Raw genomic sequence first — 144,179 nt, 5'->3', positions numbered from 1 at the left:
AGTTTCTTTCTGCACAGTTGAGACGATGGGACAGGATGGCCCAGGGATGGAGCTTTTGGTCCTGGACAGGTCGCTGGGACAGGATAGCCCCCACTCCAACGTCAGAAGCATCAACCTCAACCACAAACTGACAGGACGGGTCCGGATGGACGAGGATGGGGGCTGTAGTGAACTGATGCTTCAGGTCCACAAAGGCTCTGTCAACCACTGGGGACCATGTGAACGGTACCTTGGGAGAGGTGAGTACCGAGACGGGGCCCGCCAGGGTGCTGTAGCCACGAATGAAACGCCGGTAGAAATTGGCAAACCCCAGGAAACGTTGTAGCTGCACCCTGGACGTAGGTTGGGGCCAATCCACTACTGCTTTGACCTTTTCCGGGTCCATCTGCACATTTCCTTCAGCAATGACATATCCCAGAAAGGAGAGGGTAGAATGGTGGAACTCGCATTTCTCCACTTTCATAAATAACTGGTTTTCCAGGAGGGGCTGAAGGACTTGTCAAACATGGAGGACGTGTTCTTAGGCAGAATGAGAAAAAAAACAGGATGTCGTCGAGGTAGACGAACACGAAACTATTTAACATGTCCTGGAGCACATCGTTTATCATGGCCTGGAAGACCGCGGGGGCGTTGGTGAGTCCAAACGGCATGACCAGGTACTCATAATGTCCACTGGCAGTGTTGAAGGCTGTCTTCCACTCATCCCTTTCGCATATTCGAACCAGGTGGTAGGCATTCCAAAGGTCCAGCTTGGAGAAGATGGTAGCCCCCTGGAGAGGTTTGAAAGTCGAGGAGAGGACTGGTAGGGGGTAACAATTCTTGATCATTATGTCATTAAGGCCCCGGTAGTCAATGCACGGACGCAGGGTCTTGTCCTTCTTTTTCACAAAAAAAAAACCCTGCGCCGGCAGGGGATGCAGAAGGACGGATGCCTCCAGCAGCCAGAGAGTCCTCAATATACTCTTCCATGGTCTTGGTCTCCTGGGCGGATAGGGAATATAGCCAACCACGAGGCAGTGTGGTGCCTGGGAGAAGGTCAATGGCACAATCATAGGGGTAAGAGAAGTAGCCCATGCCTTGCTGAAAACCTCCAGGAGGTCATGGTACTCTACGGAGATGGCAGAGAAATCTGAGGCTTGACTTAAGTCCTGAGGAGGCCGTCTCGGGGAAGGCTGCTCTGCTTTGTGGCAATGGGAATGGCAGAACGGACTTCAACCCAGGTTGAACTCATGGTCCAGTCAATAACGGGGTTGTGTTTTTGTAGCCAAGAAAATCCCAAAACAGGAACATGTGGGGACTCAATGAGGAGAAGCTGTATAGCCTCACTGTGATTTCCTGAAGCCCACAGATTAACATGAACAGTACTGTGGGTAACTCTAACAATGGAGTGGACGTCCAGTGCTCTAGCGTCCATGGGAACAGAGAGGAGTTGAGTGGGGATACCTAATTCAGAAACTAGGGTAACGTCCATAAAACTCTTATCCGCCCCAGAGTCAATGAGCACCCGGAGAGACTTAGACTGGTCTCCCCACAGCAGTATCACAAAAAAGGGAGTGTGGTTGATGGGAATTAGAGGATTCTCAGTCTGGCTCACCAGAGTTCTTGTACCTACTAAAGAAATAGGTCTCTTAACCGGGCAGGTGGCTATATAATGTCCCGCAGTCCCACATTACAGACAACTGTTGAAACTTAGCCTATGTGAACATTCCCTAGGCGATAATCTAGCTCCACCCAGTTGCATAGGTTCCGGTGTATCTGACTCACCTGTCGCCGATGATCCTCGAGGGAACTCGGGTGGCTTTGGGTCTTCTCGGAAATACAGCCTTCGTGGACTTCCGGATTCCTTAAGAGATGAACGAGCAGCAGCGGATGAAGGAGTGTGCCCAAGACCAGACCTCCTCTCACTCCTGCGTTCCCGTAGACGCCCATCAATCCTAAGAGTAAGGGCGATAAGGGAATCGAGGCCCAACGGTAACTCCCGAGCTGCTAGCTTTTGTCTTTTATTTCCTCTAAAAGTCAGTGAAGGAAGGTATCAAATAGGGACTCCGGATTCCAGGCACTCTCGGCGGCCAACGTGTGAAAATCTACTGCGTAGTCTGCCACACTACGGGAGTCTTGACGTAATTCAAGTAGTTTTCGGGCCGCTTCTCTCCCGGATACCGGAGAATCGAACACCTTCCTCACCTCTGCCATGAAATCTTCCAGATGACGACAAATGGCGGATTGTTGCTCCCAAACTGCCGTAGCCCAGGAGAGCACCATTCCCGTCATTAGCGTAATAATATACTCTATCTTCGACCGATCCGAAGGGAACAAAGATGGCTGTAGCTCAAAAATAAGGGAGCACTGAGAAAGAAAACCCCGGCAGGTTCCAGGATCCCCAGAATATCGCTCTGGAGGAGGTAAGTGGGGTTCTCGGGGAGCCGGGGTAGGTTGTACAAACCCACCACTGATAGTAGACAGGTTACTGGGTGGTTGGGAGGTCTCAGAGGTGGCAGGCTGCCTATGAGTTAACTCACTGATTTGCTCCATAATAGCCTTGAACCCTTGGTAATGGTCGTTCCGTCAGGGAACGAAGCCCTTCCAAAAGGTCCAGCAGTATCTCCTCATGCCTTCCAATGGTGGCTCCCTGCAGGGAGACAGCGTGGCGGAGCTGGTCCAAGTCTGCTGTGTCTGTCATGGCCAGTTCGTACTATAAGGGCACAGGGCAAGACCCAGATGCAGACACGGGAGGCAAATGGTTCGAGTCTGATATTTATTAGTATCCAAGGGGCAGGCAAGTGAATGGTCGTGGACAGGCAAAAGATCATATCAAGGTCAGAGTCCAGGAGGTACAGGGCAGGCAGGCTCGAGGTCAGGGCAGGCAGTATGATCAGGCAGGCTTGTGCAGAGTCAAGGCAGGCAAGGGTCAAAACCTGGAGGACTAGCAAAAAAACAGAGAAAATGAAAAAGCAGGCGCACGGCGTAACACGCTGGTTGACTTGACGAAACAAAACGAACTGGCACAGACAGACAGAAAACACAGGTATAAATACCCAGGGGATAATGGGGAAGATGGGTGACACCTGGAGGGGGTGAAGACAAGCATAAGGACAGGTGAAACAGATCAGGGTGTGACACAGCTAAAAGGTGACACAACCAGTTATTGAGTGTAAGGGGGAATTGGGTTTTGCATAACTATGTTTATGAAATAAATTAAATAAGTATGTAATTGTTGTGTTATTTATTCACTCAGGTTCCCTTGATATACTATTAGGTTTTGGTTGAAGATCTGATAACATTCAGTGTCAAAAAAGATGCAAAACTAGAGAAAATTAGAGAGGGGGCAAAAACTTTATCACAGCACAGTACAGTATATATCAATATTCATGCAGCAAATTAACATATGGTTGTGTCACCTTTGTAAGTGATCTTCCCGTTATTTTTCCAATGTGTTACTCAATATGCTGGGGTGGTTGCTGGTTAAAACATATTGGTGGTGTGTTGTCAGTGAAGATGAGAACTAATGGTTTTCTGAGCCGCAGGGAATACAAACTCCAGAGGGTCTCGAAGCCAAGCAATTGCTGGTCAATCTGCGCTTCCGGGTGTGTGTGGGTGTCTGTTGCAGAGAGTGATTTGCAAGGGCCTTGCTAAATTTGAAGGCAACTGAATTACAGATATTTATTTCAATCATTTTGGCAACTTTTTCAGATTAAGTGGTATATTTGCAAAACCCTAAATATAAAACTTTAAACTCATAACACTTGTAGGAAGGCTCTATTTTAACAAACCTAACGCAATGGGAAATCTAAGCACATGGGTGTAGTGCTATAGATTCAGGGGTGGGTCAGGAATCTTTTTGCTATTTGACTATTACAATTATCGGTGAACTTGCTGGTGTTGGTATCATCAAGACTCTTGGAAAAATGTTCTACGGACAGATGAGTCAAAAGTATAACTTTCTGGATGACATGGGTCCCATTATGTCTGGCGAAAACTAAACACTGCATTCCACAGTAAGAACCTTATACCAACGGTCAAGCATGGTGGTAGTGTGATGGTTTGGGGTTGCTTTGCTGCCTCCAGACCTAATCCCAATTGAGATGTTGTGGTAGGACTTGAAACAAGCAGTTCATGCTTGAAAACCCACAAATGTTGCTGAGTTAAAGCAGTCCTGCATGCAAGGGTTGAGCCAAAATTCCTCCAGAGTGACATGAGACTGATCAACAACTACAGGAAGCGTTTGGTTGCGGTCATTGCAGCTGAAAGGTGGCACAACCCGTTATTGAGTGTAATGAGGCATTGGGTGTTTACGAAATAAATGAAATAAGTATGTCATTGTTGTGTTATTTGTTCACTCAGGTTCCCTTTATCTAAAATTAAGTTTTGGTTGAAGATCTGATAACATTCACTATCAAAAATATAAAAAGTAGAAAAAATGATAGGTTCATGGGTGTGTCAGATTTCTTTGGGCTATTTTCACTGTTACAATTATTGGCGCACTTGCTGGCGTTGGAGCGAAAGGGCTGGGCTTTGATGAATAAACAAGTTGTGGGTGCGTCTAGGCTTGGCCCCTCACTGGCCAATCAGAAAGCGCTCCATGGCGAAATATGTGGTTGCTTCAAGTTATGTATTTACGCTCTTTTATGTATTGCCTTGGAATCAAATTCCAATGTTAGTCCGTTCTAGTTTGTTAAAGGGCTTACAGAAACAAAATAATAAAATGTAGACCTACAGTGCATTCGGAAAGTATTCACACCCCTTCCCTTTTTCCACATTTTGTTATGGTTACAGCCTTATTCTAAAATAGAGAAGAAAATCCTCATCAATACCCCATAATGACAAAGCAAAAACAGGTAAGATCTATTTCTTTTTTTTTAAATACATTTTAGAATAAGGCTGTAACATAACAAAATGTGGAAAAATACTTTCCGAATGCAGATAAATTGCCGAACCTGAAGTTAGGGCTGGAAAATGCCACTGCGACAGTTTTTACATGATTCAATTGCAAACTAAAGTACTTTGACACTAATGCTGCCATGACGCCAGCCGGAAATAGGGCCCCACTACGTGCTACCATTAGGAATTATAGTGTAGTGTACAACGCCCTGCTGAAATACCCGGGTTGCATTTAAAAATATATTTGGACTCATTGTCTGAATTTCATTGATACACTGTAAGGTGAGGAATGTCAAGCAGAGAGACAGGCGATATTGTGTCAGTAGACAAGTCACGTAGAAAACAATGTTGCATGGGGTAGAAATGGCATACAACACCATGCTACATTTTTACAGTAGCCAGATGCTTTACAATACCCTTATTTCTGCAGATTTGTCATATGTACAGTATATACATATGCCATTTGCCACATAGAAGCTAAATATTTGTATAATGTAATTATAGGTCGCCCTTTTTCTTTTATTCTAGGCTTTATCTAAATATTCCGCAAACAGAAATACACAATGGACAGAAAACCATTGCAGTTTCTCCTCAACACTCATCCACATAATGCCAGGGTATGTCTGAAGGGCTTTCTGGAATAAGAGCATGCGTATATCGTGGTAAAAAGGCTTTCATTCTCTATTTCTTCGAGGTCAAAATAGTTACACAGTCTTTCCTCTTCCATTTTACCACAATACCAGCCTGTTTCAATATGCAGGGGCAATATCCCTGATCTTACATGTGCACACAGCGCTCTCTTGCTTTTAGGTAGGTTATACATATTATATCTCTCACACACCAATTCACCCTTAATCAAACAAAAAGGTTCTCAATTTGGGTTAATGATTAATCTCCTCCACCCATGTTTTTTCATTTTGCAGGATCGGTTGTTTTTTAATAATATCTATGTCTCCCTTAATTTGGTTTTGGTACAGGTGTTGACTGTTGGAAAAGGTCAGACATTTCAGTTTCCCAGGCCCCCCCTATGGATAGATCCCATTGAAAAACTTGACTGGCTACTCTGGCAATTGGCATAGCCAACAGTCTATTCCAAAGCCTCACCATACACGCCTTCCATCTCACCTCACAGGGTTCCCAGCCTATGTCCCCAGTTATTGCAAGTATACAGTGCATTCGGAAAGTATTCAGACCCCTTGCATTTTCCCACATTTTGTTACATTACAGCCTTGTTCAAAAATATAAAAACATCCCTCAATCTACACACAATATCCCATTTTTGCAAATGTATTAAAAATAAAAACAGAAATACCTTATTTACTTAAGTGTTCAGACCCTTTGCTATTATACTCGAAATTGAGCTCAGGTGCATCCTGTTTCCATTGATCATCCTTGAGATGTTTCTACAACTTGATTGGAGTCCACCTGTGGTAAATTCAATTGATGGACATGACTTGGAAATGGCACGCACCTGTCTATATAAGGTCACACAGTTGACAGTGCATGTCAGAGCAAAAACCAAGCAATGAGGTCGAAGGAATTGTTCGTAGAGCACCGAGACAGGATTGTGTCGAGGCACAGATCTGGGGAAGGGTACCAAAAAATGTCTGCAGCATTGAAGGTCCCAAGAACACAGTGGCCTCCATCATTCTTAAATGGAAGAAGTTTGAAAGCACCAGAACCTTCCTAGAGCTAGCCGCCCTGCCAAACTGATCAGAGAAGGGCCTTAGTCAGGGAGGTGACCAAGAACCCGATGGTCACTCTGACAGAGCTCTAGAGTTCCTCTGTGTAGATGGGAGAAACTTCCAAAAGGACAACCATCTCTACAGCCCTCCACCAATTAGGCCTTTATGGTAGAGTGGCCAGATGGAAGCCACTCCTCAGTAAAAAGCACATGACAACCCGTTTGGAGTTTTCCAAAAGGCACTTAATGGAATCTCAGACCATGATGAAGATGAAACCAAGGTTGAACTCTTTGGCCTGAATGCCAAGTGTCACATTTGGAGGAAACCTGGCACCATCCTTAGGTTCACCTTCCAACAGGACAACGACCCTAAGCACACAGCCAAGACAACGCAGGAGTGGCTACGGGACAAGTCTCTGAATGTCCTTGAGTGGCCCAGCCAGAGCCCAGACTCGAAACTGATGGAACAACTTTGGAGAGACCTGAAAATAACTGTGCAGCGACGCTCCCCATCCAACCTGACAGCTTGAGAGGATCTGCAGAGAACAATGGGAGAAACTCCCCAAATACAGGCGTCACACCCAAGAAGACTCAAGGCCGTAATTGCTGCCAAAGGTGCTTCAACAAAGTACTAAGTAAAGGGTCTGAATACTTATCCAAATGTGATAAGGCTGTAATGTAACAAAATGTGGAAAAAGTCAAGGGGTCTGAATACTTTCCAAATGCACTGTTGGTGCAAAGTTGTGGAGACCTAAAAAGTAACGTACTGCTCTGTTATAGACATATTCATTTTGGAGATACCTCTTAGCACTCCACACTCCTGCTGAATAGTCCAGAACAGGACCCATGCATGTCTGATACAGTTTGGAATATGTAGCATAAGCAATATCTTTTTTTTCTTTCACCTTTATTTAACCAGGTAGGCCAGTTGAGAACAAGTTCTCATTTACAGAGACCTGGCCAAGATAAAGCAAAGCACTGCGACAAAAACAACAACACAGAGTTACACATAAACAAACGTACAGTCAATAACACAATAGAAAATAAAAATAGAAAAATCTATGTACAGTGTGTGCAAATGTAGAAGAGTAGGGAGGTAGGCAATAAATAGGCCCTAGAGGTGAAAATAATTACAGTTTAGCATTAATACTGGAGTGATAGATGTGCAGATGATGATGTGCAAGTAGAGATACTGGGGTGCAAACGAGCAAGAGGGTAAGTAATAATATGGGGATGAGGTAGTTGGGTGTGCTATTTACAGATTGGCTGTGTACAGGTACAGTGATGGGTAAGCTGCTCTGACAGCTGATGCTTAAAGTTAGAGAGGGAGATTAAAGACTCCAGCTTCAGAGATCTTTGAGTGTTTTTTGTTTTTTCCTTTAACTCCCCCAAGAACTCTACTTGCTGAGTCGGCCAAGGCAGATGTTCTGTATAGAAAAGTCATATGTTCATCAATAAAAATACTCCAATATGTATAATTGCTAGCAAACTCAAGAATGTCTTCACCAAAACCAAATAGAAAAACACTTAGTACCTGGTATTCTAAAATGCATTATCTGTGTTTTTGTCTGGTTGGTCATGAGTCTCCATCTTTTGCACCAATTGATTGCACGTAATAACATTTTCTGCATAACTGTATAAGTATGATGAAACTGTAAGTGACATATTCCTCAACATGCTTACAACCTGTCATTGGATACAAATTATTTAAAACATTGTGCATGTTAAGTTAGGCAAATACTGTATGGAAAATGGGAAATACAAATAGATAGGACCCAGATTGCAGTTCCCATCGCTTCCACTAGATGTCAACAGTCTTTAGAAATGGTTTCAGGCTTGTTTTTTTAAATTAGCAAGTAGTTGTAGTTTTTCCAAGGTGTCTCTCATTAGAAAAGTAGTCTTGTTGGCGCGTAAATGAGGTGCGCGCTCTTCGTTATTTATCTTACCTGTTGAACATACTATTCTCCGTCTTAAATATTATAATTTATTTAGATATTAGAGTACCTGAGGATTAATTAGAAACATCGCTTGACCTGTTTGGATGAACTTTACCGGTAACTTTTTGGATTCATTTGTATGCATGTTGAACGAGTGGATTACTGAGATCCTTGGCGCCAGCTAAACAGACTTTTTTTGGATATAAAGAAGGACTTTATCGAACAAAATGACCATTCATTGTGTAGCTGGACCCTTGGGATTGCAAACAGAGGAAGATCTTCAAAGGTAAGTGATTTATTTCATCGCTATTTGTGATTTTGTGACGCCTGTGCTGGTTGAAAAAGTGTTTTGATGTGGGGCGCTGTCCTCAGAAAATCGCATGGTATGCTTTCACAGTAAAGCCTTTTTTAAATCTGACAACGCGGTTGGATTAACAAGAAGGTAAGCTTTTAAATGATGTATGACACTTGTATTTTCAGGAATGTTTAAAATGACAATTTTTGTATTTTGAATTTCGTGCTCTGCAATTTCACTGGATGTTGTCGCAGGTGTCTCGCTAGCGGTTCATGCGCCCAAACAGGTTTAAGAGATTCAAAAATATACCACTTACTTCTGAAAAATTGCCCAAAGTAGCTAGGGTTCCAACCAATGGGCGACACATGTTCATGTGAATATTCGAAAACCTGCATAAAGAAAATGTTCATTTTCCCTCCAGTGATGAGTTTTCACCAAACTGACTTGTTGCAGAGAAAACTGAGTGCGTGATGACATAGTGCACACAAAATGTAATTTTTCGCTTAAGTTTACATGTACCGAATAAAAATTGAAACTTCAATGTGTTTCCATCACATTTTCAACTCTACCGATTGCTGTGTATGTTTTGTCACAAAAACTGTTGCGTTAAATAGCAAATGCGCCAAAACCAGATTAGGCACATGCGTTCTAGTCAAAAGATGGCTGATATTTGAGCGGGTAGGCTAGTCTACATTCTGAGATTATTATAGATAAGAGCGAGAATATTTGTATTTGTCAAACGGCAGTGAAACATCGATCATCATGTCACCAGAATAAGACCGTCGATATTTATTGGAAATGAGCATTTAACTCGTGGACTTTCGCCACCCTGTGAAGTTCATCATCATTGATTTCATCTGTAGCCTAATAAACTGCATGGTTTCCCAAATTGTAATGGGAGGACCACATACCATATCATTGCTCCTAGTTTGCTTCAGTATGATGGTTACTATATTTTTATTTATTTATTTATTTTAAACTTTATTTAACTAGGCAAGTCAGTTAAGAACAAATTCTTATTTACAATGATGGCCTACCAAAAGGCAAAAGACCTGCGGGGAGGGGGGCTGGTATTAAACATTTAAAAATAAATAACATAAATATAGGACAAAACACACATCACGACAAGAGAGACAACACAACACTACATAAAGAGAGACCTTAGACAAAAACATAGCAAGGCAGCAACACATGACAACACAGCATGGTAGCAACACAACATGACAACAACATGGTAGCAACACAACATGGCAGCAAAACAACATGGTAACAGAACAAAACATGGTACAAACATTATTAGGCACAGACAACAGCACAAAGGGCAAGAAGATAGAGACAACAATACATCACACAAAGCAGCCACAACTGTCAGTAAGAGTGTCCGTGATTGAGTCTTTGAAGAGATTGAGATAAAACTGTCCAGTTTGAGTGTTTGTTGCAGCTCGTTCCAGTCGCTAGCTCCAGCGAACTGAAAAGACGAACGACCCAGGGATGTGTTTACTTTGGGGACCTTTAACAGAATGTGACTGGCAGAACAGGTGTTGTATGTGGAGGATCAGGGCTGCAGTAGATATCTCAGATAGGGGGGAGTGAGGCCTAAGAGGGTTTTATAAATAAGCATCAACCAGTGGGTCTTGTGATAGGTATACAGAGATTACCAGTTTACAGAGGTGTATAGAGTGCAGTGATGTGTCCTATAAGGAGCATTGGTGGCAAATCTAATGGCCGAATGGTAAAGAACATCTAGCCGCTCAAGGGAACCCTTACCTGCTGATCTATAAATTATATAGATATGATGGTTATTATATCAGTATTTGTGCATAAAAGCATATCCACCACCATTTTTCGCAGTATACATTTTAGACACAAAATGATCCCACCATGGAAAATTAACAAATTATCTGTAGGCATTTATAAAATTGTACCGAAACGTCCTGTTTCCATCACAGCTGTCCTGATTTTTTTAAATGGTACAACTTTACTCGCATGAAAACTGTGGATTGAAATGTGGTTACATCTAGCTTTCCATCCAATTCCATCCAATGCCAAGAGTATGCAAAGCTATTATCAAGGCAAAGGGTGGCTTCTTTGAAGAATCTAAAATATATTTTGATTTGTTAAACACTTTTTTTGTTAATACATGATTCCATATATGTTATTTCATTGTTTTGATGTCTTCACTATTATTCTACAATGTAAAAATAATAGTAAAAATATAGAAAAACATAAATGTCCTCTCACTGTCAACTGCGTTTATTTTCAGCAAACTTAACATGTGTAAATATTTGTATGAACATAACAAGATTCAACAATTGAGACATAAACGGAACAAGTTCCACAGACATGTGACTAACAGAAATTGAATAATGTGTCCCTGAACAAAGGAGGGGGGGGGTCAAAATCAAAAGTAACAGTCAGTATCTGGTGTGGCCACCAGCTGTATTAAGTATTGCAGTGCATCTCCTCCTTATGGACTGCACCAGATTTGCCAGTTCATGCTGTGAGATGTTACCCCACTCTTCCACCAAGGCACCTGCAAGTTCCTGGACATTTCTGGGGGGGAATGGCCCTAGCCCTCATCCTCCGATCCAACAGGTCACAGACGTAATGGGATTGAGATCCGGGCTCTTTGCTGGCCATGGCAGAACACTGACATTCCTGTCTTGCAGGAAATCACACGCAGAACGAGCAGTATGGCTGGTGGCATTGTCATGCTGGAGGGTCATGTCAGGATGAGCCTGCAGGAAGGGTACCACATGAGGGAGGAGGATGTCTTCCCTTTAACGCACAGCATTGAGATTGCCTGCAATGACAACAAGCTCAGTCCGATGATGCTGTGACACACCGCCCCAGGACCATCCACATCCAAATTGATCCCGCTCCAGAGTACAGGCCTCGGTGTAACACTCATTCCTTCGACGATAAACGCGAATCCGACCATCACACCTGTTGAGACAAAACCGCGACTCGTCAGTGAAGAGCACTTTTTGCCAGTCCTGTCTGGTCCAGCGACGGTGGGTTTGTGCCCATAGGCGACGTTGTTGCCGGTGATGTCTGGTGAGGACCTGCCTTACAACAGGCCTACAAGCCCTCAGTCCAGCCTCTCTCAGCCTATTGCGGACAGTCTGAGCACTGATGAAGGGATTGTGCGTTCGTGGTGTAACTCGGGCAGTTGTTGTGCCATTCTGTACCGGTACTGCAGGTGTGATGTTCGGATGTACCGATCCTGTGCAGGTGTTGTTACACGTGGTCTGCCACTGTGAGGATGATCAGTTGTCTGTCCTGTCTCCTTGTAGTGCTGTCTTAGGCGTCTCACAGTACGGACATTGCAATTTATTTCCCTGGCCACATCTGCAGTCCTCATGCCTCCTTGCAGCATGCCTAAGGCACGTTCACGCAGATGAGCAGGGACCCTGGGGATCTTTTTTTTGTGTTTTTCAGAGTGCGTAGAAAGGCCTCTTTAGTGTCCTAAGTTTTCATAACTGTGACCTTAATTGCCTACCGTCTGTAAGCTGTTAGTGTCTTAATGATCGTTCCACAGGTGCATGTCCATTAATTGTTTATGGTTCATTGAACAAGCATTTACAATGAATATCTGTGAAGTTATTTGGATTTTTACGAAACATCTTTGAAAAACAGGGTCCTGAAAATGGGACGTTTCTTTTTTTGCTGAGTTTATATGTTACGAACTTGCAAACATACAAGATGTTACAAATATGTTATGAATTCCAATTTCTTGTGGCTAAGTGTCTAGGTGACTAATGCCAGCTAGCTGGTGAATGTTAGCTAGGCTAAGGGTTAGGGTTAAGGATAGGAGTTAGGTTTAAGGTTAGGGTTAGGGGAAGGTTTAGCTAAAGTGCTAAGTAGTTGCAAAGTAGCAAGTAGTTGAAAAGTTGCTAATTAGCCAAAATGCTAAAGTTGTCCGTGATGAGATTTGAACGCGCAACCTTTAGGTTGCTAGACATTCATGTTATATGACTACCCATCCACCACGACCAACCACCACTAAGTAACCTTCTGTCTTATATAACCAAATCAAATCTGACATACTAATTTGAGTGTCCCGGATTTTGTTTACTATGTTTCTTCTGGACTACGAGACCAGGCTGGCCATTTTGATGATCGGTTTAGATTTTTGTGCCAAGAGTTCTGAAAATGTACCACATATTTGCAAAAATTGCACCAAAGCGATTTAAAAAACCGGTAATATGCTTCTGTATCTCCCTCTCTCTCTTTTTCTCGCTTGCTCTCTCAGAAATGAAAGTGTATTGGTGCCTCCTACGAGATTCATTATGGTTTACGCCTGCGTGGGTACATTGGGACAACACCGACTGTTGGAATATGTCAAAGGCTGTCTGAATTTGGCGCGATTGGAATGGCGTCTCCCACGTTGAGTGCTTAGGTGATTATGCCTTACTGAAATGCATCAAAAGGTAGAGTAATTGCACTAATTGCTTATATATTATCCTCCGAGTAATACAGATGAGCAGACATCAGCACAGGTCATCGCTTGTTGTTATGTGCTTACTTTGTGGTTTTTGCTGTCTCCACACGCACACATGGAGGGAATCAAAGCCAAGGCTGGTTTAGCAGAGAGGTTGCTCAGCCTGTCTGGGAATCCCAGTTCCCCACCTCATTCCAGAAAGGAAACAAGGATTTTTGCTCAAGTGCCACAACACCATTTCCATCGCTCTGTACAGGCCAATGTATAATACCATTTTCCAAGCCCCAAAACATTTAGATTCCACACCTTGTGTGTGGCTCTGTCTGACATAGGATTTCCTATGGAGAGACAGTTGTAGATCTGTGTGATGCCCAGGGATTGACTGTGAAGGACTAGGCAGGGAGCTGCGGGTTAAGCCCGCCTGGAGTGAGTGCCCTATCTATACTGAACAAAAAAATGTAACGCACATGCAACAATTTAAAAGGTTTTACTGAGTTACAGTTCATACTGTATAAGGAAATTAGTCAACTGAAATAAATGCAGTATGCCCTAATCTATGGATTTCACATGACTGGGAATACAGATATGCATCTGTTGGTCACAGATACCTTAAAAAAAAGGTAGGGGCGTGGATCAGAAAACCAGCCAGAATCTGTTGTGACCATCATTTGCCTCATGCAGTGTGACACATCTCCTTCGCATAGAGTTGATCAGGCTGTTGATTGTACACTGTGGAATGTTGTCCCACTCCTCTTCAATGGCTGTGCGAAGTTGCTGGTTACTGGCTGGAACTGGAACACAGTGTTGTACACGTTGATCCAGAGTATCCCAAACATTAAAATTGCCATTGATAAAATGGAATTGTGTTTATTGTCCATAGATTATGCCTGTCCATACCATAAACCCACTGCCACCATGGAGCATTCTGTTCACAACATTGGCATCAGCAAACGACGCCATCTTCCCCTTACAGTTGAAACCGGGATTAATCCATGAAGCGCACACTTCCCCAGTGTGTCAGTGGCCATAGAAGTTGAGCATTTGCCCACTACGACACCGAACTGCAGTCAGGTCAAGACCGTGGTGAGCACAAGAAGCACGCAGATGAGCTTCCCTGAGACGTGTCTGACAGGTTGTGCATAAATTCTTCGTTTAAGCAAACCCAAATTTTCATCAGCTGTCCGGGAAGCTGGTCTCAGATGATTCTGCAGGTGAAGGTCCTGGGCTGGCGTAGTTACATGTAGTCTGCGATTATGAGGTCGGTTGGACGTACTGCCAAATTCTCTAAAACAGCGTTAGATGTGGCTTATGGTAGATAAATTAACATTACATTCTCTGCCAACAGCTCTGGTGGACATTCCTGCAGTTAGCATACCAATTGCACACTCTGTCAAAACTTGAGACATTTTTGCCATTGTTGTTGTGACAGAACTGCACATCATGGCCTTTTATTGTCTCCAGCACAAGGTGCACTTGTGTAATGATCATGCTGTTTAATCTTGATATGCCACACCTGTCAGGTGGATGGATTATCTTGACAAAGGAGAAAAGCTCACTAACATGGATATAAACAAACTTGTGAACATCATTTGAGAGAAATAAGCTTTTGATGCGTGTGGAACATTTCTGTGATCTTTTATTTCTACTCATGAAACATGGGACCAACACTTTACATGTTGCGTTTATATTTTTGTTCAGTATATACTGTTGACTACAAATGCTTGAAATGTTAAAAGTATTTAATGAACATTTAAGAGTAAAGGAGTTAAGAGTTAAGGACGTCACGCTGCTTGCTTAGCGAGTATCACTTCCTCCCATTTCAGCTCAAATCCAGGACTTCCTCCCGTTTCAGAACCTGGACCTTTTGCCTTTCTAGCACACATGACCGCCCCCCTAAAGTGTCTTACCAGTCAGGGCCAAGCAAAAAGCTAGCTATTCGGTGGCGCAAGTGGGGATACGTAAGGTTGAGGAGTAAATTTCACACATCCCCATGTGCTACATAAGTATACCCTTCATTTGTAAGTGCTTTCCCCTTTCCCCCGACCCTTTCCCCTCTGCATGTGCTTTCCCTCTCCCAATTCTACAAGAATAATATCACTGTATGGGATGGATTATAGGCTTCCACAAACATCTACTTTCTTGGAGTTTGAATAGTGAAGCAAGGATGGATGGAGCTTTGGAGGTTTGTCTGTCAGTCAACGGACACAGATAAAGGCAACCAGGCAGGATGGTAAAACTGCGGTTGGGGGGGAATATAAAGGGCTGTATAAGACCATGTTAAAGCCTGAGCCGTTATGTTGCCTCCGCTGCCTGTCACGTCACCCTGAGAAAGCCAATCTCATCTCATTAGACCCATGCTCACGCTGCCATCTGCTGGGCCCCAACACACACACACACACACACACACACACACACACACACACACACACACACACACACACACACACACACACACACACACACACACACACACACTGCCTGACATGCTGACAGCTTGAAAAAACTGTTGGTCGCTAAATCCGGCGAGAACTAGGACCATGAAAAAACGGCTAGCTGGAGCTGGTCTGAGCGGTTGGCTGTATACAGTATGCCCTCACCCACTATCTACTTAATTCTGATTGGTTTTGGTTCTGCCCACTATAGGGCTGTCCGGTTAGAACCTGATGTTGAGGCCTATCACTGTAACTTGGTCACCCACACACACACACACACACACACACACACACACACACACACACACACACACACACACACACACACCATTTACATGGTTGTTGTGGTTGTAAGGAAAGGCAAAACAATACAGTCATTAGGATCCATTTACAAGAGACTCTTGAGATATGCAATAGTGAAAGTGAACTCTACATAATTAAGAATGCAATAACAAAAAGAGATGTACAAATAGAAAGCATGCTGTTCTAACAATGACTGCTATAATATAACATGCAAACACTGGATATTCACACAGCAGGAATATATCAAATCACCAGGGAGAGAAATAGAAGGCCAGGGTAGGCACTTAAGATGTATTTTCCCTCAGGCTTGGCTATAGATCTTATCTAAGGCAATTAGTTACTGCGCATGTGCAAGCGCACGAGAGCAGGCTGGAAAGTTAAAGAAATGACAGAAATTCTACAATGGCAGCCTGCTAATAACAGTAGCATATAATGCCTTACAAATCACTGCGGTAGCGTGTGATAAACACTTCCAATAAAGGTCATTAAACAACACTCAATGTGTGGAAATGAATTAGGCTACCAATAATATGTCAATACAAGACATGCATAATAGCGCTAGAATTAGCTACAAGCTAACCATAACAAACAAAACTCTTAAACCTAACAAATTGGCCTGGTCCTGCAAGTGGCAGACGTTGCAGCAGCGAAAGGACGATTGATACCGGAGCTCCGATGCAGTTTTCAAACTACTACCGACCCAATGTACCGATGCTCGTTTCAAAGTAACATTGTCACGTGATCAAGGGTGTCAGAAGCTTCTGATCACGTGGTTTTTCTGATCCGAGATCCCACAGATTTTGCTGTGGTTCCGGTGATTCCAAGTTGCTTTCAAACACGACCTCTGCTTGACACCTTACAATATAGTTAGGATTTTTTTTTGTTATGTAGAGCCACCTGAACGGTAGCTCAGAAGGTAGAGTTGGGGTCTCAGAGACCAGCACCACGGAATTGGGTCGAATCCTGGGGAAGGCACATTATTTTGAAAATTGTTTTACGTGAAACTACTTTTGGCACGTTGTTGTTCAAACAGTTTATTTTATTTAGTAAAGTATACACTTCTGTATTAAACATCCTAAATAATGCAATATATTCAGTTTATGTAAAAAAAAGAAAAAAAAAGTGATTCACACCTAAAAGGGGAAGCATGATTGAAGGTGCTAACCTGTTTGGTAACTGATAGTAGGCTACTAAGATCCGCGACTAGCCGCCGCGCTATGGGGATTTGACATTAATCAGTGGCGTGTATTCATGGATGCCAAGGGAAGTCAGGCTTCCCCCAAAAAATGTATATAAATATATAAAAAAAACATAAAATAATTGATCTGTTTCTCATAATTTTCCTTCAATTCGCAAGAAGCTGAATGTATCTCACAGGAGAACGCATCCGAGCGAGCGAAACAGCGCCCTTCTGTCTCCCTACGTGTAGGCCATCTATCCGATACTGTCTGGTCCAAACAGGTATGACATTTTTGCCCGTAGCATTGAATGCAAGGGAAGCCAGCAAGCATTTGGCCTCACTTGACAAAAAAAGTGTAAAAAATTTGCCAATCAGCGTTGGGCTAAACTAAACGAGCTCAGCTGTCGATGGTCCTGGCAACAACAACAAAAATTGTGTCAAGGGAAGCCAGCTGGGATTTGGCGTCTCTCCTATCAAATCGCTTTGAGAGCATACAACAATAACAATAACAACTTGAATTGTTGCATCTCATTGTGTTGTTGTCCTCCGGTGGCTAGCTAGCTAAAATTGTTCCTTTCCTAAATTAGCCATGGATGGAGATAGGAATTTAGACTTGTGGTTTTACTTCATTCTCAGTACTGGCCAATGATTATAACAGCGATTCTGATCCAACCATTATTTCATACATTGTTGTGCCCCTGGCCAGAGAGGCTGGAAGTTTAATATATGCAGTAGCTAGATGTAGAAGGCTAATGTTAACTAGCTAACGTTGCCCATGAATGGAAGTTAGACTAGCGAGCAAGCATTTTAGCTTGTAGTGTATGACAGAGTGATAGACCGTTTCGTCAACATGAAAGAGAGGATGACATTAGCTTTTCTCTACAAGTAGGGTGAGACAACATGTTTTTCTACTTGCACGAACACGTGCGCACACAAACACACGCACGGGGGAAAGCAGAAATCAGAACCATGGGCAGCCACATCATATTTAGCTTAAGTTGGTTGGACTAAATTGTTTTTGGTATCTTTTACTTGTCAGTGTATTAGACTAGACTAAGCAGAGGTGATTTGATGATGACATTTTGAATTTGAAATGATGCTGGATAGTGGAGGCTGCTCCTGTTTTCTTTGCGACTTGCTGTATCTCTCTGTGGTAATAAAATCAATAGTTGTTTCGTAGTCCGAAACGTTCAGAAACATTAAATTGCTTAACCATGTAGGTCATGTACCTGTCTGTTCCTTGCAATATGCGTTGTGGACTTCACCGGACAGGGGTTGCTATCCTGTTTTGTGATAAAAACAAAGGTGTGGTTGAATTTATTCTGCCACTGTCTTCTTATTGTCTCGGGCTTTAGGCCTATATGTAACAGTTGTTAAAGTACTATGTGAATTTCACCAGGTTCATATATTAATATGTCATGTTGATTTGTTATTATGCATGTCTGCATCCTGGGAGTAGGGGAGTGTGTACTTACGTTTTGCCCTGTGTGCTTGTGCGCAAATCATTTTGATGCACTATGAGAGGTAGGCACGCTTTTTATGTCGTCTTCAGAAAAGTTTGATTCTTTTAAGCACAAAGTCATACACACAGTGTTTTGTTCATGAATAATGTTGTATATTTAGAGGTTACTCATAAGTGGATGGTATTGTTAGGATGCACTTGTAATTGTACTTTTTAGGATGATGTCAACATTCTGAATTCAACATGTGGTTAATAGCTAGCTGAGGTATTAGCAGGCTATTGTATGTGTGAACGATGGCTAGCTCCTCGAATGATCCCAGTCCCTTGTATTGTGCATCTGTTGTAGAACGAGGAGACGATTCGCGGAACATATGTGCTCTACAAATGTTTTATTTTCTTTTGGATGCAGATGCAGGATGCAGAGAGTGAATTCTGCTTAATTAAAACTACCTGATCTCCAAAGTCCACGTCTATAGTCTCAATCAACCACGCACAACGCAGAGTTACAGCGGTGCAGTGCAGCACCGGTTACATATATATCACGGTCGCAAGGCCTTTGAATTAACAGCAAACAAAGCAATTATCATAACAAATACAGTGTAGATTGTACCCACGCATTGTTACTGCCATTAGTGGAATTTCACACAAAATATGAGAGTACACTGTCCAGTAAAGTAAACAATCATCATTGCCACACACATGCACATACACACACACACATAGGCAGACCCACACGCAAGAATGCACACACATGTAAATCATTATGACAGTATACTGGGTCCTGTGCATGCAGAGAGGAGGTGGAGGTTCAGAATTTCATCACATGATGATTGAACCCATTTGCAAAGGTCAGCCAGTTGGCTGTTAAAGCTATCATAGCTGCTCATACAACACACAGCTGAGTTCATCCTCTCTCATTTTCTCTCTCTCTTCCCTTTCCCCACACTCCCACATTCCTTCTCCTCATTTCGCCTTCCCTCCACACCCTCCCAGTCCTTACACGCCTCCCCCATCTCACTGTTCTCCCTCTCTCTCGCTCCCCGCCGCTCCGCTGACTCATACTCCAAAGCCTGCCAGCCATGCCACTCTGCCCACACAGGCTCCCTCTGCTCTGCTCTCCTCTTGCCACCTGCTGCACAACCAACCCGGGGAACACTGCAGCAGATAATTACGAAGACTCCCCAGGCAGAATCTGACTGTGAGCTCAGGTTTCCCCGATAGCAAGCATGTGCACAGATAGGACTGTGGCGAGCACATACCGAAGTAGCCTAGCACCCAATACCATGTGATGTATAGGCAACTACTTAGGCAGTCAGGATAAAGAGGTTCTGGAAAGCCCATCTCTGGTCCATTCGGATCCAGGTCTAATGAGTCAATTAGCTCCAGAATTAGCATGATTAAATACTAAAGTGGCTAATGAAGCTGGTAGCACCTAGCAGACCCAGAGTAGCCAAGGGAGGTGATAGGTGGAGTCCCGTGGTTGTAGAAAAAACGTATTTGAATTTATTGCAGTTGAAGAATTTCAGGATACATGGCTTGTCCTGAAAACAGTTGTCCATAGCAGCAATATCCAGGTTACAAAAACCCCACCAAAATGACGGATGACGGCAGGTCTAAAGCTCAGCCCTTCAATAGGGTTCCTACTGCAGCTAAGACCCCGTTTACACCTTGCATGATCCCACAGATGTGATAAGATAACGTTGCGAACATGGGCCTCGTAAATACTTGCAATTACACCTGGTATTAAAATACGTGGGCTCTGGATAGTGTCTGCATTGTATTCGAATCTCACTTTTCCCTCCCATTTAAGCAGATTTGTTTGTGGTCACAATTCAAGTAGTAAGTTAAATCTTGCCTATACATCACATGGGTGCTAGGCTAGTTCTATGTATTTTCCCATTTCCATCTTATAAGACAGTGGTAGTCAATATTTCTGAGGGAGACACTTTTGTAAAACAAAATCACTTAGCGAATTGCCTCATAGGCCTAATAACATGATATCAAATGTATTCATACATGATATTATTAACATTGACTATCAAGCTATTTGAATCTCTGGTTCTCTATTTAGGACACTTGGGGGTATCAGAAACAAATATGTTAAAATTACATTATGAATCTTTTGAATCTGACCTTATTGCCATTATCTCAGTAAAAGTTATGGCACAAAGATATGCCAAATCAGGTAATGGCATATTCCAGTCTGAAGGAAGTATGCTTTGGAGTAATTGACATGCATCAGAAAGGTATTGGAAAGTTCAGGAAAACATCAGGGATCAGGGCCATGCGCAGGCCTTTCAGGGGGAAGGTGCTCAACATTTTAAAAATTGGCACCCCACTTGAAAAAAAAAGTAACTTCATTATTCATATCTCGAAATTCATAACATACCATACCATTTGCATAGGCCTATTTATTTCTGCAACAACACAGTCCCTCATTAACATAAATTGTAAGCAAGTCAGGGGCTAGCTCTCTCCAGCATCCAGCAGTATTGTTGGATGCAGAGAAAGCTTCTCTGTTTTACACACTCTCTAAATTTGGTTTTGGGTCTGTTATTATGCAGTGGATTAGGACACTCTATCATCAACCTATTGCTTCAGTTAAGACTAATGGCATAATATCTGACCTTTCAGCTTTTCCGTTCTACAAGGCAGGGCTGACCGGCCTCCCCAAGTACATTAATTTTGGCACTAGAGCCCCTTGCCTGCACTATTAGAGCTAAGGAAGATATAAGGGGTATCACTTTGAGTGGTCATGACTTCAAAACCAACCTATATGCACCAACCATCTCCGTGGCCGACGTGAGTAAGACATTTAAAACGTGTTAACCCTTGAAAGGCTGCCGGCCAAGACGGCATCCCTAGCCGTGCCCTCAGAGCATGCGCAGACCAGCTGGCTGGTGTGTTTACGGACATATTCAATCTCTCCCTATCCCAGTCTGCTGTCCCCACATGCTCAAAGGTGGCCATCATTGTCCCTGTTCCCAAGAATGCAAAGGTTACTGAACTAAATTACTATTGCCCCGTAGCACTCACTTCTGTCATCATGAAGTGCTTTGAGAGACTAGTCAAGGATCAAATCACCTCCACCTTACCTGTCACCCACTCCAATTTGCTTGCCGCCCCAATAAGCCGCCATCACACTGCACACTGCCCTATCCCATCTGGGATCTCAGCATTCAACACCATAGTACCCTCCAAGCTCATCATTAAGCTCGAGGCCCTGGGTCTGAACCCTGCCCTGAGCAATTGGGTCCTGGACTTCCTGACGGACCGCCCCCAGGTGGTGAAGGTAGGAAACAACAGCTCCACTTTGCTGATCCTCAACACTGGGGCCCCACAAGGGTGCATATTCAGCCCCCTTCTGTACTCCCTGTTCACCCATGACTGCGTAGCCAACTCAATCATCAAGTTTGCAGACGACACAACAATAGTAGGTTTGATTACCAACAACGATGAGACAGCCTACAGAGAGGAGGTGAGTGCTCTGGGTGTGGTGTCAGGAAAATAACCTCTCGCTCGATGTCAACAAAACAAAGGAGATGATCGTGGACTTCAGGAAACAGCAGAGGGAGCACCCCCCCGGTCCACATTGATGGGACACCAGTGGAGAAGGTGGAAAGTTTAAAGTTCCTTGGCGTACACATCACAGACAGTGTGGTGAAGAAGGCGCAACAGCACCTCTTCAACCTCAGGAGGCTGAAGAAATTTGGCTTGTCACCTAAAACCCTCACAAACCTTTATAGATGCGCAATTGAGAGCATCCTGTCGGGCTGTATCACCGCCTGGTACGGAAACTGCACCGCACACAACCGCAGGGCTCTTCAGAGGGTGGTGAATTCTGCACAATGCATCACAGGGGGCAAACTACCTGCCCTCCAGGACACCTATAGCACCCGATGTCACAGGAAGGCCAAAAAGATCATCAAGGACAACAACCACCAAAGCCACTGCCTGTTCACCCCGCTATCATACAGAAGGCCAGGTCAGTACACGTGCATCAAAGCTGGGAACGAGCTCAAGGACATCAGATTGTTAAATATTCGTCACTAGCACAGAGAGGCTGCAGCCTACATACACAGACTTGAAATCATTGCCACTTTAATAAATGAATCACTAGTCACTTTACTAATGTCACTTTAATAATGTTTACATATACTCATCTCATATGTATATACTGTATTCTATACAATCTACTGTATCTCAGTCAATGCCGCTCTGACGTTGCTCATCTATATATTTATATATTATTCATTCCATTCCTTTACTTAGATTTATGTGTATTAGGTATTTGCTGTGAAATTGTTAGATATTACTTGTTAGATATTGCTACACTGTCGGAACTAGAAGCATAAGCGTTTCGCTACACATGTATGTGACAAATAACATTTGATTTGATTTGATATGCTGATGATATCTTACTAACACTGTCAAATTCCAGCTGTTCGATACCAAGTGTGCTACAGCTCATAAGAGCATTTGGCCAATTTTCTGGATATAAAGTGAATTGTAAGAGTGAGGCTATTCCTCTGAACCATCCCACCTTTCCAACCCACCTTGGTACTGCTCCCTTCATATGGAAACCACAAGATATGAAATACCTAGGGATAAATATCAGGTCACCGATCAATAAGATATTTGATCTAAATGGACCCGGTCTCCTAAAAACCATTAGGGATGACATTAACCTCTTAAGAGATGGATAGTTCTACCTTTATCACTATGGGGATGAGCAGAGGTGATAAAGATGAACATACTCCCTAGACTATCGTTCCTTATGTCAGCTATACCACTTCAGTTCCCTCAGTACTGGTTTAAAAAGATACTTAGTTTATTTCTGGCTTTTTTTGGAAAGATAAGAAACCAAGAATTAACTATAAAAACACAACATCAATATCCAACTGTGTAAGGTATGAAATGATTCCAATTAAGGTCTTGCATAGGGCTTACATTACATCTCACAGACAGAAAAAAAATGATCAAAACCTTTCAGATTTGTGTTAGCATGGTTTGGTACGCTAATGTGTCTGTTATAGAAATGTCCAGCCGTCAAACAACTTGGACTGAGGTAGATGATATGTTGTCTGGAATTTTGAATGTATGTATCCCACTTGGGAGGGATACATACAAATACAGACAGTTACTATATTAGGCTCTTTGATTTGTATATGTTCTTACAATGTCCCAGAGACCCTCTAGACCATTGTCATAGTCCTGGAGCGCTGATGTCATCTGTAAACATGTTTGTGGCAGTCTTTTCCCATTCAAATGTTTTTTTCAACAAAGAGTTCAGTAATAGACACATGTAATACCAGTTCATATTGCGAGGTTTGTTTTGTTTGCTCAATGTGCTGTCTGTACTTCAGCAGATTGTCTAAAAAAGTGGATCTTCGTGATTCAATTTCCTTCCTCTAAAGACCATATAATAAAATACTTCAAATGGTAGGATAACCGCTGAGTCAGTGTCTCTCTCTCTCGCTCTCTCTCTGTCTCTCACTCTCTCTGTGGTAACTTAAGGAGAGTAAAGTTAAGGCCTCAACATCTTGCTGAATTTCTCTGAACTAACATCTATCAGAATTTCTGTCATTGTCTATTTCAAAAGTGCTGAACGAATAGGCCTACCTCGTTGCAGCTCATTTCCTTGCACTTGCTTATACTTAGAGCTAAGTGTTAACGATATAAGAACAAAGCAGTGTTCATTTTGACATTCTTTTTAAGATTTAGTCTAGTCTTAGTCATTTTGACCAAAATACCATTACGTCTTAGTCACATTTTTGTCAGTTGAATATTGATTTAGTCTAGCTACTGTCAAAATAACGAATACAGTGGGCCATTTTAGTCAACTAAATATCCTTTCATTTTTAGTCACATCACATTTCTATTGCCTCATGAATCTATAGTAAACATAAATCACATAAATCATAAATCATTTATACCTGTGTTCTCTGTTTGTCTATGCCAGTTAGTTTTGTTCGTGAAACCTACCAGCGTTTGTTCCCCTGCTCCTGTCTGTTTCTTGCTCCTGTTTCCTAGTCCTTCCCGATTCTGACCCTTCTGCCTGCCCTGAGCCTGCCTGCCGTTCTATACCTTGCCACACCCCTGGATTATTGACCCCTGCCTGCTATGACCCTGAGACTGCCTGCCGTTCTGGACCCTTTGCACCTTCTCTGGATTACTGACCCCTGCCTACTTTGACCTGTCGTTTGCCTGCCCTTGTATTAGAAATAAACTTTTGTTTCTTCGACACTGTCTGCATCTGGGTCATACCTGAAACGTGATATAAATTCCTAATTCAGCCTGCATAAATATGGCACACTACTTACAAAACAAACAGACACACACAAGTGCAGAGAGAGAAAGAGAAAGAGTAGCACAGTCACCAGTGTTGACAAAGTACTATGGGTTGCACCTCCATCACTTGGTTGCGTCATTGCCATTGTTATCAATGTTCCACAGACGCCGCAGCCAAATTGATGTCTAAAAGTAGAATGGGGGCTAATGGTGGAACAGGAGCTAATATTATAGAACAAAGCCTTCTTAGAGTCCAACAAGCTTTCCCTGCCCTTAACCTTGTTCTGAACAGCTCCAAAACAAAGTGATTACTACCTCTGAGGGTCCCTATGGCTGAAGTCCGAGTCCCGGCGCTCAAGTCTGAGTCCATGGGTCCACATTAACTCAAAATAAAGTTATTTACCCAGTCAGATATAGCATAGTGGCAAGATTCATTTTGTCAATAAATTGCTTGCTATCCATTTTCCTTACTTTCTGTTTGCATATAGGCTACTTGTAATGTTAGCAGGGCCACGCTCAACAACCCTGCGTTTGGGCCCTTAAATATTTGTATGTGCAACCTTTAATGTGCAATAATCAGAACATAGGTTGCAATATAGCTTTTATCCTGGCTTGGCTCTCCCAGTGATTTTACTGCTTTCAAAACGCAGGGCTCACGGTTATTCAAATAACTCTACAAATTCACTGCAGTTTACAGCCTAGAGTGGTGTACTCACTTGAAAACAAAACAAAAATGTGTTATTGCATATTGTTGTAGGAAGATGGGTAGAATAACTGTCTTGTCCCTAAAAACATAGGCCTAATCAATAGGGGTGCTGTGTCGGGGTCATTTCATAATCTGATTTTTTTTTAATTACAAAACATTAGGAATACCTGCTCTTTCCATGACATAGACTGACCAGGTGAATCCAGGTGAAAGCTTGTGTCACTTGTTAAATCAACTTCAACCATTGTAGATGAAGGGGAGGAGACAGTTCAAAGAAGGATTTTTAAGCCTTGAGACAATTGAGACATGGATTGTGTATTTGTGCCGAGGGTGAATGGGCAAGACTAGATGAAGGGGAGGAGACAGGTTAAAGAAGGATTTTTAAGCCTTGAGACAATTCAGAGATGGATTGTGTATGTGTGCAGAGGGTGAATGGGCAAGACAAAAGATTTAAGTGCTTTCGAACGGGGTATGGTATTAGGACATCCAGCCAACTTGACAGAACTGTTGGAAGCATTGAAGTCAACATGTGCCAGCATCCCTGTGGAATGCTTTCGACACCTTATAGAGTCCATGTCCCGACGAATTAAAGAGACATGTTTTGTACATTCAGTGTATATACACTGCTCAAAAAAATAAAGGGAACACTAAAATAACACATCCTAGATCTGAATGAATGAAATAATCTTATTAAATACTTTTTTCTTTACATAGTTGAATGTGCTGACAACAAAATCACACAAAAATAATCAATGGAAATCCAATTTAGCAACCCATGGAGGTCTGGATTTGGAGTCACACTCAAAATTAAAGTGGAAAACCACATTACAGGCTGATCCAACTTTGATGTAATGTCCTTAAAACAAGTCAAAATGAGCCTCAGTAGTGTGTGTGGCCTCTACGTGCCTGTATGACCTCCCTACAACGCCTGGGCATGCTCCTGATGAGGTGGCGGATGGTCTCCTGAGGGATCTCCTCCCAGACCTGGACTAAAGCATCCGCCAACTCCTGGACAGTCTGTGGTGCAACGTGGCGTTGGTGGATGGAGCGAGACATGATGTCCCAGATGTGCTCAATTGGATTCAGGTCTGGGGAACGGGCGGGCCAGTCCATAGCATCAATGCCTTCCTCTTGCAGGAACTGCTGACACACTCCAGCCACATGAGGTCTAGCATTGTCTTGCATTAGGAGGAACCCAGGGCCAACCGCACCAGCATATGGTCTCACAAGGGGTCTGAGGATCTCATCTCGGTACCTAATGGCAGTCAGGCTACCTCTGGTGAGCACATGGAGGGCTGTGCGGCCCCCCAAAGAAATGCCACCCCACACCATGACTGACCCACCGCCAAACCGGTCATGCTGGAGGATGTTGCAGGCAGCAGAACGTTCTCCACGGCGTCTCCAGACTCTGTCACGTCTGTCACATGTGCTCAGTGTGAACCTGCTTTCATCTGTGAAGAGCACAGGGTGCCAGTGGCGAATTTGGGGGTGTCTTGCTAATTGCCTATAATTTCCACCTGTTGTCTATTCCATTTGCACAACAGCATGTGAAATGTATTGTCAATCAGTGTTGCTTCCTAAGTGGACAAGTGTGATTGACTTGGAGTTACATTGTGTTGTTTAAGTGTTCCCTTTATTTTTTTGAGCAGTGTATATACTGAACAAAAATATAAACTTAACATGTAAAGTTTTGGTCCCCTGAACAAAAATATAAACATTACATGTAAAGTGCTGGTCACATGTTTCATGAGCTGAAATAAAACATCTCAGAAATGTTCCATATGCACAAAAAGCTTATTTCTCTGAAATTCTGTGCACTCTAAAATGGTCAGTTTTGTCACAAAACACAATGCCACAGATGTCTCTTGTTTTGAGGGAGTGTGCAGTTGACATGCTGACTGCAGGAATATGGAATATGAAATATGAAATGTATGCATTCACTACTGTAAGTCGCTCTGGATAAGAGCGTCTGCTAAATGACTAAAATGTAAATGTAATATCCAAAAGAGCTGTTGCCAGAGAATTGAATGTTGATTTCTCTACCATAAGCCGCATCCAACATTGTTTTAGAGAATTTGGCAGTACGTCCAATCTGCCTCACAATCACAGACTACGCCATCCCAGGACCTCCACATCTGACTTCTTCACCTGTGGTATAATCTGATACCAGCCACCCGGACAGCTGACGAAACTGTGGCTTTGTGCAACCAAATAATTTCTGCGCAAACTGTCAGAAACAGTCTCAGTGAAGCTCATCTGCATGCTTGTCCTCACCAGGGTCTTGACCTGACTGCAGTTTGGCGTTGTAGCCGAATTCAGTGGGCAAATGCTTAGCTTCGGTGGCTACTGGCACGCTGGAGAAGTGTGCTCTTAACAGATGAATCCTGTTTCAACTGTACCGGGCAGATGGCAGACGTTGTGAACAGAGTACCACATGGAGGCGGTGGGGTTATGGTATGGGCAGGCATAAGCTATGGACAACGAACACAATTGCATTTTATCAATAGCAATTTGAATGCACAGAGATATTGTGACGAGATCCTGAGGCTCATTGTCGTGCCATTCATCCGCCGCCATCACCTCATGTTTCAGCATGATAATGCATGGCCCGATGTCGCAAGGATCTGTACACTATTCTTGGAAGCTGAAAATGTCCCAGTTCATCCATGACCTGCATACTCACCAGAAATGTTTGGGATGCTCTAGATCAACGTATATGACAGGGGGTTCCAGTTCCCGCCAATATACAGCAACTTCACACACCTATTGAAGAGCAGTGGGACAACACAACACAATCAACAGCCTGATCAACTATGCAAAGGAGATGTGTCGCACTGCATGAGGCAAATGGTGGTCACATCAGTTTTCTGATCTACACCCTAACTTTTTTGGGGGTATCTGTGACCAAAAGGTGCATATTCCCAGTCATGTGAAACCCATAGATTAGGGCCTAATTAACTTATTTTCAATTGACTGCTTTCCTTATATGAACTGTAACTCTGTAAAATCTTTGAAATTGCTACATGTTGCGTTTATATTTTTATTCAGTTTATATGTACAGTTGAAGTCGGAAGTTTACATACACCTCAGCCAAATAAATTTAAACTCAGTTTTTCACAATTTCTGATATTTAATCCTAGTAAAAATTCCCTGTCTTAGGTCAGTTAGGATCACCACTTTATTTTAAGAATGTGAAATGTCAGTAGAGAGAAGATGTACTTCAGCTGTTATTTCTTTCGTCACATTCCCAGTGGGTCAGAAGTTTACATACACTCAATTAGTACTTGTCAGCATTTCCTTTAAAACGTTTCAGGTAGCCTTCCACAAGCTTCCCACAATAAGTTGGGTGAATTTTGGCCCATTCCTCCTGACAGAGCTGGTGTAACTGAGTCAGGTTTGCAGGCCTCCTTGCTCGCACACGCTTTTTCAGTTCTGCCCACAAATTTTCCATAGGATTGAGGTCAGGGCTTTGTGATGGCCACTCCAGTATCTTGACTTTGTTGTCCTTAAGCCATTTTGCCACAACTTTGGAAGTATGCTTGGGGTCATTGTCCATTTGGAAGACCCATTTGCGACCAAACTTTAACTTCCTGACTGATGTCTTGAGATGTTGCTTTAATATATCCACATATTTTCCCGTCCTCATGATGCCATCTATTTTGTGAAGTGCACCAGTCCCTCCTGCAGCAAAGCACCACCACAACATGATGCTGCCGACCCCCAGGCTTCACTGTTGGGATGGTGTTCTTCAGCTTGCAAGCCTCCCCCTTTTTCCTCCAAACATAACAATGGTCATTATGGCCAAACAGTTATATTTTTGTTTCATCAGACCAGAGGACATTTCGCCAAAAAGTACAAATTTTGTCCCCATGTGCAGTTGCAAACCGTAGTCTGGCTTTTTTATGGCGGTTTTGGAGCAGTGGCTTCTTCCTTGCTGAGCGGCCTTTCAGGTTATGTCGATATAGGACTCGTTTTACTGTGGATATAGATACTTTTGTACCTGTTTCCTCCAGCATCTTCACAAAGTCCTTTGCTGTTGTTCTGGGATCGATTTGCACTTTTCGCACCAAAGTACGTTCATCTCTAGGAGACAGAACGTGTCTCCTTCCTGAGCAGTATGACAGCTGCGTGGTCCCATGGTGTTATTACTTGCGTACTATTGTTTGTACAGATGAATGTGATACCTTCAGGCGTTTGGCTGATTTCTTTTGATTTTCCGATTATGTCAAGCAAAGAGGCACTGAGTTTGAAGGTAGGCCTTGATATACATCCCCAGGTACACCTCCAATTGACTCAAATTATGTCAATTAGCCTATCAGAAGCTTCTGAAGCCATGATATAATTTTCGGGAATTTTCCAAGCTGTTTAAAGGCACAGTCAACTTAGTGTATGTAAACTTCTGACACACTGGAATTGTGATACAGTGAATTATAAGTGAAATAATCTGTCTGTAAACAAAGAAATTACAAGAAAAATCACTTGTGTCATGCACAAAGTAGATGTCCTAACCGACTTACCAAAACTATAGTTAGTTAACAAGAAATTTGTGGAGTGATTGAAAAAATGAGTTTTAATGATTCCAACCTACGTGTATGTAAACTTCCGACTTCAACTGTATATATACACTACCGGTCAAAAGTTTTAGAACACCTATTCATTCAAGGCTTTTTCTTTATTTTTACTATTTTCTACATTGTAGAATAATAGTGAAGACATCAAAACAATGAAAAAACACATATGGAATCAAGTAGTAACCAAAAAAGTGTTAAACAAATCAAAATATGTTTCATATTTGAGATTCTTCAAATAGCCACCCTTTGCCTTGATGACAGCTTTGCACACTCTTGGCATTCTCTCAACCAGCTTCACCTGAAATGCTTTTCCAACAGTCTTGGAGGAGTTCCCACATATGCTGAGCACTTGTTGGCTGCTTTTCCTTCACTCTGCGGTCCGACTCATCCCAAATCATCTCAATTGGGTTGAGGTAGGGTGATTGTGGAAGCCAGGTCATCTGATGCAGCACTTCATCACTCTCCTCCTTGGTAAAATAGCCCTTACACAGCCTGGAGGTGCGTTGGGTCATTGTCTTGTTGAAAAATAAATTATAGTCCCACTAAGCCCAAACCAGATGGGATGGTGTATCGCTGCAGAATGCTGTTGTATCCATGCTGGTTAAGTGTTCCTTGAATTTTAAATAAATCAAAGACAGTGTCACCAGCAAAGCACCCCCACACCATAACACCTCCTCCTCCATGCTTTACGGTGGGAAATACACATGCAGAGATCATTCATTCATCAACATCGCGTCTCACAAAACACGGCGGTTGGAACCAAAAATTTCAAATTTGGACTCCAGACCAATGGACACATTTCCACCGGTCTAATGTCCATTGCTCATGTTTCTTGTCCCAAGCAAGTCTCTTCTTATTATTGGTGTCCTTTAGTAGTGGTTTCTTTGCAGCAATTTGACCCAGAGGCCGGATTCACGCAGTTTCCTCTGAACAGTTGACGTTGACGTGTCTGTTACTTGAACTCTGTTACTGTCTGTCTGTTACTGCTGCTCTTTAATTACTCGAAAGAATTGTCCTTAGAGCGCTGAGACAAGATTGTGTCGAGGCACAGATCTGGGAAAGGGTACAAGAAAATGATGCAGCTTTGAATGTCCCCAAGAACACAGTGGCCTCCATCAATCTTAAATGGAACAAGTTTGAAACCACCAAGACTCTTCCTAGAGCTGACTGCCCGGCCAAACTGAGCAATCGGGGGAGAAGGGCCTTGGTCAGGGAGGTGACCAAGAACCCGATGGCCACTCTGAAAGAGCTCCAGAGTTCCTATGTGGAGATGGGAGAACCTTTCAGAAGGACAACCATCTCTGCAGCACTCCACCAATCAGCCTTTGTTGTAGAGTGGCCAGACGGAAGCCACTCCTCATCAAAAGGCACCTAAAGACTCTCAGACCATGAGAAACAAGATTCTCTGGTCTGATTAAACCAAGATTGAACTACTTGGCCTGAATGCCAAGCGTCACGTCTGGAGGAAACCTGGCACCATCCCTACGGTGAAGTATGGTGCTGGCAGCATCATGCTGTGGGGATGTTTTTCAGCTGCAGGGACTGAGAGACTATTTCAAATAAAATTTTATTTGTCATATGCCACGAATACAACAGGTGTAGACCTAAAAGTGAAATGCTTACTTACAAGCCTTTAACCAACAATGCAGTTTTAAGAAAATACCTAAAAAAAAGTAAGAGATAAAAATAACAAATAATTAAAAACAGTATTATAATATCAATAGCAGGGCTATATACAGGGGGTACCGGAACAGAGTCAATGTGCGGGGGCACCGGTGTCGAGGTAATTGAGGTAATATGTACATGTTGGCAAAGTTATTAAATTGAACATGTATAGATAATAACAGAGAGTAGCAACAGCATAGAGGGGGGGGGGGGGGCAATGCGAATAGTCTGGGTAGCCATTTGATTAGATGTTCAGGAGTCTTATGGCTTGGGGGGTAGAAGCTGTTTAGAAGCCTCTTGGACCTAGACTAGGGTGGCTGGAGTCTTTGACAATTTTTAGGGCCTTCCTCTGACACCGCCTGGTATAGAGATCCTGAATGGCAGGATGTACTGGGCCGTACGCATTACCCTCTGTAGTGCCTTTGTAGTCTGTAATAGTTTGCAAGCCCTGCCACATCCGACGAGTGTCGGAGCCGAAGTAGTACGATTCAAGCTTTGTCCTGTAATGACACTTTGCCTGTTTGATGGTTCATCGGAGGGCATAGTGGGATTTCTTACAAGCTTCTGGGTTAGAGTCCCGCTCCTTGAAAGCGGCAGCTCTACCCTTTAGGTCAGTGTGAATGTTGCCTGTAATCCATGGCTTCTGGTTGGGGTATGTACGTACAGTCACTGTGGGGACGACGTCATTGATGCACTTATTGATGAAGCCAGTGACTGATGTGGTGTACTCCTCAATGCCATCGGAAGAATCCCGGAACATATTCCAGTCTGTGCTAGCAAAACTGTCCTGTAGTTTAGCATCTGCTTCATCTGACCACTTTTTTATAGACCGAGGCACTGGTGCTACCTGCTTTAATTTTTTCTTGTAAGCATGAATCAGGAGGATAGAATTATGGTCAGATTTGCCAAATGGAGGGTAAGGGAGAGCTTTGTAAGCGTGTCTGTGTGTGGAGTAAAGGTAGTGTAGAGTTTTTTTCACTCTGGTTGCACATGTAACATGCTGATAGAAATTAGGTAAAACTGATTTAAGTTTCCCTGCAATATAGTCCCCAGCCACTAGGAGCGCCGCCTCTGGATGAGCGTTTTCCTGTTTGCCCATGACAGTATACAGCTCATTGAGTGCGGTTTAGTGCCAGCATCAGTCTGTGGTGGTATTTAGACAGCTACGAAAAATACAGATGAAAATTCTCTAGGTAGATAGTGTGGTCTACAGCTTATCATGAGATACTCTACCTCAGCCGAGCAAAACCTTTAGACTTCCTTAGATATCGTGCACCAGCTGTTGTTTACAAATATACATAGGCCCCCGCCCCGTGTCTTACCAGAGGATGCTGTTCTATCCTGCCGATAGTGTATAACCCGCCAGCTGTATGTTATTAATGTTGTCGTTCAGCCACGACTCGGTGAAACATAAGATATTACAGTTTTTAATGCCCCGTTGGTAGGATATACGTGCTTTCAGTTCGAACCATTTATTTTCCAGCAATTGAATGTTGGCTAACAGTACGGATGGCAAAGGCAGATTATCCACTCGTCACCTGATTGTCATGCCCTGACCAGAGAGTCCTTGGTTCTCTATGGTGTTTAGGTCAAAGTGTGACTAGGGGGGTGTTCTAGTCATTGTATTTCTATGTTGGTGAGTTGTGTGGTTCAAATTAGAGGCAATAATCGTTGCCTCTAATTGGGGATCATATTTAGGTAGCCTTTTTCCCACCTGTGTTTTGTGGGATATTGTTTTGAGTGAGTGCATGTAGCACTACAGTACTTCACGATCGTTGTTTATTTCTTGGTTTGTTTAAGTTTCACTAAAAGATGTGGAACTCCAATCACGCTGAGCCTTGGTCCGTCTCTCCTCACGATCGTGACAGAATATCCCACCAAGCAAGGACCAAGCAGTGTGTAACGGAGGTAAAGGAGTTTTGGACCTGGGAAGAAATCATGGGAGGACATGAGACCCTTCCTTGGCGGGAGTCGCCAAGGAGCATAGGGGGACAGCGACGACGCCGGGCCACAGAAACCACAAGATTTTTTTTTTGGGGGGGGGGCACGAGGGGTGGTCGGCCGAGCCAAGGAGAGAGCCAGAGCCTGCCTGGGAGTCGATGGAGCAGTGTGAGGAGGGTTACCAGAGAATGACTTTGGCGAGGAGTATGGCGTGCTGAAGAGCGTGACACCAGTCCGGTGCCATCTGTGCCAGCTCCCCGCACTCGCCCTAAAGAGCCAGAGACCGTCAGGGGGGCGATGGAGAAGTTGGGAGAGAGAGAGAGAGAGGAAAGAAATGTTATGTAGGTGTGTTCTGCATGGCATTCGACCTGAAGAACCTGTCAGCAGTCTGGTGAGTCCTGTGCCAGCTGCCCACACTCGCCCTGAAGTGCGTGTCACCAGTCCGGTGCCACCTGTGCCGGCTCCACGCACCAGACCTCCAGTACACCTCCCCAGTCCGGTACATCCTGTGCCAGCTCCCCGTACTCGCCCTGAAGTGCGTGTCACCAGTCCGGTGCCACCTGTGCCGGCTCCACGCATCAGGCCTCCAGTGCGCCTCCCCAGTCCGGTACGTCCTGTGCCAGCTCCCCGCACTCGCCCTGAAGAGCGTGTCACCAGTCCGGTGCAACCTGTGCCGGCTCCACGCATCAGGCCTCCAGTGCGCCTCCCCAGTCTGGTACGTCCTGTGCCTGCTCCCCGCATCTGCCCTGAAGTGCGTGTCACCAGTCCGGTGCCACCTGTGCCGGCTTCACGCACTAGGCCTGCAGTGCGCCTCTACAGCCCAGAACCTCCAGCGACGGTTCACAGTCCAGAGCTTCCAGCGACTGTTCACAGTCCGGAGCTTCCAGCGACGGTTCACAGTCCGGAGCTTCCAGCGACAGTTCACAGTCCAGAGCTTCCAGCGATGGTTCACAGTCCGGAGCTTCCAGCGACGGTTCACAGTCCGGAGCTTCCAGTGACAGTCAACGGTCCGGAGCCTCAAGTGACGGTCAACGGTCCGGAGCCTCCAGTGACGGTCAACGGCCCGGAGCTTCCAGTGACGGTCAACGGCCCGGAGCTTCAAGTGAATCCAGTACCGCTCCAAGGCCGGAGTCTTCCTCTGCGCCGATGCACAGTCCAGGCACGGCGTTCAGCCCGGCGCCATGGCCGGATCTGGGGTCTGGGCGGGGGCTACAACCTGCACCGGAGCCGCCACTGTCACTAGGCACCCCCCACCCTCCCCATTTGTTTTCAGGTTCTGCGGCCGGAGTCCGCACCTTTGGGGGGGTACTGTCACGCCCTGACCATAGAGAGCTAGGGGGGTGTTCTATTCATTGTATTTCTATGTTGGTGAGTTGTATGGTTCCCAATTAGAGGCAGCTGGTAATTGTTGCCTCTAGTTGGGGATCATATTTAGGTAGCCTTTTTCCCACCTGTGTCTTGTGGGATATTGTTTTGAGTGAGTGCATGTAGCACTACGGTACTTCACGGTCGTTGTTTGTTTCTTGGTTTAAGTTTCACTAAAATAAAGATGTGGAACTCCAATCACGCTGCACCTTGGTCCGTCTCTCCTCATGATCGCGACACTGATCCTCACAAGGCACCCCGATCTCTTTCCGCGAAGTCTCAGTTTCTTTCTCCAGTGAATAACGGGGATGAGGGCCTGTTCGGGTGTTTGGAGGATATCCTTCCCATCCGACTCATTAAAGAAAAATGATTCATCCAATTCGAGGTGAGTAATCGCTGTTCTGATGTCCAGAAGCTCTATTCGGTCATAAGAGACGGTAGCAGCAACATTATGTACAAAATAAGTTACAAACAATGCAAAAAATCTAACAAAATAGCACGGTTGGTTAAGAGCCAGTTAAACAGCAGCCATCTTCTCCGGCGCCAGTGAGATCGAGACAAACATGAACGGAGCAAAGTACAGAGAGATCCTTGATGAAAACCTGCTCCAGTGCGCTCAGGACCTCGGACTGGGGCGATGGTTCACCTTCCAACAGGACAACGACCCTAAGCACACAGCTAAGACACCTTGAGTGGCCCAGCCAGTGCCCGGACTTGAACCCGATCGAACATCTCTGGAGAGACCTGAAAATCAAATCAAATCAAATGTTATTGGTCACATACACATGGTTAGCAGATGTGTAGTGAAATGATTGTGCTTCTAGTTCCGACAATGCAGTAATATCTAACAAGTAATCTAACAAATTCACAACAACTACTTTATACACACAAATGTAAAGGGATGAATAAGAATATGTACCTAGAAATATATGGATGAGCGATGGCCGTGCAGCACAGACGAGATGCAGTAGATGGTATAGAATACAATATATACATATGAGATGAGTAACATAATATGTAAACATTATTAAAGTGGCGTTATTTAAAGTGACTAGTGATACCTTTATTAAGTCAATTTATTAAAGTGGCCAGAGATTTGAGTCTGTATGTTGGTAGCTGTCACGGTTGTCGTAGGGTAAAGACCAAGACGCAGCGGGAAAATATGTACTCATCTTCTTTTTATTTGGTGAAGAAGGAAAACACAATAAACGTATACAAAACACAAACAAACTGGACAGTCTTGTCAGGCACACAGCTAAACAAGCACAATCTCCCACAAAAACCCATGAAAAACAAACTCCTAATTATAGGACCCTCAATCAGAGGCAACAATAACCAGCTGCCTCCAATTGAAGGTCCAACCCCAATTAACTACACATAGAAATACAAAAGACTAGATAGAACATAGAAAATATACTAACATAGAACATAGACTAACAAACCCCGAACCACATAAAACAAACACCCCTCTACCTAAATACATAGCCCAAACCACATAAAACAAACACCCCCTGCCACGTCCTGACCAAACTATAATAACAAATAACCCCTATACTGGTCAGGACGTGACAGTAGCAGCCTCTCTATGTTAGTGATGGCTGATTAACAGTCTGATGGCCTTGAGATAGAAGCTGTTTTTCAGTCTCTCGGTCCCAGCTTTGATGCACCTGTACTGACCTTGCCTTCAGGATGATAGCGGGGTGAACAGGCAGTGGCTCTGGTGGTTGTTGTCCTTGATGATCTTTTTGGCCTTCCTGTGACATCAGGTGCTGTAGGTGTCCTGGAGGGCAGGTAGTTTGCCCCCGGTTATGCATTGTGCAGATCGCACTACCCTCTGGAGAGCCTTGCGGTTGAGGGCGGTGCAGTTACCGTACCAGGCGGTGATACAGCCCGACAGGATGCTCTCGATTGTGAATCTGTAAAAGTTTATGAGGGTTTTAGGTGACAAACCAAATTTCTTCAGAAAATAGCTGTGCAGCGACGCTTCCCATCCAACCTGACAGAGCTTGAGAGGATCTGCAGAGAAGAATGGGAGAAACTCCCCAAATACTGGTGTGCCAAGCTTGTAGCGTCAGAGTACTGAGTGAAGGGTCTGAATACTTATGTAAATGTAATATTTTTTATTTATCGATTTGCAAACAAATCTAAAACTTGTTTTTGCTCTGTCATTATGGGGTATTGTTTGTAGATTGGCGAGGAAAATAAACAATTTCATCCATTTGGGAATTAAGCTGTAACGTAACAAAAAGTGGACTAAGTCAAAGGGTCTGAATACTTTCCGAATGCACAGTATATGTAGAAATATTGTCTCAAAAAGACCTAGCAAAATAGCCTTTCAGAAATAACATTACCTGCAGCCTATCAGATAATGTAAAGACACGTGTATGAAATGAATTGATGGGGAAAGTCTGATGGGGAAAGAGACACGGTTAGGCCTTATAGTGTGATAGTGATGACGAAAATGATGACGAAATTGAAAACCATTAAACAGAAATTATATGCCACCTGTCCTGTAGCCTATAAATAATGAGCCGCCGTCGATACATTTTAGTAAAGCAGGTGGTTAAACGCTGACACCACCTTTTCATTTGCGACAGTCTGCTCTGCCCTTGCTCTTTTTCAATAGGTGGAACACTGAGGCGGAGTTTGAATAACGCTGGAATATTCTTAGGTGAGGCACTGATGACGCTAACCACTGAACGTGGTCAGGCTGGTCTGATTGCATTTACACTGAGCTGATATAGGAAAACAATGCGAGCTCGTCCACCTCTGGAGGTGGTCAGGCAAATCTGTTTACATTCCGAACCCTATATGCATATGCAATGCAATGCAATATAATGTAATGCAATATGCATTGTGTGCATTTAGACTTTGCATTAACATGAGTTTCCTGTCATGCGAATACAAATGTAGATACAGTTAATGGGGTCTAAGACCAGGCCTAAATGCTAAACAGCTTACCTAGGGATTACCCTTTTTCCAGCTCTAAACAGAGCCTAACTCTCCCGCTTGGCAGGACTAAGAAGAGTCACCCAGGAAAGCTAGCATAAACTGCCTGTACATACAGGACACAACAAACAAACTGCTAGGGAACGAGTTGTAAATAGTATTCAACACTACGCTTTACTTCGTGAATTAGACCAGGCAATACAATGGAAACCATGATATGAGTTAATTGCATTAATTTGTTTAAATGTGCATATTTTAGTCAAGTACGCTTTAGTTTAAAAGACAGAGCTGCATCAAATAGGCTGCGTTTACACAGGCAGACCAATTCTCATCTTTGTTTCCCTAATTGGTCTTTTGACCAATTAGATCAGCTCTGAAAAAGACGTGATGTGAAAAGATTTGGTCCCCCAAAAAATATCAGAATTGGGCTGCCAGTCTAAACGCAGCCATTGATAGATACTTTTAAGCATTGTAGATGATCATATTGTTAGAAAGTACATTTTAAACACATTTTAAAATGGTAATGAGGCCAGGCTATAGGCTGCATCATCACACTTAGACAGCCACTGAAATTGATTTCAGGAAATAGAGTTGGCAGGGCTGTGGCACGGCATGATGGGAACGGAGAGAGGGGGTGGGTAGAAATAAAATGGGTCTGGATGGAAGTGGAATCACAGTGGCACAATCCAATACCAGAGCTGTTGAATACTGAGTGGGACATCATCATCACAGAGCCTGTGCCTTTGAATGCTTGCTCGCTTGTCAAATATTCTGAGTGCACTGCCTTTTCAAATAGCCTGCCTGCCCCCAAATGTAATGAAAATAATGATCACACCCCTGTATTGATGGAGAGAGAGCGATGGAAATATTGCTCTCTCCTTTGAGGAGAGCGCATCTCCTTCCCCTGTGTGTTGTACCTTTCCTTTGACATACACAACATCCGTCACACATTAGTTGCAGATGGAGGTGAAAGGAATTATTGGTTTAACGTGTGACAGAACCTCTGACACTCACACACTTTTAAAACAACTCTTCAAACAACCAAATGCACATGCAAACACGCAAAGGACACACACGCACACGTAAACACACACACAAACACACAGACCTAACCCTCATCAACTCAAGACATGTTTAGTTCTGAATGATGATTCAGAAGCAGAACTGAAAATGAAATCCTGCAAAAACATCCTCGGAGGCAGGCATTTGGTTGTGAGACGATCACCAAGAGGTATAGTCTATAGTGGATCATTTACTCATTGGATAATACAGTGCTTTAATCTATCTATCCATTATCCTGACCGGATTGAATATGTATGGGAATCTAATCTATATGAGTATGATGAGACAGAGATCAAACAAGACCATTGTGAGCGAGGAGCCAACTCTTTCTTCTGCATCTAGGAATTGATGCCAACAGTGCTGGAGCTTTGGAGCTGTGGAGCACTACTGCCTGTGGGGATATAGTGCCCACTACTGGCCCCAAAGAGCAATTCCGGAACAACTGGTCCATACCCAGAGGTCTTCTGAATGGGAGGATCACAAGTCCAAGAGGATGGCAAGAGTGTGCACTTGCAAACCTCCCCATCATGGATTTAAAAGCATAGGATTGATGTAAGCATTGGCTTGAGGGAGTTTCCACCATTGTTACATCAATGTGATAAAGTGTGCAAGTGCACACTTCAGAAGGAAGGTGGACAATGGGGGCTCAGACCAAGAAAGAGGTCTGTTGTTGTTGGAAAGTAGTGAATGTACACAACAGGTTAGGAGAATGTATTCATGTATTCTTTGATCCACATCAATTCTTACTGAAGGTCTTCATTGAGGGAAACCAGTGCACACTCATTATGAGGTGAATAGCAGTTGAAATGTAATGGTTTGGACAGAGCATTTCTAAGGTCTTCACATCACTTCACAGATCTCTAAGGAGTTACTCGGTTACAGTGGTAGAAAAAGAACCCCATTGTCATACTTGAGTAAAAGTAAGACACCTTAATAGAAAGCAAATTGGTTTTACATGTACTTATGTATCAAAAGTAAACGTAATTGCTAAAATAAACTTAAGTATCAAAAGTAAAAGTATAAATCATTTCAAAATCCTTAAATTAAGCGAACCAGATGTCACCATTTCTTTTTTTCTTTATGGATAGTCACGGGCAACAGTCAGAAATAATTTACAAGGGAAGGAATTACGTCAAAGAAATTGCACCAACTTCCTGTCCTGCTAATCATTCAAAATGTAACTAGTACTTTCGGGTGTCAGGGAAAATGTATGGAGTAAAAAGTACATCATTTTTTTTAGGAATGTAGTGAAGTTAGAGCAAAAGTGTAAATAGTAAAGTACAGATACTCAAAAAACCTACATAAGTAGTACTATAAAGTATTGTTACTTACAGTTGAAGTCAGAAGTTTACATACTCTTAGGTTGGAGTCATTAAAACTCATTTTTATGAGTCAATTGGAGGTGTACCGGTGGATGTATTTCAAGGCCTACCTTCAAACTCAGTGCCTCTTTCCTTGACATCATGGGAAAATCAAAAGAAATCAGCCAAGACCTCATAAAAAAAATTGTAGACCTACACAAGTCTGGTTCATCCTTGGGAGCAATTTCCAAACGCCTGAAGGTAGCACGTTCATCTGTACAAACAATAGTACGCAAGTATTAACACCATGGGACCACGCAGCTGCCATACTGCTCAGGAAGGAGACACGTTCTGTCTCCTAGAGATGAACATACTTTGGTGTGAAAAGTGCAAATCAATCCCTGAACAACAGCAAAGGACCTTGTGAAGATGCTGGAGAAAACAGGTACAAAAGTATCTATATCCACAGAAAAACGAGTCCTATATCGACATAACCTGAAAGGCCGCTCAGCAAGGAAGAAGCCACTGCTCCAAAACCGCCATAAAAAAGCCAGACTGCAGTTTGCAACTACACATGGGGACAACGATCGTACTTTTTGGAGAAATGTCCTCTGGTCTGATGAAACAAAAATAGAACTGTTTGGCCATAATCACCGTCGTTATGTTTGGAGGAAAAAGGGGGATGTTTGCAAGCTGAAGAACACCATCCCAACTGTGAAGCCTGGGGGTGGCAGCATCATGTTGTGGGGGTGCTTTGCTGCAGGAAGAACTGGTGCACTTTCACAAAATAGATGGCATCACGAGGAAGCAAAATTATGTGGATATATTGAAGCAACATCTCAAGACATCAGTCAGGAAGATAAAGCTTGGGTGCAAATGGGTCTTCCAAATGGACCATGACCCCAAGCATACTTCCAAATTTGTGGCAAAATGGCTCAAGGACAACAAAGTCAAGGTATTGGAGTGGCCATCACAAAGCCCTGACCTCAATCCCATAGAAAATGTGTGGGCAGAACTGAAAAAGCGTGTGCGAGCAAGGAGGCCTGCATACCTGATTCAGTTACACCAGCTCTGTCAGTAGGAAGCTTCCCACTTATTGTGGGAAGCTTGTAGAAGGCTACCCAAAACGTTTGACCCAAGTTAAACAATTTAAAGGCAATGCTATCAAATACTAATTGAGTGTATGTAAACTTCTAACCCACTGGGATTGTGATGAAAGAAATAAAAGCTGAAATAAATAATTCTCTCTACTATTATTCTGACATTTCACATTCTTAAAATAAAGTGGTGATCCAAACAGGGCATTTTTACTAGGATTATATGTCAGGAAATGGGAAAAACTGAGTTTAAATGTATGTAAGGTGTAAACTTCTGACTTCAACTTTAAGTACTTTACACCACTGCTCAGCTAAATGATAGCAACCTATGGTGAAGTCAGTCAATCAAATGAACCTTGAAAAAGAACACTGTGGTAAATATATTGTCAGTATATTTGTTATGAGTCACCTGAAAATAACAGACATCCTGGCTTTCACTAGCTCTTATCCCCCTGCCTTTGGTGGGCCTGGCTTCTTCCGCCCTCTCCGTGATTTTACGCAGTTTCCCAGGGACACAGCACCATCCAATGGATAATTGATGAAATCATCCCAGAGATCCCCAAAATGGAGTCTGCCTGGCCTGGGTGTGCCCCATTACACACAACAAGTGCCATCATAGGAAAAAAGTATGAAAATGTATAGTCTCACTACTGCAAATCACTCTGGATTAGAGCGTCTGCTAAATGACTAAAATGTAAATGTAAATCATAGCTTGTGGTCCAGCGACACGCTTGGGCTAAAATTTGACTATGGCATCCACGGGGTGCCGGTTTTGCCTGACGGCCACACACTGGGCAGTCTAGGATGATGGAGAGGGTGATTACAACACAACGGAGCCCTGTTAATACTGTATGAGGATGAGTGTGAGAGGGAGAGAAAGCTGGAGCGTGGGACGGTATGCACTACATGACCAAAAGTATGTGGACATGTGTCCGTCAAACATCTCATTCCAAAATCATGGGCATTAATATGGAGTTGGTCCCTCTTTGCTGCTACAACAGCCTCCACTCTTCTGGGAAGGCTATGTTGGAACATTGCTGCAGGGACTTGCTTCAATTTAGCCACAAGAGCATTAGTGAGGTCGGGCACTGATGTTGGGCGATTAGGCCTGGCTCGCAGTCGGCATTCCAATTCATCCCAAAGGTGAATTCAAACCAGGCGGCGAATCGCATCTCTGCATGTCTGTCAGACATATCAGTGTGGATGACGGATCACCAGCTCAAGCTGAACCTCGGCAAGACGGAGCTGCTCTTCCTCCCGGGGAAGGACTGCCCGTTCCATGATCTCGCCATCACGGTTGACAACTCCCTTGTGTCCTCCTCCCAGAGTGCTAAGAACCTTGGCGTGACCCTGGACAACACCCTGTTGTTCTCCACTAACATCAAGGCGGTGACCCGATCCTGTAGGTTCATGCTCTACAACATTCGCAGAGTACGACCCTGCCTCACACAGGAAGCGGCGCAGGTCCTAATCCAGGCACTTGTCATCTCCCGTCTGGATTACTGCAACTCGCTGTTGGCTGGGCTCCCTGCCTGTGCCATTAAACCCCTACAACTCATCCAGAACGCCGCAGCCCGTCTGGTGTTCAACCTTCCCAAGTTCTCTCACGTCACCCCGCTCCTCCGCTCTCTCCACTGGCTTCCAGTTGAAGCTCGCATCCGCTACAAGACCATGGTGATTGCCTACGGAGCTGTGAAGGGAACGGCACCTCCGTACCTTCAGGCTCTGATCAGGCCCTACACCCAAACAAGGGCACTGCGTTCATCCACCTCTGGCCTGCTGGCCCCCCTACCTCTGAGGAAGCACAGTTCCCGCTCAGCCCAGTCAAAACTGTTCGCTGCTCTGGCACCCCAATGGTGGAACAAGCTCCCTCACGACGCCAGGACAGCGGAGTCAATCACCACCTTCTGGAGACACCTGAAACCCAACCTCTTTAAGGAATACCTAGGATAGGATAAAGTAATCCTTCTAACCCCCCCCCTTAAAAGATTTAGATGCACTATTGTAAAGTGGTTGTTCCACTGGATATCATAAGGTGAATGCACCAATTTGTAAGTCGCTCTGGATAAGAGCGTCTGCTAAATGACTTAAATGTAAATGTAATGTGTTCGATGGGGTTGAGGTCAGGGCTCTGTGCAGGCCAGTCAAGTTCTTCCACTCCAATTTCGACAAACCATTTCTGTATGGACCTTGCTGTTGGAAGCACAGAAGCGTCTAGAATGTCATTGTATGCTGTAGCGTTAAGATTTCCCTTCATTGGAACTAAGAAGCCTAGCCCAAAGCATGAAAAACAGCCCCATACCATTATTCCTCCTCCACCAAACTTTACAGTTGGCACTATGCATTAGGGCAGGTAGCGTTTTCCTGGCATCTGCCAAATCCGTTTCCACTGCTCCAGATCCCAACGGTGGCGAGCTTTGCACCACTCCCACTGATGCTTGGCATTGCACATGGTGATCTTATGCTTGTGTGCGGCTGCTCGGCCATGGAAACCCATTTCATGAAGCTCCCGACGAACAGTTCTTGTGCTGACGTTGCTTCCAGAGGCAGTTTAGAACTCAGCAGTGAGTGTTGCAGACGATTTTTCTGCGCTACGCGCTTCAGCGCTCAGCATACCCATTCTGTGAGCTTGTGTGTCCTACCACTTGGTGGCTGAGCCGTTGCTGCTTCTAGACGTTTCCACTTTACAATAACAGCACTTAAAGTTGACCGTGGCAGCTCTAGCAGGGCAGAAATTCTACGAACTGACTTGTTGGAAAGGTGGCATCCTATGACGGTGCCACGTTGGAAGTCACTGAGCTCTTCAGTAAGGCCATTCTACAGCCAATGTTTGTCTATGGAGATTGCATGGCTGTGTGCTCGATTTTATACACCTGTCAGCAACGGTGTGGCTGAAATAGCTGAATCCACTCATTTGAAGGGGTGTCCACCTACTTTTGTATATGTATTGTATCTCTGGTTCTCCCGTCACCCCGCTTGTGACAGATGCGGGAAGCACTGGAACTTCTTCAGCATCGGCAGTGCCCACTGAAGGAATATCCCATGTCCTATTATACAGTGTCTCCATGGATTATTTATTGAAATATAGTACAGGGATATGCTGGGAGAGAGATTAAAGAACTATTAAAAGTTCTATAGAGCATTCCTTTAAAATCAAACCAAAATGTCAGCTTTAGATTCTTTAGAGGTTGGTATAAAATACTACCGGGGTTAGTATAGAAATGCTACTATTTGATCTAGGCTGGACATTTTCTATATCAAAAGATTCACAGATACCTTGGAAATCTGACTGACTGAATGTCTGACTTTCCTGTAATATTGGTATTCTCCACTGTCTGAACATTTTTGGTCGACACCCTGAACAGCAAACCACGTTTTTATGAGAAAGAAAAAGATGAGATGAATTTCAAATGAACCCGTCTCCCATGTTCACTGGAGTGAATGAGTCGGGAGGAGGACAGACACACAGACAGGCAGACACAGACAAACATATCGGACGGATGGACAGACTGAAGGACAGACGGACGGACAGACGGACAAACGGAAGGCCGGACAGAGAGGTTCACAGAGAAGGGTGTGTTGCTGAGCATGTTTCCTACTCTTTGGAAGTCAGTGTACCTGTCTCCCTGCTCAACAGGAGTGGTCAAGTCCTCCTCTCACACCAGACAGGGTTGATAATAGGACTTGACGTATATGAGGCGCCAGCTCTGAACTCTCTCCCATCTGCCCTAGCTTTATTCATAATTAACAGATCCGAATAGGAGGTGCTACGTTCGTTTAGGAAACGCAGCAAGACACAGATGAAAGGGTCAGGTTATAAAACGAAAACAACCTTTCCAAAAAAACTGCTGTCAAACTATTTTTTATGCAACAGCTCACTGCATATAGGCAGAGGAATTAAGCAGCGGGTCTATGTGCTCTCTGTTTCTACCACCTACATCCCTTTAGTGGAGTTCTTCCACTCTATCCGTCCTACACTAAGAACCCGTGTTCCACCACGCAAACATAGCTCAGCATGGTGCATCCAAAAAAATAAAAAATATCTATTCAAAACAATTTACCAACCATAGTTCTACCCAAAGCACAATCCAGCCATTCATTCTGAGTAGCTCATCCATCTGCCCTAAACAACACAGTCACCTTATTGCAATTCATCCACGAACACAGTGAAGTATCCATATATCCATCCACAGCCCAGTCCATCCATCTATCCTTCCACACTTCGTGGTATTGTTCATCTGTCTAGTACCCTAAATATAGTCCATCTCTGCCACAGACATACAGTGATCGATGGTACGGGGAAAATAATGCACTCCTCAAAAAAATGTATCTGAGTGAATTATCCAGGAGGATGCAAATAGGGGTCCTTGGTGTTCCGGCCTCCTTTTGGAAATGATTTGTGGTGGGGGAAGCTGCAGAGGCTTGGTTTGCTCTGAAATGAATTGTACTCTTGTGGGAATATGCTAGAGGTGTGCTGCTGATGAAATGTGGGTGGAATGGTGTGTTGTGCCTCCTTATCAACCCGAGATGAGGATTTCACAGATTTCACAGCATTCATTTCCATTACATTGCTGTAGGAATCCTCTATATTGAGCCCTCTGCATATGAGGGGATAATGAAAGCAGAATTTGGTAACCAGGTAGGTGTTGATTCTACCCCAAGGCTGAAGACCGTATACGATTTAAACAGCTAGTAGTTTGAAATGAATTACAACAGTAAGGCCTTCCAACACTGAATAGCACATGAGAAACATGAAAATGCAGAATTCAATGAAAAGTCTGTTGGTGAATTGGAGAAGGGATTCGAAGGGGTTGCATTAACGCCTGAAGGTGTTGAACATGGATTCATTTGTTCTGCCCATGACCTGCTTTCATCTGCTTTCCTGCCTGTCCGAATGACTAACCTGCCTTGGTAATTGTAATGATACAGCTAATGAAAATAGTTCCCCTGCCTGTCTGAATGGCTAGCCTCCCCTGCTAATGTCAGTCGTTTTTCTGCCTGTCTGAATAGCTAGCTTCCCCTGCTAATGTCAGTAGTTTTCCTGCCTGTCTGAATAGCTAGCTTCCCCTGCTAATGTCAGTAGTTTTCCTGCCTGTCTGATTGGCTAGCCCCCTTGCTAATATCATTAGCTGTGCAGACGTGTCTGAGGTCTACTAATGGCCTACTAAACACATTGAACCCAGCTGTACCGGAGCTTCACTGTGAGCTGTCTGACACACACACATCGCTTCCCATCACTTCCTCCCTGTAGAATAGCACTGTGCTACACCACTGGAGGGGAGAGAGAGAGAGAGAGAGAGAGAGAGAGAGAGAGAGAGAGAGAGAGAGAGAGAGAGAGAGAGGGGGGGGGTAGAGAGAGAGAGAGAGAGAGAGAGACATACCAATTAGGAACTGGCTAAAAATACCTTTATGGTTGTGAGGTCTGGGATCCGTTCACCAACCAAGAATTCACAAAATGGGACAAACACCAAATTGAGAGAGAGAGAGAGAGAGAGAGAGAGAGAGAGAGAGAGAGAGAGAGAGAGAGAGAGAGAGAGAGAGAGAGAGAGAGAGAGAGAGAGAGAGAGAGAGAATATCCCAGGTCCATCACCTGTTTCAGGCTGTTTTTATTTTATTTATTTAACCAGGAAGGGCTCATTGAGATTTAAGATAGGCAGCACCAAGTCATTACACCATTACAGACAAACTACAGGTAATCTAGTCAAAAAAAAAAACATAGAATTCACAGGAGTATAACATAATCATAAAACATTGACAGGTCAAGAAATCAGTCTCAAAATTCTTCATCGATGATTTAAAAACACCAATCGGGACAAGTTCTTCCAGTTTAAAAGAACTTTGTAAGGCATTCCAAGCCGACGGCTCAGAGTACTTAAAATCCTTTTGTACCAAATTCAGTTTGGTATCTTTCCTCATTTAATGACACATAAACACCCATACACGTGCGTGCGTGTGCACACACACATTCAAACACATCTTCATCCCCACACACCAAACTCCAAAGAAGAGTAGGATTGTACTTTTACACATTTTGCATTTTTAAAGAACACATGCTCACATTAACACGAGCAATTCATGTAATCTGGAGGATTAGTCACCCTCTATGTGCGCTCTGAAAGGAAAAGGCTTGGCTAGCTATCCTGGTGTGTTAACATGGTAGGTCGGCACCACGGGACACAGACCCCCACCATGCACCACAGTCCGCGGGCACCAAAGAGCAGTGTCTACTGTGTAGCGCTCCCCCCCACTCACTCGGCTTCAGATTAGAGCGGAGTGAGATTTGTTTGTGAGCAGAACAGAAGACAGCCCTCCAGTTTAGTATCAGTTTCATACAGCACAGCCTCATGCATATTTAATGCGTCACTGAGTGGAGCTCAGCTTCGGCGCTGTGAAAATGGGATCGCAGCGAGTCCAATCTCTCTCTTCTACCTAGACAGATCCAGCCTCACAGGGATGCGTGGGCCGTTTTACTCATATGTACCTGCCTGTGGGTGCGCTCCAGATTTAGTGTGTGTGTGTGTGTGTGCGTGCGTGCGTGCGTGTGTGAGAGCACGTGAGTGCATATGGGTATGAATTTGCGTGTAAGTGAGTGTGTGCATGTGCGAGTGGATGAGCGAGAGGACAGTGTGTGTCTGTGTATGATTCCGTGATTAAAGATTGCCATTAAGGAAAGAGCAAGATGAAGCTGACTCTTCATTCATTTTTAAACAGCCTCCAGAGACCTCGTCGTGGAGCACTCGCATTTATCTCCACAAGACAAATTCCCAAACCTTACTGGGGAACAGAGGCCAGCACATTACAGATACACTGTGGACAAAACATTAAGACCACCTTCCTAAAATTGAGTTGCTCTCCCCCCAGAAAACCTTACTTCAGAACAGCCTCAATTCATTGGGGCATAGACTCTACAAGGTGTCAAAAACATTCCACAGGGATGCTGGCCCATGTTGACTCCAATACTTCCCACAGTTGTGTCAAGTTGGCTGGATGTCTGTTGGGTGGTGGACCATTCTTGATACACACAGGAAACAGTTGAGCGTGAAAAACTCAGCAGCGTTGCAGTTCTTGACACAAACCGGTGCACCTGGCACCAACTACCATATCCCGTGCAACGCAATCCATGTCTCAATTGTCTCAAGGCTTAAAAAGTATTATTTTAATTATCTCACCTTCATCTACGCTGATTGAAGTGGATTTAACAACTGGTATCAATAAGGGATCATAGTTTCCAACTGGATTCACCTGGTCAGTCTAATGTTTTGTACACTCAGTGCATACTTCCATTCATTTCTTTAACTGGTAACGGGCTACCTTCAGAAGAGTCTTGTCAGGCGTCTTAGAGAAAAATGTGTTTGTGAGAGTCTCATCTTTCCATAGACGGGTTATATTAGTGTGTAGCACAAACAGTTCTGACGCTACAGACAGAAGTTGGCAGATCGGCAGTGCCGACTTCAGACGAGTTCCGTGACGATTGTGGGGGTCGTAGAGCAAAACAGAGCACACCATAATGTTCTGCACACTCAGTGTACATTTCCAGGAATAACGTTTACCAATTCTACGAGATTCAGCTCAGTACCCAGCACACTATTGGAGAAAACAATGTGATTCTTATATTCCAGTGCCAGGCTTAAGCACAACACACCCAAAATGCTAAAGTGTGAAGATCCATTTTGTGCTCACTCACTGACTGAGCTACCTCACATGATTACTAAGATGACTGCACTCAGAAACCACAAGCAGTCAGCCATGACCACACTGTCTGCACCCACACAAACATACAGAAATAAGGCTACACACCCACACACAAATAAACACGCGTAAACTCACGTCTCCTCCACACTTTTTTGCCTTCAGGTATCAATTGCTTAATAATGCCATCGATCCACATTGTTACTAATACATGGTCACTGCCATAATAATAGTTGGAAAGCAAGCAGAAATGTGATCCCTGTGGATGATATACAGTCTTGAAAAGTGCTTTGCAAATTAGCGACTCCTTGATGCATCCTAAAGCAGATATGATACAGTAATCATGTATGTCTCTCAGGAGTAGATGCAGCGTGAGAGAGGCAAAGTAAAAAATGAAGAAAAAAAAAAAGAGAGAGAGAGAGAGAGAGAGAGAGAGAGAGAGAGACCAACCAGTGCATGCAGCAGAAAGAAAGAAGAAGCAGAGCTCTGGCGGAAAGAGGAAATATTGATCCCAAATTTAATTGGCTCCCCACCATCAGTGAGCAGCAGCCTTATGCCCACAGGCTGGTAAATAAACCCTCCAATCTGGCAACCGCTAGCTCTCAATATGCAGTGTTCTCCATTTATAATACATCATGTTATTTTCATTTTAAATACAAGTATGTTCTTTAAACTGCAACAGAAATGTGTTTTCAAAGTAGCCTTGACTTCTTTGTGCATAACAGTATGAAAGCCTGGTTTTCAAACGTGAAATGCCTCTTGGGCTTCTTTATTTGCGTTTTCAAAGAAAATCTACTTTAGGGACAATAAATTGTATTTGATAAATGCACGCAAGCGGAAACAAGAGATCCAGCCATCATGAAGTCTCATTTCTGTGTAAGTAAGACCTTCTGGTCATGTCATTTTTAGTTCTCTCTACCCTCTCTCTCTGTCTTTTTCTCCCTCTTTCCCCAAAGGTGCAATAACAGTTGAGGTTCATGATGTTCTGAGAGATAACAGAGATGTTCATCTACCTTCTGAGTATTCTCTGCCTCACCACTACTGTTAAAATAATCATGCCCTTCGAATCGTGCAGAAATCACATTTCTTCATGTACGTTTACCAGCTCTTGGATCTAGAACAACAATACTGAGAAAAATCTCCAGTGTTCTGATTCGAAACCCTGTATCCAAGCCATTGTCTGCATCCCAAATGGCAGTATATTCCCTATTTAGTGCACTACTTTTGACCAAGGCCCATTGGGAATAGGGTGCCATTTGCAACAAAGACATTTTTCATAATGTACTTGGAAGTAATCCCAATGCCTACTTCTTTGGCACACTGATAATTCAGTAGTTGCTAATTGTTAGAGGTGCGATTCACACATCATGCTCACACGTTATCAAACACCTGTTGCTCACAGATAGCAACAGGAGAGAACGCTGTGCCTGTGTGTCATCTGCTTAGTCTAGTGTACTACAGTCACTAAAACGTCTGAGCTGTATTGAACCCTGTAGTGCTAGAAAGAGACAGTGCCAAAATTCAGAAAGGGAAATGATAGATGTAATAAAAGGCTTCCATAAAATGTTATTGGATCGTCTCCCATCTCTACCAGTCGGATTTGGCTTTATTCACTGTGTTGATGGTGGATAAAAACACATCTAATATCCCAGTGCTGAGGATGTGGCCGGCCAGCTAAACTGTTTCTCATGTTCTGTACACAACATATAAATACTACAATAGCATACCATAGAATCCATACAGACATTACACAACCACTCGTTGAGAGGGTAAATATTACCACTATGTTATTACCTGGGGTTAGAACAAAACAGGCAAAGCTGAAATAACAGCTAAGAACAACCTGCCTGCCTTGCTGCATCAACCCTAATGGCTATGGCTATGTCACCATGAATGAAAAAGTAATTATCTTTCCCCAGAACAGGGCTGCTGTGGGCTGGGAAGGACAGCATGAGGACCAGGGGATAGGAGGGTTGGTCCTCCCCTGATCACCCAGGCACAGTCTCAAAGATCAATCAGGAATGCATCACTGCTAAGCAACACAATAGCACTGCATGGCAGGCGTCACGCTAAGAAAGCTGCTCATATAGGCTGTGCCTTCTACTGGTTTGGTATGCACTGGATGGCCGTCCACACGCATGTATAAACACACAGTCACACGTACAGACTAGACGCATGCTCATACTCTCTCTTTCTCTGTCTCTCTCTGTCACTCTCTCTGGCTGTCTCTCTCTCTCTGTCACTCTCTAGCTGTCTCTGTCACTCTCTCTGGCTGTCTCTCTCTGTCTCTCTCTCTCTGGCTGTCTCTCTCTCTGGCTGTCTCTCTCTCTGTCTTGCTCACACGTACGCACGAACAGACTCGCTCACTCACAGACACACACACATTCCTATGTGAGACCGGCTGGAGCCCTGACGAGGCGATAGGGGAGGCAGCTCTTTCATTAGCGGAGTGGCACGGCTGATTAAGTGTTCCCCAGCCCACATGCCTGGTTGGCCTAATCGATGATTGGTAATTGGACCTGTAGGGAGGCGACCACTGAGGCGACCAATGAGGGAGAAAGGAAGGCCCTCTGGTGTGAAATGAAACAAATGACCACCAGAGAGGAGGGTTGGTTGGTTGGTTGAGGATGACCACTCACGTCAATGGCTCCTAGAACTGAACTCCCCATCCTCTCTGTCTATAGGCCTACTAGGCTGCTACTGTTTCAACACATCAAAGTCTTTGGGCTGTTTTGGTTCACAATGACCACAGATGCTAAACGGGCCTTTAAGGTTTGGTTTTTGACAGGGTACCAAGGACGAGCAGTGGCGATTTACAGGTCCAATAGAAAGGAGATCCATATACAGTTACTATGTGCAGTTACATTGTATGTTCTCATGGAAAGGGTTCGTCAATTAGTTACAAGTGACAGAAGTGTGAGACATTGTGTAAAAAGCTATTCAAATAGCCTCCTCACCTCAGTGTAGAATGGATAAAGTGGTTATTTACTCACGTAAGTGGAGAATTTGGAAATGAGACAGAATATGCACAGTCCAAGATTATGATCAAATTGGAAGGGTTGGAATGGTAAACATTTTACGTGATAGCCAGACATGTTCTGTACCCACATAGTCTATGGGCCACCCCTCCTTCAGTGACCATAGCCTAATCTGATAATAATTTACAGTAGGCTACTGTAAGATCCATAATTACCTTCATGAAGCCTATAGATTGGGTGTCGCAAAATAACAGTAAGCCTTCAGGTCATGTCCATAGTTTAGTAGGCCTTACGTTTTCATATTCTATGGGAACTTGACTTTGAACGGTTTTCTAAAACTTTCCTCATCATGAAACATAACTCTGAAATATCAAGAAGACGTATCAGGGTGACTGATCTTTATCGATTATGTGGTCTACTTCTGTCTGTGCCTAGGATGATGGAAAGGGCTCGCTAGCACTGACAAAATGAGGCTATTAATGAAGTGGGCTCATAGAGAATGATAGAGGCTTCTAGTGGCCAAAGGGCAGTATTAACATAGGGAGTGCCATTGAGGGTTTCCACCATTTTAATGAAGTAAACTGGGTGGGCCTTCCAACTAAGGGGCCAGTGTTCCCGGCCTAAAAACACAGTTGACTGCTCCTACAGTTTTGCTTCGGTACTGCAGTTTAACTGACGCCCGGCCCAGAAAGGTAATTTCTATAGACGGCCACACAGAGAAGTCCAATTTTAAAAAACCTAATAAGACACTTTACTCATCACCTTTGTCCACAAAACATCCATTGAATTATTATAATAACTGTCGCTGAGGCCAATTTTTTCCCCAACACTCACAGCCGAAGATATTAACATTTTATATTCCTCCAATGTCTGCCATGTTTTTGGAAGACGTGATGACGTTGTCGCTGCTCGCGCTGCTCCCTGAATGCTAGTGCACATGTAATTTTGGTCCGTATAAACCGAATGCAACCCAGATATAGAAGGTCCATAAATTGGCGTATGAGAAGATTAGTAGATTACCTTGAAAACAACGGTCGACATCTTCGGCGCAGTCTCCAGTTCGTATTATACCTCACTGCTTCCAACTTCATTGGGTGATCCCTCCTGGTGACCCTGTTGAAATCATGTCCAACCGGGTCATCAGGGGGGATCAGTCAATCTTGAAGAAGAAAATTGACTACTTCAAAATAGAGATTGCCTTAATGGCGTGGCCGATGTGGTCACAGACGCTATAATGGCACAGATACAAAGATGGCTCCTCTATCTATCTCTATAAGTGGGCCCCGGATTATAGACAGAATCCAATTTACAACATTCTGACCCTATACAAATGATCAGGTAATAGCCTGGCTAGTTTATATTTTATAAAGGTGCCATGTAACCAACGTTCCTTCTAAACTGTGCACGTGTGCGGCTGTGCATTTCCTCCAGGACTGCGCCACAGAAGAAATGCCATGCCGCGCAGAGAGGCAAGATATTGAGTTCGCCCCATTAGTTTGCACTATCAACGTTTTTCAGTGATCGAATCAACACTATATCAGCCCCTTTTCAATGCAACAAGCCAAAACAAATCTAACTTTGCAAGACTGACTCTGTGATTTTGTTGTAGGTAGAGCCAGAGCTCAACAGAGTAGAATTCTATTGGCCGGGACAGAGCACCAGCGGTTTTTCAATCACCCATGAGTGAATGCACTTTTCAGATCAGATCAGAGCCTTGCATGTGCACATTTGCTGATATTCTTTGCAATTTAGCAATTTATTAGCCCAGTTATAGATAAGTATAGTTCAGCAATGGGGAGTTACTGCTTCCTGCAAGGGCACAAAAGGTGTAGGCTACATTTCAAGCTGTCTTTGAAAAGCCAGTCAGGTAAAAAGATTCTAGCTGTGTTCGAATACCCATACTAACATAATGTGTACTACATACTTAATGAGTATATACTACATACTATATACGATTAGTTCATTTTAGTATACTGTAAACGAAATGTATCGTTTCAGTTGAGCGTACTAGAAATGTGATTGTCTACAGGAAGTTGATGCTGTTGCTATGCAACCTCTTGCTAGCTTGTTAGCATAACAAATGTCTAGCTAAACATTTTACGATTTTGAGTGTGTTCGTCAACTAAATCTGGAGTGCCAGTGTGCGCTCTGGACGTTTGTAAATCCAGAACGTTGACAGATTGTCCATTCGTAAATTCAGAGTGCACACTGGACACTCTGGCCGAGGAGTAGGGTTGATCCTGTAGTCTATCACAGTGCCATCCGTTTGTCAACAAAGCCCCATATACCACCCACCACTGCGACATGTTTGCTCTCGTTGGCTGGCCCTCACTTCATATTAGTCGCCAAACCCAATGGCTCCAGGTCATCTATAAGTCTTTGCTAGGTAAAGCCCCGCCTTATCTCAGCTCACTGGTCACCATAGCAGCACCCACACTGGTCACCCCCAAAGCCAACTCCTCCTTTGGCCACCTTTCCTTACAGTTCTCTGCTGCCAATGACTGGAACGAATTGCAAAAATCACTGAAGCTGGAGACATATCTCCCTCACTAATTTTAAGCATCAGCTGTCAGAGCAGCTTACCGATCATTGCACCTGTACATAGCCCATCTGTAAACAGCCCACCCAACTACCTCATCCCCATGTTGTTATTATTATAATGTTTTTGCTCCTTTGCACCCCAGTATCTCTACTTGCACATTCACCTTCTGCACATGTATCACTCCAGTGTTTAATTGTTAAATTGTAATTATTTTGCCACTATGGCCTATTTATTGCCTTACGTCGCTAATCTTACTACATTTGCACACACTGTATGTAGACTTTTCTATTGTGTATTTACTGTATGCTTGTTTATCCCATATGTAACTGTGTTGTTTGTGTCGCACTGCTTTGCTCTATCTTGGCCAGGTCGCAGTTGTAAATGAGAACTTGTTCTCAACTGGCCTACCTGGTTAAATAAAGGTGAAATAAAAATAAAATAAATAAAAAATCTGAGCCTTCAACGATAGTCAAGCACCCAAGCTAACTGGCTAACGTTGGCTAGCAACTTCCAGACACAAACGAGAGAAATCCTCACTCTGACCATTTTACTCGCCCTAGCAGATCTGGTTAGGCTGTTTTCATGTTATCCAGAGGGTTGGTGACTGTAACTGTGCTGCTGGCAACACTTTAATTACGCCTTTTTTTGCCGACGTTTACACCGGCCATATTCAACGGGTGTTGAGCGTTTGTAAATGCATGTTATTCTGCGCGAAAATGCTCTGAAATCCGAGTAGATTAACAATGTCCATTGAAACACACAACGACTATATCACTTAGCTAAGAATGATGTGAATAATCAAGTCAATAAACGTTGGGTAGATAGATAGCAGATAGTTAACATACTGCCTGGCAAGTTCGATGTAGTTGTAGCCAACTAACGATAGGTAACTAGCTAACACACCGGTACATACACAAGTAGCACAAAACGTTCCTGGAACCTAAGCCAATGTTGGACTAGGTTGGGAAAGGTTGTATATTGGTGTTGCAAAAACAAACGTTGTAACAACGTTCTCTCAACATTCCTAGGGTTGCCAATTGGTTGAGATTTGGTACTGTTGGACACTTATGAAAGGGAACTCTTGGCCAACGTTTCTAAACATTGTCAGGCGGTTTCAAAATGAACGTTTAAAAATAAATGTATTTCAAACCTATTCCAAAGTAGCCAATAGGTTGGGATTTGGTACTGTTTGACACGTACAAGAAGGAACTCTTGGCCAACGTTTATAAACATTGTCACTAGGTTTCAAAATGAACTTTTGCTTGCACTCCCATTGCCATAAAAACGCACAGTTCCGCTTGAGTGCAGACAAGACGCTCTTTTCTTACTGCCCGTGAAGTGAATTCCCTGCATTAACGTCGTCGGGTCACTTGGTAATTTGTATATGTGATAACATGTGACGTTAGCTTTTCATTATGCAATCAGTGTTGATGTTAAATTATTAAACAACTGAATGCCTGGAGTTAGCTAGCTAACGTTTAGTTAAGTTAGTTAACATTTCAGTACAAGGTAACGTTAGCTAACCTAACTCGGTTGACTCACTTAACATAACGTTAACATTAGCTAAATTGACTAACGTTAGAGTAAACAAGGCTTATTAACACTATCTAGCTTTACCATTCTGCTAGTTAACCAGCCAGCTGACCAGACGAAACATTACGTTACCCCCTTGCCTTGTGTTCTTCGGATCATAATTCTCCTTTGGTTGTATTGGTTACTGCTGCTGCTTCGGATTTCTCAAGCCAAGCCCAGGGTGTGTTCGCTGACACAGATGTGTCAATGTAACTTAGATCAAGTCACCTTGCATTGAAATAAAAAGTACATGTTACTAGTCCAATGATGAGTTTTAACACTCAGTTACTTTGTTTCAGACCACACCACCTGAAATAATAGAGAGAGACAGAAGCCCAAGAAAGAGAAGGAGCACAAGCACGGAGTCCAGGGAAATAGTAATGTAATTAGTTGTTAATCCAGTTATAGTTCATCAATAGTTAGTAATTAACAGTTGTATTTCCTTGTTGGTTAAATAAATAAAAGGTTATGTATTATAGTCCCCTTTCAGTCATGTAAATAGTTACCAATCCAAACATAGTTAATCAAGAGTTAGTAATTAACAGTTTTATATTGTATTTTGTATTTCCTTGTTAGTTAAAAAAAATAAAACTATATAGCTGAAATTTCCTGTCTTTATTAGTTGAAGCCATCATCGCATATAACACCTATTACCAACGTTAACCAACGTTTGTTAAACATTGACGAACGTTGGACGTTTGAAACCCAACCAACGTTGTAAAATACACCTATTATAAATGTTCATTAACATTTAAAAAGGAACTAATAGCCAACGTTGTAAATTACACTAATACCAACGTTTACCAAACGTTGATGACACCTATGACAAACCTACACTTTAACCAAAACCGAACATTTATCTGAATGCATTCAGAATGTTTAGACAACCAATCCAACACCTAAAAAAAAACGTTTATAAAACCTGTTTTTGCTACCTGGGTACTGCTATAATGCTATGCGGTTCGTAACGTAAATTATTTCTTTATTACATTGCTCAACATTTTGTTAAAATGTATCATAATTAGTTAGAGCAACGAATTTGTATCCGCTCTCTTCAGACTTCAGTTGCATATTTTCCGACATTTTCTTCAAATCTGAAACCGTTGTGAAGCCACGCCCATTTATGAAGAATTGCAGTACGGGCTCTAAAAGTACGACATCCGCGAAATTTTGGCATACTATATCCATACTATACCCAAATCACGTCACAAATAGTACGGTTAGTGTGGTTAGTATGAATATTCGAACACAGTTTCTGTCTTAAAGGGCCACTGTTATATTTTGAGACTGGCGTGAATGTGAAAATAAGCCAATATGCAGAGGGGTAGCCTACATTGTCTAATTCTCTGTATGGTAAATAATAATTAATTGTATTTTGTAAAGTGGCATCTTGCATCATACAACACAATACCGTACAATTTGCAGTCATCTACTTGGCCCATGGTGTTACAGACCAAGTAAAAAAGTATGAATTAATATCAAGCCCATGCAATGTATTGTACACCACTTATAGACTACTGAAGGCTATATCATATAAATCAAAAGCTATGTCGATGTGACAATGTTATGGAATTTGCTCCATTAGTTTTGTTGGTAGGCCTCAAATAGCCACAATAGCCTATTGACTACTGTCTAAAACTGTATGGGTACAGCTTCAGTGTTCACTGACGAGCGGAGGAAGTTGCACAAAATTCTCACAATGCTCAAGTTTCCGCTCACTAGATCTAAAATTTGCTCAGTTGCCCCCATAATTTGAGGGAACATTGCATATAACCTCTCCTGTAGACAGCAACGACAATGGGTTCTGTTTCCTCTGCTATTATGAACTACATTTTTGTCCAATAAGCCTAGATGAATGTTCCCTTATTCTTCTCCCAGTAAAATACTAATTTGTCTGAAGATTAGGCTAATTTGTGAAAATGAAACATGAGTTTTAAAAATATAGTGACGTTTTAATTATTCTTTGCTAAAAGCAGTGGATTATTAGCCTGCTCTATCATGAATAATCAAATCATCATCACCAAATAATTTTTCAGACTCTTGATCCGTTTTAATCCAATAGGAAAGGAATACATTTCCTCAAATCAATTGTTTGTCTTGGCCTATTCAAATTCATATTTTGGGATTAAATCGAGTAGAGTTTGACAATTTACGGTTAAATCATTTGCTCATTAGAATGCGCTTGTTTTATTAGATCTACTTTACTCGACGCACCGACCAAGTTAAAGATTTCTAACAAGCGTGTGCCTCTCCTTTCAATTTTGCTCGTGCGTCCGGTTTGCGTCTTATGTCGTCGATGGCAAACACTGAAAAGAAAAAAAATGCCCGTTTTACCCTCCACCTTTAATCCCGTCAGTGAAATTTGGTCTCGTTTCTTCTTGTCTTGCTCTGACAGGCATGCATGCACCCCAATTTACCCTCGTGGCGGGGGGTTCTAATCTACCCATCCGGCAGGGTTTGATCGCAGGCCCGTGTCCTCGGTTCAATGAGACGCTTCATTAATTTTAATATGCGGAGTGTGCCAACAACTGTCAGGACCTCCTAGGCCTATACCCAACCTCACCACGTGTTACTGAAGCTCTCCAACTCGCAGACCAGTCTTCAATATATGTGTAGCCTATTATTGGTTTATTTACTGTTTTTTGGAGAAGCTGTGGTATGAAAAGCGTGGGTCACCGCAGTTACAATGTGCGCGGAGAAAACGGGTCACATTTCTTTAGTAGCACCGCTAAATGGATTAGTTTAAGCACTGCGTGTGTGGCAAGTCAATTAGCCTGCTGTTAATGTCGCTTTTTAGACACATTTATTTATAATTATTTCACCCAAGGTTTTCCTCTCTTCTGTGAGCGTGAGGCTAGACCCTTGATTTCAAATATCAGGCCTACAAATCACTTTGTGAAGATATGAAGTTATTGTATTTGTAGTCAGGATATCTCACAAAGGCCAATATTATTTGATACAATTTATATTTTTCCATGGTTGCAATTATCAAAAAAGGTATGTTTTGACAGTTATTTTTTGCAGAAATAACAAGACATTCATAGCCTATGCTATGCCATTAGCCTAAATCTTAATAAAATAATGAATAGACAACGAACTCTAAAAGTGGCCTGATCGCACTCCTCCCCAGAGCCAAGCCACATGCACCCAGTAATCACTCAAATGGACCTAATCCACTTTTGATGAACTTGGTTAATAGACTTCCTGCTGACATTATCAAAGGGATCCAACTCTATTCATTACGTGCACACGACCCTCGCCACGCCCATAGCATCCTCACAAGCTCTGGCGTTTGTCAATAAATGCACCCCTCACACTCAAAACTTTAAGGGACGGGTCTAGAAATTCAGTTACACGTCTGCACCGTTGAATCTATACCCTATTCAGGACAATGCCACGCCGCAAAAGTCTCTTTGTGCCATTTATCTCCAGAGACGCAGACACTGGTGCGGATTTGAAAGTGCAAGCGCATCGTATAGACGGTCCACATGGAGCTCTTGTGCAGACCAGTTGGATAGAAGAGAGGGCAGAGCGCAGGGGCAAGTGTGACCCGTGCGCTATTGTGGAGCTCAGATTGCCAGGGCTCAGATACATTGAGCAGGACCGGAGCACCATCGATAGAGCGCAAAGGCGTCGCCGTATGGCTGCAAACTCCCGCGAGAGGAGGAGGATGCTCGGGCTCAATGTCGCATTCGACCGCCTCAGGAGCGTCATCCCCAACCTGGAGAGCGACAAGAAGCTGTCCAAGTCAGAGACTCTTCAGATGGCGCAGATCTACATCACGACGCTCAGCGAGTTGTTGCAGGACAGGCCCTGCGGCACGGAATTCAGCACCACTGAACTTGAGAGCACCGAGCAAGTGCGCACGGCCCCAACTGGCATGCCAACAGTGAACGATACAGCAGAAGACTCAACTGTTGAGCTACCTGGGCCAGGAACATACGATACCGCATGTAGAGACAGTGGGAAAGTGATACGTGCGCCCTGCGAAGACCAGAAGACAGAGCTTAGAGGGTTTATGAACCTGTGGGAGAGAACTAGTGGCACAAAATAACTGGTTTTGTTTGTGCTTCGTAATTGTTTATTTTTTTTCCCATAAAAAAAACATGTTGATTCGTGTTTGATACCTTATGTAGATTATTTGGCTCAAGTAAAAACACATTAACAATTTGGCATCTGACTTTTTCTCCCCCTCACAGTTCAGTCTACTTTTGCATGTCTGAAAGTTATAGGGGCAGTTTATGCTGCATAAAAGAGCAATAGATTATTCCAAAACATGACACAAAAGTATCAGACACAGATGTACTGAAAGTAGCAATTTTTATTCAAGTTAAAATTATATACAAGTAACCAAAGACATTCTTGAAATTGGTACAAAGAGCATGTTCCTGCATTTGGCTTTTTACACCTTTTTAAATCTGTCTTTCAAATAACAACTGAAAATGCTGTATAAAATAAATTGGATTGGATTCAGAAAAGTAGTCTACCATTTCTAAATTTCCAATATTTACAAAAGTATTTACATTGTTCCATCCATTTCCAGATTTGTGAATAAAGCTCTTGTAAACTTCAGAAGTGTTAATTAAGCTTAAAAAAAAAAATAAAAAAAAAAACGACTGGTGTGGCTCCCGACTACAGCGTACATCAGATTGAAATACAAGAGGCTTAACAGCTTAGAAAGTATTGATGAGGGTGTGTGCATGGAGATGGTTGAAGCGTTAATGTCTGCATGGCTGTGGGTGTGCATGCGCGTAGTAGAAGAGAAACAAAAACATGTCGGAAATATACAAAGGGGAATGAACGCAACTAGGAAATAAATGGGGAAACGTAATCTCCCCAATTCTGTACATCTTAACGCCAAACAGCCCCACGACCGACTAACCTCCGCATTCAAGCTGGGATAAGAGGATTTTACAGTTTTATAGGAGAAAACTATGGGAAACAGCATATAACCAACGAATTAGCTGACGACGTCATGCAGCCGACAGCAGTCCCAATCAAGCCTGAATTGAACAAAACTGAGAACACTGGCCATGAAACAGATTGGTTATATAATGGGCATCACATTATGAAACTCAGAACGGAGTGAGTATGGATACAGAAACCGCTAAACTGAGAGGCTCAGTTCATGAACAACAGCGCTCTTATCAATTCAAGTGCTTAAATTAAAAAGTTTGAAAAGCAAAAAAAAAAAATTATACTTGTAGTCTTTTAGTCCAGTTGATTTTTTGAGAAAAGCTTAAAAAGAAATTGAAGCATTGAAGAGAGGAAGAACATAACTTAATGCCAGACTGGCATGTATTTATTCAGAAACAGAAAACCAACACTGTAATGTGGTCTACAGCCTTTAACAGCTAGCTGAAGCACTGTGGCCATTCAGACCCAATAGTCTCTCCAGTACAGACTAAATTATGTAGTTCTCTCACGTTAGTGAAAACTACAGATGAGGACCATTTCAGGTCTGTCCTTGAACTACTACAATCTCCGAAAGTATCGACTTGGGCAGAGGTGAGGTGCTCACAAAACTAGCAATTCTCTCATCCTCGCCACTCCATGTACTTCGAAACAGAAAGAAAATCTATTTGTTCATTTCTAAACCTTTTTACACCCTCCCCTCAACGACAACGACAGAGGTTTTTAGAACACACACACACACAAAAAAGGAGGACAGTCGTGAAGGCAATAAAAGCGCTTCAGTGCAGTGGGGCCGTTGGGCTCTGGGGGCTTTCAGCATTTCAAAGCGGGCTGAGAGCTTTTGCTTTGCGTTCCTATTCCAGTTGTGTGGGTCACTGCCGAATGCTTTCTATGGATTGAAGGGGGGGGGTCAGGCACACAGGCACTTTGATGACAAATCGGAAGTAAACAGAGGAGGGAGGCAGGGGGAGAGACATCTTTTACAGCAGGCAGAAAAAACTATGGAGGATGTGGCAGATGTAGCAAGAAGGCAACATATCGATTTGGGATACAAGGAGTTTTTATATAAATGCACAACCTGAATAGCACAATTGGGGGTATCGAATAAAGAAAAATGGTCACAAACCAAAAAAAAAAATAAAAAAAAATAAGCATTTAATGAATATCATTCTGAGAATCATAAATTACAACTTCGTGAGGGAACAGAAAGGGGAAAAAAACAGTGTTTGGAACACAGAACGTCTAGAATATAAACGGAAGGTTGTTCTTATTTTCTGTTATCTGCTCCGAGTTCTCCTGTTCCAAACAGACATCATAATAGGAGTGGTGGAATACTGAAACAGTGCTTCAGGCCTCGCGTGTTTGAAGGGAGGCCATCACAGTATGTATAGTGAACGTGGTGTTGACGATGATGAAGATAGGTGGTTGTTATTAGCAGGCTGTGTGTGTGGGTGTGGTGTGTGTGTGTGTGTGTGTCTGGACTTGGGTCTACCAAACTGTCCTGGTCTCTGTGTGAGGCGAGTGGTCAGCCCCCAGTGTGGTCCCTCCCCACAGAGTCAGGTCTCTAACAGTGCTCCAGATAGTCAATGACCCGAGAGATGGACTTCTGCCCTGCGGTGCCCACATCACACTGCGGAGAGAGCGATGAGAGGGAGGGAGGGAAAGAACGATAGAGCAAAGGTCAGTTACCACACACACACTCTCTCCACACAAAATCCCTATTCAGATATAAGGCTACAGGGGCCAGACTGGGATATTAGTCATTAGCCTGTACAAGCTCAATGACACAAAAAGGCCACAATAAAGACCTTTAAGCAGACACTTGTAGGCAGACATTTTATCTAAAATGTGAGAGAACTTACTGTAAGATTCATGAAATTTAGGAACTTCTTGAGCATTTCTGTCATTATTGAGAAATCTCCTTTGGGCAGGTTTTCCCTCACAGTAGTCACATTCATCTGAAAAAGAAGACAATGAATCAAAACAGAATCCTTTGTTAGTTCTACTCACATTTCCAATCTCTGAAGAAATAAAGCACAACAGGCAGATGCATAATGTTGTGTCAGATAACAGTAATTCTAGTGATAAGCGAATGTCCGTATCATCTCAGAGGGAAAACAAGCAGTCACTGTAACCATCAAATCCAAGGTTGGCCGTGTGCAGTAGATTACATGCTGGGTGGCGACGAACAGTGGTGATGCATGTAGAATTGTTGGAGAAATTAAAATAAAATTATTTCCAAATGTTCTGTGGTCAATTCTACATGCATCACCACCCAGCATGTAATCTGCTTTTAAGTACACTCGGCCATCCATTGCTCTGGTGTTCTCTCTTGAAAGCCGTATTCAGGCAAGGCTAAAACTTCTGAAATCATTTAATTGGAACATATCCCGTTTATGGTTTTATTTTAAAATGAGTGGGGCACCCTACTCCCCACATATTTTTGTGTGTTTTATTGGGGAGGACAGTGGTAGAGAGTTAACGTAGGAGAGAGCGCTACAAGAGCAATGAGCTGGATTCGGATCCATACTGGAAGCTGTATGTTTTTCATAGGCAGCTGCTTAGACCGCTAGACCAGGCAGGCCACAACCATTTTGTTTTACAAGACAAACAGAAGTCTGAGGTGTGACCTTCCCGAGTTAAAACACAGAGCCCCTGTCCAGATTAAAACTACAGCCTGGGATCGGTAGAGGTTTATCAGAGCGAGATAATGACCGTGGCACAATCAATCACAACCTAACGGCCCATTGGGAGAGACCGTGAGAGAGAGTCCATTACTAGAGATGCACTAAGCTCTCAAGGCATCATTGAATCGCTAATAACAATCTTCAAAAGAGAAAAAGGCCATTAAAGCAGCAATAAAAATCAACTCCGCTTTTATTTTCCTCTCGACAGTCGGCCGTGAAACTTTTAAGACCGCAATTCGGAAGGAAAACATTGATGGTCCCTGAAAGGTTTTAAAATGACGGATGTTCACTACCGATGTTCGAACGAGGCATCGCTGACGAGTGAGTCTGTGTCTTAATGATGATGTGGGTATTTGAAGTTCAGATTGGGCACATTGGAAAAGAACAGAATATTCAGAAAGGTATACGTAATGGGTCGACCTCAGCACTAGCCAAGTGCATCTGTATACAATGGATTCGTTAGCTTTCCCTACCTCTGGAAAAGAGCATCTGCTAAATGACCAAAATGGTACGGAAAATGTAGCCTAAATCTGTGTGTCTAGTGAACAATCCCAAACTAGGTCCATGTCGTTCATTATGTAATGATGGAACTGTTATTACAGATTCTTTGATTCATCCATTTTATTGCCTTTTGTGTATATATATATATATTTAATCTTCTTCATTTGAATGACTTCTTTGGAAATGCACTTTATATAAAAGTTTGATTTGATTATGTAGAGAAGCCGTGGTGCTCAGAACGTCAGGAGAGTTGCCTTACCGGACTCCCCTGGCAGAGACAGCCCAGTAGCAGAGCAGTGTAGGAGGCCACGATGCTGTCCTCCATGTGCTTCCCAGCATGCTGCAGAGCTGCAGGGGGAGAGAGGAGAAAGAGTCGCCAATTACTTCAACCTCCGATTCAGCAATGCCTCATTTATAATGCAAACATAGGTTCTACTCAATCTCTTTTCAGAGTTACCTAATGTCAGTATGGATCTATTACTTGGTTACTTAATTAGTTAAAACTTTGTCTTTATTTATTTAGCCTTTATTTAACCAGGTAGGTCATTACCTTTGGTAAGGTCTAGCTCCTCGTTTTCCTCCTCCTTCTTGGCCTTCTCCTTCTCGCTGACGGCGTTGGTGTTGTTGTTCTCCGAGGCCACCCACTGGATCTCGCCACCAGACTCCTGCCACTCGCCGCTCTGGTCCAGCTTGGGTTTGGGCACGTCGTTGATGAAGTCATCCGTCTCCGCCTCTGCCGCTATGGCCGCTTGCTCCCGCTGGAGGAAGAGCTGAGGGCGCAAAACGCATACGGTCAGAAAAGTTTGCGCTTGCATGTAATCAGTTCATCCACCCTTCCAGATCTATGCCTACGAGATCGTATAACGCTCACTGAAAATGTACGCGGTCTCTATACAACCTGACCTATGAACACGCGCACACACACCACATCGGCTCTCTAACCCACCTGCACCAGGGCAGCGATGGCGGTGAGCGATCCTTCCGTCTTGAGCTCCTCTTTGTCAGCCACCAGGACAGAGTTGAAGGGAGCTCCTCCGTCCATCTCCATCTCCATCAGACAGTGGCGGTTCCTAGCACTGTACTCCACCAGGTTGATCAGCAGACCCAGACCCTGCATGGAGAACCATCACACTTGAGACATACACATATACACACCTAGAGTACCATCACCAAGACCAGACCTTGCAGACACCAGTTGCATCCCAAATTACACCCTTTATGGGCCCAGGTCAAAAGTAGTGCACTTGAAAGGGAATAGGGTGCCATTTGGGAAGCAGTGACAATCCCACCTCAAAATGGACAGACACACAGTCCAATATCATCCCCTACACTTAAACCCTCCTCTATCAATTAGGTCGAGTTGAAACATATTCAAGTAAGTTCCTTACAGAGGAATGGTAATAGAACTGGGGACAAAAACAACAAGAAAAATCTAGGAAGTCAGGGCCCGTATTCATAAAGCGTCTCAGAGTTTGAGTGTTGATCTAGGATCAGTTACCTTTCAGATCACAATGAGTACAATTACATGGACAGGAGAGACCTGATCCTAGATCTCATACTCTGAGACACTTTATAAATATGGGCCCTGCAAACCCATCTAACCAAAGCCATGGCTGCAATGTGATACTTGGGTAATGACGACGCTCACCAGTACTCGGATGTCGAACCTCCTCTCCTGATGAAGGTACTGTGGGACGCGGAGCACACAGTTCAAAGCTGTCATGATCATGTCCTCCTGCTCGCCTGTCTTCGTGCTTCCCCACTCTACACACACAAGGGGTAGAACATACAGCTGTGACGATACCAGTACTGCGATATTTTCTCCATGGCATAAATGAAAACATGAAGTAGACCAAACTCTTTAGTCCTTTAAAAACCTGCTGTTAGTAAAATACTGTGTGCTATAGCTTGGAAAATAAATAAAAATGTGAATCACGATGACAACAATGTTTGTTTCCAACATTAGAGCCATTTTCCTAAAGAAGTTAAATCTGCTTTGTGTTATGACTCCTTGCCATGATGCTAACAAGTACGGCGATACTGGTATTGCCCCGACCCTAGTAAAACAAAGTTATGACGGGACCTCAACAGTTATGTGCATAACCCATTTTTGGGAAGCTGAATGTCTTTAGGTGTCATCTTAAAGCACTTCTATGAACGAGCGGCGAGTGCACAACGTAGTGTAGGTATTAGAGATTCTGGGTTTGAGTCCAGACTCTGTCGCGACCGGGAGACCCATGGGGCGGCACACAATTGGCCCAGCATTGTCTGGGTTAGGGGAGGGTTTGGCCGGCAGGGATGTCCTTGTCCCATCGCGCACTAGCGACTCCTGTGGCGGGCCTGGCGCAGTGCACGCTGACACGGTCGCCAGGTGTTTCCTCTGACACATTGGTGCGGCTGGCTTCAGGGTTAAGTGGGCATTGTGTCAAGAAGCAGTGCGGTTTGGTTGGGTTGTGTTACAGATGGTTGGGTTGTGTTACGGAGGACGAACGGCTCTCGACCTTTGCCTCTCCTGAGTCCGTGCGGAAGTTGCAGCGATGAGACAATTGGATACCACAAAATTGAGAAAAGGGATGAAAAAATAAAACACTTAAAAAAAAAAAAAAAAGATAGTGTAGGTATGCAAATTTACTCAATAACCATCATAATTGACGACCACCGAAGGGAGTGGCATTGGCCCTGTCTGGTCAATCTATATCCAGATGATACAGTGTGTGTGGAGCTCTCACCATTGTCGTGGGTGAGGTTGAGCAGCACGCCGATGATGGCCTTCATGCAGTCCTCCACGGCCTTACCCACATTGCTGTGGCTGGCGTATGGCAGGGCAGTGCCCGCCGAGCACAGGGCACTGTTCACCTCAGTCTCCTGGCTGTAGCGCTGGATCATCTCCTCGCAGTGCCACAGGGCCCTGTCGACAACACACAGGGGCAATGGGTTAGCACGCCCGCATGCTTCCCATCCGAAACAGTTTGTGCATATGTTATGACGACATTGTGACATTTTTGCTTGTTTTGGTCTTCGGCAAGGTGTTCTCTCTCTCTCTCTCTCTCTCTCTCTCTCTCTCTCTCTCTCTCTCTCTCTCTCTCTCTCTCTCTCTCTCTCTCTCTCTCTCTCTCTCTCTCTCTCTCTCTCTCTCTCTCTCTCTCTCTCTCTCTCTCTCTCTCTCTCTCTCTCTCTCTCTCTCTCTCTCTCTCTCTCTCTCTCTCTCTCTCTCTCTCTCTCTCTCTCTCTCTCTCTCTCTCTCTCTCTCTCTCTCTCTCTCTCTCTCTCTCTCTCTCTCTCTCTCTCTCTCTCTCTCTCTCTCTCTCTCTCTCTCTCTCTCTCTCTCTCTCTCTCTCTCTCTCTCTCTCTCTCTCTCTCTCTCTCTCTCTCTCTCTCTCTCTCTCTCTCTCTCTCTCTCTCTCTCTCTCTCTCTCTCTCTCTCATTGGTTAACAACAGTAAGGATTCTTCAAATAGGTGTTTGTTGTCATTAAGCAAGAGACTAATTGTTTTCATTAACATATTTCACTTAAGAAATACTGCACCAAACATCCTAAATGCAAAAGCGCGTGACAAAGAGCTCTCAAAATCAAATTACATTTTTCTTGAGTTATCTTAGATCAATTCTGACTATTTTAAAGCTATGGTGTCTCAAGATGGACAAAATACTATTGCCGCTTTTTAAATTTGTTTTTCAAGTTAAGATCTTTTAATAAGGGAGTATATGCGAGCACACTCGATTGGTTAAAATGGCGACACCAATAAGTAATTCGTTTATGTATCAAGTCAAGCACAACATCAGTATTGAACTAGAGGTACTCGGCTATATAGCCAATTTCCATTTATGGTCCCTTATGCCAATGTCTATTCAAGCTTGATAGTTTCTCATTTTGGCATTGAACTTATAGCCTGCCGATGTTGTGCTGGGAAAGAATAGTCTTCATATTTGATGGGAGGATCGTTTGATTGACAAAAGACTGGACTGAAAGTATATGGAAGCGGGCTCTGGAAGGACTTCACATGGAATTAAAACACTAACAAACAGAGTGCGTCTGGAAAATAAGCTTTAAAAAAGTCAAAAAGGGCAACAATTCTTCCTATGAGATTGTTGTATTATTCAGAAACCGTGATGGTACATGGGAAACAGGCCCGCAAAAGATACAAAAGCAATAACACGTCTCTAGTGTTTCTCTTCGCATATAGACAGAGCCCTACACCATTAGTCAGACAGCATCCCCGCCAATACCTTTGAAAAAGGCAGTGTGCAGCGGGAGAGAACGGAGCGTAAATTTAACCTATAACAAAAAGGTTAGCAACAGCCGCGCACGCCGGCTGCATGGCTAACCAGAAGCAAAACAGCTTCATGCAAAATAGCAAAATAATGAGATTAGAGATAATGGGGGTCATTTATTATTAAGGCAGAGAGGAGAGCGGAGGAAGAGTTCATTCATTAGAGTGGGGGGGGGTGGGCGGTTGTTAATGAGGGCATCTGAGCTGCTGTGTGGCTCGACCCCTCTGATTTCTCCCCCCCGTAATTGAATTAGCGGCTAGTGAATCCTCTGTGTAAAATCTGACAGCGGTTCTTTCTTTTACCCAGTCGGAGAGGCCTCCTGGCTGGGGGTGCAAGGGCAGTTCACAAAGGGTGAGGCAGGGGTTAGGAACCAGAGCAGGGCGGTCAGGGTCCCGGCTGCAGTCAACGCACCCTGCCTGGGACGAGGCTAATTCAGTTAAAGACGGAAGAGTTTAAACAGATAAGTGGCTGTGGTGGAACGAGGCGGGTGGGGGACTGGGACGCTTGGGGGGTGGCTGACCCTTACAAGGGGAGAGAAATGGGGGTATTGATGGAGGGCTGATGGGTCCAGCGGGGACACAGAAGTGGCAGAGTTTGCTTTACAGAGGGGAACACGGACAGGGCGAGGGCGGATACTGTGATTGACAGTGTTAAAAATGTGGAAACTACAAAACAGAGCTCCATACAGAAACTTTTGTGCATGAATTATCCTTGCGATATAATCTGTCAGTGAGGAGCCAAGTGCATTTCAATCAATATAAAAAAGGCAAATAAGATCTATGTGAATACTTGGATTGGGATGGAAAAAAGCTGTGTAAACTTAAAGACTAAGATAGAACAATTTTTTAAATAAAATCTTTGAGCACTAACAAATCACCAAAATAAAAGCTAAACAGTCAAAAATCAATGAATTTAGCAATATATATTTTGTTATTATGTTTGAGCAAAAGACCACGCATTAAACATGGAAAAATGCATCGGATTACAGGACATTAGCTTTAAAACTGCACAATTCTCTCTCAGCTCTATTAACGTGGGCCTCAAATTCTCTAAAAATGCAGGCACGACGACAGGCTGATCGCTCCCCCTGCCATAACGACCACCTACGCCCCTATTTGATCCAGAAAAAAAACCTGATGGCAGCAGTATTCTAAGTCTGCAGCTGTAAAGGCTGATAGGAGTCAGTGGCTCCTGAAGCAGTCAACTGATGAACCTGTAGGTTCATGCTCTACAACATTCGCAGAGTACGACCCTGCCTCACACAGGAAGCGGCGCAGGTCCTAATCCAGGCACTTGTCATCTCCCGTCTGGATTACTGCAACTCGCTGTTGGCTGGGCTCCCTGCCTGTGCCATTAAACCCCTACAACTCATCCAGAACGCCGCAGCCCGTCTGGTGTTCAACCTTCCCAAGTTCTCTCACGTCACCCCGCTCCTCCGCTCTCTCCACTGGCTTCCAGTTGAAGCTCGCATCCGCTACAAGACCATGGTGATTGCCTACGGAGCTGTGAAGGGAACGGCACCTCCGTACCTTCAGGCTCTGATCAGGCCCTACACCCAAACAAGGGCACTGCGTTCATCCACCTCTGGCCTGCTGGCCCCCCTACCTCTGAGGAAGCACAGTTCCCGCTCAGCCCAGTCAAAACTGTTCGCTGCTCTGGCACCCCAATGGTGGAACAAGCTCCCTCACGACGCCAGGACAGCGGAGTCAATCACCACCTTCCGGAGACACCTGAAACCCCACCTCTTTAAGGAATACCTAGGATAGGATAACGTAATCCTTCTAACCCCCCCCCCCTTAAAAGATTTAGATGCACTATTGTAAAGTGGTTGTTCCACTGGATATCATAAGGTGAATGCACCAATTTGTAAGTCGCTCTGGATAAGAGCGTCTGCTAATTGACTTAAATGTAAATGTAACTGTGGAGGGAGGAGAGATTCACCAACCTGATGCATTGAATCAGCACTGCTACCGATCAAACACAATGATGCCGTCTGGTGATACAGGACTGTGTGTGTGTGTGTGTGTGTGTGTGTGTGTGTGTGTGTGTGTGTGTGTGTGTTCGTTCACGCTCATACAGGACACTCACTTGGCTGAGGAGCAGATAAGCTGAGAGTCCTTATAAGCAATCAGGTAGCCCTGGTTCTCTGGGTTGTGAACAGTTACCTGCGCAAATCAACAAGACAGAGAAAGTTAATTACACAGGGAATTCAATGTATTAACAGTTCATCTCAAATCAAGAGCACACAGAGCCCCCTATAGGAGACTCACATTGGATTCACAGACTTGAGTTGATCAGTAATCTAACCTCAGCAACCTGCTATCTAAATATACACTGTAGTCTGGCTGAAAGTGAAACAGAGCACAACTGCAGGCTTAGAGGGGCATGGGCAGCTGTTACAAAGATCAACATTTCCCATCAATACTTTATAATTGATCTTAAAGACACGCTTCGGAAGTTTTGTGACTAGTGAGTATTTTTTTTAACCTCCCGGTTTGGCCTGGATGTGTCAATGTGTAGTTCATACATGCATAATCTATGAGCAGAATTACTGTTTTACCTCAATCAGCCACGAAGTCCCTAGTTTGAAAGCGACTGTTTACTGGAAGCTGTACGGCGCCATTTTCCCTACATTAACCCTCGTGGGCCAGCCCCCTAGGAATTCGAGTTCCAGCCAATGAGAATCAGCCCCTTGTCATTTGAGTGACAGCTAGCAAGATGCACACAGCAGAGCTGAAAGAGAGCAATGACGTGGTGCACATATCTGCACGTGTGACGTAGTACGCAATTTGATGATCACTTTTGACTCATGAGCGCCACTTTCAGAACTACTGGCTAAAAAGTACTGGAGAATATCTTTACATTAAGATATAGTAAGGGCTATGACTGGGGCTCCTGACCCTGATTATGAATTGATGTAATTTTCAGCCTTCTAGTAGTCAGAAGTGTTGTCCAACACAGTAGTGTGTGTGTGTGTGTACACACACGTTTTCCTACCTCATCAGAACTACGTCTTAACATGTGACCAGAATTTGGGCTGGGCGATATATCAAATTAATTTGAATTCATGTTTTAGCACAATGTTTCACATCTCCTTGACTCCTGTGCTGTATGCACCTTCCCACACAGACACCAAGCCCCTCCCCCTGCCACTCACAACAACGAGACGAAAGATCACTTCTTCCTCCCCGACAACAAGCCGTTTCAACTCGCTATTTGCATTTGAGGTTTAGTCCGACATAAAAATGGGTCATATGGACACCCAAGCACGTTGAGACATTTCACTGTAATAGAGAAGTTAACCTTTGACCTTTGTAACTTTTGTAACGATACCCTTAAGTCTCAACTCCCAAAATGTACAACAGAGCAGACCCTACTAAGACAAGAGTATCTTAAAAAAAAAAAAAAGATTTTCTTTCTTTTATAAACAATATAAAAACACACACATACAAAACGACAATGTCATACAAACCTTAACTACATCACACCTGCCCAGACCCCACGAGCACATACCGCCCGCATCACATTCCGCCACGTGGCCTGAAACGCCACCATTGTGTTTCTCTCCGTAGGCCACGCAATTTCTATATCTAAATAGCTCATTTGATTTTTCCATTGTGTTGATGGCAGATTGATTACTACTTATTTTTGTTTAAGAAGGGAGTATCAATTAACATGATTGTGGAAAATGCATGATCGGTTTGTCATACGCGGCATTGCAGTACCACTTACAGCTAGCAGCATTTCAGCCACAGACTTATGTGCAAAGCAATCTAGTCTGTTTTAGAAATGTGAAATGAGCATCAAAAGATGCTTTTGCCAAATCCTTATACAAATTCATCTTCGGATCCAGGTAGATGTTCAAATCAAGTGGCCCATCTAAACAAAGTGAACAGGCTGCTGTTGTTCAAACAGATGGAGACAGACAGGAGGGTGTATTCATAAAAGTTCAACTGTTCTACCTTGTTGGCAAGCAAATAGATCCAATTTGGCTAGACTTGAAATATAAAGATCAGCTGGCTACTGACTAGTAGTGGGCTTGTGCTTGAGAGATTGTTTATGAGACCTGTGTTAATGTTCTATAATGCCTGTTACCAGAAGTTGGCCATTATTAGTGGATGTGCAGAGTTCTGGATACATTTGTAATGAAAAGGGCATTTTCATATATAGACTTGAAAGCCAGATTAGTGATTATTGCCACAAAGCAGGTTCAAATGAGTAGAATTTTACAAGCCCTGAATTCATTATATTATTCCCAACTGTTTGAAATGCAGTGTATTGACCTTTAACTGTGCAACAAAAGCTTGTAAAAAATAAATCGATTTTAGGCCATGTCGCCCAACCCTAACCAGAATGTCCTGACAAGGTAGGAAAACAAGAAATAACATTTTCGAAAAGAAAGGACTTTTTTCATGTCCTGAATTTGTTAAAAGGCTTTCTTAGGCTTAAGGGTCAGGGAAAAACTGGTTTTTGAATGGGAATACATTTTCACTCGCCAAAAAGTCCAGAAAATTCACAAAAACAAAGCTTGTGTGTGTGTGTGTGTGTGTGTGTGTGTGTGTGTGTGTGTGTGTGTGTGTGTACTCACGCTCTCCAGCACACGTAGACACCTCTCGGCTCCCCACAGCGATGCCACCAGCTTCTCCTTGTCATCCTCGTGGCTCAGGTTCTCCACACATTCTTTCACTGCAGGAAACAAGATGGTTCAACCTCTCAACCCCATCGATCAGGTTAGAATGAAAAAAAATGGAAACGCCATTGAAGAGCCATGACCTCAACCCCATTGAACACCTTTTGAATGAATTGGAACGCCGACTTCGGGCAAAGCCTAATCGACCAACATCAGTGCCCGACCTCACTAATGCTTTTGCGGCTGAATGTAAGTCCCCGCAGCAATTTCCAACATCTAGTGGAAAGCCTTCCCAGAAGAGTGGAGGCTATTATAGCAGCAAAAAGGGGGGGGACCAACTCCATATTAATGTACATGATTTTGGAATGAGATGTTCGACGAGCAGGCGTCCACATACACTACATGACCAAAAGTATCATTTTTGGTTGTTGCATTGGCTGCGTCTCAATCCACCACATCTGCCGATGTCGGCCATCCACATTTGCGGTGAAAGGTGGCAGAGCTACGGCAGTATTAGTGAGACCATGAGACATCCAGAAAATCCTTCTGACGAAAACGTCCAGTGTTGAAAAGGTTTGGTCTACAAACTAATATGACCACACGGAAAGATGACCCTCACGAACATAATGGTGTTCTCCATTTTGCTCTACGACCCCCACATGCATCACGGGACTTGTCTAAAGTCGGCCCGCCGATCTGCCAACATCTGTCTGTAGCGTCAGAACTGTTTGGGATACACACTAATATGACCCGCCTGTGGAAAGGGGAGACTCTCACGAACACGTTGGTTGTTTTGGTCTTGCACGCCCACAAGCCTCGTCTGAAAATAGCCCTGTACCAGTTAAAATGTTTAACGGAAGTACGCAAAACATTAGGAACACCTGCTCTCTCCATGAGATTGACCAGGTGAAAGCTATGATCCCTAATTGATGTCACCTTTTAAATCCACTTCAAATCATTGCAGGGTTCCCGAGTGGCGCAGCGGTCTAAGGCATTGCATCTCAGTGCAAGAGGCATCACGATAGTCCCTGGTTCGAATCCAGGCTGTATCACATCCGGCCGTGATTGGGAGTCCCATAGGGCGGCGTCCGGGTTTGGCCGGAGTAGGCTGTCATTGTAAATAAGAACGTTCTTAACTGACTTGCCTAGTTAAATAAAGGTAAAATAACAAAAAAATGTAGATGAATGGGAGGAGACTTGAGACAATTGAGATTGTGTAGGTGTGCCATTCAGAGGGTGAATGGGCAAGAAAATATTTAAGTGCCTTTGAACGGGGTATGGTAGTAGGTGCACGGGTTTGCGTGTGTTAAGAACGGCAACGCTGCTGGGTTTTTCACACTCAACAGTTTCCTCTGTGTATCAAGAATGGTCCACCCCCCAAAGGACATCCAGCCAACTTGACACAACTGTGGGAAGCATTGGAGTCAACATGGGCCAGCATCCCTGTGGAAAGCTTTTGACACATTGTAGAGTCCATGCCCCAAGGAATTCAGGCTGTTCTGAGGGCAAAAAGGGTTGCAACTCAATATTAGGAAGGTGTTCCTAATGTTTTGTACACTCAGTGTATATGGAAGTAGTACAGTGCCAAAAAAAAAAGAGGGGTTAAATATGTTAAAATATAAAAAAACAATTTCCTGGTCTTATCGCTCTCAGATATAGGACATCGCCTTTTGACTGTTTTTCCATGTATGAATCGGTTATTCAATGCGTTTCTATGGGCAAGACAAATTCAATGTTTAATCAAATATTCAAATATTTTATTTCTTTGGAAAACTGCAAACTCATTCCTTGGAGGGCCTAGCGTCTACAGGTGTTAGTTTTTTCCTTTCAATGAATCCCTAAACAACCAGGAATGGGGAGTTCCTTAACCTGTTAGGGCTAGGGGGCAGTATTGACACGGCTGGATAAAAAAACGTACCCGATTTAATCTGGTTACTACTCCTGCCCAGTAACTAGAATATGCATATAATTATTGGCTTTGGATAGAAAACACCCTAAAGTTTCTAAAACTGTTTGAATGGTGTCTGTGAGTATAACAGAACTCCTATGGCAGGCCAAAACCTGAGAAGATTTCAAGCAGGAAGTGGCCTGTCTGAGAAGTAGTGTTTCATCTTGGCTCTTTTTATTGAAGACTCAGGATCTGTGCAATAACGTGACACTTCCTACGTCTTCCATAGGGTCTCAGAGCCCGGGAAAACGTTGAACGATATCGAGGCAGGCTCTGGCTGAAACACTACTATGGGCTTAGGCGCGTGCCCGCTTCGACCGAATGCTTTGTTTTCCTTTGTCTGTTTATCTAAACGCAGATTCCCGTCGGAATATTATCGCTTTTTTATGAGAAAAATGGCATAAAAATTGATTTTAAACAGCGGTTGACATGCTTCGAAGTACGGTAATGGAATATTTAGAATTCTTTTGTCACGAATTGCGCCATGCTCGTCACCCTTATTTAGCCTTTAGGATAGTGTCTAGAACGCACGAACAAAACGCCGCTGTTTGGATATAACGATGGATTATTTTGGACCAAACCAACATTTGTTATTGAAGTATAAGTCCTGGGAGTGCATTCTGACGAAGACAACAAAGGTAAGAACATTTTTTTTATAGTAAATCTGACTTTGATGAGTGCTAAACCTGCTGGGTGTCTAAATAGCTAGCCCTGTGATGCCGGGCTATCTACTGAGAATATTGCAAAATGTGCTTTCACCGAAAAGCTATTTTAAAATCGGACATATCGAGTGCATAGAGGAGTTCTGTATCTATAATTCTTAAAATAATTGTTATTCTTTTTGTGAACGTTTATCGTGAGTAATTTAGTAAATTCACCGGCAGTGTTCGGTGGGAATGCTAGTCACATGCTAATGTAAAAAGCTGGTTTTTGATATAAATATGAACTTGATTGAACAAAACATGCATGTATCGTATAACATAATGTCCTAGGGTTGTCATCTGATGAAGATCAAAGGTTAGTGCTACATTTAGCTGTGATTTGGGTTTATGTGACATTATATGCTAGCTTGAAAAATGGGTGTCTGATTATTTCTGGCTCGGTACTCTGCTGACATAATCTAATGTTTTGCTTTCGTTGTAAAGCCTTTTTGAAATCGGACAGTGTGGTTAGATTAACGAGAGTCTTATCTTTAAAATGGTGTAAAAGAGTCATATTTTTGAAAAATTGAAGTAATAGCATATCTAAGGATTTGAATAACGCGCCACAGGATTCAACTGGCTGTTGAGTAGGTGGGGCGTCCCACCTAGCCCATAGAGGTTAATAATTAATAACCTTAATTCAATCACATACAAGGTAGGAGTGAAAACCCACAGACACTCGACCCTCCGTGGAATGAGTTTGACATCTGAACTTCAAAATCAAATAGCTAAACGATCCTTGGCATCACCATCTTAAAATAATTATACATGTTAGTTTAGTAGAACCTCCCCGCCGGCTTAGACTCTTGGGGGTTAACCATGACTGCTTCTGTAAGTCGCTCTGGATAAGACCACCTGCTAAATGACTCAAATGTAAATATCTAGGTCTAGCTTACCTTTATCCACTATGTGGTCCAGGCCTCCCAGGAGCCTAAGCTCCTCTTTAAACCAGTCCCCAGCCCGCTTGGAGGTCAGCGATAACAAGGTCTCCATGGCTAAATGCCCCGTCTGCGAACACACAGGGAGTAATGAAAATATACTTACTTCACACACACGCACAGGGTATAAGTAGACATGACTGACTCGGTGTGTTGTGATTCAAAGACGCTAACTATGACAGACGATAACAGGGTGAGGAATTGGAAGAAAGAAATCTAGATTGTCAGGAGAATTCTAGATTGCATGTAGGTAGAGTTCGGGTCCAACCACAACACTGACATCTTGAATTTCACTGTCGATAGATAGAGATATTAATTATGAAAGCGTTAGCTTCTAACGTTACAAATTTTAAAACAAACTGTTGAGCTCAGATGATAAGCAAACATTCAGTTCTTCCACCAACATTCAATCAGATTCTCTAATGATTAATTCAACATGGAAGCTTACAAAAATATAAAAGAGAGTGAGTCCCTGTGATTATTCCGAAGAGAGACCGCTTGAATTCATCAAAATCAGTTGGGGTGGGCCTTGAGGCGAATGGTCAGTCTGCTCTCTATGAAGAATAGGGCTTCATCCCAAATATCACCCTATTCCCTACATAGTGCACTACTTTTGACCAGAGCCCTATGGATGACATTTGGGACACGGACTAGAAAATCAGTGGAGAGGATATTTATAGAAGGAAAGGAAACCAAAAGGCTAAAAAGCCAGATATCAAGGGCCATGTCATCATGTCTTCAGATTAAACCTGGTTTTAAATGCTGTGCAGTTCCGCCAGTCCCAATTCAAATACATTCTTTCCATTGGCTCTAACGTGCAAAGCCATTGTGTGTCAGGGGCGACTGTTCATCTCTCTCTACATCTCTCTCATTTCACAAACAAAAGTCATGTTTTTTTGGTGACCGTCACAGAGACCTCTCATTGCATCAATCAAGCAGTGTTTTCCCCCAACAATGTCTGAAATAATTATTCAAAACATGGCTTACAGCAGCCACGGCCATTAGAGGTGCCAAAGCAGGAAGATTATTAACGTAAATCCAAGATTACATCTACACAACACCTGCTAATCCATACTGGTTTAAGGCCTGCATTTAAACCTCTAGTAGTCCATCTGCCACAGGACAGAGGGGGAGGAGAAGAGTTAGAGATAGACGGGGAGAAAACAAGGAGGAGGAAAGAGTCTCGGGCTCTGAGCTACAGCTAGTCTCCATCCTGTAATCATAGACCAGAGTTATATTCATTAGGCACCCCCCAAAGAAATAATAACTGGCCTGAAACGGGGAAGGACTACCTGAACTTGTCCAACAGGAAACACAAATTTTTGTTTTCCGTTGCATGCCCTAATGAATATGACCTAAGGTAGACTCTCTCTAGGGAACCCGTACCGTGATGTTCTCCAGGTCCAGGTGCTTGTTGTGCACCGTGTCGCACAGCTTGCGGATCTTCTCCTTGACCTTTGACATCTCCTTGGCAGTGAGCTGGTTGTCCTTGGCCACAGAGTGGTCCCCCTCCAGCTCCAGCAGGCGGATCATCAGGTCTAGACTGGCCCGGTCCAGGTCCATGTTGAGTCGGTCTCGGCTCAGGATGTACATCAGACTGGCCGTACACAGGGAGAGGTTCTGGGAGGGGGGGGAGTAATGGAGAGAGAGGGAAAAGGGAGGAGGAGAAAGGATACGTGAACCTGATATCCAGATTTTAAGTTGTGTTACTAAGCGCCAATGCCTTTTGTCACTTGGCAGGCTCCAGTTAAAGGTTTGAGCTTCAATACTGATCTGACAGAAACCAAGTCGAGTCAGCCACAATCTCTGGAGGAGCAGCCTTAACTTACCGGGTGCTGTGGGGCATCGTTGAGAGTCTTGAAGACCTGGGCCACCTTCCCTCTGGCCCGCAGGTGCATTCTGAAGCTGGGCATGGCACACCTGGTGGCCAGGCTAATGATACTGCAGGAGAGGAGAGATTAATAAAGTTGAATTGAACAGAGAAGAGGGGAGAGGGGGGTCACTCTTCTGCTAGATCATCGTCCAGTTTGCCATCATCTGATGGGAAAGGCAGTGGTGCATATGCTGCGAGGAAAACCGTGCTGTTAACCGCAAACCTAGGATCAGATGAACATTACCTTAATCATTATTTTAAAGCTGGAATCCTTAATTAACCTGTCTGGGCTAGGGGGCAGTATTTTCACGGCCGGATGAAAAACGTACCCAATTTAAACAGGTTACTACTCTGGCCCAGAAATGAGAATATGCATATTATTAGTACATTTGGATAGAAAACACTCTGAAGTTTCTAAAACTGTTTGAATGGTGTCTGAGTATAACAGAACTTCTATGGCAGGCAAAAACCTCAGAAAAATCCAAGCAGGAAGTGGAAAGTCTGAGAATTGTAGTTCTTTTGATTCTCTATCGAAACGACAGTGTCTGTGGGGGACGTTGCACTTCCTAAGGCTTCCATTGGCTGTCAACAGCCTTTAGAAAGTGGTTTGAGCATTCTCCTGTCACTGGGCAAATAATAGGAGCTCAGTTACTGAGTGGTCTGCCTGGCAACAAAGTGATTGGATATGCGCGGTCACGCGAGCGCGCCGTTCCTTCTTTTTCTTCTTGAATGAATATGCTATTGTCCGGTTGGAATATTACCGCAATTTTAAGTTAATAATACCATAAAGATTGATTTTAAACAGCGTTTGACATGCTTCTAAGTACGGTAATGGAACATTTTGACTTTTCATCTCTAGTTCCGCGATCGCGCGTTATGCCTTTGGATAAGTGATCTGTACGCACGAACAAACGGTAGGTATTTGTACATAAATATGGATTATTTCAAACAAAAACAACATTTATTGTGGAAGTAGCAGTCCTGGGAGTGCATTCTGACAAAGATCAGCAAAGGTAAGAGAATATTTCTAATACTAATTCTGAGTTTAGGTTGCCCCGAACTTGGCGGGTGTCCTGAATAGCTCGCCGTGATGGCTGAGCTATGTACTCAGAATATTGAAAAATGTGCTTTCTCCGTAAAGCTATTTTATAATCTGACACAGCAGTTGCATCCAGGAGTAGTCCATCTATAATTCTTTAAATAATTGTTATATATTTTGTCAACGTTTATGATGAGCATTTTTGTAAATTGATGTGCACATTCACCAGACGTTTTGGTGGGAATACATTTTCTGAACATCACGCGCCAATGTAAAATGCTGTTTTTGGATATAAATATTTACTTTATTAAACAAAACATACATGTATTGTGTAACATAATGTCCTAGGAGTGTCATCTGATGAAGATCGTCAAAGGTTAAGGCTCCATTTAGCTGTGTTTTGGGTTTTATTGACACATGTCCTTGTTTGGAAAATGGCTGTGTGATTATTTTTGTCTATGTACTCTCCTAACATAATCTAATGTTTTGCTTTCGCTGTAAAGCCTTTTTGAAATCAGACTATGTGGTTACATCAAGGAGAAAGTTGAATTATGACATTTTGTTATTTTTGAATTTGCCGCCCTGATATTTCACTGGCTGTGTCCCGCAGGTGGACGCCAGTGTCCCACGTAGCCCATAGAAGTTAAAGTGGAACTCTAGCCTCCGTTTCACCTCATTTACCTGATTTACTTACAAAGGCACATCTCAATAGGTGGTCCAGGTATGTCATGACAGTAAAAGTTCAACAATTTCTGTCAAAGCATGTCTAACGGTGAAACTGCCACATCCGTTTGCAATATTACAACAAATTTACAGCAAACAAACACTTTTTCCCCTGACATCATTGACAAAACAGAAAAATATGCACTCCAATTTTCATTACCAAGTCGTACGACACTCCTCACCTCCACATTGTCTACAAAACAAAAACAATAAGAACGGCCATGGGGCGGACAGTGGTGTCATTTCCACTACTGCCGATTCCATCTTTAACCATCAATGAGATGCCAAAGAACCCCGTATCAGTAGTTAAAGCATTAACTAGCAGCTAGTCAGCTGGTCTTACCTAAGGCAGCGTGTGTTGAGGGGCTGGCCACTCTTCAAGCCAGTGGCCAGGTACTCAAAGTCATCGGTGAACTCCTGGTTCTCGCCAAACTCCACCACGTCGTTGAAGTGCTTGACATGCTGGACTACTGTGTATAGCTGGAACAAAGTGTTGATGTCATGTCAATGCATGCTGGGCTCATTAAATCACATGGTACAATGCATTCGTAAGGTATTCATACCCTTTCTCCACATTTTGTTGCATTACAGCCTTATTCTAAAATGGATTAAATAAAACATCCTCAATCTACAAACAATACTCCATAAAGACAGTGAAAACTGGATTGTAGAAAAGTATTAAAAATAAAAAAAATGAAAATAACTTATTTACGTAAGTATTCAGAACCTTCGCTATGAGAGTCGAAATTGAGCTCAGGTGCATCCTGTTTTCAAACAACCTCATTGGAGTCCACCTATGGTAAATTCAATTGACAGGACATTATTTCAAAAAGCACACACCTGTCAATATAAGGTCCCACAGTTGACAGTGCATGTCAGAGCAAGCAATGAGGTCGAAGTAATTGTTTATAGACCTCCGAGACAGGATTGTGTCGAGGCACAGATCTGGGGAAGGGTACCAAAACATTTCTGCAGCATTGAAGGTTCCCAAGAACACAGTGGCCTGCATCATTCTTAAATGGAAGAAGTTTGGAACCACCAAGACCCTTCCTAGAGCTGACCGCTTTGCCAAACTGAGCAATCGGGGGAGAACCTCAGGGAGGTGACCAAGAACCCGATGGTCACTGACAGAGCTCCAGAGTTCCTCTGTGGCAATGGGAGAACCTTCCAAAAGGACAACCATCCCTGCAGCACTCCACCAATCACGTCTTTATGGTAGAGTGGCCAGACGGAAGCCACTCCTCCGTAAAACCACATGCCAGCCCGCTTGGAGTTTGACAAAAGGCACCTAAAGGACTCTCAGACCATGAGAACAAGATTCTCTGGTCTGATGAAACCAATATTGAACTCTTTGGCCTGAATGCCAAGCGTCACGTCTGGAGGAAACCTGGCACCCTCCCTACAGCGAAGCATGGTGGTGGCAGCATCATGCTGTGTGGATGTTTTTCAGCAGCAGGGACTGGGAGACTAGTCAGGTTCGAGGGAAAGATGAACGGAGCAAAGTAGAGATCCTTGATGAAAACATGCTCCAGAGCGCTCAGGACCTCAGACTGGGGTGAAGGTTCACCTTCTAACAGGACAACAACACTAAGCACACAGCCAAGACATTGCAGGAGTGCCTTCGGGACAAGTCTCTGAATGTCTTTGAGTGGCCCAACCATAGCCTGGACTTGAACCTGATCGAAATCTCTAGAGAGAACTGAAAATAGCTGTGCAGCGACGCTCCCTATCCAACCTGACAGTTTGAGAGGATCTGCCGAGAAAAACAGGAGAAACTTCCCAAATACAGGCGTGCCAAGTCATACCCAAGAAGACTTGAGGCTGCCAAAGGAGTTAACAAAGTACTGAGTAAAGGGTCTGAATACTTCTGTAATGACAAAGCAAAAATCTGTTTTTGCTTTGTCATTATGGGGTAGTTTGTGTAGATTGATGAGGGGATGTGTAGATTTGTGTAGATTTATTTTAGAATAAAGCTGTAACGTAAAAATGTGGAAAAAGTCAAGGGGTCTGAATACTTTCCGAATGAACAGTATATGTCCCAAATGGCATATACTCTATATAGTGCAGCAAATAGTAGTGCCCTGGTTAAAGTATAAGTGAATCGGGTGCAATTTCAGACACAGCCCAAGTCCCCCTGATACAATGTAACAAACAATAAGGGACCATGCCATCATCACCATGTTTCTCACACATACTAATTGCGTAACACATTTCCCTTAATAGTTACGCAACACACTTCAATTGTTAGCATGCTAATGACAAATTCTGATGTGGGGGGGAGCAGGGTAAGAGTTTCTGGATTCGCAGTGAATGTGGAGCAGGGATGAGGTAGATACTAGATCGAGCTAGAGAGCTCAGTCCTGCTATTCTTAGCATGAGAGCTATGCGCCCGCAGCCTGCCTTTTCGGTCGCGAGCCAAGCGTACAGGCACAAAAACAGCAAATGTTAACTGCAGGTGGAGTTTAAGGACGTGGGATGCCCATTACGCTGTTCCTGCTCATGCGACTGCCCACACTGCAGTTTCTAGCGGGGCTAATACTGCTTAGCATACAAGACACCCCTCAGACTCCTAAAATAACCAACTACAGATGGTTACACAAACCATTGTTTAGGGATTGAGGGATCCTGCAGTATATGGTCTTATAGGAAGGTGGAGTAATTGATGCACGGCCTTAGAATTCACTGTGGTTTGTTTCAAGAGTCTATATTTAAATAAGATGATCTACACCTGACCAAACCAGGTAGGTATGATCAGGACTAAACTGATGGACCATCCATGAAATCGGTGCTATTGTTCAAATCCATTTTTAAACATCGTAGACCAGGGCCCATATTCATAAAGTGATCAAGGATCAGGTCCACCGGTCCATAAACATATTCATTATTATCTGAAAGGCAAAACTAATCCTAAAATCAGCACTCCTACTCTGAGGCTTGAGCAACAGTTCCAGGGCAATATCTTGTGATTTTATTTTATTCAACCTTCATTTAAGCATGGAGTCACTTACAGGCTGTGCTTTATAGATGCCAAGTTACAGACCACAGTGATAGGTTGATGGCTAGAACAGAGAGTGTTGTTGTGTTGGTGCTCACCTCCTTGTGCTCTTTCCTGCATTTCAGTGCAGTGACAATGTCCTGGTAGGGCTCGGTGGGGAACGACACAGACTTGATGACTTTGGGCGGCGGGCATGGCGGCGCTTTGAACAGGCCGTCGTCTTTGTGAGAGTTGGCATCCTTGCTGCTCCCGCTCGACTGGCTGGCCTGGTAGAGAGAGGGAGAGTAGGAGAGACAGGGAAAGGGCAGAAAGAGAGAGAGAGAGAGTGTCAGAGAAAAGCAAAACCAAACACCTGCTCAGCACACGGCCCTGCTGCTGCTGCTGGCAATTCATGTTGTTGAACGCCAGCCAACAGCCTCCTGCCCCTTACGTAAGACCAGATAAGGCACAGTAAAAACTCACACGTGCACACACACACACACACACGACCCGAGTCCCTTCTAGCAGTCTGAGGGAGGAGGGCGTTATAGGGCCCTGTAAAACATGACTAACATTATCTGTAAGACTGAGAACTCAACATTCAGAGCAGTGTATTTTTAACAGGCTAATGAATTCCAGGGATGGCAAGGTGCCACAATGGCTTCTAATGACATTTGGTGAATTAATCAGACCGTGTGCATGCCAAATGGTACCCTAGTGCACTACAAAAGGAAATAGGGTGCCACTTGGGACACCGATTGGAGTAGTGGCCTTAAGGGGGCAAACCATGGCTAAGAGACCAATACGAGCATGTGTTTACTCTGGAAAAATGTGTAGCAGTGTGTGTGGGGGGGGGGCTCAGTTCTGGTGACTTTACATAAAGGACATTCTACTCCAAAATGAATGAAAATAAAATGATGCTGACACCATCTACAATATCATTTCCACCTCCAGAAATTAGCCAAATAATAATTTAACATATTGGACCATGTTGGACCATGTATATAGCCTATGCATGGCCCATATTATTAGGTATGCTATTAGTAATAAGCATTCAAATATAAATTGTTATTTAACATCTTATTTGGGGTTTACGGGATATCCGCAAAAAGCAACGATACCCACTATAAAAACAACAGTAAGGTAAACCTGTTTAAGGTAAACTTGTTTAGTTTAACTTATTTGATACAACTTAAAGATGTGTCCATCTATAGCAGTGGATAAGAAGTATGCAAAAGTGTTTGCTTTAAACCACCACAAGGGGTGGCTGGCTGAATGAGTTCAACATAGTCAATATGAAACGGCACTGTTCACAAGTTGAGAGCTTCAAGTTCCTTGGTATCCACATCACCAACAAACTAGAATGGTCAAAACACACCAAGACAGTCATGAAGAGGGCAGGACAAAGCCTATTGCCCCTCAGGAAACTAAAAAGATTTGGCATGGGTCCTGAGATCCTCAAAAGGTTTCTACAGCTGCAACATGGAGAGCATCATGACTGGTTGCATCCCTGCCTGGTACGGCAATTGCTCGGCCTCCGACCGCAAGGCACTACAGAGGGTAGGGCGTACGGCCCAGTACATCACTGGGGCTAAGCTGCCTGCCATCCAGGACCTCTACACCAGGCGGTGTCAGAGGAAAGCCCTAAAAATTGTCAAAGACCACAGCCACCCCAGTCACAGACTATTCTCTCTACTACCACATGGCAAGCGGTACCGGAGTGCCAAGTCTAGGACAAAAAGGCTTCTCAACAGTTTTTACCCCCAAGCCATAAGACTCCTGCTGCTACTCTCTGTTTATCATATATGCATAGTCACTTTAACTATACATTCATGTACACACTACCTCAATTGGCCCGACCAACCAGTGCGCCCGCACATTGGCTAACCGGGCTATCTGCATTGTGTCCCGCCATCCACCAACCTCTCTTTACGCTACTGCTACTCTCTGTTCATCATACATGCATAGTCACTTTAACCATATGTACATACTACCTCAATCAGCCTGACTAACCGGTGTCTGTACATAGCCTCGCTACTGTATATAGCCTCGCTACTGTTATTTTTCACTGTCTTTTTTACTGTTGTTTTTATTTCTTTACTTACCCATTGTTCACCTAATACCTTTTTTGCACTATTGGTTAGAGCATGTAAGTAAGCATTTCACTGTAAGGTCTACACCTGTTGTATTCGGCGCACATGACAAATAAACTTTGATTTGATGTTCACAAATAAGCATTGAAATGCAGTAACATGCCATTCGTAATGTCACCACTAGGTGTCAGCGCCAGCATTTGTTTTGAGTCGATTTACTACCGTGTTTACAACAGCCAAAGGTCATGTAAACAAACGCTTTATGGCAACTTTACAAGCACAAGTTAGCTGTTCATTACGACAATGTTTTCTTACAGGTACCATATTTACAATATACTGTTATTCAATACAAAATGTATTGGCTATACATTTCAACGACAATGGCATGCACTGCTGACTAAAAACGTTTATGCAGGCAAATGCTTGCCGCGCTGGTTTTAGTCCCATGTTCTAATTTAGCTAGCTACGGATCTCATCATGAATGCAAGTACATTGCCTGAATGACAGACATGTGCCAATGTCTTGCTTTTTGCAGATTGCATATTTAGGAAAACAAACTAAAATAAGTCCACTAGCTAACATAATAGGCCCAGACAGTAACAGTGTCACTTTTGTATCAAAGACGAGAGTTCACTTTGCCGGCAATCGAGTGTTAGCACATACGTAGCACAGATAGCTAGCTAAGCTAACTACCTTGCTGGCTAGATAGCTAAACTAAATAACTAACATGCTGGCTAGCTAGCCAGCCAGCCAACGTTACCTAAGTTAGAATGTGATGAGGACAGGGCTGCTTGCTTGGTGAAGTGTACTTTTGAACATTTACTTATTCAAATACGCTGGCTGTGTCAAGCTACTCACCATCAAACCACCATACTTACTATCTCCCTCTCTCTCCCCCCGTTGTAACCTAGGGCTGAATGTTGTTCAATGAGCAGCCTGTAGAACACCCTCTTCAGGAAACTATTAACATTGCTCACTTGCGGTCATTTTTTGACAGGCGCATTTGTTTATTCTATGTTTATAATATCAGCGCTTTCTCTGTTGAATAAAGGCCGATAAAAATGACTACATTATTTAAAAATATAAGAAACTCGGCCGATATTAGCCGGTCAACCAATTTAACGGTCGGGCTCTACAGTTAATAATTATTCAGGCTTTCGTTCATTAGACCGTACACGCAGGCCATATAAAGTGTAAACCAGTGTGGCTGGTAAAAGTTTGAGCAGCCTGCTTTTGCAGCCTATATTGGATTTTGGGAATTCCCTATGGCACTTGTAATTGGAATATTTATCTCCATAGAACACACAAGCAGACTGGGTAAACAGATAACCCCATAGTAGAATAGTTTCAGATTTCTCTACTCATTAGCCGTTTTGTTTTCTGAGGAAAAGTAATTGTGGACTGTTCCAGAATCTTCAAAGTGCGCCTCAGCAGAAATATTAGTTTCATATTTTTTGGGAAATTATTTTGCTGTGTCGCAGCACCCCAGCTAAATGACTGCAGCGGAAACACTGACGAGCATCACTGGTCGTGGAGGGAGGGTGTGAGTGATGCTAGGGAGAATGCAGTGTTCACGAGCTGCAGAAATCTCATACCTCTAGCTAGCTGGGGGGGTAGAGTCTGTGGTGAGCGACACCCCTTGGTGTTGACTAGGAGGTAACTTACGGGTGCAGTGGTTGATCGGGGTACGGGTGGCGGGGGCAGCTCCTCTGGCTCTCTATTCCAGTGTCTGGCGTTGTACACAGCTTTAGTGGGAGACTGCAGGGGGAAACAGAAAAACAACTAAACTTACACCGTGACGAGGTAAGTCCATGAAGTGTACTTCACTTTTTTATTTAAATCACACAAAATCCCATCAGCCCTTTCTACTAAAACAGTGTTAAAACAAAAATGAGAAACATTGATCAACACATACTCCAACCAGCTGCAACAGCCAATTTAAAGTTTACTCAATTTCTCCTAATTCAAGGTGATTTTTTATACTGGGAATGATCAGTGTCTTGGAACATAGCACCTTTTATTTCATTAGTCAGAGGGAGATGTAACAGAGAGATAGAGTGCGGATGGGATAGAAAACATTGGTCTTTGTTGGTTCGCGTAACAAAACAAGCCCTGTGGGGAGAGCGCACGTCTAAATGAATGCCTATTAAACCACGAGGCAGCCAGGACAGCTCAAACAGCAGGACTGATTGGAGACAACTGCCAGCACCGTGTACAGACACCGGAGTGCACACAAAAACCTTGGCTCCTCTCCGCTCTGCTTAGAAGAATCCCATTGGCTAAATCTGTTGCTGGGATATTAATAATGAAAAGAAAATAATAAAAAGAGAAAAAAAACATTGCTGGCACAGGATAGAGCACTGCAGGAAACAATGAACTGAGTGTACCTCAACTTTCAACCATGATCCTACTCTAATCAAGAGGACACAGACCGGCAGGTTCACCGCACCCACGGCAGTGAGTCTTGAGAAGCAAGGCATTTTCTGTAAACATGGGCACTATCTCATGCAAACACACACTGTGCACACCAAGGTTTCAAACTCATTTTATGGAGGCCCTAGTGTCTGCAGGGTTTTGTTTTTCTTTCAATTAAGACCTAGACAACCAGGTGAGGGGAGTTCTTTACTAATAAGTGACCTTAATTCAATCAAGCACAAGGGAGGAGCGAAAATCCGCAGACACTCGGCCCTGCGTGGAATGAGTGACACATACGTTAGGCAATAAATACCAACTTTTGGCCGATAAAAAAAAGTTAAACTGATAAATAGAATTGCTACCGGCCAAATTGTCCAGGAGGGGAAAAAAACGATCCATTGAAAAGAATAATGCTTTTTAGTGTGGGGGTGTGTGTTTCTATTTTTACTCACGCAAAAGATACAAGGTCCTAATAAGGGATTTCAGCTAAGTGTACCCCGACTGGGCAAAATTGGCGAAGATTGTGTTGATTATTCCGCCGAGAGGGGATTGTTTCTCCACAACAGAGTAAAAGATGGCTTCAAGATCGCGCCTCCTTGTGGGAAAAAAGTAACGAGGCTAATGCGCATCGCACGCTGCTCCAAGGAGTTGGACAGTTTTGACTTCCCAACAGCAGCAGCTCATTTTGAGCAGGCCAAGGTCCGCCGGAAATGCAAGTAAATTTAGAGGCAAATTGTGTAGGTCAGGGCTAGTCCTAGCAGTTCGGCTGCAGCCCTAGGCAAGATCAAGATGTGGCGCCCCTCTGTCATGTATAGTATAAAGATTTGGAATGGATTACAGTAATGATGTGAAGCATGCACAATTGGTGCATTTCAGTTAGTTTATGCAGTAGCACTTGTAACCGAAAAACTGTTGCCAACTATTCACATCAGAGAGTTGATGTTGCAAATCACTAGGCAGCCTACTGCCTATAGTAGGAAACAGTTATCAATAAGTTTAGGAAACAGTTTCACAGAAGCATTGTAAAATAACTCTCAAATGAACCAGCCTTAACGAATTGTTTATTTACATATAGGATATTTTCTTAATTTTGTGGCCGCCTAGTGTCCGCTTTCCACTGATGGTTCTGATTCGTAGCTGGAGTGGGGCGGGTCGGAAAGGTCATGGCTAGACGGGATCCAGCTTGTCAAATTAACATCAAAATTATTAGATTATTTTAGCTAAACTTAACCTTTTTCCTAACACGTTAATATTCCTAAACTGCTGTGTAAATTCTAACCTGCTACAAAAAGTAAAATCTGCAGTCAATTTGACAAAAGCTGTATCCCTTCTAGCCATGACCGGCCGGCCCTGGTGTCGATAGAGAGCCATGTTTTGATATTTATTAGGCCTAATTAAAATGTTCATGCCTACACTAAATTAGAGGCCTAGATTGCATTTAAAAAAGCTGTTTTTTGTTATTTATTCATTCAAAAAGTCCATACAAATAGCCTTTAGGATGGATCATTCACAAATTATATTATACAAATATTAGATTTGATTTTGAAGATGTATTTTATTACTGTGTAGGCAACTTGATCTTCTAGGCTAAATGTAAAAAAATACAAATCTAATAATATTAATTTATGATTTATAGCAGGGATGAAGACAACGGGCAATGTTTTGCTTTCCACTAAAAACCTGTCATGTTGGTATAAGAACATTGTACTTTATTAGAACTTTACAGGCTCATTTATATTCTGTTAAAATGAATTACAATAACGTAAATGTGATTTTGAGCACCGTGAGTGGACATCCTAATGCGTTACGCACCCAATGCATATGGATTGCGGTAAATAGAAAGCTTACCGGTCACGATCCACCAGCGCCAAATTTCCCAAACAGAAACCCTGATGCACACGAGAGAGTTTGTGTGTGTGTGTAACAGATACATGGCAATTAGCTCTAAGTGCACTACTTGAGCTCCCCCTCCCCAATGTTTACCCAAGGCCCTCTTCATAAGTCAGAGACGAGTACAAGCAAGTACACACACACACAACTACTGTCTTGGACAACACTTCTGACCACTAGAAGGCTGAAAGAGAAAGAGGCTGAGTGCGAGAGAGAGCCACAGCAGAAGACTGAGGATCATTTACAGCTGCAGACGGGGGACTTGTGAAAAACACTGGTGAAACCACACTGATGAAACCAAACCACTCAACCAGCCATCAGCTGTTGTGGTCCAACACCACTCGAGACAGTAACAGGAGCCCTGCTCTGGCCTTAGGCAGGCAAACATTTTATGACGCATGTCTACACCATCTTACACACACACACACCCCCAGGGTTTCCTTTAGCCAGTAATTGCTGACTTTTGTCTTCTCACTCCTTGCGCGCTTGCAAGAGAGTGAGGGGCCTAGGCTATTGTTGATTGCAAAGATGGAGGCCTTTTTCATTGAAGTAAAACAAAAGTTAGCGGAAAAAGAGTATACCTATAGAGAAAAGCCTACAACGGGGATTTAATACTATAGTGGACAAAGATGAAAAGAACGTTGGTACGGCCAAATGCAGGCTAATGCTAACTAGCGTTAACCCATAGACTTCCAGTCGTTGCCCTATCTACTAGCATTCCAGCAGACACCCATAGACTTATATTCTGGGGACGATGACTGATGCTAGACTGCCGTTTCACAAAAAAAAAATACAAAAAATCTTGCTCTTTTGTCCATAATAATCTTGTCATGTAGGAATTACCCACAGTACATCTGCAAGCTGTTCTACAGACTATAACGCATGTGCCAATACCAGAGTGGTCACACTTACATAACGCAACATTTGTGACAAAACAATCAGAGTTGAAAAACGAGCGAGCGCACGTGTGAGAGAGCGCGACATGAATGAATCAGGGGTCATGATAATGACGGCCATTAAATCAACCTCTAACATCTGACATCATAAGACAGGCATATCCAGAGCACAGAGGGCCAGACCGTACATACACAAATAATGCATGAAGCACAACTGGTTATGCAGAATGAAAAGTAGAATGAAAAAAAAAAAAGACGGGATTGTTGGATTATCATGCAAAACAGCCACCTTTTTTTAAAGCAATTTGTAAACAAACTGCAAGAGAAGAACATTCATTGTTAAGCATCAAATTTAATTGGTTTTTCGGAAGGTTCTTACAGGCTGCTTCCCAAATGGCACCCTACAGTACATAGTGCACTACAGGTCCTGGTCAAAAGTAGTGCACTATATAGGGAATAGGGTACAATATGGAACTACCATAAACCGGCAAAATTATGCATTACCGCTGCATGCGTCAGACTGCCACTTCACTACCCCTGCAGATAGCCCAGTCGTAATCGAAAGCGCTGCCTTTTGACGACTCATGAATACCCAGGTCATTTTGGAGGGCTATTGTTTTTTTTTATGTGTTCAGCTCGCCTATTATGTTATCTGCATGGAGGACATTACAGGGCAAGAGATGAGGACTGTGGAGAAAGCATCTCGGAAGACTTGGAAGGCACCTTGGCACTCTACAGGTTTGTAGTAGCCCGAATGCAAAGAAAAACAATTCATGACAAGCTGCCTTCAAACTATCATTATATGAACCATTGTATAAACTATAACCTGCACCTAACAACTAGGGCTGTGACGGAAAAAAATATTGCGATATTATTATCACTGCAAAAATGAAAACAAAGCAGATCACACTCTTTGGTCTACTAAAAACCTGCTGTATGTCAAATATTGTGTCCTATAGCTTGGAAAACAACTTGATGTTTCCAACATTGGGGCTGTTTTCCGCTTTATGTTTTGTTTCCTTGCCACGATACTAATGAGTACCGCAATACTGGTATCATCCCGGACCCTACTAACAAACCCAACTCATATGCGTCTGGCTTTCCCACAATATGATTTCAAATCGCATTCTTAACAAGGCCTTGCTCTCAACTCGCCTTGCTCTTAACTTTAAGTCTAAGCCCTGTCTAAGCTAGCGTTTGTTCTGAAGTGTCTGCCCAACATTTGAGAGATAAGAAAGATCAGGAAACAAATTTTATATGTATAAAACTATTTATTTTGGGAACTATCTCCATATATACAGCGCATTCAATAGTGGAGCTCTTAAAGATCAAGTTCATCTAAGCGATTGGAGAACAGGCATTACTGGTTCTCTTGATAAATGAGAACCATCTCAGAGACTACAATGACCGTTCATCCATCCACATATAAATAATCCAACAGGCCGTTTTGGCCTGGCATCTCTTACAGAGTACAGGCTACTCATTCTCTGCTGAAAGTTCTGGGTCTAGTTCATTAGGCACCAGACTGAAACAGGGAGGGACTACCTGAACGTGTCCAATGAAAAGCTTGTTTTGTTTTCCGTTGCAAAGAGTTTCGCTATGATGTGCCGTTGTGGCCTGGTTAACACGACCCTGGACAAGTGTTCTATAGGAACTCACCCCGCACTCTTACCTTTTTGGGACCACTGAAGATCTTCCTATTGGTCTCCCTGCTCTCCTTGGATTTCTCCACCTGTTTTGCCTGAGGTCTCCTGGGCATCTCTAGGCCCACAGAGGCAGAGTTGTCCTCTGGGAAGTCCATCAAATCTACAGGGGACATGCCAAATGTAAATGTGTGTTAGACTAGAGCAGAACATCACAGTTCATTACCAAGTCTATATAATTACATATAATTGTGAATCTTTGTGACCAAGTCATTAATAGGCAAAAGTATTTCATTAGAATAGATTATTGAAATCTATATTCAGATCTACACTGGCATGTATGCATGTATGTATTTACATTTACATTTTAGTCATTTAGCAGACGCCCTTATCCAGAGCGACTTACAGTAGTGAATGCATACATTTCATTTAATGCATTTTTTTGTACTGGCCCCCCGTGGGAATCGAACCCACAACCCTGGCGTTGCACACACCAAGCTGGCGTTGCAAACACCATGCTCTACCAACTGAGCCACAGGGAAGGCCGTATGTATGTATGTATGTATGTATGTATGTATGTATGTATGTATGTATGTATGTATGTATGTATGTATGTATGTATGTATGTGGCAAGATAGGCGCTGTGCGTCTGTCTCTTCGGAAAGTATTCAGACCCCTTGTTAAATTAGTCTTATCCTAAAATTGTTTTTTTTTTTGGTTTTTTTAAATCTCTCAATCTACACACAATACCCCATAATGACAAAGCGAAAACAGGTTTTTAGAAATTTGAGAATTCATTGAAAATAAACAGAAATACCTTATTTACAAAAGTATTCAGACCCTTTGCCATGTGACTCGAAATTGAGCTCAGGTGCATCCTGTTTCCATTGATCATCCTTGAGATGTTTCTACAACTTCATTGGATTCCACCGGTGGCAAATTAAATTGGACATGATTTGGTAAGGCACACACCTGTCTATAGAAGGTCCCACAGTTGACAGTGCATGTCAGAGCAAAAACCAAGCCATGAGGTCAGAGGAATTGTCCGTAGAGCTCCGAGACAGGATTGTGTTGAGGTACAGATCTGGGGAAGGGTACCAAAACATTTCTGCAACATTGAAGGTCCCCAGGAACACAGTGGCCCCCATCATTCTTAAATGGAAGATGTTAGGAACCACCAAGACTCTTCCAAGAACTGGCCGCCCGGCCAAAACTGAGAAAATGGGTGAGAAGGCCCCAGTCAGTCAAGTGACCAAAAACCTGAGTTATAGAGTTCCTCTGTGGAGATGGGCGAACCTTCCAGAAGGACAACCATCTCTGCAGCACTACACCAAATCAGGCCTTTATGGTAGAGTGGCCAGATGGAAGCCACTCCTCAGTAAAACCACATGCCAGCTCGCTTGGAGTTTTCAAAAAGGCACCTAAAGGACTCTCAGACCATGAGAAACAGGATTCTCTGGTCTGATGAAACCAAGATTGAACTATTTGGCCTGAATGCCAAGCGTCACATCTGGAGGAAACCTGCCACCATCCCTATGGTGAAGCATGGTGGCGGCAGCATCACGCCGTGGGGATGTTTTTCAGCGGCAGGGACTGGGAGACTAGTCAGGATAGAGGGAAAGATGAACGGAGAGAAGTACAGAAAGATCCTTGATGAAAACCTGTTCAAAGCGCTTAGGACCTCAGACTGGGGCGAAGATTCACCTTCCAACAGGACAACGTACCTAAGCACACAGCCAAGACAACGCAGGAGTGGCTTGGGGACAAGTCTCTCAATGTCCTTGAGTGACCCAGCCAGAGCCCGGACTTAAACCCGATCGAACATCTCTGGAGAGACCTGAAAATAGCTGTGCAGCAATGCTCCCCATCTAACCTGCAGAGAAGACTGGGAGAAACTCCCCTAATACAGGTGTGCCAAGCTTGTAGCGTCATACTCAAGACTCCAGGCTGTAATCGCTTCCAAAGTGCTTTAACAAAGTGCTGAGTAAAGGGTCTGAATACAAATGTAAATGTCATATTTCAGTTACATTTTTTAAAATAAATTAAACATTTATATAAACCTGTTATTGCTTTGTCATTATGGGGTATTGTGTGTAGATTTAGGGGGGGAAAAAAACTATTTAATCAAGGCTGTACCGTAACAAAATGTGGAATACTTTCGAAAGGCACTGTATATATCCATCTATCTCTGAGATGTCTGTCTTGTATAGGAAAGAGCTGTGAGTGGGTGAGGATGAGTCTCAGTTTTCTTATCAGGACTGTTTTGTTTGTTTGTGCTCATCCCAAACACTGCCCCCCAAAAAACTCCCCCCGCTAATGGCCTTACAGACCTACCACGAAGGTTGAAACAAAACGTTACTCGCTTTTCTAATTAGCTTTTGAGGAACGTAATAACATCATTTAGTGAGGCTCCTGTGAAGAGACCTCGAAGTTCATGTTATTGACCTCGCCTGAGGCCTAAGTATGCCCTGTACTGATGCCGGTCTGTGTATTCCCAAGGGGGGTTGGTAGTACTGACCTCGCCTGAGGTCCTGTCCCTGACCTGTGTTGCTGCTGGTCTGACTGTCCAGCTCCTCACTGCTGGACAGGGGGCTGTCCACCCTCATCTCCATGGCAGCAAGGGAGGCTGTGGCTGCAGCAGCGATGGCTACAGCCCTCTTAGCCTTCCTCTCTTTGGCGTGAGAGCCCTCGTCTTCGTCGCTGTCACTGCCGCTCATATCGTCAAAGCCAAAGTACTTAATCTTGTAATTGGAGCTGCCGGATGCCACAGGGTCAGAACTGCCCTCCTCCTGGTTGGCACCACAGCCTGCCTCGTTTTCCTCAAAGCCAAAGAAGTCCAGCTTGGTGTCTTTCTTGGCCTTGCTCTGTGTAGGTCTGAACCTGGGAGAGAGGGAGAGAGAAAGGATATAATATTGTCCAAAATAATATTGCAATATGTAACTATCGATCCCCCCCCATCACTAGTAGGTAGCAGGTCGTCACCTGATGGGCTTGGCCGGTGCTGGTTCATTCTTCTTTTTCAGTCGGCCAGCCTCTCCCGGGTCTGTCATGGGGGCAGCCACGGCGGAAGCGGGGGTGTATTCCTCCATGACCCGGTCCTGAATGGTGACGTTAAACATCGACAGGCAGGACGGGTGCAGCACTGTGTAGTCTCTCGTCCTCCCACGGCCCGCCGGCTTGTTGCTGTTCTCCGTATTGTTGGTCTTGAGTGGGCCAGATCCGGGCCCACTACTGAAGGATGTGCTGGTACTGGTGCTAGTACTACTGGTACTGTCAGAGTCCCCGGCCTGCTTGCCTTTGTTGGGCCGGTGGTAGGTCCGGCAGTTGGTGCTAGCCCTGAGGAGAGACTGGGAGTGGTCCTGGGACTCGGAGGGCTCGATGGGGACTGCGAAGTCCCCCTGGCCCACTACGTAACTGGGGATCGGCTCTGGGGATGGCTTGTCCTCCCTGGCCAGACCCAGGCCGTAGCTGCCCGCGCCACCCCACATTGAGGGGTTTCTAGTGGGCTCTGGGGTGGGCGAGGTGGGCCCCAGAAGCATCACAGCATCCCAGTTGTCGTAAGAGTCCTTGGCCTCGCTCTTTAGGGTGGTGGTCTGAGCGATGGGTTTCTTGTCGCTCTCCGAGGCGTTGCTGTACCATGAGTAGCTATGTTTCTCTGCAGTCGCACCCTCATTAGACCAGCTCGGTTGGCTTGGCTTGGCTGGAGGAGAAAAAGCAATGTATTAGCACCACATAAGTCTTGGCAGTTACCGTCTCTGACAGAGATGTAGCATAGAGCAGCTGAAGTGCTCAAAAAAAAAAGTTGATGCCTGTCACAATGCCGCATGGGTGCCATTTTCACAGCAGAAAGTGGAGATAACCATGTATTAGGGAGTGTTTACTGCTAGGGCTGTGAGAGGAGCAGCACACCCTCGAAGCTTTTAGCAAAGCTGGAAAAAAATCTCAGTGCTGAGTCAGATAAACATCTCCAACTCTATTGGTCTCATTCACCACAACAGGAGCAGACCGGGTTAGCATACATGTGAAGACAGGGTGTGGACATTGAAAACACGGGCACCTGTAATTATTTATGTGGGACAACAATGACTTCCTAAACAACTATACTTGCAGTTGAGTTCCAATAGGCTGCTACATACCACTTGCATGCAGGCATGCACATTCTGGTGAATCCCCCTCAAAAGGAATAATACACCACAAAAAAAACATTCCTATGATTTACGGTGTTAAATAACACTAACATGTGCTAACAACATTTTTTTGACGGTATAATAAGGTTGGGAGCAACATGTGAAAATAGTTTACGAAATATTTTGCAGCTCAAGTTGAATACAAAACTCACAATGCAATGTTCTCTCTGGGCAGACTGGCTGGCCAGCTAGAAAGCAAACGTAGCTACACACAATAATACCAAAGTCAATATGAGCATGTGATTGTAGCTAGCTAGCTGTAAAATAACCTAAATAAAACAGCAGTATCAATTTAGGAGTGTATAATCTCACCATGTTCAACCTGGTACAGGTAACTGCCAAAATAAAAGATAACCCTTTGAGTAAATGAGGGATACAAAGTATGTTGAAAGCAAGTGCTTCCACATAGGTGTGGTTCCTGAATTAAATTAAGCAATCAACATCATGCTTAGGCTCATGCAATACAAATGCCTAGTCGCCCATTATTTTGGCTACCATGGCTAGAAGAGATCTCAGTGACTTTGAAAAGGGGTCTCAAAAAGAACATAGGGGTTTAAAGTGTCTCTCTCAGTCACCCAATCTCAACCAAATTGAACACTTACGGGAGGTTCTGGAGCAGCGCCTGACAGCGTTTGCCACATTGCAACAAAAATTGTCATATTTATTTCTGCCGAGATGCATTTTAAAGTGGATTGTTGTTGGCTCATTGACTGGAAGTCGAAGGGAACAGCTAGCATGTCATTGTGTGTTGCCTGGCCAGTGTTGCACGGTATACCAAAACGTCTGTACTTTTTCAATACTAGATCATTAAAAACAGTTCGATACTAGAATGTGTTACTTTTGGTACTACTGTCAAATGAGTCTGGATCTCTCGATTTTTTTAAATTTAACTAGGCAAGTCAGTTAAGAACAAATTCTTATTTACAATGATGGCCCACCCCGGCCAAAACCGGACAACGCTGGGCCAATTGTGCGCCGCCCTATCACGGCCGGATGTGATGCAACCTGGATTCGAACCAGGGACTGCAGTGACGCCTCTTGCACGGAGATGCAGTGCCTTAGACCGCTGTGCCACTCGGGAGCCAAAACGTGAAGAGTAAGGCGGGCGTTCCTAAATCACAGAAGATATTTTTTAACAAAGTTATCAAAATGTTGTTTTTTTTGTTGCAGAAATTCTTTTTTGAACATGTGAACTTTCACGTGTCTTAATTTGCAGGTGATCTCTAAATATCAACACATATGAGTCTAGTTATTAATCATGGAGAAACAAAGGATTCTTCCTGGCTAGCCTTGATTGGCTGAGATAATGGAGGGGCTGGTCATGCTGAGAGATGAGTCCTGATTGGTCTGCCATGCCATAGGCTACTGCCTATAACATAAAATGGGGGCATCCCTAATCAGTAGTCTAACACATTTGTTTTTAAAGATAATAGCAATGTCATTGAACCAGAAATTGCTGAGTTTTCTGATGACAGTGATAGAGAAGAAACAGAGATCAACAGTGTTTTCAGAGAAGAAGTGGACTGAGTTTTGAACTCAGTGGAATGCCTGGTAGAAGCAGAGTGCGAGAAGGAGATGCATTTAGAAGTTTGATTGCAAATGCGCAGAGCTGAAGAGAACTCAGAAGGCTCATATAAAACAACTCTCACTGGATTACATCTACAAGGAGTTTGTCTGCCATGAAGCATTCATCCATGTATACATGTAAAAGCCTAACATTAGCTTCATGTATATTAGTATCTCATTTTGTTATAAAGTAATTTGCATTGCTAGTTAAAGCCTACTGTTAGCTAGCCAGCCAACATTAACCCTAACTAGCTAGCTAATGCTAGTTGCTTAGCCTGCTAACATTATAAATGGCATCTAATTTAGTCAGAAACCCATTCGCATTGCTAGTTATAACCTACTGTTAGCTAGCTGGTGGGTTAGCTTTGCCTGCAGATTAATACTGCGCATTTCATGCATGGTGGATGGCTAGCTAAGTGGATGACAAACCGTTTGTATTGCTAAACTGTATGGGTTGGAATTATTAACTTGTTTAGCTAGCTAGATGTCTAAACAAAATACTCCACTTAGCCCGTGTGGCTCAGTTGGTATAGCATGGTGTTTGCAACGCCTGGGTTGTGGGTTCAATTCCCACGGGGGACCAGTACGGGGAAAAAAATGTATGAAATGTATGCATTCACTACTGTAAGTCGCTCTGGATAAGAGCGTCTGCTAAATGACTAAAATGTAAATGTAATGATTACATGACCCATAAGCTTAGCCAGGTGTGTCTGGGGGTGATAAGGCAATCTGTTTTCGTTCATGAATGTGTGAACAGGTCTAGACAATAGCAACCCATCCACTTAGCTAGATGTGTCTGGTTTGATATATAGTGAATGTGAAGAACATGTTCAGATATAGGCCAAGGACTCTATAGCGTATTTTTACCTGGATATGTTCCTTATTGTAGGCTACTACTTTCACCCCTTGTTTACTATACTACCTTAAAACCACTAAATTTAGCACATGGCTTCACATGAATACTTAGAGATGGGTGGCGCTAAGGCTTAAGAGGGTGTGAACATGAATGGGCATACTAAAAGATGCCAGTGTGAACCACATGAAATAAGCACAACTTTCCCATGTTTCCCCCAACTGCAGTGTATACATTTAACTAGGCAAGTCAGTTAAGAACAAAATCATATTTATAATGACGGCCTACACCCAGGAGCCCATGACTATGATATACCATTTTGAAGCTGAGTCTGTACTTTAATAAAATGTACAAAGCCAATCTTGTAAATGGTACATAAAACTGAAATTGGGAAATGTAGTCACAAAATGTGTCTCACAGATCAAGCCTGTATCAGCACAGCCTACCCCTTATCCAGTGATGCCAACTTTGCTGCTAGATTTAGCAACTTTTCAGACTACCCAGGCAACTTCTTATTTTCAAACAGCACCTAGCAACAAATTGAGCTACTTTTAAAAATGTATTTGGAACTTTTAGCAACTTTTGAAAAGTGACTCTAAAATGCACGCATTTTCCCTCTAAATGACACAAACGATTTTCTCTGTCACACACTCACTCAGTCACAACACACGTGCCTGGCTGCAAATGTGCATTGTGAGTGACGTCAGCAGCAGGCGCTCAGCTCGTGCACAGGCAGCAGCCGGCCAGCAGCAATTTCAGCAAATTGCAAATCATTGTTGGCTGACTGCAGCTGCCTGTGCACGAGCTGAGGGTCTGCTGGTGACGTCACTCACAATGCACTTTTGCAGCCAGGCATGATAACTACCAATACACTGCTTAAAACTATAATTGTTCAGAATGTGTAGGTTTACTAGATAAAAATAAAATAAATAAAAACGTACAATTGTTCAATAATTAAATGTGTTGTGTTTAAAAATAAAAATCTGATCATCTAAAATGTGTTGTGATTATATTAATTTTACAAATAAAAATATGTGATAAACAAATCTAAACTAACGAATGTCAAATCGTATTTTTCGTCGAGATGGCCAGTCAATTTGAGTAACGTTATTGCGTATTCTACGTAATCATTACGTTATTACGCAATGATATCACAACGTCATTTAGCAACAAATCGACCTGCCTCTAGCAACTTCCCCTAATAATTAGTTGGCAACGCTGCCCTTATAGCACGCACCGTACATGTTCCACCTACTCATTGCTAGCCTGGGCTGCATTATGTTAGCTCCCCACTCATGCTGCACAGAAGTTAACGCACTTGAATAATCTGACACAGCATTGTTGAAATGTTTACACTTAATTCCTAGTAGCAAAACAATGTCCATAAAGGCTAGAACACTTTACAATACAAGATGATACTGGTAGCGTTCAGCTTTGTAGTAGGTCAACTTTCCTTCAAGCTGACGCTAAAGCTAACATCAATTCACTACCCTAGTACTTTGGTTGTGATAGCCACAATGCAAAATATGCTGATTTCAAAGCTGATTGCAACCAAAAATATACATTCACTTTGATTATCCATTACCTCAGCTAACTGACTACTCCAACTCGGCGCAGGTCTGACAATTAGGCTAACATTAATTCAACATGTCTTGTCAATGGTGAGCTGACCATCACATTAGCAGCCTGCAGCTATATCAAAAGGACATATAACAGACTGTTAAATATTAGTAGGCCTAATAACTTTCTGTGAAGGACGGTATTAGCGTAAAATCTCTGCCATGTCAGTTACCACCTATGCTAGCGCACGTTTTTTGCTCGTCATAACGCTCGCGCCAACTTCCGGTGCGAAGATCAAAGCACGTGTGGGATCGGAATCTGAGGCAATCCTCTCTTGAATTAATGTTGTCTAATATTTGCTTTGTGAATGCCGCAAACTGCGTTTTGAGATACATAACTTTATGAGCTGGGTTGTCAGTCTTAGTAACAAATCCGCTACGGAGATTCCTTAGTACTTCTGGTAAGTGACGTTTGGGGCTTACCAGAAGTTTTAATACAGTACATCTCGGGATGGCACAGGCACGGTATGGAAATCTGGATACCGCCCAACCCTAGCTGATATGGCGATAGGGAGTGCAGGTAATGTTTAAAAAAAGAGTTATGAAGTGTGATAGGGAATAACAAACTCCTCTCCAGGATAAGCACAGTGATGACATGGCACAACAGGATTTCCTGATTTCCTAGACGGACTACTTAGAAGTTATATTATGGTGAAAATATATGTTTCACCTTCTCATAGAACATAGACCAGTCGTCACCAACCGGTTGATTGCGATCGGCTGCTCATTCTCCCAGGCATTCCTAGTCGATCTCCAAACATTTCTGTAAAAACCAACGATAAAGCGCTCCTATTTTTAATTATTCGTCTCGCGCTATTTTATTTAACTAAACAAGTCAGTTAAGAACAAGTTCTTATTTTCAATGACGGCCTAGGGACAGTGGGTTAAGAACCTGCTGTAGTGGAGCAGGTTGAAAGCTGCTACTCATGCATAGTCAGTCACTTTACCTACATGTACATATTGCAAAATAGCTTGACTAACCTGTGCACCCGCACATTGACTCTGTACCGGTACCCCCTGTATATAGCCTCACTACTGTTATTTTATCATTTTTCTATTTTACTTTTATTTTTTGTAAATACTTTTTTTTTAAATGATTAACTGCATTGTTGGTTAATTGTTGTAAGTAGGCATTTCACTAAGGTCTACACCTGTTGTATTTGGCGCATGTGACAAATACAATTTGATTTAATTTAAGTAATGCAAAAACAGTGTTGGAGAAGTCAAAGTGCAATATGTGCCATGTAAAAATGCGAACGTTTAAGTTCCTTGCTCAGAACATATGGTGGTTCAATATTCCCAGTTAAGAAGTTTTAGGTTGTAGTTATTATAGGAATTATGATACGTTGACTATTTCTCTCTTAACCTGTTGGGGATAGGGGGCAGTATTTGCACGGCCGGATAAAAAACATACCCGATTTAATCTGGTTACTACTCCTGCCCAGTAACGAGAATATGCATATAATTTTTTGATTTGGATAGAAAACACCCTAAAGTTTCTTAAACTGTTTGAATGGTGTCTGAGTATAACAGAACTCATTTGGCAGGCCAAACCTGAGAAGATTCCAAACAGGAAGCGCCCTCTCTGACCATTTCTTGGCCATCTTGATCATCTCTGGCATAACGTGACATTTTCTAACGCTCCCATAGGCTCTCAGAAGGCGCCAGAACGTTGAATGATGACTTTGCAGGCCATGGCTGAAAAACAGTAGCGCATTTGGTAAGTGGTCGATCTGAGAACAATGAGACTGTTGCGCGCGTGCACGAGACGACACCATGTTTACATTTTCAGTCTGAACGAAAACAGTTTCCCGGTCGGAATATTATCGCTTTTTTACGAGAAAAATCGCATAAAAATTGATTTTAAACAGCGTTTGACATGCTTCGAAGTATGGTAATGGAATATTTTGACATTTTTTGTCACGAAACGCGCCGGGCGCGTCACCCTTCTTTACCCTTCGGATAGTGTCTTGAACGCACGAACAAAACGCCGCTATTTGGATATAACTATGGATTATTTGGAACCAAACCAACATTTGTTATTGAAGTACAAGTCCTGGGAGTGCATTCTGACGAAGAACAGCAAAGGTAATCCAATTTTTCTTATAGTAAATCTGAGTTTGGTGAGTACCAAACTTGGTGGGTGTCAAAATAGCTAGCCTGTGATGGCCGGGCTATCTACTCAGAATATTGCAAAATGTGCTTTCACCGAAAAGCTATTTTAAAATCGGACACCGCGATTGCATAAAGGAGTTCTGTATCTATAATTCTTAAAATAATTATGTTTTTTGTGAACGTTTATCATGAGTAATTTAGTAAATTCACCGGAAGTGTTCGGTGGGAATGCTAGTCACATGCTAATGTAAAAAGCTGTTTTTTGATACAAATATTAACTTAATTGAACAAAACATGCATGTATTGTATAACATAATGTCCTAGGAGTGTCATCTGATGAAGATCAAAGGTTAGTGCTGCATTTAGCTGTGGTTTTGGTTTTTGTGACATATGCTAGCTTGAAAAATGGGTGTCTGATTATTTCTGGCTGGGTACTCTGCTGACAATCTAATGTTTTGCTTTCGTTGTAAAGCCTTTTTGAAATCGGACAGTGTGGTTAGATTAACGAGAGTCTTGTCTTTAAAATGGTGTAAAAGTCATATGTTTGAGAAATTGAAGTAATAGCATTTCTAAAGGTATTTTAATATCACGCCACGGGATTCCACTGGCTGTTGAGTAGGTGGGACGCTAGCCCAGAGAGGCTAATATTGCCTGTGAACATGAATTTCTTTCTACTAAATATGCAGGTTTAAAAATATATACTTGTGTATTGATGTTTATGGTTAGGTACATTTGTGAAACGATTGTATTTTTGTTAAATCATCACCCGTTTGGCAAAGTTGAAGTAGACTGTGATTCGATGATAAAGGAACAGGCACCGCATTGATTATAGTCATCTTTTTTAGTCATGAAAATGTATTGAAATTACTTAAGAACTGTGCACACTTTGGAGAGGTGTGGCCATGTGGAGACACCAGTCAGTCCTCTCCCTCAAACCCTTATACCCCACATTTCCCAGGAATATTCTTGTTACTGAAAGTATCCAAAGTATTTTCAGATTTCCTTATGAAAAAATAAGGTGAAATGGCTAGCAGGGGTCTCCAACCCTGTTCTTGGAGAGTTACCCTCTTGTTGGTTTTTGCTCCAGCCCCAGTTGTTGCTAACCTGAATCATTTTATCAGCCAGCTAATTATTAGAATCAGGTGTGCTATATTAGGGTTGAGTGCAAACCTACAGGACAGGACCTTAACTCTCTAGTAACAGGGTTGGAGAGCCCTGGGCTAGGCTATATGAACACTGAATAGATGTGTATAGTATATAGCTTACCTTACGCACTCTCCACAGCCTGATCATCTCCGACACCTAGATGTTTCATCACTGACAAGTCCAAAACTGAATTTAAGCTCTTCATCCAAGGGAATTCAGATAAGTTTGGATGGATATCATACAAAGCAGCTAGTCATTTGTATTTCTGACATAATTCCTTACTTTTGTGGAACTCAAGTAAGGAAATATGCAAACAATTAAAAACCTGTGTCACAAATAACTGACCTTAACTGAGCTTGGTTAGGCCTACTCCATGAGAAAATCCATATCAGAAGAGAGATGGTACATCCTCGCTCTTTACATTTATGACTTCAAAATAACTAGTTATTTCATGGTGTTGTGGTTTTTGCTGAGAATGCCAAGACATTTAATTAACGGGCTTGTGTTTGGCATTTCCCTTCCTCCTGTGTAAATTATTTTAATGGGAATGTTTTATTATTTCCAAATCCTTTGCACTTGAGAAATCATCTGACTGAGAAAATGCCTGATTAGAATCCAACCAGAGCTGTAACAGACCTTGTTCATTATGCAGTCGGTCCTTTGGAGGGATTGAGACTACCCTCTCTCTCTCCCCATGTCTGGGCACTCTCAACGCAGAGACGATCACACCTTTCGTCACCATCACTGAGCGCCTCAGAGTTAACGTTTTCTTGGGGTCAAATTAAGCTTTTAAACGATTAGCCACATTAAAAAAAGGGCGGAACACTAAGCTTGATGAATCCTTAATGGAGCTCAAGAAGTATTATCATCATTCCCAAGTTCTGGCTCTGAAAAATGTATTTTAATCTCTGGTCTGCTGTGATTAATTTCCCCGTCAGCCAAACAATAAGTTTCTACGGGTGGACAAGTGAACACTGGGCCTTGGAGGATATCCAGGGTTTGTGTAGGAACGTGGCAGTGTCATTGCTAAATGTGCAAATGATTGATGCTTTCAGTTCAGTTTTCATAGACTGAAAGAAGAATATACACTCAGTGGCCAGTTTATTAGGTACACAAATGGTTTGCTCCAACTGTGTGAGTCACGTGGCCGTGGCTTGTTTTATAAAGCAGGCAGACAGAGGCATTCAGTCACTGTTTGACTGAACGTTGGATTGGGCAAAACTAGTGACCTAAGACTTTGAGCGTGCTATGTTCGTCGGTGCTAGGCTCATCTCAGAAACGGTCGGCCTCCTGGGCTTTTCACACATGACAGTGTCTAGGGTTTACCGAGAATGGTGCAACAAACCAAAAATTGTCAGCGGCAGTCCTGTGGGCGAAAACAGAGCGTTGATGAGAGAATTCGAAGGACAATGGCAAGAATCGTGCAAGCTAACAGGCGGGCCACAAGTAGGCAAATAATGGCGCATTACAACAAGTGGTGTGCAGAACAGCATCTCGGTATGCACAACCCGTCGGACCTCGTCATGGACGGGCTATTGCAGCAGACGACCACACCGGGTTCCACTACTATCAGCTAAAAACAAGAACAGGCGGGCACACGATCACCAACACTGGACAATTTCATGATACAGGTAACTGCCAAAATAAAGGAAACGAAGGGTATATACACACAAAAATAGTTGAACAGTTCTTTTAAGTGATCGGCTACAGTCCAGTTAAAAAAAGTGTGCACGCGAGACAGAGGAAGAGCAGGTCTTACACCATTGTTTGAAATTCAACCACCCGCATCATTCAGTTCCTTCAAACTCAAGTGCACAATTATCCGTTTTTATCTGGTTTCAAGTACCCATTCACGTCATTAATTTAGTGAGGAAAGAAACATTAGCACCTGGCACCAAAAGTTAACACCGAACCCAGAAGCATTATCAGATTTCTAACTCCCCCTTGCGGTGACGCGATGTGCCAGACGTGTACCTTAATGCGCTGCAGTATAAACTTAATCGAGGAACCACTGAACATCGTTTTCATGCTCATCAAACCCTTCAGTGACCACTCGTGCACCGTGGATTAGGACATTGGCTATGCCGCCATAGGATGATATGGTAGGCAAAATAATGGCCTGCCCAGCATTTTTATGCATGATGGGATGTTAATTGCTTAATTAACAGACACCACACCTGTGTCATTTTTCACTGAGATAATATACACAATAACATTTTTTTCCCCAGATACTATACATTAAGAACATTCACAAAAATTCTCATTACCATAAGTTTTCACAGTCCAAAAAAGTAAACAAATCCATATAGTATTTTTTTTTAAACATTGATCCCCTAATGAAAAAGGCCAGAGTTAAACGTAACACTGAAAATACATTTTTTAAATGAAATTATATAAATCTGACTTTTCCCCCCAATTTGACCATGTCGGTAATGAGAAGGCCAAGTGGGGTAAAGGGAGTGTTGGAGAATTTAGAACATCATTCTGAAGGGATATAAGCAAATAAATGAACATATCATCCTCTAGATCAGTGGTTCCCAAACTTTTTAATAGTCCTGTACCCCTTCAAATATTCAACCTCCAGCTGCGTAACCCCTCTAGCACCAGGGTCAGCACACTCAAATGTTTTTTGCCATCATTGTAAGCCTGCCATGAGTGAGTTTGTCACTTCCACGAGCCGGGTTGTGACAAAGAGCGCTTATAGAACCAGGGCACAAATAATAATCAACAATTTTGCTATTTATTTAGCCAACTTAATTTGTTCATCGAAAATAGTGAATACAGTGCCTTGCAAAAGTATTCACCCCCCTTGGCATTTTCACTATTTTGTTGCATTACAACCTGTAATTTAAATTGATTTTTATTTGGATTTCATGTAATGGACACAAAAGTCAAATTGGTGAAGTAAAAAAAAATAACTTGTTTCAAAAAATTCAAAAACAGACAAGTGGTGAGTGCATATGCATTCGCCCCCTTTGCTATGAAGCCCCTAAATAAGATCTGGTGCAACCAATTACCTTCAGAAGTCACATAATTAGTTAAATAAAGTCCACCTGTGTGCAATCTGTGTCACATGATCTCAGTATATATACACACACACCTGTTCTGAAAGGCCCCAGAGCCTGCAACACCACTAAGCAAGCGGCACCATGAAGACCAAGGAGCTCTCCAAACAGATCTGGGAGAGAATTGTTGAGAATTACAGATCAAGGTTGGGTTATACAAACCTGTCAAGAGAGGGCCGCCCACCAAAACTAACAGACCAGGCAAGGAGGGCATTAAGCAGACCAAAGATAATCCTGAAGGAGCCGCAAAGCTCCACAGCGGAGATTGGAGTATCTGTCCATAGGACCACTTTAAGCCGTACACGCCACAGAGCTGGGCTTTACGGAAGAGTGGCCAGAAAAAAGCCATTGCTTAAAGAAAGAAATAAGCAAAAAAGCATGTGGGAGACTCCCAAACATATGGAAGGTACTCTGGTCAGATGAGACTAAAATTGAGCTTTTTAGCCATCAAGGAAAACGCTATGTATGGCGCAAATCCAGCACCTCATCAACCCGAGAACACCATCCCCACAGTGAAGCATGGTGGTGGCAGCATCATGCTGTGGGGATGTTTTCATTGGCAGGGACTGGGAAACTGGTCAGAATTGAAGGAATGATGGATGGCGCTAAATACAGGGAAATTCTTGAAAGAAACCTGTTTCAGTCTTCCAGAGATTTGAGACTGGGACGGAGGTTCACCTTCCAGCAGGACAATGACCCTAAGCGTACTGCTGAAGCAACACTCGAGTGGTTTAAGGGGAAACATTTAAATGTCTTGGAATGTCCTAGTGAAAGCCCAGACCTCAATCCAATTGAGAATCTGTGGTATGACTTAAAGATTGCTGTACACCAGAGGACCCATCCAACTTGAAGGAGCTGGAGAAGTTTTGCCCTGAAGAATGGGCAAGAATCCCAGTAGCTAGATGTGCCAAGCTTATAGAGACATACCCCAAGAGACTTGCAGCTGTAATTGCTGCAAAAGGTGGGTCTACAAAGTATTCACTTTGGGGGGGGGGTGAATAATTAGGCACGCTCAAGTTCAGTTGTCTTATTTCTTGTGTCACAAAAAATATTTTGCATCTTCAAAGTGTTATGTATGTTCTGTAAATCAAATGATACAAACCCCTTAAAAAATATTTGAATTCTAGGTTATAAGGCAACAAAATAGGAAAAATGCCAAGAGGGGTGAATATTTTTGGAAGCCACTAACTCACCACAGGTTAATGAGAATGGTGTGCTTGAAAGGATGCACATAACTCTGCAATGTTGGGTTGTATTGGAGAGTCTCTGTCTTAAATCATTTTCCACACAGTCTGTGCCTGTATTTCGTTTTCATGCTAGTAAGGGCCGAGAATCCTCTCACATAGGTACATGGTTGCAAAGAGAATCAGTATCTTAACAGTGAGATTTGCCAAGGCTGGATACTCTGGGCGCAGCCCAATTCAGAAATCTGGCACTGGCTTCTGATTAAGTTCAATTTTCACAGAACCGCTTGTTGCAATTTCGATGAGGCTCTCTTGTTCAGATATCAGTGTGTATTGGAGGCAGGGCATGAAAGGGATAACAAATCCAGTTGTTTGTGTCATCCGTTTTGGGAAATTACCTGCGTAATTGTGCATCCAACTCACTCAGGTGCTTCCCTATATCACATTTTACTTTGTCTGTATACTTGAGTTCATTTGCACACAAATCATAGTGATGGAAAGACCTGTGTTGTCCTTGTTAATGCAGACAGAGAAGAGCTCCAACTTCTTAATCATAGCCTCAACTTTGTCCTGCGCTTTGAATATAGTTGCTGAAGTCCCTGTAATCCTAGATTCAGATCATTCAGGTGAGAAAAAACATCACCCAGATAGGCCAGTCGTGTGCGAAACGCGTCATCATGCAAGCGGTCAGACAAGTGAAAATTATGGTCAGCAAAGAAACTTTAAGCTTGTCTCTCAATTCAAAACTTGATAACCAGCGCACTTCTTTCTGTATGTTGTAAAAGCGTTACATGGTCGCTGCCCATATCATTGCATAGTGCAGAAAATACCCAAGAGTTCTTTTAACTAGGGAAAATGTGTCACTTCTCTTGCAAACAGAGTCAGGGTATATGCAGCAGTTTGGGCCGCCTGGCTCGTTGCGAACTGTGAAGACTATTTCTTCCTAACAAAGACAGCCGACTTCGCAAAACGGGGGATGATTTAACAAAAGCGCATTTGCGAAAAAAGCACAACCGTTGCACGACTGTACCTAACCATAAACATCAATGCCTTTCTTAAAATCAATACACAGAAGTATATATTTTTAAACCTGCATATTTAGCTAAAAGAAATCCAGGTTAGCAGGCAATATTAACCAGGTGAAATTGTATCATTTTGCGTTCATTGCACGCAGAGTCAGGGTATATGCAACAGTTTGGGCCACCTGGCTCGTTGCGAACTAATTTGCCAGAATTGTACGTAATTATGACATAACATTGAAGGTTGTGCAATGTAACAGGAATATTTAGACTTAGGGATGCCACCCGTTAGATAAAATACGGAACGGTTCCGTATTTCACTGACAGGAAAAACGTTTTGTTTTCGAGATGATAGTTTCCGGATTCGACCATATTAATGACCTAAGGCTCGTATTTCTGTGTGTTATTATGTTATAATTAAGTCTATGATTTGATAGAGCAGTCTGACTGAGCGATGGTAGGCAGCAGCAGGCTCGTAAGCGTTCATTCAAACAGCACTTTTGTGCGTTTGCCAGCAGCCCTTCGCAATGCATTGCGCTGTTTATGACTTCAAGCCTGTCAACTCCCAAGATTAGGCTGGTGTAACCGATGTGAAATGGCTAGCTAGTTAGCGGGTGCGCGCTAATAACGTTTCAAACATCACTCGCTCCGAGACTTGCTTCGAGGGTGGCTGTTGTCGATGTGTTCCTGGTTCGAGCCCAGGTAGGAGCGAGGAGAGGGACGGAAGCTATACTGTTACACTGGCAATACTAAAGTGCCTATAAGAACATCCAATAGTCAAAGGTATATGAAATACAAATCGTATAGCGAGAAAGTCCTATAATTCCTATAATAACTACAACTGAAAACTTCTTGCCTGGGAATATTGAGGACTCATGTTAAAAGGAACCACCAGCTTTCATATGTTCACATGTTCTGAGCAACAAACTTAAACGTTAGCTTTTTTACATGGCACATATTGCACTTTTACTTTCTTCTCCAACACTTTTTTGCATTATTTAAACCAAATTGAACATGTTTCATTATTTATTTGAGGCTAAATTGATTTTATTGATGTATTATATTAAGTTAAAATAAGTGTTCATTCAGTATTGTTGTAATTGTCATTATTACAAGTAAATAAATAAAAACATGGGCCGATTAATCGGTATCGGCTTTTCTTTGGCCCTCCAATAATCAGTATCGGCGTTGAAAAAACATAATCGGTCGACCTCTAATTGAAACGGGCCCGTAACTAGAGCAACAAGTTGCTGCCTTGATGCAGTAAATTACATTCAGCGTGTCTACTTAAGCCTGTTCCATGCTTCCAAGTCAACAGTTGGCGCATATATTACGACGAAATTTGAAGTTGTCATCCGTTGGTGTTCAGCAGGTTTTATTTCGAAGTTTGGTAGGCGAAGTCTGCGATTGGTCAACAGTACTACGACGCCTAGTAGGAGTGGGAACTATGTACGGGATTCTTCAGTGAAGCAGTTGTTGCCATTCAACGAGAGACATTTTTTCACTTGAGAAATACTGTACCAAACATCTTAGGTAGATGTAAAATTGCACGACTAAGACCTCAGCGAAAACATAAAAATTACAGATTTCTTCATTTATCTTGGATTCATTTTGAGGAAGGGTTTCTGCCTATGTTGTTGCTATGGTTGCTCAAGAGGGACAAACGGCAATATTGCCCCTTTTTGTTTCTCGAACAAAAGGTCTTTAGGGAGTATGCGAGGCACAGACGTTTGCGTCGCCTAGCCGAATTCTGCTAGGGGCAAACAACCTAATATGCGGGCGCCTTTAGCAATGCTGAATACAATCATAACCACCTGCCACAGAGAAGCCGGCTTCCCAAAAACGAGGCTACCCCCGTCAGGTGGACTGGTTTTATATTAGTGAAGCGCGTCAACATAGACTGCACATTCTGATGGGTTTGCATCTCCCTGGCGAACGCGCTTTGGAAGTAATCCACGAGAGCCTGCCAGGCTGACAGTTTGTCCCCAATATTCCATTTACATTTTAGTCATTTAGCAGACGCCCTTATCCAGAGCGACTTACAGTAGTGAATGCATACATTTCATTCACTTTTTTTCTCCCCCTACTGGCCCCCCGTGGGAATCGAACCCACAACCCTGGCGTTGCAAACACCATGCTCTACCAACTGAGCCACAAGGGGCTAAGTTGGTAGAGGGTGAGCTAAACTCACTCATGGGAGCCTGTTGAAGCCTGCTCCAAAGACACAGAGACAGATTAGAGGCTTGTCTGTTCCAAGAGTTGGGAAACTTCTCCAAAGTCAAACGCTAACAGTGTTTGCAAAGTGGTAAATTGTCACAAGGCAGGGTGTTGCATTAAAAATGGCCACTCGTCTGAATCATGAGGTCAGCTACCAATCTGATGACTAAATGAGATGGGTGGATGACATATGGTCTGAAATGAATAGAGACAATTGCAAGTGCATCCTAAATGAATAATTATGCATATTCTTTTGTAACCTCACTAGAAGAAATGTCTTCTTTACTGCTCAGGATTGGATCACTAAATCTAAGGACAATCAAAATATTTAGTACCTAATAATAACCTTGTATTCATTCGCATGTAATGAATTACAGGAAATCAATCTGTTTCAATAATTGTAACTAAGGATGGCTGACTTGGCACACAATATTTCATCTTAAAGACATGATCCGGAACTTTGGCGACAACTAAGTATTTGGGCTCAGTGTGTTAATGTGTAGTTCATACATGCATAACCTATGAGCATAATTACTGTCTTCTCAATTAGCTGCAATTAGCCCTTGTTTGAAAGTGGCTTTTTCTGGAAGCTGTGCTGCGCCATTTTCCCCCTCGTGGGCCAACCCCTAGCAATTTGAGGTTCTTGCTAATGAGCATCAGCCCCTTGTCATTTGAGTGACAACTAGCAAGATGCACACGTCAGAGGGAGAGACAGCAATGACTTGGGGCACATATGAGACTTTATACACAATTTTCGGGGGCCACTTTTGGCTCAAACACTACTTTCAGTACTGGCTAAAAAGTCTAAAAGTACCAGAGAATCTATAACAAATAAAAACTGCCAAATTGCAAGGCAGAGAAATTCCATGCATGCACAATATTTAGATATGTTCAACCCTACACCCTCTGAAAGCCAAAGTCTTCTGGCCCCATCTAACATTCTACAATGTATTATTAGTCCTATTTTGCAACATGAGTGTCCTCCTACCTGTTGTGGGGGTGGTGTTGAAGAACCTGGCTGTGTCCTCGGTGACCCTCAGTTGGGTTCTGTCAATCCCCAGACTAGAGGTTGCTCTACTGGGAGCAAGGCTGGTTCTGCTGCTGGACTCCAGGGTCAAGCCTGGCCTCCCTGCCAGGGGCAGTTCTGTGGATGCAGGCTTGACTGGGGAGGCTTTTGCCTGTGGGACGCGAGAGGTGACCGTCTTGGACTCCTCATCGCTGTCAAACCCAAAGGGGTCCTCGGAGCTCTCGTTGGAGAGTTTGGGCCTCTTGGGCTGCTCTGCCACCTCAGTCTTCTGGCCGGGGCGCTTGGAGCTCACCTTGGCCTTGTATGTCGTCTCGCCCCATTTGGTGCTGAGCGTGGCTCTCTTGTTGGACAGGACCTCGTCAAACTTGGATGATGAGCCGTCACCTCCCTTACGGCTGTAGGTTTTACCAAATCTGGACGTCATCGTGACACCTGTTTCATATTCTCTGTGATGGGTACAAAACATGAAATGCATTATTTGCAGTCATCATATGCCATTTCTCATCAAAACAATTAAGTTTACTTTTACTGTAATGTTTTAATCTAATAAATCTGGACTAATGGAGTTTTAGTTCATCTCTACCCATATGTTATTTGGAAGCTGTCATTTCGCCACAGTTTTTTTTCTACCGTGTGATCCTTCATTTTCAGGTTCAGCAAACTGAGGCTCCAACTGCTCTGGAAGTGGCTAACGCAATGTGCAGTTAGGTACAATACATCCCCATTAACTTAGACACTATAACATTGGGTAGCTAGTCAACTAAATCAATCAGCTAGCGGTATTAAAGAAACAAGTGTGTCTAACGTTAGCAGCAGGACATAAACGAAGTTTACTAACGTTAGCTGGGATAATATAGTAGCTACATACTACTAGCTAGTATTTCAGTGTTCAACAACCAAAACAGACCCATATGGCTAGCTAGTTACGATGTTAGCTACCTAGATCAATTAGCTAGATAGCTAATGTTCACTAACGAACTAGCTGCTAACTTCAGGTGACACAGTCGAGGCTGGCTACCCAACTAGCCACATAACGTAAACAATTCTCGCGAAAAATCTAAAATAATGCAGCCAGTTACAGTAACTAGCTAGCTTACGTTAACTACTTGGCTATAGCTAGTTAGCTTACGTTAGCTAGCTGGCTCAGGCTAACAGACGCAACATGATAGATGACATCCAATTCTCACATTGATTTTAAGGTTAAGTAGTTTGAAAATCTGTGTATATTTCACAAAATTGCATTGAATATACAACTGCCTCACTTACTTGGTGAGCGAAAAGACCGAACCACTCAACAACAACACTCCGAAGAAGGCGGCCGCTTCCCGCACCAGATTGGGCCTCCCGACCCTGTTCAAAGCTCGCTTGCAAAACAATATAAACAAGGCTCAACTGCCTTTAGTAATGACAGATATAGGACAGTCAAATACTGTAAAAAGTCCCGTGTATCCTGGGTAACAATGTTATTTTGATAATGTTGGTTTTACGTCTGATATATTCATTTTTTAAAGCTCTATCAAACTCGATTGTCTCCTCTGTGTTGCACCGACGCCTTCCATTCGAGTTCCCCCTCCCTCATCTTTTTGCTTCCAACGGAATTGAGGGAATTATTTTACCCTGTCTCGGCTTGAACTGGTCAATGGCCCGTCACGTCATCGGGCGAAAACTGGGAAATAGGAGCGCCCTCTTAAATCAACCAGTAATCTGCACCACTCGGTCATGTTGTCAACAAGGCAGCATGGTGCATCTTTTCCATGAAATAAATGTTTGAATTTTCACCCCAAAAAATATTGAGAAAGCAGACAATGCGTTTTTGTCCAAGCAAATGACTTTTGCATGGGAAAACACAGAATCCTACTAATTACTACACGTACTTAATTACGTCACTTTTGTTTTGAGCCCAATTCACCGTCGTACAGAGCGGGGTACCTGGATCACGGCCGGGAGGCAGCCCATTTCCAAATCGAATGAAATCAACTTTCAGCCGGTGCAAAACACGCCAACACGCGCGCCCGGACGAGATTAATCGAACCCCCTCACTGTCACCTCACCGCAAGTACCGTGTGGTCCAATCAGGAAGATAGATCTTTGAATGTGACGGAGAACTATCGCTGCGAAGCACTATTCTTCCTTGTGATTGGTTCGAAAGCCGAGAACGCCTGAACAACTTTTTATTTCATTGGACTATGGAAAGTGTTCTCCGGGATCATTGGGACGTCCCTACCCTAAACCCTAACTCCTGCCCTAACCCGAACCTTAAAGGCCCAGTGCAGTCAAAAACTAGATTTTTCTGTTTTATATTTCCACACAATGAGTTTGGAATAATAGGCTACTATGAAAATGATAATGCCCTTTGTAAGAGCTGTTTGAAAATACCGCCTTAAATTTCAGCCTGTTTTGGTGGGATGTAGTTTTGGCCTGCCTGGTGACATCACAGAGGAGTCCCCAACAACTGGATGTTCTGGTTTTCAGGAGAAATGGAAAGAGAGCCTGTGACACAACTTCTGCTTTTGGAAAAAGACAACACTCCATCTTAGCTCCTCCTCCACATTTACCAGATTGGTTGAATAGCGCAGAAGAGAACCAAGACCAGTATGTAGGGGATCTAGTTTCAGACATTTATTTTTTGACTACTACATTAGGTTGTTCCCAGACAGTCCAAGCAAAATTGTTGCTTCAGAAATTGCTCTTTGCTAAGAAGCTATTTTTGTTTATTTCTGACCATTTTAATTGCAAACAATCACATTAAGTTACTTAATTGTTACCCAGAAATTATTTGATATTGACATTGATTTGATATTTGATACTGCATTGGACCTTTAACCCTTACCTTAACCATTTTACATTTGAACTTCAATGGGGTAGGGATGTCCCAACGACTTTGGATAGCAAGGACCATTGGACTGTTGGTGAGATGTGTCCTCTTTGGGGGTGTCATCGAAGCTAGTGGAATGAAATAAGTATGGTAACTGTAGTAAATTTGGTACTGAAATAAATAATAAATCAATCAAATGACATTTATATGGCACTTTTGACTAGGTGCTGGCCAAGATCCCAAAGTAACAATTGGCCTACAGTGACAAGGAGAAAAAAAAAACACTTGAAGACCATATCAATAGCCCAAATTAGCCACAAATAAAGTGCATTCTAACGTGAAAGACACTCTACCATAAAGTAGATGAAAATGTGTCCACCTGTCCTAGAGAAGTCTATAGGCCTACAATCAAATAAGTGATGGTTTTATGGAGAGACATAGTTTGATGGACCAGTTCCATTAAATGATGCATCCCACCAGAACATACATCCCCAGATACCTTGTCAGAGCATCATTCCCCTGAAAAAACAGTCAGTGTCATTTTTAAAAATGTTTGTTTATGGTCATGTGGGCAGCCGAGTATGTTTTAAACATAAATATTTACTGTTGTAGGTTGCCATTCACCGGATAGATTTGTAGGCTGTATATTCTGTGATTCATACATTATATTATTTCTTACATCTTTGATGTGTGCAGTACATTTTGTATACAGTAACTACGTTGTATTGTCCACACCCACTTTTCATGTTGTTTGAAATGTGAATATATTTGGGAACGTGTGCACTTCTGTTTGACCTGATCAACTTTTAGCTGGATAGGTGGTAATTCTGTTCTTTTCAAATTAATTGATACCCAGCTATGAATTACTTGGGGATAATATCCCTCACTTAATTTCTGTCCTGACTGAAGTTGTTGGGCCCACAGAGTTTGTGACATGAAGTTGAGAGTCAAATAATTTCACTGCCATCTACTGGAAAGGCTTTTTGACACGGGGCCTAATGTGTACTCCTAGACGTGATCCCTATGATGATAATAATATGGTCACACAGATCAATTACATTTCAATGATCAAGGAATGGAACAGTGCACCCAATCCTTGCGTGCATAATAATCACCTGTCTCTAGTAGAACATCTTGATTCTCTGTCCATATCGGAGAGAGTTAGCCGTTTTTTTTGTCATCCAAGTCACACTTTCCAAACAGTCCTTTTTCTCTGTCGATGGTGTGAAGGGGAATCCTTAGGGCGACGACGATGACACATATATTGCCAATGGGTGTGTGTGTGTGTGTGTGGATGCAGCTCGCGCAACTCCATGGGAAAAATCTTCGGAAACCCTTTATCTCATAAGGGTGTAACGTAATGGCTTTCAGTCCGTGTAAGTCAGGGGGGGAAAAAAATACAGAACCCTGTGATTAGCTGTTATTAACGTTACATTACTGAATACACATTCCTGATCATGTTGTTCATAAGATCAGTGTTAGAAGGCTCCTCTCAAGGCATTCCGAGGCGGTCTGTCCCTGGAGGGAACAGTAAGAGACATGTTGTAGCGCTGCGTTATCCTTACCAGTGCTGATAGTTACTTCTGTCATTTTATTTATTTGACTCCTATGTAGGACTACAGGGGTAGTTAGTTGTAGGACTGGGAGTGAATAGGGATAAGATGAGCATGGATGTGCTGCCTAACATTTCTATCATTACCATATGGTCCTCGTTTTCTTTCTTCTTCTATCTATCTAATCGATTTTGACTGGTTACGTGTCCAACTGTCTGCCTTGTCACATACGGGTTGTCAACAGAGACGAGCAGGCCACACCAACCGCTGGCAACTGTGTCACCCGCTTGGCAGTGACCTGGTGGGGCAAGCGATAAGCTGAGAGAACTGTGAGAGTGGACATCGACATATCCATCACGACCATAAGGACAGGTGTGGTGTGTGTGTGTGTGTGTGTGTGTGTGTGTGTGTGTGTGTGTCTGTGGAAGTCACCTATGTCTACAATGTGACAGAAGTGTTGACATTTCTTATCCTAAGATGGTTTTGAAGAGTACAGTATGGAGATCAGTTCAGGTTGGCAGAGGGCCCAGGGTTCTTCTAGGTACTCCTCCTATGTTACCAAAGAGTTCTTAGCCAGCCGAAATCTGTAAGTAGCATGCTGTGTCGGAGTGCCAAAGTCAGTGTACCCCAGCCAAGAGCCGTGCGTACCAGGAGGGACGCTAGACACGATCGGTGCCAACCACGCCAACCTGGTGTTGAGAAACTGGCAAAGTTGTGTGGAGATTGGCACCTGGAGAGATCTGACAGCAGTCTTTTTCCAACAAGACTGGCAATGCCATCCCAGAGACAATTAGGCCTTTGACCACTTCCAGATACGCTGTGCGAATCTGTGAGAGCAGAGAAGAGTCACAGGGGAAACGATTGCAGAGAAATGCAACTATTATGAATACTTTGCAAAGGTTCCATTGGGATACAGAATACCAGATAAAGTTGAAATGAGAAGTTTTTAAACACTGGTAATTTGGGGTCTTTTACATGATCACAATTTCAATGCAAATCCATAAGTTCACCTCTGAACTTAAAATGAAAGTTTGCCATTGTCACTGTCACAGTAACAATGTTACTGTTGAGTCCAAACCCCACTGTGTATCACCACCGTCCTCACCACACCTCCTCCTTCTGTCTGTTTTCCAGCTGACTCTTCACAGTCCCGCACGCATGATGAGCCCCCCCTGCCACAGCTTACCCTCCCAGCAGGCACCAGCCTGCCCAGCAGCCCCAGACGCTGGTACGCTGCCAGGCCCACAGGGGCACACACTGACAACCATAGAGAAGCAGAGACAGAGGGAGGACAGTTGATCAGACATTCGGGACACATCTCCCACCACGGGCCTGCTGCCAGCTGCATGCAACCAGTATGGAGCAGGCTGCTTGCCACATTGGAACATGATTATCTTTCATTTGGTCTGCTTTTGTGTGGAGTACAATGGCCACCATAAAGGGGGCAGAGCCACCTGTAGAGTTAATGAGATGGTCACGCTTGGAGCATTTGGGCTGGACGGGAGGGGTGATTTACGATGGTTGTGTTCTGAAGTGCTCACCTTGTTTGTTTGTTTGTTTTTTCAAGTCACAGACAAGAGTTCACACAGTGTTTACATGAAATAAGTGTTTTGAGTTTTCAGTTATCATGTGGGTGCTTATGATGTTTCTTTCTTTGAATGTGTAGTGTGCCAGGTCATCCCAGCAAGGCTATTCCAGAGGACCTGTTCTACCTCCTGTCGCGCAGGGTTGTCCATAACAACCAACCAGGTTTTTATTTGTTCGGCCATCCGTCTGTTCTCTCTTTCTCTGTTTCTCTTTTCTACTCTCTCTGGCTCTCTCTCTCTCTCTCTCTCTCGCTCTCTCTCCGTCTCCTCTCCATTAATGTGGTTTTCATTTATTATGCTCACCTCTTGCTCCTTTTAATGAAGTCAAATATTTACAATGTTGAAAGCACAGCAACAAAATGCTTGGAGGGTGCTGCCTCACTGAAAGGTTGACGACCCCCAGTGGAAAAATGTGCCATGAAAGGTCATGATACCGTAGCAGTTGGAGCTGTCAGAAAACGTAAACAACAACAACTCGCCTGGCTCAGTGTTTTGTCTGTCTTTTTATTATCAATGGGTTGTCAGACGTGGTGTTGGAGTGCCTGGGGAGCTAGTGGGAGCTGCACTACCCTCATCTCACCGAGTCAGGTACCCCGAGTGACCTCTACATGTCAGCCAGGCAGAAGAGGGCAAGGAGCCTTCAGGACAGTGCAGGTGCGGTGCTTAAATGTGTCCCCCCATCTACCAGAGTTTATCCGAGTACAGTATCTCTGCATCTCTTACTGACTTTGCCACTTGATCTCCATCATAACCTAATGAGCACAACTGTAAGTCATTTCTCATTGGTTTCACACACAATGCACATTTTTGCAAAACAGTAAACACAACGCTCTACAAAAGATGCGAAATTCAGTTGAGTAAATCATAAAAAAATAAAAAAAATATATTGTCACAGCTGATACAAATTACTCCCATGAATGTGAACCTCTTCCGCACGTGTGCTAAACTTCTTTGCACAATTGTTCAATCAGCAATCAGTCCTTATTCATGCATAAAAGAGGTCACCTCTGAGATTGCTGTTTGCAAGAGTGGACCAAGTAAGAAGCAGAGGGAAAGGAGAGGGAGAGAGAGGGGCCTATAGAGGAAGATAGTTCAGCTCTCAGTTACAATTGACAAAGGTCAAATAAAGCCTTTTGTTTACAGATACTCATGCTCTTGAGTGACATTCTTTCTTTACTGGTCATCTTTGGTAAAAAAAAAAATTGTAAAAATAATACAGCCCATGCTGTGATATGTTTATTTGCCCTTCCCTGCGTGTTACTTGTTTTGAAAAAGTTGATTCTGTTTGGACAAATCAAGCAATCGAGAAAAACTATCTGCGCTGGAGTGTTGGAGATAACAGTATTAGAGTCCTAATGTCGCTGCATCCTATCATTGGGCCTATCTGGTGTGGGAGACAGACATGGCCCTAGTCACAGGAGTTAGTGCCAAATACTTATCCTCTGATAACATTTTGAGGAAATTTGTGTTATAGTGACAATCCAGAATTCATTCTCTATGAGGACAGACAACTCATTTTTGTCAGTCCCTTCTGCAAGGACAGAGGTGATTAGGTTATTGGCTTTGTTCTCCCCCAGCATATTGGTTTCATTTTCTCATTCAGTAAATCCAACCAATAACTGTTGTCTTGTTAACTTGAGGGAATTAAATATATATATAAGGGTTATTTTTCCTCACTGCCTTATCATTACAATATTTGTATCTTAGGTGTTTGTGTGCATATCTATGTCATCTGATTACTTCTGTCATAATTGTAGCATGTGTTTGTTCTTGCATGGACCAGACAGTGGTAAGAGTGGGAGTGACAAATCACACAGTCGACCAGGCAGCAGCAACTCGAGCAGGGACAAACAGAATGGGTAAAAACACACAGGCCCCCTGGTCCTCCAACTCTCTGTGAAAGATGCCACCAGCACCAAATAACATACATTTTCATTGGGGACATTAACCCTCCTGTTGTGTTCGTTTCATTTTAATTCATTCTGTGTTCCCGGTCCAAAATGACCGCCCCATTATAGCTGATTATAAATTCATAATAATACATATTATCACCTAATGTTGTGTTAGATCTTTTTATCAACTTAAGTTTTGAACTTCTATTCGCAATTTATGGCCTGTAGGCCTCATTGCCCTGCAACTCATTTTTGAGTAAAAACAAAAAGCATAATGTATGGATTATTTTGACTATAACAAATACTCAGATGAGACATATTGTGCTATTTATCACAGACTACTTTGTGTCAAAGTTTAACAAGGACTCTCTCCTTCTCACCAGTGTCACGATCAAAAATATGATCAAGAGCCTCACATACAGTATATCGTTTTGGACATTGCGCTGCCACAGAATGAATTGTGAGCAAGGCCTCAAAAAAGCTTTATATACCAGAGCTTTGAGAAAAGTTCTATGTATTATTGACACATTGTTGCGATTGTTTGTGAGAATGCCAACTGGCGTGGTTCCCGTGGGGGAAAGATTCTATTGGGTTAAGGTTCCTGTGGGGTTGCCATGGAAGCCAAGAAGGGGAGTGAGGTGTGTATGCTCAAACACACATGCATGTGGGGGTCTTTGGAGAGGAAGTGTGTCCATCTGATGAATGGCATGTGCCTGAACTCAATTTTATACCCTAATTGTAGTCTCACCCATTCATTTCTAACGACCGGTCATTTTTGACCGGGAACACCACAGGTGAACAAAAGTTAAATACAACACCCAAAATGTTATGAAAATCATCAAAATATATTTTGTGTGTTCAGATGCCCTGTGTGGAGAAAGTCATGGAACCTTATGACAGATTAAATTAACTACATTTTTCAGAGAGATAACTTGTAAATCAGTCCAATTTGACCAGAACACAGCAAGGGGTTAAAGTAAATCCTAACTCCTATTGACAAACCGTATATTTGGTTCAATTTCAGTTCATGTTCCCATAATCGCTCAAACAGTATACTGATAACTGATGAATGAAATTAATGGTCAGACTGTTAAGCTTGTGGTTTCCCCCAGCCCTCTCCTCTGCCGTCAGCACTTATAACCCAGAGGCATTTCCTGAACACCGGGGAGAGGGGGTGCTCTCTGCCATGGCCCTGCCACACCTCTTCCAGAGGAGCCAGACTACCACAACACACTACTATTCCTGGGAAACCCATAGGAGTGCATATTTGTAGCACTGAATCACCTGATTCAACTAATCAAGTGCTTGATGAGAGTTGAATCTGACAAGCTAGTACTGGGTTAGAACAAATATGTGCACCCCTATGGGTCACCAAGTTCCATGTTTGAACTTCACTATACTAGACTGTCCAGCAACACTGTTGGGAGGAAATCTGCACTGTAAACAATGCTGTGGCATGTAAACACAGGCAATCACTCAGCCAAAACCGATAAATCCTATTTTCAACAAAAACAAGGTCCAGGAGGTGCTTGTATAAAATGATGTCAGATTGGATAACTCATTTTGTAACTTATACTATGATGCCTCCAGAATACACCCCATCTCTTGTGGGTCTGACCTCAGTTGGATGAATCCATGTCAAACTTGCCCATATTTCCACAGCTTGTCCTGGAATGTACTGTAAGATATTTCAAGCTGAAATCATAAACGGCCATACAGAGTCCAGGTGAGTGTCATAATGCGCAATTACGCGTTACGACGGTGACAAGTGTGCGCCATGACGAGCAGACTGGTGACCTAGAGGCCGGAGAGGGAGCACACGTGACAATTTTAACCAAAGTAGTGTAGTAGAGGTACAGTATACACCGTATCAATAAATAAGGCTAATGGAACAGATCAGAATATTTAGCCTCAAATAGTGATTAACTACTTCTTAACATTTCAGGCTCAGCAATGTGCACGCACGTAGGCCTATGTGCAAATGTTTAAAAATGCACATGCGAGTGGTTTCATGGACAGAGATAGAAATGTCCGTTAGACAATTAGAAAGAGGTGAGATTAAAGATGCAACAACTATCATGGGTTGCTAATATGAACAGCACAATGCCTTTCCCAGCTAGACAAGGAAAGAAATAAACCCAATAGAACAGGAGAAAGCGTATGAGGAAGTCTTTCTAAAATAATTGCCTCCACGTTTCTTTGGTGGGATTTAGGCTACTTTGAAGAAAGGTAAAACCTGCTCCATAATATTACAGTGGCAATTTTAGCATGTAAATCTCAGTGGGGCAAACTCACATTTTTTTTTTAGATGCATGCCAGAAAAGCCACTATAACACTAAACAATACATTGCACTATAACGGTGACAAAGGGTGCCCACAAACTGTTAGGGCCTACATAAAGCTGTCCCAACAGCAGAGCTTTCTTTTCAGCACCATGGAGTGAATCCTTACCACTGCTACACCTGGCTATCAGCGGAGCCTTGTCTGGCAGCGAAACAGTTCATTCAGCCTGGTTTACTGACTTTTTAAAAAACATAGCTGATATGGCTGACTTGCTTAAACAAATGTGGCTTCTACTGGTAATTGAGATGCACAAACTATGGCATAACGGGATGACGAACGGATAATCCACAATTTCGATTAAGACATTAATGAGCCAGCTAAAACGGACATAGTCAATTTAACTATTTGTTCAGCACTTTCGAAATGTACAGCCATATAATTCAGAACACGGAAGTTCTTACAGTATTCTTCCTGTACACCAAGTCAAAACTTTAGGATAAATAAAGGGGGCATATAAGCAGACAATGAAAGCTCTTACAATAGTCAATGATTGCATTTCTCCAAAACAGGTTATAGGCTACATGTGCACCACCAAGTCAAAACAGTAGGATAAATTATAAGGGGGAAAGAGACCAAATTATTAGGGTAAGGCACATGGGCTACTAACAGCTTACTACACAACATGCACTTAGTATTACTTTCTTAGCTACAGTATACATATCTCCCTGGCATATTACATAATTTATGCAGCAGCATACAATACATTTTTTGGAATCACCTTGTTGTGCTGTGCTCATTTGAACAGGAAGGTGGCACAGCGGTCCTTTTGGGCAAATTTTATAATCAAACTTTGTCATCAAAGTCTGGCATTCTCTGGATTCATGCTGCTTTCATGACAGCTGGGAACTCTGAAAAAACAAGGTTGAATCACGACGTCAGTGATCTTCAGGTCGGCGCTCTAGAAAGAGGCCTGAGTTCCCGACTTGGAATTCCGAGTTGAATGACTGTTTAAAACGTATTTTCCCAGTTGGAGATTTGGAGTTTTTTCTCCCAGTTGTCTTGAACTCACTGAAGTATGAGATTTCCCAGTTCAGAGTTTCCAGTTGTTTTGAACGCGGCAGAAGTCATGCTGGATTGACAGCAAGAATGTTTATCCTTTTAAGCTTGGAAAAGAGACCCTTAAACCCAGACTTGGACCACACACCCACTCCACTGTATGGCAGGCTAGTGTTTGCTTTGCAATGCCTGCAGTTAGCCATTAATTCCTTCCAAACCACGCATTGTTGAATTTGCAATTTACAACTTGTTGTGCAATGTTCATGTCCAATTGCCAATGAGCAATTACCGATACTCTTTATAATTTCTATATATACTACATACTATATACTATTAGCTCATTTTAGTATACTGTAAACAAATGGTTTCGTTTCAGTTGAGCGTACTAGCGCTTCACCTGTCCCCCGGAAGTTGATGCTGTTGCTATGCAACCTTTTGCTAGCTTGTTAGCATAACAAATGACTAGCTAGACATTTTACGATTTCGGGTGTGTTCGTAAATTCAATCTGGAGTACAGGGGGTGCTCTGGGCATTCATAAATCCAGAGCGTTGTCAGATTGTCCGTTAGTTCAGAGCACACACTGAATGCTCTGGCCGAGGAGTAGGGTTGATCCGAGCGTTGGCTAGCTACTAACAGACACAAATGAGAGAACATCTCACTCTGACCATTTTACTCTCCCTAACAGAGCTGGTTAGGCTGTTTTCATGTTATCCAGAGTGTTGGTGACTAATTGAGCTGCTGGCAACAATTTAACTATGCTTTTTTTGGCCAACATTTACTGACACCGCCCATATTCAACGGGTGTTGACTGTTCTGAAATTCATCAGTTATTCTGCGCTCTGGCACACTCAGACGAGAGTGCTCTGAAATCGGAGTAGATAGCCAGAATTAACAATGTCCATTGAAACGCACAACAACTATACCACTTAGCTAAGAATGATCTGAATAAACGTTGGGTAGTTAGTTAGATATCAGATAGTTAATATACTGCCTGGCAAGTTTGATGTATTAGTAGCCAACTAACATTAGGTATCTACTGGTACATACTGTAGTAATGCTATGCAGTTCGTAAGGATAACGTAGCTAACAAATTGTCAGCCAATGTAACTTATTTGAAAAGTCATTACTTTATTACATTGCTCAACATTTTCTTAACATTTGTCATAATTAGTTAAAGCAATGAATTTGTATCTGCTCTCATCTGACTTTTTTAGCTAAACAGGTGGGGCTCACCTGCCCTGAATGACAGGTCGCCACTGTAATATTACATAAAAAGCCCAGGTTTCAAACGATTAAGGAACAGGAAAAATATTGAGATGCTAATGATAGGCCTAACCGTACTCTGGTAGATACCCTTCTCAATAACATTTTAACTAGCTACAAAGTAGCCTATGCCTACTTGGCAGAATTATATCATTATTATTTGCATCAATCCAGTGACCATTTTGTTTTGCTCCACCTCATATGCTACAGAAACACCTCTAACCAAACAACAGTGCTTTGTGCATGTGCGCTTGAATTAAAGGGTAACTACACACAAATATATACACATTATGTTCAAAAGTTTGGGGTCACTTAGAAATGTCCTTGTTTTTGAAAGAAAAGCAATTTTTTTGGTCCATTAAAATAACATCAAACTGATCAGAAATACAGTGTAGACATTGTTAATATTGTAAATGACTATTGTAGCTGGAAACGGCTGATCTTTTATGGAATATCTACTTAGGCGTACTCAGTCTCAACGTCAACAGTGAAGAGGCGACTCATGCTGGCCTTCTAGGAAGAGTTGCAAAGAATAAGCCATATCTCAGACTGGTCAATAAAAATAAACGAGTAAGATGGGCAAAAGAACACAGATACTGGACAGAGGAACTCTGCCTAGAAGGCCAGCATCACGGAGTTGCCTCTTCACTGTAGACATTGAGACTGGTGTTTTGTGAGGACTATTTAATGAAGCTGCCAGTTGAGGACTTGTGAGGCATCTGTTTCTCAAACTAGACACTCTAATGTACTTGTCCTCTTGCTCAGTTGTGCACTGGGGCCTCCCACTCCTCTTTCTATTCTGGTTAGAGACAGTTTGCGCTGTTCTGTGAAGGGAGTAGTACACAGCATTGTACGAGATTTTCAGTTTCTTGGCAATTTCTCGCATGGAAGAGCCCTTATTTCTCAGAACAAGAATAGACTGACGAGTGTCAGAAGAAAGTACTTTGTTTCTGGCCAGTTTGAGCCTTTAATCGAACCCACAAATTCTGATGCTCCAGACACTCAACTAGTCTAAAGATGGCCAGTTTTATTACTTCTTTAATCAGCACAACAGTTTTCAGCTGTGCTAACATAATTGCAAAATGGTTTTCTAATGATCAATTAGCCTTTTAAAATGATAAACTTAGATTAGCTGACACAACGTGCCATTGGAACACAGCAGTGATGGTTGCTGATAATGGGCCTCTGTATGCCTATGTAGATATTCCATAAAAATCAGCCGTTTCCAGCTTCAATAGTCATTTACAACATTAACAATGTCTACACTGTATTTCTGATCAGTTTGATGTTATTTTAATGGACAAAAAAAAAATGCTTTTCTTTCAAAAACAAGGACATTTCTAAGTGACCCCAAACCTTTGAACGTGAGTATATATATATATTGAGAGAGAGAGAGAGATTTTCCCAGAACTTTAAAGTGGTCTCCTGATGTGGTTTAAGCATTGTTATGGATTTACAATATCCAGTTTTGGTTTTCTATTAACAAAGTGTGACTTTGAGAGCAAAACCCAGAAAAATCTGAAACCTGTGAATTTCTGGCTCAGTTGACAGCCTCGTTTACCTGTTCCAATAGTAGGCCTACTATTAGTCTACTTGCACAGTACCGCTTGGGTTGGCCTGACTGTGAAAGACCAATATGGGATTTATAATTTCAGGTCATTCAGAGTGTCATAGAATTATTTATTTTTTTGTGCAAAATTATAGTATAACCACTTTTCCAGGCACCACTGCACCCGGTCACTTAAAGACCCTGGCCTGTATCGTAAATGGAGCAGAAATGTATTATGGTCTATAACCGAGGTGACAGACAATACGTGTGTGATTGGCAGGTGCCTAACGGAGATGATAAATAAGATCAGCTCTTCCACTTTGTGTGACTTTCGTCAGGTACCTGCAAGGTAAGCTGGGGTAGGTAGCACCTGCTTTGTGTGTGGGTGGGTAAAATTTGCTTCTCAAAAATATACAGTAGGGGGAGCCAAATCTCCTCAAACACATATCCATTGCTTGAAAAGCAAAAAAGGAAAGATTATAACCATAAATAGGTGCTAAGTGGCATAGTTTTTTGTGGTCATCATTTTTGCTTTTCAAATATGATTCTCCTTCAAGAGCACTTGTGGTTGTTGTGGAATACCTGAAGAGCTCCTGCTACTTTTCTTCAGCGTGTACACTGCTGTCTGAATTGTGTATCCATCCATGTTTGTCTATTGTTGTCTCTGTGACATTTTGTTTGTGTGCATGTTGATATATGTTTTTGTGCACATCTGTGTGAGTGTGTGTTTACTTATTTTTCTGTGTGGTTCAGTGTAACGAAACCAGTCTTCAGAGAGCATGTGAACGATGGCTGGAGCTTTACTTGGTGACTGAGTTGACATGTTTCATCTACCTTAGAGACTTACCCTTTGAACTCCTCCACGAGACCTTAAGCTCACCCAGGTAGCTGCTAGGTGCTAGTACCACCCTTAGAGTAATGTCAAACTTAAATGACACCCTATTCTAGTCATAACTCACACAGTTGGTTGTCTACGGCCTTCTCGGGCTCCCGAGTGGCGCAGCGGTCTAAGGCACTGCATCTGAGTGCTAGAGGCATTACTACAGACCCTGGTTCAATTCCAGGCTGTATCACAACCAGCTGTGATTGGGAGTCCCATAGGGTGGCGCACAATTGGCCCAGCGTCATCCGGGTTAGGGTTTGGCCGGGGTAGGCCATCATTGTAAATAATAATTTGTTCTTAACTGACTTGCCTAGTTAAATAAAGGTTAAATAAAAATATTCTCCAGGGTCTTTGCTGCCTGTGAGTACCAGCTCCTGAAGACAGTGCTGTACTGGGTATTGCTACAGTGCAGCTAAGATCCTGCTGCTCAGATCCTTCCCTACCATAGGTTCGTTATTACCTTTTTCTCCAGGTACAGATCACATAGGGCTCAAGGTGGGAGTCTTCAGGCGTAAGTTTCGTTTTATGTCTATTCAAGTGGAGGGAATTCATAGACAGTGGTGTTAAGTACTTAAGTAAAATCATTTAAATTACTACTTTAGTATTTTTTTTATATATGTACTTTACTATTTATATTTGTGACAACTTTTACTTCACTACATTCCTAAATAAAATCATATACTTTTTACTCCATACATTTTCCCTGACAACCAAAAGTACTCGTTACATGTTGACAGGAAAATGGTCCAATTCACACACTTATCAAGAGAACGTCCCTGGTCATCACTACTGCCTCTGAACTGGCAGACTCACTAAACACAAGTGCTTTGTTTGTAAATTATGTCTGAGTGTTGCCGAGTGCCCCAGGTTATGCGTCAATAAAAAAAGAAACGATAAATGTGACGTTTGTTTGCTTAGTATAAGGAATTTGAAATGATTTATTCTTTTACTTTTGATACTTAAGTATATTTTAAACCAAATACTTTTAGACTTTTACTCAAGTAGTATTTTACTGGTAATTTTCTATTACGGTATCTTTACTTTTACTCAAGTATGACAATTGAGTACTTTTCCACCACTGTTCATAGGCAACTGTCCATGGGTAACATGTTCGTTCTGTTTGTTTGAACATTGATTCTGGTGGACATGTAATTACACTGCCCCACAAGCTTTCTCTCACTCTCACTCTCTCTCACTCCAGTTGGCCGAGGGCTGGCGTCTTCCTTCGTTTGCTCTTGTTAACTTAGCGCATAATTCATGTTCAAAAGCTCTTTCATAGTAATGATGAACACATTGCACTATGTCGCAATGGTGTAAGGAGAAGGACTTAACTAAAGACAGACCTGTTGGCCGTGGCCTCTGTACGTGACTACAACACTCTGGAGCCCGTGTCCGTCCCATCGTGCAGCTGGAGACACATGTAATGTGTTGCTGCAGGGGCCGGCGGACTAGTGGTCCTTAGGCGAGCAGACAGTTTTAATATCAGTTTGATATTAAAGAACCACACAACGTGACTAGCCTCCCAGTGTAATTATGATAAACAGCCTCCTCTACTGTGAAAACCAAGCACAGTACACACCGTGGCAAATGCCTAAGTGGGCAAGCTCCCAGGCAAATAACAAGTTCTCAGCCTCTGCTTAGATTCCTGGAATCATGGTGTGATTCATTCTGAAACTCTGCAGATGTCTTTTCTTTTTATTGACTTGGATTAGTCAACATTAAATGAATCTCAGACCACTGGCGCCAGCCATAGATTATCACTGGAGGGTTGTGATTTTGTTTAGGTGTTACATGGTAACTGTTAACTGCTTCCACGTAGTTGCTTTTTAGTTGTTTGGCATTCATCAGAGGTGGTGTTGTGTGTGTGTGTGTGCGTGCATGCGTGCGCGTGTGTGTGAAAGGGTAAATGTGAGTGACGTTATGGTGAGTTTTCGGTTGATGATGAACCCTTACCTTTGATCCCCACCTCCCTTATCCCAGCTCCACAGTGGAGGAGACATGCAAGGAACAGATTGCTCCCAACAAGCAGTGCGCTTCAGCATGGTCATTAAGAGGGCAAGTCTAAATTACTGTTACGTACCTTGGTAAAATGGCGAAATGTGAAAACAAATTTGTTTTGTAAGTCATTGGTGCTATTGTTTTGGTGTCGTCCTACAGAAGCCTCAGTACTGCACGCAAACCATTGAACTGTAGGACTTCTACTTCCTGCCCAAAGCAGCCAACGTGAGAAAGCCAGACTCGCATGGCTTCTCTTTGCAGGTCAGGGTGCATCAAACACTGTGTCTGCGTCTAAAATGGCATACCATTCACTATGGGCCCTGGTCAAATGTAGTGCACTATCAGTGACGATTTTAGCATGTAAATCTTGGTGGGGCAAACTCCCCCCAATTTCTTTTGATGCATGCCAGCAAAGCCACTACACACCACAATACTAAACAATACATTAATTGCACTATTAATGGTGACAAATGGTGCCCACAAACTGTTAGGGCCTACATAAAGCTGTCCCAACAGCAGAGCTTTCTTTTCAGCACCATGGAGTGAATCCTTACCACTGCTACACCTGGCTATCAGCGGAGCCTTGTCTGGCAGCAAAACAGTTCATTCAGCCTCATTTACTGACTTAAAAAAAAGATATTGCTGATATGGCTGACTTGCTTAAACAAATGTTGTTTCTACTGACAATTGAGATGTACAAGCTATGGCATAAGGGAACGATGAGTGGATAAGAGGAAATCCGTCATTTCGATTAAGACATCAATGAGCGAGCTAAGACGGACAGTCAATATAACGATTTGTTCAGCACTTTGGAAATGTACAGTGACAGAATTCAGAACATGAGCCTTTTCACAATATTCTCCCTGAAAACCAAATCAGAACCGTAGGATAAATAAAGGGTGCATATAAGCAGACAAGGAAAGCTCTCAATATTCAATTACATTTCTCTAAAACAGGCTATAGGCTACATGTTCACCACCAAGTCAGAACAGTAGGCTAAGTTATGAGGGGGAAACGGACCAAATTATAAGGGTGAGGCACATGGGATGCTAACAGCTTACTACACAACATACGTAGTATTACTTTCTTAGTTACAGTATACATATCTCCCTGGCATATTACATAATTTTTGCAGCAGCATACAAGACGTTTTTGGACTAACCTTGGTGTGCTGTGCTCACTTGAACAGGAAAGTGGCATGGCAGTTCTTCTTGTGGGCAAATTTTGTCATCAAATTTTGTCATCAAAATCTGGCATTCTCTGGATTTATGCTGCTTTCAATACAACTGTGAACTCGGAAAAAAACAAGGTTGAATCATGACGTCAGTGATCTTCAGGTCTGAGAGGCTCGAGTTCCCGACTTGGATGACCGTTCAAAATGTATTTTCCAGTCTTAGCTAGTTTTTTTTTTCGAGTTCGCAGTTGTTTTGAATGCGGCAGAAGTCATGCTGGATTGACAGCATGGCCATTGTATTCAACCTTTTCTGGCCCATGGTGTTGCATTTGAATGTTTATCCTTTTAAGCTTGGAAAAGAGACCCATAAACTCAGACTTGGAACACACACCCTCCCCACTGAACAGCAGGCTAGTGATTGCTTTGCAACACGTGCAGTTAGCCACTGATCCCTTCCAAACCACTCATTGTTAAATTTGTGATTTACAACTTGTTGTGTAATGTTTATGTCCAATGGCTGATGAGCACTGATACATTTTATCTATAATTTCTCTTCATATGACAAGGATTGAAATAGATTTGCCAGTAGATTGTCGTCTTGATTCATGATGATGACTGCTTGTCTAGCTTGCTAGTTAAGATTTTGAAAGTATGATGTTGACATGATCAGTCCAATCAAAGCTATGGTAGATATAACGTGATTTGACGTAATGTTACCTGTGGCCAATGACCTTGAGCCTTCTTGGATGGGCACTTCTAATGTAACTCTATGGCAGCACCCAAGGGGCTTGAATTTTCGAGCTCTCCCTGTAGATTTTGCAGTGACGTAGTGTCCCCATGAGTGACAGAACACTGAGCCAATCACGGCGCAGCTAGAGAACATTACCAACCCCTACGCTCTGTATTTTCCGCTAGCTGCCGCCCCACCACAGAAAGCACTGAGCTAGGCTGAAACACCGGCATTTTAGAGCTGCCTTACTCAAGAAAGCAAAAAGGAGACCATGTTTCTATGAGGCTTTATTTACTTAACATTGTTTGCAAACTGATACGTGACCCCATATTAATGACAAAATAACATGCAAAACAGGGTAAAAAAATGTTTTTGCTTGACAGGTGGGGCTCAAAACAGGTGGGACTCGGCCCCACCGGTCCTGAATGATGGGTCGCCGCTGTGCACTATAAAGGGAATAGAATACCATTTGGAACACAACCTGTGTCATCAATAAATGCTTAAACACATGCGTCAGCCAAACAGCTACTCACAAAGTATAATCTACCGATCACTGTCCATGGTCCTGAAATTGCGACATGTCTATGCGAATCGATGATAGGCTTTCTGTGGTGCCAGAGCATGTAGCCTACAGCTTTGCTTTAGCTAATGGATAAATGTTTATTGGTGGGCCTATCTGGTCGTCATTGTCTCATGTTAAGCCTAACATTTCACGAAGATATACACGGTGTCGCAAGGCTGCCATGCTGGCTGTCGGCAATAATGTTATTACTTGTTCAGTAATTAAAGTTGGAAATTCAAACGTTGCAGATTGCAAAATGTATTTCTATACAACAGCATACTAATTAGCAACCAATAGATTATTTTTTAAATACACAATTATCCTGTGTAGCCTACCTGAAGCTGCACGACATGAACCGTCCTCGCTAGAAAGCTGTGCGTAAAACCAGTCTGTTTATGCCAGATAATACAGTCAGTCCACCCTCCACACGAGCATACTATGGATTGTTTTATTATGCGGTCTAGCCTACCATCAATATACAGTACTTAGATGGTATTTATAATATTTAAAAAAAATTACACATCAAATAGCCTAAAAATTAGGAAAAAAGTAGTCGGCTTGATGACAGATGAATCCACTATTGTTGAGCTCAGCAGGTTTTGTCTGGCTAATAGCCTACAGAAATGGGCTGCAATCTCTGGTAAATTGAATTAAATCAAATTCAATTAAATCCAATTTTAGAGACTCTCACCTGGTCTTCTGAAGTCCTTTTCCTGCTTCTGCTTTGCTCTTTCTTTCTTTTAGAAAAAAGTTCCCTTGTTTGTACTTGTCTCTTTTTTTTATACATACAGTAGAGGCCTACAGTAGCTACAATATGCGACTGCGTCACCTTGCATTTTTGTGTCAAATGTTTTCACTTGGCCTGTAGGTCCAGGTTGCGGGCCTGTTTTCCTCACTGAGAAGAAACAAACACTTAGCTTCCTATTAAATATGGATATTAAAAAGGTTTATGAATGACTTTTTGGAGGGTTAATGTCAAAATTATTTATAAATTAAAACAGAGCATGTAGGCCCCCCCACCTTGCGTGGGCTGCGGGTGTGTCAGGTACGCCAGTGATCTCTCAAGACATTTCTTGTACATGATCTCATTTGTACTACAGATCAGTGGCAGGTAAATGCTTTTCAAACTAACTCCACTAGGTGTCACTAGGACTATTAGAACCATAAATCAGGATATTTGCTCTCAAAAGTGGAAAAGGGGATACCTAATCAGTTGTACAACTGAATGCCTTCAACTGAAATGTGTCTTCCGCATTTAACCCAACCCCTCTGAATCAGGTGCAGGGGGATGCCTTAATCGACATCTACGTCTTCGGCGCCCAGGGAACATTTGGTTAACTGCCTTGCTCAGGGGCAGAACCACAAATATTTACCTTGTCAGCTCGGGGATTCAATCCAGCAACCTTTCGGTTACTGGCCCAACGCTCTAACCACTAGGCTACCTGCTCAAGCGCATATGGCGAGGTTAAAAGCAATAAGCAGCAGATAAATTACACCAAGTAAACACAGTATTGAACGAGGAGTGAATGGCTGTGTACCTGTGGTCCACTGCAGAGACTGAGACACTGGGACCTTGCCATGTCTGTGCGGGCGTGTGAGAGACACCCCTTCAGTATGATAACAGAGCTGGCCGTGTCCTATCAGATCAATATGCAGGCCCATGTGCGCGGTCATTGGCAGGAGTTCAAAAGTAGTCCCATCAACCAGGAGTTTGGGCTGAGCAAGTGCACCTGCAAGAGCCAGGTATGGAGGGATTAGAAGGGATGATGCAGGAAAAGGGAGGGTGGAGCAAGTGTTTGTGAGATTTCAGGACAGGAGATAGGGTCTAGTACTTTCAGGATATGAGTTCTGCAATGTTGTGGTTTAGTTGGATAAAAGTAAATTGATAATTTGGGTAGCTTAAACAAATAAACTTCAAGATGATTGACTCAGATACTAGCTAACAGGGCATTGTATTCAAATTGATGTTGTATTTAGAAGGTTCTGATAGATGAGTACTGAACTGCTTTACCTCTTCTTTCCTCTGTGTGCAGGTGTTCAAGGTCACAGCTTGCCCATCTTCGTGAACTTTGCCCTCGCCTTCCCTGCAGTCTGATCCCCTGCCAGACAGTCTCCATGGTGCTCGTTATCAAACAAAAACATCACACTTCCTGTCTGATTTAAAGTATCCAGACATATCCAGGCAGGAGGACGGTTCTCAGTGGTGTAGCCTTGATAGAAAAGAAGATGTGGTTAACTTCTATGGGCTAGGTGGGACGCTAGCGTCCCACCTGCGGGACACAGCCAGTGAAATATCAGGGCGGCAAATTCAAAAACAACAAAATGTCATAATTCAACTTTCTCAAACATACAACTATTTTACACCATTTTAAAGATACACTTCTCCTTGATGTAACCACATTGTCCGATTTCAAAAAGGCTTTACAGCGAAAGCAAAACATTAGATTATGTTAGGAGAGTATATTGACAAAAATAATCACACAGCCATTTTCCAAGCAAGGACATGTGTCAATAAAACCCAAAACACAGCTAAATGAAGCACTAACCTTTGACGATCTTCATCAGATGACACTCCTAGGACATTATGTTACACAATACATGTATGTTTTGTTCAATAAAGTTAATATTTATATCCAAAAACAGCATTTTACATTGGCGCGTTGATGTTCAGAAAATGTATTCCCACCAAAATGACTGGTGAATGTGCACATCAATTTACAAAAATACTCATCATAAACGTTGACAAAATATATAACAATTATTTTAAGAATTATAGATAGACTGCCCCTGGATGCAACCGCTGTGTCAGATTTTAAAATAGCTTTACGGAGAAAGCACATTTTTCAATATTCTGAGTACATAGCTCAGCCATTACGGTGAGCTATACAGACACCCGCCAAGTTCGGGGCAACCTAAACTCAGAATTAGTATTAGAAATATTCTCTTACCTTTGCTGATCTTTGTCAGAATGCACTCCCAGGACTGCTACTTCCACAAGAAATGTTGCTTTTGTTCCAAATAATCCATATTTATGTCCAAATACCTCCGTTTTGTTCGTGCGTACAGATCACTTATCCAAAGGCATAAAGCGCGAGCGCGGAACCAGAGACGAAAAGTCAAAATGTTCCATTACTGTACTTAGAAGCATGTCAAACGCTGTTTAAAATCAATCTTTATGGTATTTTTCATGTAGAATTGCGCTAATATTCCAACCGGACAATAGCGTATTCATTCAAGGAGAAAAAGAAGGAACAGCGTGCTCGGGTGACCTCGCATATCCAATCCCTTTGTTGCCAGGCAGTCCACTCAGAAACTGAGCTCCTATTATCTGCCCAGTGACAGCAGAATGCTCAAACCACTTTCTGAAGGCTTTAGACAGCCAATGGAAGCCTTAGGAAGTGCAACGTAACCCCACGGATACTGTAGTTTCGAAAAGGACTAGAAAGAAGAACTACAATTCTCAGATCCTCCACTTCCTGGTTGACTTTCTCTCTTTTTGCCTGCCATATGAGTTCTGTTATACTCACAGACACCATTCAAACCGTTTTAGAAACTTCAGTGTTTTCTATCCAAATCTACTAATAATATGCATATTCTCATTTCTGGGCCAGAGTAGTAACCTGTTTAAATTGGGTATGTTTTTCATCCGGCCATATGACTATTTTACACCGTTTTAAAGACAAGACTCTCGTTAATCTAACCACACTGTCCGATTTCAAAAAGGCTTTACAACGAACGCAAAACATTAGATTATGTCAGCAGAGTACCCAGCCAGAAATAATCAGACACCCATTTTTCAAGCTAGCACATAATGTCACATAAACCCAAACCACAGCTAAATGCAGCACTAACCTTTGATCTTCATCAGATGACAACCCTAGGACATTATGTTATACAATACATGCATGTTTTGTTCAATCAAGTTCATATTTATATCAAAAACCAGCTTTTTACATTAGCATGTGACTAGCATGTGACTAGCATTCCCACGGAACACTGCCGGTGAATTTACTAAATTACTCACGATAAACGTTCACAAAAAGCATAACAATTATTTTAAGAATTATAGATACAGAACTCCTCTATGCACTCGATATGTCCGATTTTAAAATAGCTTTTCGGTGAAAGCACATTTTGCAATATTCTCAGTAGATAGCCCGGCATCACAGGGCTAGCTATTTAGACACCCAGCAAGTTTAGCACTCACCAAAGTCAGATTTACTATAAGAAAAATGTTAATACCTTTGCTGTCTTCGTCAGAATGCACTCCCAGGACTTCTACTTCAATAACAAATGTTGGTTTGGTTCAAAATAATCCATAGTTATATCCAAACAGCGGCGTTTTGTTCGATGCGTTCAAGACACTATCCGAAAGGGTAAATAAGGGTGACGAGCATGGCGCAATTCGTGACAAAAAATGTCTAAATATTCCATTACCGTACTTTCGAAGCATGTCAACCGCTGTTTAAAATCAATTTTTATGCCATTTTTCTCATAAAAAGCGATAATATTCCAACCGGGAATCTGCGTTTAGGTAAACAGACGAAAGAAAATAAAGCATGGGGTCGACTCGGGCACGCGCCTAAGCCCATAGTACTCTGATCGGCCACTTGCCAAAAGCGATAATGTGTTTCAGCCAGAGGCTGCCTCGATATCGTTCAGCTTTTTCCCGGGCTCTGAGAGCCTATGGGAGCCGTAGGAAGTGTCACGTTAGAGCAAAGATCCTCAGTCTTCAATAAAAAGAGCCAAGATGAAACACAACTTGTCAGACAGGCCACTTCCTGCATGGAATCTTCTCAGGTTTTGGCCTGCCATTTGAGTTCTGTTATACTCACAGACACCATTCAAACAGTTTTAGAAACTTTAGGGTGTTTTCTATCCAAAGCCAATAATTCTATGCATATTCTAGTTACTGGGCAGGAGTAGTAACCAGATTAAATCGGGTACGTTTTTTATCCGGCCGTGTCAATACTGCTCCCTAGCCCTAACAGGATAAACTTATGTCTTACGCATCCTAAACAATGCCATAGATTCTGTTTTCAAAAAATAGTAAACTTGAAGGCAAAAAAGAGAAGCATGATGTGAGAACCTGGTATTCCAACTTATTATAGGCTGTGCCATGGAGTTTTGATGAAAACAGTGGAGAAAATAAAATATCTATCTGATAATCACACACTATTTATTGCTGACAAGCAGATGTCATTAATGTGCAATGTAAACCGATAATGAAGCTCTGTGTAATTAACTGTTTTTCAGCACAATTTGATGAAAGCTCTGAAGCCATTTCAGAAAGCCTCGGTCTCCAATCACTTCCGTTTACTATGTTACATCTAGTGTATGAGACCAGGCTGAACCACAAGGGGCATTGCACACCCTCTCTGGGGAGATAGCTCTTTTAAGGCAGTTGCTGGCCTTGTGGTGAGCAGTTGCCTGGAGGCTTTATAAATGTTGATCCATGTGGTTCAGGCCCCTGCTGTACCAGGAAGCAGAGTAATAAGTCTCTCTGTGTCTAAAAAATGCTGACTGTCAGTGGGTAAACTTCTGACCAGTGGAGTTATGTACTGTAGGGTCAGGTACAGCTGAGAAAACACAAATGTAGAGCCGCCCAGGAAAACTGAGGTTTATTGGCAAACTCATGAGTGAATGCAGTGGCGGTCTGTGACATTTAAGATGAGGGAGGACGATTATTGTTTTTATGAGAATGGCCTTATTTCTATTACAGCATATTGGAAGACTTTCATTCATTTTCCATTCACCCACCTCAATGTAACATCAACTGGTTTAGGCTACTACATAATACAAAATGTTGTCCTATACCCATCACGAGGTTACTACAACCTAGCCTATGAATGAAAGTTTACAACGTAGGTGCACAGGTCCACAGAATTTTTTAGTAATCAAGGTGACAGTGACACATTCAATATAGCAAACTCTTGCCTGCATCTAGCTGATCTTGCCTGCATCTAGCTGATGTAGGGTGTAATCCATTAGTTCTATTGGACAAATTCAGGTATGTTTATCCCTGTTTTGTTTCATTTGCTTCTGTTTAAGAGACGTTTTTCAACAGAATCCGCGGAATGAATACACCCCTAATCACAGGCAAACCCAGTTCACTTTCATAGCAGCCACATACAAACAGCATGAACATTTTGCACATTGTATAATTCCATCTCACCTTTTCCGTTCACTTGTGGACTTCAGTGCACAACACATCAGCTGTCTGTGACCAGGCGAGAGAACCTTTCCAAGCCAAACCTTCATATCATAACCGCTACACACAGCCTACATCATTGTCACCATAGTAGATAACGACGTTAGTAATGTCATAGTCAACATAGCGACTAGAACTAACGCGTTAGTAAACCCGCTAAAATCATACAGTACAGTGTACAGTCAGAAAGCAGTTTAACAGTTACACAGGCAGGCCCCAGTGATAATTAATAAAACCAATAATAAAGCTTACCTTAACTTGGAAGAGTTCCAGTGTTGGATAACTATAGACAGCTAGCTAACATGACATCCCTCTCTGTTTGAGCTGGGTGTTTGAGTAGGATAAACTAGCTAGCTAAGTGAAAGTGAAAGAAAATGCTCTCTCTTTCTTATTTTTCCTTCATTTTTAAAGGAATCAATTTCTTCCAAACTGTTCAACTATTGGCTTTCTCTCTCTTTGAGTCAACTACTCACCACATTGTATGTACTGCAGTGCTAGCTAGCTGTAGCTTATGCTTTCAGTACTAGATTCATTCTCTGATCCTTTATTGGGTGGTCAACATATCAGTTCATGCTGCAAAAGCTCTGAAGTTGTCATAATTACTGTGCATATGGGAGGGGGTCAGAACCATGAGCCTCCTAGGTTTTGTATGTAAGTTAATGTACCCAGAGGAGGATGGAAACTAGCTGTCCTCCGGCTACACCATGGTGCTACCATACAGAGTGCTGTTGAGGCTACTGTAGACCTTCATTGCAAAACAATGTGTTTTAATCAATTATTTGGTGATGCTAATATATTTAGTCTAGTTTAATCTAAAAAGGATAACTTTTTAGTGTTTCACAATTTAAATGTTTATGAAATTCACTGAGGAAGATGGTCCTCCCCTTCCACCTCTGAGGAGCCTCCTTGAGTGACTGATAAACATGGTTCGTATTTATAAACACCTGGCAGGAGCACTTCATGTGGATTGGCTGTTCATTAGATTAACAGTTTTCGTCAGCAGGTCATTAGCAGGGCCTGCCAAGACTCAAAATCTGTCATTTCTGTTACCACGGGTCTATTCAATCTTTTTATGCGATTAAAAAAAAACATTCAAGACAGGCCTAATGGAAACAGCAAATTTATGTAAACTTTCCAAATGGCGACTAAACAAATACGCTAGACAACGTGAGATCTTTTTGTGTTGGTAAAATTAATTGTGCGATTAATGGGGGTTGAAACCCCTTTTTAGCGTAAATATTGATATAATAACCATCATATTTTAGTAAACTTGGAGTCACGCGATGACATGTGTGGTCCTCCCTCTACGACTCGGGAAACAAGCATGGAGTTTATTAGGTTACAGATGAAATAAATTATGATTAATTTCACAGCGTGGGGAAAGTGCAAGGTAATGAGCTTGATGCTCCTTTCCAATAAATATTGAGGGTGTTATTCTGGTGAAATGATGATCGATGCTTGGCTGCCTTTTGACGAAAACAAATTATAAATGATGTTGCCCTTTTGTCCATAATAATCTCATGTGGGTTATATCCTCACTATATATATGCACGCTGTTGGCTAGAGTGGGCACATTCACTATATAACGCAAAAACATTTTGTGGGAAAAAAACTGAGTTGAAAATGCGATGCAAACCCATTTAATATGTTCTTTATTTAACCGCAAAAGTTATTTTTATGTGCATTACGTCATCACGCAAAGCCATTTATCCGTAACAATTGAATTTGATGAGAAAGTGCGCATATTGTTTTTATGCAGATCTTTTGTCACGTGAAAATCTGTTGCCAATTGGATGAAAACCTAGCTAGTGATGCCAGTTCCTCTAAAATGAACATGTACCAGAACACTGGAATCCTCATCTCTCCCAAGTGGACATTCTCTCTTTCTCCCCTGACCCATCTGTCTATCTCCTCATTTGAATTCCATGCTGTCACAGTTACCAGCCCTTTCAAGCTTAACATCCTTAACATTTATCGCCCTCCAGGTTCCCTTGGAGAGTTCATCAATGAGCTTGACGCCTTGATAAGTTCCTTTCCTGAGGATGGCTCACCTCTCACAGTTCTGGGTGACTTTAACCTCCCCACGTCTACCTTTGACTCATTCCTCTCTGCCTCCTTCTTTCCACTCCTCTCCTCTTTTGACCTCACCCTCTCACCTTCCCCCCCTACTCACAAGGCAGGCAATACGCTTGACCTCATCTTTACTAGATGCTGTTCTTCCACTAATCTCATTGCAACTCCCCTCCAAATCTCCGACCACTACCTTGTATCCTTTTCCCTCTTGCTCTCATCCAACACTTCTCACTCTGCCCCTACTCGGATGGTATTGCGCCGTCCCAACCTTCGCTCTCTCTCTCCCGCTACTCTCTCCTCTTCCATCCTATCATCTCTTCCCTCTGCTCAAACCTTCTCCAACCTATCTCCTGATTCTGCCTCCTCAACCCTCCTCTCCTCCCTTTCTGCATCCTTTGATTTTCTCTGTCCCCTATCCTCCAGGCCGGCTCGGTCCTCCCCTCCTGCTCCGTGGCTCGACGACTCACTACGAGCTCACAGAACAAGGCTCCGGGCAGCCGAGCAGAAATGGAGGAAAACTCGCCTCCCTGCGGACCTGGCATCCTTTCACTCACTCCTCTCTACATTCTCCTCTTCTGTCTCTGCTGCTAAAGCCACTTGCTACCACTCTAAATTCCAAGCATCTGCCTCTAACCCTAGAAAGCTCTTTGCTACCTTCTCCTCCCTCCTGAATCCTCCTCCCCTTCCCCCCCTCCCTCTCTGCGGATGACTTCGTCAACCATTTTGAAAAGAAGGTTGACGATATCCGATCCTCGTTTGCTAAGTCAAACGACACCGCTGGTCCTGCTCACACTGCCCTACCCTGTGCTTTGACCTCCTTCTCCCCTCTCTCTCCAGATGAAATCTCGCGTCTTGTGACGGCCGGCCGCCCAACAACCTGCCCACTTGACCCTATCCCCTCCTCTCTTCTCCAGACCATTTCTGGAGACCTTCTCCCCCTTCCTCACCTCGCTCATCAACTCATCCTTGACCGCTGGCTACGTCCCTTCCGTCTTCAAGAGAGCGAGAGTTGCACCCCTTCTGAAAAAACCTACACTCGATCCCTCCGATGTCAACAACTACAGACCAGTATCCCTTCTTTCTTTTCTCTCCAAAACTCTTGAACGTGCCGTCCTTGGCCAGCTCTCCTGCTATCTCTCTCAGAATGACCTTCTTGATCCTAATCAGTCAGGTTTCAAGACTGGGCATTCAACTGAGACTGCTCTTCTCTGTGTCACGGAGGCTCTCCGCACTGCTAAAGCTAACTCTCTCTCCTCTGCTCTCATCCTTCTAGACCTATCTGCTGCCTTTGATACTGTGAACCATCAGATCCTCCTCTCCACCCTCTCCGAGTTGGGCATCTCCGGCGCGGCCCACGCTTGGATTGCGTCCTACCTGACAGGTCGCTCCTACCAGGTGGCGTGGCGAGAATCTGTCTCCGCACCATGCGCTCTCACCACTGGTGTCCCCCAGGGCTCTGTTCTAGGCCCTCTCCTATTCTCGCTATACACCAAGTCACTTGGCTCTGTCATATCCTCACATGGTCTCTCCTATCATTGCTATGCAGACGACACACAATTAATCTTCTCCTTTCCCCCTTCTGATAACCAGGCGGCGAATCGCATCTCTGCATGTCTGTCAGACATATCAGTGTGGATGACGGATCACCAGCTCAAGCTGAACCTCGGCAAGACGGAGCTGCTCTTCCTCCCGGGGAAGGACTGCCCGTTCCATGATCTCACCATCACGGTTGACAACTCCCTTGTGTCCTCCTCCCAGAGTGCTAAGAACCTTGGCGTGATCCTGGACAACACCCTGTCGTTCTCCACTAACATCAAGGCGGTGACCCGATCCTGTAGGTTCATGCTCTACAACATTCGCAGAGTACGACCCTGCCTCACACAGGAAGCGGCGCAGGTCCTAATCCAGGCACTTGTCATCTCCCGTCTGGATTACTGCAACTCGCTGTTGGCTGGGCTCCCTGCCTGTGCCATTAAACCCTACAACTCATCCAGAACGCCGCAGCCCGTCTGGTGTTCAACCTTCCCAAGTTCTCTCACGTCACCCCGCTCCTCCGCTCTCTCCACTGGCTTCCAGTTGAAGCTCCCATCCGCTACAAGACCATGGTGATTGCCTACGGAGCTGTGAAGGGAACGGCACCTCCATACCTTCAGGCTCTGATCAGGCCCTACACCCAAACAAGGGCACTGCGTTCATCCACCACTGGCCTGCTGGCCCCCCTACCTCTGAGGAAGCACAGTTCCCGCTCAGCCCAGTCAAAACTGTTCGCTGCTCTGGCACCCCAATGGTGGACCAAGCTCCCTCACGACGCCAGGACAGCGGAGTCAATCACCACCTTCCGGAGACACCTGAAACCCCACCTCTTTAAGGAATACCTAGGATAGGATAAAGTAATCCTTCTAACCCCCCCTTAAAAGATTTAGATGCACTATTGTAAAGTGGTTGTTCCACTGGATATCATAAGGTGAATGCACCATTTTGTAAGTCGCTCTGGATAAGAGCGTCTGCTAAATGACTTAAATGTAAATGTAACATACACATTGAATATCGTCTCAATTGTAAATGCTTGTTTGATTAATTTAGGAAACATAAGTTATACCATTCATAAATTACTTATTGTTAAGTTGCCCACTAACCTAAACTTCTATATGTAACGTCCATTGATGGAATGAGACCAAGGCGCAGCGTGGGTTGAGTTCATCATATTTTAATATAAACGGTGAACCAGCAAAAACCAAAACAAGAAGCAACACAACGAACTAACAGTTTCGCAGGCTACTCACAGCAATGCAAAAATAACTTCCCACACAGACAGGCTACCTAGGAAAAAGGGCTACCTAGGTATGGCTCCCAATCAGCAACAGCGATGTACAGCTGTCCCTGATTGAGAGCCATACCAGGCCAAAACACAGAAATACAAAACATAGATAGGGAACATAGAATGCACACCCCAACTCACGCCCTGACCAAACCACAATAGAGACATAAAAGGAACTCTAAGGTCAGGGCGTGCCACTATATTGCTCAAAATAGAGTGCATAACCTCAGGCCTTTCAGTTCAAATACACTCAGTTTACAAAACATTAGGAACACCTTCCTAATATTGAGTTGCACCCACTTTCTCCCTCAGAATAGCCTCAATTTGTCTGGGCATGGACTCTACAAGGTGTCGAAGGCTTTCCACAGGGATGCTGGCCCATGTTGACTCCAATGCTTTCCATAGTTGTGTCAAGTTGGCTGGATGTCCTTTGGGTGGTGGACCATTCTTGATACACACGGGAAGCTGTTGAGCGTGAAAAACCCGTCAGCGTTGCAGTTCTTGACACACTCAAACCGGTGCGCCTAGCACCTACTACCATACCCCGTTCAAAGTACTTACATCTTTTGTCTTGCCCATTCACCTTCTGAATGGTAAACATACACAATCCATGTCTCAAGGCTTAAAAATCCTTATTTAACCTGTTTCCTCCCCTTAATCTACACTGAATTAAGTGGATTTAACAAGTGACATCAATAAGGGATCATTGAATTCACCTGGTCAGTGTATGTCATGAAAAGAGCAGGTGTTTCTAATGTTCTGTATGCTCAGTGTATGTTGCATGCATGGCTAATGTTTAAGAGAGCTTCAATTATAGGAGAAAAGGGAGCATGGTTTCTCTGTAGTTGATGTGTTTTCACATGGGCAGACTGCCACTAAGGAAGAGTCCAATCCTGTAGCTCCTATCGTGGACCAGCCCAGAACTGAGTAGATATTTCAGACCGGACCATTGCAAATTCAAAGTTGGTTACACTGCTGCTCCATGCTCCCTAAGGCTGTGCAATATTTCCCCCACCCACTTTGTGGCTCTGGTAACCAACACACCACTCTTAACTCCTGTAAAGCACCCATCATGTCAGGAAGCCGTGCAATATTTAACCGACCACTTATGCCGGTGAGCTAATTGCCACGGAAAAACTGGTGTCTGCATATCACAAGGGACTGTCAAGAATGGATTAAGCGATGGCTCAAAAACCAAATTGCATCTATATTCCGATCTTTCCTTTGAGCCTATGATCTCCTTTTTTAGGTTAG

General features: G+C 43.1%; 2 protein-coding genes across 4 annotated transcripts; one reads left to right on the top strand and one right to left on the bottom strand.

Annotated features, from left to right (window-relative positions):
- The first annotated feature begins 59,466 nt into the window (after positions 1 to 59,466).
- LOC106589183 (uncharacterized) lies at positions 59,467 to 60,517 on the top strand. The gene has a single exon (XM_014178918.2). It carries the CDS (start codon positions 59,736 to 59,738, stop codon positions 60,396 to 60,398), a length of 663 nt encoding a protein of 220 aa, XP_014034393.2. The 5' UTR covers positions 59,467 to 59,735; the 3' UTR covers positions 60,399 to 60,517.
- Positions 60,518 to 60,647: 130 nt separating this feature from the next.
- On the bottom strand, positions 60,648 to 114,165 carry LOC106589362 (wings apart-like protein homolog). Of its 3 annotated transcripts, none has more exons than XM_045710037.1 (20): positions 113,745 to 114,165; positions 112,440 to 112,924; positions 95,463 to 96,180; positions 95,023 to 95,360; positions 92,510 to 92,643; positions 87,302 to 87,394; positions 83,663 to 83,830; positions 80,913 to 81,049; positions 78,764 to 78,875; positions 78,321 to 78,554; positions 76,893 to 77,004; positions 73,306 to 73,403; positions 70,806 to 70,882; positions 67,176 to 67,354; positions 66,095 to 66,210; positions 65,393 to 65,557; positions 64,997 to 65,216; positions 64,706 to 64,794; positions 63,121 to 63,216; positions 60,648 to 62,888 (listed from the first exon to the last, which is right to left on the bottom strand). In XM_045710037.1, exons 2-20 carry the CDS (start codon positions 112,900 to 112,902, stop codon positions 62,823 to 62,825), a joined length of 3,615 nt encoding a protein of 1,204 aa, XP_045565993.1. In that variant the 5' UTR covers positions 112,903 to 112,924; positions 113,745 to 114,165; the 3' UTR covers positions 60,648 to 62,822. The 3 variants fall into 3 exon arrangements, with proteins under 3 accessions (XP_045565993.1, XP_014034710.1, XP_014034711.1); XM_014179235.2 differs by having other exon boundaries at positions 94,999 to 95,360; positions 113,745 to 114,136; XM_014179236.2 differs by lacking the exons at positions 112,440 to 112,924; positions 113,745 to 114,165 and adding an exon at positions 100,672 to 100,894 and having other exon boundaries at positions 94,999 to 95,360.
- Between the last annotated feature and the right edge of the window lie 30,014 nt (positions 114,166 to 144,179).

The sequence above is a fragment of the Salmo salar genome, chromosome ssa28 (assembly GCF_905237065.1).
Source record: "Salmo salar chromosome ssa28, Ssal_v3.1, whole genome shotgun sequence".
NCBI lineage: Eukaryota > Metazoa > Chordata > Actinopteri > Salmoniformes > Salmonidae > Salmo > Salmo salar.
Note: the sequence above shows the minus strand (reverse complement) of the source record. Positions and strands in the feature narration are given on the sequence as shown.

Excerpts from the sequence above, each read along its gene's own strand:
- LOC106589183 (XM_014178918.2), top strand. The coding sequence starts at position 59,736 with ATGCCACGCCGCAAAAGTCTCTTTGTGCCATTTATCTCCAGAGACGCA.
- LOC106589362 (XM_014179235.2), bottom strand. The coding sequence starts at position 112,902 with ATGACGTCCAGATTTGGTAAAACCTACAGCCGTAAGGGAGGTGACGGC. Across the intron at positions 63,217-64,705 it reads GTCTCTGCCAGGGGAGTCCG|ATGAATGTGACTACTGTGAG; the intron begins GTAAGGCAACTC and ends CTTCTTTTTCAG. Across the intron at positions 62,889-63,120 it reads TAAATTTCATGAATCTTACA|TGTGATGTGGGCACCGCAGG; the intron begins GTAAGTTCTCTC and ends CTCTCTCCGCAG.